Source organism: Mchenga conophoros, linkage group LG6 (genome assembly GCF_057382185.1).
Source record: "Mchenga conophoros isolate Kocher_MC1m ecotype Shallow Benthic linkage group LG6, M_conophoros_male_GT1.1, whole genome shotgun sequence".
Classification (NCBI taxonomy): domain Eukaryota; kingdom Metazoa; phylum Chordata; class Actinopteri; order Cichliformes; family Cichlidae; genus Mchenga; species Mchenga conophoros.
Genome location: NC_140531.1, coordinates 9681953 through 9822649, shown reverse-complemented (window position 1 = coordinate 9822649; position 140697 = coordinate 9681953). Strand labels below are relative to the sequence as shown.

Sequence of the window (140697 nt, the reverse complement as noted above, 5' to 3'; positions counted from 1 at the left end):
TTACCAGCAATCCAAGACATACATACACACATAAACATTAGAAGACATAAAAACAAGTCAAAGATATTTGCAACAAACAGACCTCAGTGCAAGAAAGTTACTTACCAGCAATTGAAGACATAAGTAGAAATATAAACATTATAAGACATAAAAACAGGTCAAAGATATTTGCAATAAACAGACCTCAGTGCAAGAAAGTTACTTACCAGCAATCCAAGACATAAGTACAAATATAAACATTATAAGACATAAAAACAGGTCAAAGATATTTGCAACAAACAGACCTCAGTGCAAGAAAGTTACTTACCAGCAATCCAAGACATACATACACACATAATCATTACAAGACATAAATACACACATAAACATTATAAGACATAAAAACAGGTCAAAGATATTTGCAACAAACAGACCTCAGTGCAAGAAAGTTACTTACCAGCAATACAAGACATAAGTACAAATATAAACATTATAAGACATAAAAACAGGTCAAAGATATTTGCAACAAACAGACCTCAGTGCAAGAAAGTTACTTACCAGCAATACAAGACATAAGTACAAATATAAACATTATAAGACATAAAAACAGGTCAAAGATATTTGCAACAAACAGACCTCAGTGCAAGAAAGTTACTTAACAGCAATTGAAGACATACATACAGACATAAACATTAAAAGACATAAAAACAGGTCAAAGATATTTGCAACAAACAGACCTCAGTGCAAGAAAGTTACTTACCAGCAATACAAGACATAAGTACAAATATAAACATTAGAAGACATAAAAACAGGTCAAAGATATTTGCAACAAACAGACCTCAGTGCAAGAAAGTTACTTACCAGCAATACAAGACATAAGTACAAATATAAACATTATAAGACATAAAAACAGGTCAAAGATATTTGCAACAAACAGACCTCAGTGCAAGAAAGTTACTTAAGAGCAATTGAAGACATACATACAGACATAAACATTATAAGACATAAAAACAAGTCAAAGATATTTGCAATAAACAGACCTCAGTGCAAGAAAGTTACTTAACAGCAATACAAGACATAAATACACATTTAACAGCAATACCAGACATAAATACAGACATAAACATTATAAGACATAAAAACAAGTCAAAGATATTTGCAATAAACAGACCTCAGTGCAAGAAAGTTACTTACCAGCAATACAAGACATAAATACACAGATAAAAAATTACAAGACATAAAAACAGGTCAAAGATATTTGCAACAAACAGACCTCAGTGCAAGAAAGTTACTTAACAGCAATTGAAGACATACATACAGACATAAACATTAAAAGACATAAAAACAGGTCAAAGATATTTGCAACAAACAGACCTAAGTGCAAGAAAGTTACTTACCAGCAATACAAGACATAAGTACAAATATAAACATTAGAAGACATAAAAACAGGTCAAAGATATTTGCAACAAACAGACCTCAGTGCAAGAAAGTTACTTACCAGCAATACAAGACATAAGTACAAATATAAACATTATAAGACATAAAAAAAGGTCAAAGATATTTCCAATAAACAGACCTAAGTGCAAGAAAGTTACTTACCAGCAATACAAGACATAAGTACAAATATAAACATTACAAGACATAAAAACAGGTCAAAGATATTTGCAACAAACACACCTCAGTGCAAGAAAGTTACTTACCAGCAATACAAGACATAAATACACACATAAACATTATAAGACATAAAAACAGGTCAAAGATATTTGCAACAAACAGACCTCAGTGCAAGAAAGTTACTTACCAGCAATACAAGACATAAGTACACATATAAACATTAGAAGACATAAAAACAAGTCAAAGATATTTGCAACAAACAGACCTCAGTGCAAGAAAGTTACTTACCAGCAATTGAAGACATAAATAGACACATAAACATTAGAAGACATAAAAACAAGTCAAAGATATTTGCAACAAACAGACCTCAGTGCAAGAAAGTTACTTACCAGCAATCCAAGACATACATACACACATAAACATTACAAGACATAAATACACACAAAAACATTAGAAGACATAAAAACAAGTCAAAGATATTTGCAACAAACAGACCTCAGTGCAAGAAAGTTACTTACCAGCAATCCAAGACATACATACACACATAAACATTACAAGACATAAATACACAAATAAACATTAGAAGACATAAAAACAAGTCAAAGATATTTGCAACAAACAGACCTCAGTGCAAGAAAGTTACTTACCAGCAATTGAAGACATAAGTAGAAATATAAACATTATAAGACATAAAAACAGGTCAAAGATATTTGCAATAAACAGACCTCAGTGTAAGAAAGTTACTTACCAGCAATCCAAGACATAAGTACAAATATAAACATTATAAGACATAAAAACAGGTCAAAGATATTTGCAACAAACAGACCTAAGTGCAAGAAAGTTACTTACCAGCAATCCAAGACATACATACACACATAATCATTACAAGACATAAATACACACATAAACATTATAAGACATAAAAACAAGTCAAAGATATTTGCAACAAACAGACCTCAGTGCAAGAAAGTTACTTACCAGCAATACAAGACATAAGTACAAATATAAACATTATAAGACATAAAAACAGGTCAAAGATATTTGCAACAAACAGACCTCAGTGCAAGAAAGTTACTTACCAGCAATACAAGACATAAATACACACATAAACATTACAAGACATAAAAACAGGTCAAAGATATTTGCAACAAACAGACCTCAGTGCAAGAAAGTTACTTACCAGCAATACAAGACATAAATACACACATAAACATTACAAGACATAAAAACAAGTCAAAGATATTTGCAACAAACAGACCTCAGTGCAAGAAAGTTACTTACCAGCAATACAAGACATAAATACACACATAAACATTATAAGACATAAAAACAGGTCAAAGATATTTGCAACAAACAGACCTCAGTGCAAGAAAGTTACTTACCAGCAATACAAGACATAAGTACAAATATAAACATTATAAGACATAAAAACAGGTCAAAGATATTTGCAACAAACAGACCTCAGTGCAAGAAAGTTACTTACCAGCAATACAAGACATAAGTACAAATATAAACATTATAAGACATAAAAACAGGTCAAAGATATTTGCAACAAACAGACCTCAGTGCAAGAAAGTTACTTACCAGCAATACAAGACATAAGTACAAATATAAACATTATAAGACATAAAAACAGGTCAAAGATATTTGCAACAAACAGACCTCAGTGCAAGAAAGTTACTTAAGAGCAATTGAAGACATACATACAGACATAAACATTATAAGACATAAAAACAAGTCAAAGATATTTGCAACAAACAGACCTCAGTGCAAGAAAGTTACTTAACAGCAATACAAGACATAAATACACACATAAACATTATAAGACATAAAAACAGGTCAAAGATATTTCCAATAAACAGACCTAAGTGCAAGAAAGTTACTTACCAGCAATCCAAGACATACATACACACATAAACATTACAAGACATAAATACACAAATAAACATTAGAAGACATAAAAACAAGTCAAAGATATTTGCAACAAACAGACCTCAGTGCAAGAAAGTTACTTACCAGCAATTGAAGACATAAGTACAAATATAAACATTATAAGACATAAAAGCAAGTCAAAGATATTTGCAACAAACAGACCTCAGTGCAAGAAAGTTACTTACCAGCAATTGAAGACATAAGTAGAAATATAAACATTATAAGACATAAAAACAGGTCAAAGATATTTGCAATAAACAGACCTCAGTGCAAGAAAGTTACTTACCAGCAATCCAAGACATAAGTACAAATATAAACATTATAAGACATAAAAACAGGTCAAAGATATTTGCAACAAACAGACCTCAGTGCAAGAAAGTTACTTACCAGCAATCCAAGACATACATACACACATAATCATTACAAGACATAAATACACACATAAACATTATAAGACATAAAAACAAGTCAAAGATATTTGCAACAAACAGACCTCAGTGCAAGAAAGTTACTTACCAGCAATACAAGACATAAGTACAAATATAAACATTATAAGACATAAAAACAGGTCAAAGATATTTGCAACAAACAGACCTCAGTGCAAGAAAGTTACTTACCAGCAATACAAGACATAAATACACACATAAACATTACAAGACATAAAAACAGGTCAAAGATATTTGCAACAAACAGACCTCAGTGCAAGAAAGTTACTTACCAGCAATACAAGACATAAGTACAAATATAAACATGATAAGACATAAAAACAGGTCAAAGATATTTGCAACAAACAGACCTCAGTGCAAGAAAGTTACTTACCAGCAATACAAGACATAAGTACAAATATAAACATTATAAGACATAAAAACAGGTCAAAGATATTTGCAACAAACAGACCTCAGTGCAAGAAAGTTACTTACCAGCAATACAAGACATAAGTACAAATATAAACATTATAAGACATAAAAACAGGTCAAAGATATTTGCAACAAACAGACCTCAGTGCAAGAAAGTTACTTAAGAGCAATTGAAGACATACATACAGACATAAACATTATAAGACATAAAAACAAGTCAAAGATATTTGCAACAAACAGACCTCAGTGCAAGAAAGTTACTTAACAGCAATACAAGACATAAATACACACATAAACATTATAAGACATAAAAACAGGTCAAAGATATTTCCAATAAACAGACCTAAGTGCAAGAAAGTTACTTACCAGCAATACAAGATATACATACAGACATAAACATTATAAGACATAAAAACAAGTCAAAGATATTTGCAACAAACAGACCTAAGTGCAAGAAAGTTACTTACCAGCAATACAAGACATAAGTACAAATATAAACATTAGAAGACATAAAAACAGGTCAAAGATATTTGCAACAAACAGACCTCAGTGCAAGAAAGTTACTTAACAGCAATTGAAGACATAAATACACATATAAACATGATAAGACATAAAAACAAGTCAAAGATATTTGCAACAAACAGACCTAAGTGCAAGAAAGTTACTTACCAGCAATACAAGACATAAGTACAAATATAAACATTATAAGACATAAAAGCAAGTCAAAGATATTTGCAACAAACAGACCTAAGTGCAAGAAAGTTACTTACCAGCAATACAAGACATAAGTACAAATATAAACATTAGAAGACATAAAAACAGGTCAAAGATATTTGCAACAAACAGACCTCAGTGCAAGAAAGTTACTTACCAGCAATTGAAGACATACATACAAATATAAACATTATAAGACATAAAAGCAAGTCAAAGATATTTGCAACAAACAGACCTCAGTGCAAGAAAGTTACTTACCAGCAATCCAAGACATACATACACACATAAACATTAGAAGACATAAAAACAAGTCAAAGATATTTGCAACAAACAGACCTCAGTGCAATAAAGTTACTTACCAGCAATCCAAGACATAAGTACAAATATAAACATGATAAGACATAAAAACAAGTCAAAGATATTTGCAACAAACAGACCTCAGTGCAATAAAGTTACTTACCAGCAATCCAAGACATAAGTACAAATATAAACATGATAAGACATAAAAACAAGTCAAAGATATTTGCAACAAACAGACCTAAGTGCAAGAAAGTTACTTAAGAGCAATTGAAGACATACATACAGACATAAACATTATAAGACATAAAAACAAGTCAAAGATATTTGCAACAAACAGACCTCAGTGCAAGAAAGTTACTTAAGAGCAATTGAAGACATACATACAGACATAAACATTATAAGACATAAAAACAAGTCAAAGATATTTGCAACAAACAGACCTCAGTGCAAGAAAGTTACTTACCAGCAATACAAGACATAAATACACAGATAAACATTATAAGACATAAAAACAGGTCAAAGATATTTGCAATAAACAGACCTCAGTGCAAGAAAGTTACTTACCAGCAATACAAGACATAAATACACAGATAAACATTACAAGACATAAAAACAGGTCAAAGATATTTGCAATAAACAGACCTCAGTGCAAGAAAGTTACTTACCAGCAATACAAGACATAAATACACAGATAAACATTACAAGACATAAAAACAGGTCAAAGATATTTGCAACAAACAGACCTCAGTGCAAGAAAGTTACTTACCAGCAATACAAGACATAAGTACAAATATAAACATTATAAGACATAAAAACAGGTCAAAGATATTTGCAACAAACAGACCTCAGTGCAAGAAAGTTACTTACCAGCAATACAAGACATAAATACACACATAAACATTATAAGACATAAAAACAGGTCAAAGATATTTGCAACAAACAGACCTCAGTGCAAGAAAGTTACTTAACAGCAATTGAAGACATACATACAGACATAAACATTATAAGACATAAAAACAAGTCAAAGATATTTGCAATAAACAGACCTCAGTGCAAGAAAGTTACTTAACAGCAATACAAGACATAAGTACAAATATAAACATTATAAGACATAAAAACAGGTCAAAGATATTTGCAACAAACAGACCTCAGTGCAAGAAAGTTACTTAACAGCAATTGAAGACATACATACAGACATAAACATTATAAGACATAAAAACAGGTCAAAGATATTTGCAACAAACAGACCTAAGTGCAAGAAAGTTACTTACCAGCAATACAAGACATAAGTACAAATATAAACATTAGAAGACATAAAAACAGGTCAAAGATATTTGCAACAAACAGACCTCAGTGCAAGAAAGTTACTTACCAGCAATACAAGACATAAATACACAGATAAAAAATTACAAGACATAAAAACAGGTCAAAGATATTTGCAACAAACAGACCTCAGTGCAAGAAAGTTACTTAACAGCAATTGAAGACATACATACAGACATAAACATTAAAAGACATAAAAACAAGTCAAAGATATTTGCAATAAACAGACCTCAGTGCAAGAAAGTTACTTACCAGCAATACAAGACATAAATACACACATATACATTAGAAGACATAAAAACAAGTCAAAGATATTTGCAACAAACAGACCTCAGTGCAAGAAAGTTACTTACCAGCAATACAAGACATAAGTACAAATATAAACATTATAAGACATAAAAACAGGTCAAAGATATTTGCAACAAACAGACCTCAGTGCAAGAAAGTTACTTAACAGCAATTGAAGACATACATACAGACATAAACATTAAAAGACATAAAAACAAGTCAAAGATATTTGCAATAAACAGACCTCAGTGCAAGAAAGTTACTTACCAGCAATACAAGACATAAATACACACATATACATTAGAAGACATAAAAACAAGTCAAAGATATTTGCAACAAACAGACCTCAGTGCAAGAAAGTTACTTACCAGCAATTGCAGACATACATACAAATATAAACATTATAAAACATAAAAGCAAGTCAAAGATATTTGCAACAAACAGACCTCAGTGCAAGAAAGTTACTTACCAGCAATTGCAGACATACATACAAATATAAACATTATAAAACATAAAAACAAGTCAAAGATATTTGCAATAAACAGACCTCAGTGCAAGAAAGTTACTTACCAGCAATTGCAGACATACATACACACATAAACATTAGAAGACATAAAAACAAGTCAAAGATATTTGCAACAAACAGACCTCAGTGCAAGAAAGTTACTTACCAGCAATACAAGACATAAGTACAAATATAAACATTATAAGACATAAAAACAGGTCAAAGATATTTGCAACAAACAGACCTCAGTGCAAGAAAGTTACTTACCAGCAATACAAGACATAAGTACAAATATAAACATTATAAGACATAAAAACAGGTCAAAGATATTTGCAACAAACAGACCTCAGTGCAAGAAAGTTACTTACCAGCAATTGAAGACATACATACAGACATAAACATTATAAGACATAAAAACAAGTCAAAGATATTTGCAACAAACAGACCTCAGTGCAAGAAAGTTACTTACCAGCAATACAAGACATAAGTACAAATATAAACATTATAAGACATAAAAACAGGTCAAAGATATTTCCAATAAACAGACCTCAGTGCAAGAAAGTTACTTACCAGCAATACAAGACATAAATACACATATAAACATTATAAGACATAAAAACAAGTCAAAGATATTTGCAACAAACAGACCTCAGTGCAAGAAAGTTACTTACCAGCAATACAAGACATAAGTACAAATATAAACATTATAAGACATAAAAACAGGTCAAAGATATTTCCAATAAACAGACCTCAGTGCAAGAAAGTTACTTACCAGCAATACAAGACATAAGTACAAATATAAACATTATAAGACATAAAAACAGGTCAAAGATATTTCCAATAAACAGACCTCAGTGCAAGAAAGTTACTTACCAGCAATACAAGACATAAGTACAAATATAAACATTATAAGACATAAAAACAGGTCAAAGATATTTCCAATAAACAGACCTAAGTGCAAGAAAGTTACTTACCAGCAATACAAGACATAAGTACAAATATAAACATTATAAGACATAAAAACAGGTCAAAGATATTTCCAATAAACAGACCTCAGTGCAAGAAAGTTACTTACGAGCAATACAAGACATAAGTACAAATATAAACATTATAAGACATAAAAACAGGTCAAAGATATTTGCAACAAACAGACCTCAGTGCAAGAAAGTTACTTACCAGCAATACAAGACATAAGTACAAATATAAACATTATAAGACATAAAAACAGGTCAAAGATATTTGCAACAAACAGACCTCAGTGCAAGAAAGTTACTTTCCAGCAATACAAGACATAAATACACACATAAACATTATAAGACATAAAAACAAGTCAAAGATATTTGCAACAAACAGACCTCAGTGCAAGAAAGTTACTTACCAGCAATACAAGACATAAGTACAAATATAAACATTATAAGACATAAAAACAGGTCAAAGATATTTCCAATAAACAGACCTAAGTGCAAGAAAGTTACTTACCAGCAATACAAGACATAAGTACAAATATAAACATTATAAGACATAAAAACAGGTCAAAGATATTTGCAACAAACAGACCTCAGTGCAAGAAAGTTACTTAAGAGCAATTGAAGACATACATACAGACATAAACATTATAAGACATAAAAACAAGTCAAAGATATTTGCAACAAACAGACCTCAGTGCAAGAAAGTTACTTAACAGCAATTGAAGACATACATACAGACATAAACATTATAAGACATAAAAACAAGTCAAAGATATTTGCAATAAACAGACCTCAGTGCAAGAAAGTTACTTAACAGCAATACAAGACATAAATACACATTTAACAGCAATACCAGACATAAATACAGACATAAACATTATAAGACATAAAAACAAGTCAAAGATATTTGCAATAAACAGACCTAAGTGCAAGAAAGTTACTTACCAGCAATACAAGACATAAATACAAATATAAACATTATAAGACATAAAAACAGGTCAAAGATATTTGCAACAAACAGACCTCAGTGCAAGAAAGTTACTTACCAGCAATACAAGACATAAGTACAAATATAAACATTATAAGACATAAAAACAGGTCAAAGATATTTCCAATAAACAGACCTAAGTGCAAGAAAGTTACTTACCAGCAATACAAGACATAAGTACAAATATAAACATTATAAGACATAAAAACAGGTCAAAGATATTTGCAACAAACAGACCTCAGTGCAAGAAAGTTACTTACCAGCAATACAAGACATAAGTACAAATATAAACATTATAAGACATAAAAACAGGTCAAAGATATTTGCAACAAACAGACCTCAGTGCAAGAAAGTTACTTACCAGCAATACAAGACATAAGTACAAATATAAACATTATAAGACATAAAAACAGGTCAAAGATATTTGCAACAAACAGACCTCAGTGCAAGAAAGTTACTTAAGAGCAATTGAAGACATACATACAGACACAAACATTATAAGACATAAAAACAAGTCAAAGATATTTGCAACAAACAGACCTCAGTGCAAGAAAGTTACTTAACAGCAATACAAGACATAAATACACATATAAACATGATAAGACATAAAAACAAGTCAAAGATATTTGCAACAAACAGACCTCAGTGCAAGAAAGTTACTTACCAGCAATCCAAGACATACATACACAAATAAACATGATAAGACATAAAAACAAGTCAAAGATATTTGCAACAAACAGACCTCAGTGCAAGAAAGTTACTTACCAGCAATTGAAGACATAAGTACAAATATAAACATTATAAGACATAAAAGCAAGTCAAAGATATTTGCAACAAACAGACCTCAGTGCAAGAAAGTTACTTACCAGCAATTGAAGACATAAGTAGAAATATAAACATTATAAGACATAAAAACAGGTCAAAGATATTTGCAATAAACAGACCTCAGTGCAAGAAAGTTACTTACCAGCAATCCAAGACATAAGTACAAATATAAACATTATAAGACATAAAAACAGGTCAAAGATATTTGCAACAAACAGACCTCAGTGCAAGAAAGTTACTTACCAGCAATCCAAGACATACATACACACATAATCATTACAAGACATAAATACACACATAAACATTATAAGACATAAAAACAAGTCAAAGATATTTGCAACAAACAGACCTCAGTGCAAGAAAGTTACTTACCAGCAATACAAGACATAAGTACAAATATAAACATTATAAGACATAAAAACAAGTCAAAGATATTTGCAACAAACAGACCTCAGTGCAAGAAAGTTACTTACCAGCAATACAAGACATAAATACACACATAAACATTACAAGACATAAAAACAGGTCAAAGATATTTGCAACAAACAGACCTCAGTGCAAGAAAGTTACTTACCAGCAATACAAGACATAAATACACACATAAACATTATAAGACATAAAAACAGGTCAAAGATATTTGCAACAAACAGACCTCAGTGCAAGAAAGTTACTTACCAGCAATACAAGACATAAGTACAAATATAAACATTATAAGACATAAAAACAGGTCAAAGATATTTGCAACAAACAGACCTCAGTGCAAGAAAGTTACTTACCAGCAATACAAGACATAAGTACAAATATAAACATTATAAGACATAAAAACAGGTCAAAGATATTTGCAACAAACAGACCTCAGTGCAAGAAAGTTACTTAAGAGCAATTGAAGACATACATACAGACATAAACATTATAAGACATAAAAACAAGTCAAAGATATTTGCAACAAACAGACCTCAGTGCAAGAAAGTTACTTAACAGCAATACAAGACATAAATACACACATAAACATTATAAGACATAAAAACAGGTCAAAGATATTTCCAATAAACAGACCTAAGTGCAAGAAAGTTACTTACCAGCAATACAAGACATACATACAGACATAAACATTATAAGACATAAAAACAAGTCAAAGATATTTGCAACAAACAGACCTAAGTGCAAGAAAGTTACTTACCAGCAATACAAGACATAAGTACAAATATAAACATTAGAAGACATAAAAACAGGTCAAAGATATTTGCAACAAACAGACCTCAGTGCAAGAAAGTTACTTAACAGCAATTGAAGACATAAATACACATATAAACATGATAAGACATAAAAACAAGTCAAAGATATTTGCAACAAACAGACCTAAGTGCAAGAAAGTTACTTACCAGCAATACAAGACATAAGTACAAATATAAACATTATAAGACATAAAAGCAAGTCAAAGATATTTGCAACAAACAGACCTAAGTGCAAGAAAGTTACTTACCAGCAATACAAGACATAAGTACAAATATAAACATTAGAAGACATAAAAACAGGTCAAAGATATTTGCAACAAACAGACCTCAGTGCAAGAAATTTACTTAAGAGCAACTGAAGACATACATACACACATAAACATTAAAAGACATAAAAACAAGTCAAAGATATTTGCAACAAACAGACCTCAGTGCAAGAAAGTTACTTACCAGCAATCCAAGACATACATACACACATAAACATTAGAAGACATAAAAACAAGTCAAAGATATTTGCAACAAACAGACCTCAGTGCAATAAAGTTACTTACCAGCAATCCAAGACATAAGTACAAATATAAACATGATAAGACATAAAAACAAGTCAAAGATATTTGCAACAAACAGACCTAAGTGCAAGAAAGTTACTTAAGAGCAATTGAAGACATACATACAGACATAAACATTATAAGACATAAAAACAAGTCAAAGATATTTGCAACAAACAGACCTCAGTGCAAGAAAGTTACTTACCAGCAATACAAGACATAAATACACACATAAACATTAGAAGACATAAAAACAAGTCAAAGATATTTGCAACAAACAGACCTCAGTGCAAGAAAGTTACTTAAGAGCAATTGAAGACATACATACAGACATAAACATTATAAGACATAAAAACAAGTCAAAGATATTTGCAACAAACAGACCTCAGTGCAAGAAAGTTACTTACCAGCAATACAAGACATAAATACACAGATAAACATTATAAGACATAAAAACAGGTCAAAGATATTTGCAATAAACAGACCTCAGTGCAAGAAAGTTACTTACCAGCAATACAAGACATAAATACACAGATAAACATTACAAGACATAAAAACAGGTCAAAGATATTTGCAATAAACAGACCTCAGTGCAAGAAAGTTACTTACCAGCAATACAAGACATAAATACACAGATAAACATTACAAGACATAAAAACAGGTCAAAGATATTTGCAACAAACAGACCTCAGTGCAAGAAAGTTACTTACCAGCAATACAAGACATAAATACAAATATAAACATTATAAGACATAAAAACAGGTCAAAGATATTTGCAATAAACAGACCTCAGTGCAAGAAAGTTACTTACCAGCAATACAAGACATAAGTACAAATATAAACATTATAAGACATAAAAACAGGTCAAAGATATTTCCAATAAACAGACCTAAGTGTAAGAAAGTTACTTACCAGCAATACAAGACATAAGTACAAATATAAACATTATAAGACATAAAAACAGGTCAAAGATATTTGCAACAAACAGACCTCAGTGCAAGAAAGTTACTTAACAGCAATTGAAGACATACATACAGACATAAACATTATAAGACATAAAAACAAGTCAAAGATATTTGCAATAAACAGACCTCAGTGCAAGAAAGTTACTTACCAGCAATACAAGACATAAGTACAAATATAAACATTATAAGACATAAAAACAGGTCAAAGATATTTGCAACAAACAGACCTCAGTGCAAGAAAGTTACTTAACAGCAATTGAAGACATACATACAGACATAAACATTATAAGACATAAAAACAGGTCAAAGATATTTGCAACAAACAGACCTCAGTGCAAGAAAGTTACTTACCAGCAATACAAGACATAAATACACAGATAAAAAATTACAAGACATAAAAACAGGTCAAAGATATTTGCAACAAACAGACCTCAGTGCAAGAAAGTTACTTAACAGCAATTGAAGACATACATACAGACATAAACATTAAAAGACATAAAAACAGGTCAAAGATATTTGCAACAAACAGACCTAAGTGCAAGAAAGTTACTTACCAGCAATACAAGACATAAGTACAAATATAAACATTATAAGACATAAAAACAGGTCAAAAATATTTGCAACAAACAGACCTCAGTGCAAGAAAGTTACTTAACAGCAATTGAAGACATACATACAGACATAAACATTAAAAGACATAAAAACAAGTCAAAGATATTTGCAATAAACAGACCTCAGTGCAAGAAAGTTACTTACCAGCAATACAAGACATAAATACACACATATACATTAGAAGACATAAAAACAAGTCAAAGATATTTGCAACAAACAGACCTCAGTGCAAGAAAGTTACTTACCAGCAATTGCAGACATACATACAAATATAAACATTATAAAACATAAAAACAAGTCAAAGATATTTGCAATAAACAGACCTCAGTGCAAGAAAGTTACTTACCAGCAATTGCAGACATACATACACACATAAACATTAGAAGACATAAAAACAAGTCAAAGATATTTGCAACAAACAGACCTCAGTGCAAGAAAGTTACTTACCAGCAATACAAGACATAAGTACAAATATAAACATTATAAGACATAAAAACAGGTCAAAGATATTTGCAACAAACAGACCTCAGTGCAAGAAAGTTACTTACCAGCAATACAAGACATAAGTACAAATATAAACATTATAAGACATAAAAACAGGTCAAAGATATTTGCAACAAACAGACCTCAGTGCAAGAAAGTTACTTAAGAGCAATTGAAGACATACATACAGACATAAACATTATAAGACATAAAAACAAGTCAAAGATATTTGCAACAAACAGACCTCAGTGCAAGAAAGTTACTTAACAGCAATTGAAGACATACATACAGACATAAACATTATAAGACATAAAAACAAGTCAAAGATATTTGCAATAAACAGACCTCAGTGCAAGAAAGTTACTTAACAGCAATACAAGACATAAATACACATTTAACAGCAATACCAGACATAAATACAGACATAAACATTATAAGACATAAAAACAAGTCAAAGATATTTGCAATAAACAGACCTCAGTGCAAGAAAGTTACTTACCAGCAATTGAAGACATACATACAGACATAAACATTAAAAGACATAAAAACAGGTCAAAGATATTTGCAACAAACAGACCTAAGTGCAAGAAAGTTACTTACCAGCAATACAAGACATAAGTACACAGATAAAAAATTACAAGACATAAAAACAGGTCAAAGATATTTGCAACAAACAGACCTCAGTGCAAGAAAGTTACTTAACAGCAATTGAAGACATACATACAGACATAAACATTAAAAGACATAAAAACAGGTCAAAGATATTTGCAACAAACAGACCTCAGTGCAAGAAAGTTACTTACCAGCAATACAAGACATAAGTACAAATATAAACATTATAAGACATAAAAACAGGTCAAAGATATTTGCAACAAACAGACCTCAGTGCAAGAAAGTTACTTACCAGCAATACAAGACATAAATACACACATAAACATTACAAGACATAAAAACAAGTCAAAGATATTTGCAACAAACAGACCTCAGTGCAAGAAAGTTACTTACCAGCAATACAAGACATAAGTACAAATATAAACATTATAAGACATAAAAAAAGGTCAAAGATATTTCCAATAAACAGACCTAAGTGCAAGAAAGTTACTTACCAGCAATACAAGACATAAGTACAAATATAAACATTACAAGACATAAAAACAGGTCAAAGATATTTGCAACAAACAGACCTCAGTGCAAGAAAGTTACTTACCAGCAATACAAGACATAAGTACAAATATAAACATTATAAGACATAAAAACAGGTCAAAGATATTTGCAACAAACAGACCTCAGTGCAAGAAAGTTACTTACCAGCAATACAAGACATAAATACACACATAAACATTACAAGACATAAAAACAAGTCAAAGATATTTGCAACAAACAGACCTCAGTGCAAGAAAGTTACTTACCAGCAATACAAGACATAAATACACACATAAACATTATAAGACATAAAAACAAGTCAAAGATATTTGCAACAAACAGACCTCAGTGCAAGAAAGTTACTTACCAGCAATACAAGACATAAGTACAAATATAAACATTATAAGACATAAAAACAGGTCAAAGATATTTCCAATAAACAGACCTCAGTGCAAGAAAGTTACTTACCAGCAATACAAGACACAAGTACAAATATAAACATTATAAGACATAAAAACAGGTCAAAGATATTTCCAATAAACAGACCTAAGTGCAAGAAAGTTACTTACCAGCAATACAAGACATAAGTACAAATATAAACATTATAAGACATAAAAACAGGTCAAAGATATTTCCAATAAACAGACCTCAGTGCAAGAAAGTTACTTACGAGCAATACAAGACATAAGTACAAATATAAACATTACAAGACATAAAAACAGGTCAAAGATATTTGCAACAAACAGACCTCAGTGCAAGAAAGTTACTTACCAGCAATACAAGACATAAGTACAAATATAAACATTATAAGACATAAAAACAGGTCAAAGATATTTGCAACAAACAGACCTCAGTGCAAGAAAGTTACTTTCCAGCAATACAAGACATAAATACACACATAAACATTATAAGACATAAAAACAAGTCAAAGATATTTGCAACAAACAGACCTCAGTGCAAGAAAGTTACTTACCAGCAATACAAGACATAAGTACAAATATAAACATTATAAGACATAAAAACAGGTCAAAGATATTTCCAATAAACAGACCTAAGTGCAAGAAAGTTACTTACCAGCAATACAAGACATAAGTACAAATATAAACATTATAAGACATAAAAACAGGTCAAAGATATTTGCAACAAACAGACCTCAGTGCAAGAAAGTTACTTAACAGCAATTGAAGACATACATACAGACATAAACATTACAAGACATAAAAACAAGTCAAAGATATTTGCAACAAACAGACCTCAGTGCAAGAAAGTTACTTAACAGCAATTGAAGACATACATACAGACATAAACATTATAAGACATAAAAACAAGTCAAAGATATTTGCAACAAACAGACCTCAGTGCAAGAAAGTTACTTAACAGCAATTGAAGACATACATACAGACATAAACATTATAAGACATAAAAACAAGTCAAAGATATTTGCAACAAACAGACCTCAGTGCAAGAAAGTTACTTAACAGCAATTGAAGACATACATACAGACATAAACATTATAAGACATAAAAACAAGTCAAAGATATTTGCAACAAACAGACCTCAGTGCAAGAAAGTTACTTAACAGCAATTGAAGACATACATACAGACATAAACATTATAAGACATAAAAACAAGTCAAAGATATTTGCAATAAACAGACCTCAGTGCAAGAAAGTTACTTAACAGCAATACAAGACATAAATACACATTTAACAGCAATACCAGACATAAATACAGACATAAACATTATAAGACATAAAAACAAGTCAAAGATATTTGCAATAAACAGACCTAAGTGCAAGAAAGTTACTTACCAGCAATACAAGACATAAATACAAATATAAACATTATAAGACATAAAAACAGGTCAAAGATATTTGCAACAAACAGACCTCAGTGCAAGAAAGTTACTTACCAGCAATACAAGACATAAGTACAAATATAAACATTATAAGACATAAAAACAGGTCAAAGATATTTCCAATAAACAGACCTAAGTGCAAGAAAGTTACTTACCAGCAATACAAGACATAAGTACAAATATAAACATTATAAGACATAAAAACAGGTCAAAGATATTTGCAACAAACAGACCTCAGTGCAAGAAAGTTACTTAAGAGCAATTGAAGACATACATACAGACATAAACATTATAAGACATAAAAACAAGTCAAAGATATTTGCAATAAACAGACCTCAGTGCAAGAAAGTTACTTAACAGCAATACAAGACATAAATACACATTTAACAGCAATACCAGACATAAATACAGACATAAACATTATAAGACATAAAAACAAGTCAAAGATATTTGCAATAAACAGACCTAAGTGCAAGAAAGTTACTTACCAGCAATACAAGACATAAGTACAAATATAAACATTATAAGACATAAAAACAGGTCAAAGATATTTGCAACAAACAGACCTAAGTGCAAGAAAGTTACTTACCAGCAATACAAGACATAAATACACAGATAAAAAATTACAAGACATAAAAACCGGTCAAAGATATTTGCAACAAACAGACCTCAGTGCAAGAAAGTTACTTAACAGCAATTGAAGACATACATACAGACATAAACATTAAAAGACATAAAAACAGGTCAAAGATATTTGCAACAAACAGACCTCAGTGCAAGAAAGTTACTTACCAGCAATACAAGACATAAATACACATATAAACATGATAAGACATAAAAACAAGTCAAAGATATTTGCAACAAACAGACCTCAGTGCAAGAAAGTTACTTACCAGCAATACACTACATAAATACACACATAAACATTATAAGACATAAAAACAAGTCAAAGATATTTGCAACAAACAGACCTCAGTGCAAGAAAGTTACTTACCAGCAATATAAGACATAAGTACAAATATAAACATTATAAGACATAAAAACAGGTCAAAGATATTTCCAATAAACAGACCTAAGTGCAAGAAAGTTACTTACCAGCAATACAAGACATAAATACACACATAAACATTATAAGACATAAAAACAAGTCAAAGATATTTGCAACAAACAGACCTCAGTGCAAGAAAGTTACTTACCAGCAATACAAGACATAAGTACAAATATAAACATTATAAGACATAAAAACAGGTCAAAGATATTTGCAACAAACAGACCTCAGTGCAAGAAAGTTACTTAAGAGCAATTGAAGACATACATACAGACATAAACATTATAAGACATAAAAACAAGTCAAAGATATTTGCAACAAACAGACCTCAGTGCAAGAAAGTTACTTACCAGCAATTGAAGACATACATACAGACATAAACATTATAAGACATAAAAACAAGTCAAAGATATTTGCAACAAACAGACCTCAGTGCAAGAAAGTTACTTACCAGCAATACAAGACATAAATACACAGATAAACATTACAAGACATAAAAACAGGTCAAAGATATTTGCAACAAACAGACCTCAGTGCAAGAAAGTTACTTACCAGCAATACAAGACATAAATACACACATAAACATTATAAGACATAAAAACAGGTCAAAGATATTTGCAACAAACAGACCTCAGTGCAAGAAAGTTACTTACCAGCAATACAAGACATAAGTACAAATATAAACATTATAAGACATAAAAACAGGTCAAAGATATTTCCAATAAACAGACCTAAGTGCAAGAAAGTTACTTACCAGCAATACAAGACATAAGTACAAATATAAACATTATAAGACATAAAAACAGGTCAAAGATATTTGCAACAAACAGACCTCAGTGCAAGAAAGTTACTTAACAGCAATTGAAGACATACATACAGACATAAACATTATAAGACATAAAAACAAGTCAAAGATATTTGCAATAAACAGACCTCAGTGCAAGAAAGTTACTTAACAGCAATACAAGACATAAATACACATTTAACAGCAATACCAGACATAAATACAGACATAAACATTATAAGACATAAAAACAGGTCAAAGATATTTGCAACAAACAGACCTCAGTGCAAGAAAGTTACTTACCAGCAATACAAGACATAAATACACAGATAAAAAATTACAAGACATAAAAACAGGTCAAAGATATTTGCAACAAACAGACCTCAGTGCAAGAAAGTTACTTAACAGCAATTGAAGACATACATACACACATAAACATTATAAGACATAAAAACAAGTCAAAGATATTTGCAACAAACAGACCTCAGTGCAAGAAAGTTACTTAAGAGCAATTGAAGACATACATACAGACATAAACATTATAAGACATAAAAACAAGTCAAAGATATTTGCAACAAACAGACCTCAGTGCAAGAAAGTTACTTAAGAGCAATTGAAGACATACATACACACATAAACATTATAAGACATAAAAACAGGTCAAAGATATTTGCAATAAACAGACCTCAGTGCAAGAAAGTTACTTAACAGCAATACAAGACATAAATACACATTTAACAGCAATACCAGACATAAATACACACATAAACATTATAAGATATAAAAACAGGTCAAAGATATTTGCAATAAACAGACCTAAGTGCAAGAAAGTTACTTACCAGCAATACAAGACATAAGTACAAATATAAACATTATAAGACATAAAAACAGGTCAAAGATATTTGCAACAAACAGACCTCAGTGCAAGAAAGTTACTTACCAGCAATTGAAGACATACATACACACATAAACATTAAAAGACATAAAAACAAGTCAAAGATATTTGCAACAAACAGACCTCAGTGCAAGAAAGTTACTTACCAGCAATACAAGACATAAATACACAGATAAAAAATTACAAGACATAAAAACAGGTCAAAGATATTTGCAACAAACAGACCTAAGTGCAAGAAAGTTACTTACCAGCAATACAAGACATAAATACACACATAAACATTACAAGACATAAAAACAAGTCAAAGATATTCGCAATAAACAGACCTCAGTGCAAGAAAGTTACTTACCAGCAATACAAGACATAAATACACACATAAACATTACAAGACATAAAAACAAGTCAAAGATATTCGCAATAAACAGACCTCAGTGCAAGAAAGTTACTTACCAGCAATACAAGACATAAATACACACATAAACATTACAAGACATAAAAACAAGTCAAAGATATTCGCAATAAACAGACCTCAGTGCAAGAAAGTTACTTACCAGCAATTGAAGACATACATACAAATATAAACATTATAAAACATAAAAGCAAGTCAAAGATATTTGCAACAAACAGACCTCAGTGCAAGAAAGTTACTTAACAGCAATTGAAGACATAAATACACATATAAACATTATAAGACATAAAAGCAAGTCAAAGATATTTGCAACAAACAGACCTCAGTGCAAGAAAGTTACTTACCAGTGTGGGGATGAATAGAAAAGTATTTTACCAGCATAATATAATCTGCAGTATAATCATTGTTTTAACAATGTAACAGATAGCTTTAAGATGGCCTTAAGATGTTTATGATGATGTTAACTTTGTATTTCAGGTGCAGTTATAATTATTTTATACATATTGCATATCTGTGCTTATTTGAGTTGATGTTCAGGTTCATTAATGGTTTTGAGCTTCATCTAGTGAGAGTGTCTAGGTGATACATGCTGAGGGAAAACTAGAACATAGAAGGAATTGCAATACATGCTTACAAAACACTTATATCAGGTCATTTTATATTAAGGTTTTAGTAGAGGTTCTTGGTTAAAACATTTATTTAGTAGAAGACATACACATAGTCTCAGTGAGCTTCTGGTCTAGTGAGAGGTCAGAAGTGCAACAGGTGAATTGAGAAAGAGCTTTTGAGGACGAGACACAGACAGTAGGAGGTGAAGAGGTGACACAAAGAGCATGTGAGGTCAACACATACACACATATTAGTTAGACTTATTTAGAGGAGAGATTAGTTATGTCTCGACAAGAAAGAGGAACAATTCATTTTAAGATAAGAACGGAAAGTACCAAGCCATGAAAATAGAAGATGATCTTCTAGGTGAAAAGTCATGGTGATGTTGATCTGATCTATGTATAAAATGTACCGGTGACGCATGAAGGGGCGTCAGTAAACAAACCCTGATGTTATAAAATAATTGTTTGTGCCTTAGTAAGTCGAAGATCAATTGCTGTTTCCAGTGATCTTCCCACGTGTGAATTAAAATCTTCGTTTGATTTCACCCGGCCGGACCAGTGTGGTTATTTTTCGATCACCTCTTGTACCCTTTCTCAATTTTTGAGTCTTAACACCAGCAATACAAGACATAAGTACAAATATAAACATTATAAGACATAAAAACAGGTCAAAGATATTTGCAATAAACAGACCTCAGTGCAAGAAAGTTACTTACCAGCAATACAAGACATAAGTACAAATATAAACATTATAAGAAATAAAAACAGGTCAAAGATATTTGCAATAAACAGACCTAAGTGCAAGAAAGTTACTTACCAGCAATACAAGACATAAGTACAAATATACACATTATAAGACATAAAAACAGGTCAAAGATGTTTGCAAAAAACAGACCTCAGTGCAAGAAAGTTACTTAACAGCAATTGAAGACATAAATACAAACATAAACATTACAAGACATAAAAACAAGTCAAAGATATTTGCAACAAACAGACCTCAGTGCAAGAAAGTTACTTACCAGCAATACAAGACATGACTACAAATATAAACATTATAAGACATAAAAACAGGTCAAAGATATTTGCAACAAACAGACCTCAGTGCAAGAAAGTTACTTACCAGCAATACAAGACATAAATACAAACATAAACATTATAAGACATAAAAACAAGTCAAAGATATTTGCAACAAACAGACCTCAGTGCAAGAAAGTTACTTACCAGCAATACAAGACATGACTACAAATATAAACATTATGAGACATAAAAACAGGTCAAAGATATTTCCAATAAACAGACCTCAGTGCAAGAAAGTTACTTACCAGCAATACAAGACATAAGTACAAATATAAACATTACAAGACATAAATACACACATAAACATTATAAGACATAAAAACAAGTCAAAGATATTTGCAACAAACAGACCTCAGTGCAAGAAAGTTACTTACCAGCAATGCAACACATAAGTACAAATATAAACATTAGAAGACATAAAAACAGGTCAAACATATTTGCAATAAACAGACCTCAGTGCAAGAAATTTACTTAAGAGCAATTGAAGACATAAATAACACACATAAACATTACAAGACATAAAAACAGGTCAAAGATATTTGCAATAAACAGACCTCAGTGCAAGAAAGTTACTTACCAGCAATGCAAGACATACATACACACATAATCATTACAAGACATAAATACACACATAAACATTAGAAGACATAAAAACAAGTCAAAGATATTTGCAACAAAGAGAACTCAGTGCAAGAAAGTTACTTACCAGCAATGCAACACATAAGTACAAATATAAACATTATAAGACATAAAAACAAGTCAAAGATATTTGCAATAAACAGTCCTCAGTGCAAGAAAGTTACTTAACAGCAATTGAAGACATACATACAGACATAAACATTAAAAGACATAAAAACAGGTCAAAGATATTTGCAATAAATAGTCCTCAGTGCAAGAAAGTTACTTAACAGCAATTGAAGACATACATACACACATAATCATTAAAAGACATAAAAACAGGTCAAAGATATTTGCAATAAACAGACCTCAGTGCAAGAAAGTTACTTAGCAGCAATACAAGACTTAAATACACATTTAACAGCAATACCAGACATAAATACACACATAAACATTATAAGATATAAAAACAGGTCAAAGATATTTGCAACAAATAGAGCTCAGTGCAAGAAAGTTTCTTACCAGCAATACAAGACATAAATACACACATAAACATTACAAGACATAAAAACAAGTCAAAGATATTTGCAACAAAAAAAACTCAGTGCAAGAAAGTTACTTACCTGCAATACAAGACATAAATGCACATATAAACATTACAAGACATAAATACACATATAAACATTACAAGACATAAAAACAAATCAAAGATATTTGCAACAAAAAAAACTCAGTGCAAGAAAGTTACTTACCAGCAATACAAGACATAAATACACATATAAAGATTACAAGACATAAAAACAAATAAAAGATATTTGCAACAAACAAAACTCAGCGCAAGAAAGTTACTTACCAGCAATACAAGACATAAATACACATATAAACATTACAAGACATAAAAACAAGTCAAAGATATTTGCAACAAACAGACCTCAGTGCAATAAAGTTACTTACCAGCAATACAAGACATAAATACACACATAAAGATTACAAGACATAAAAACAAGTCAAAGATATTTGCAACAAACAAAACTCAGTGCAATAAAGTTACTTACCAGCAATACAAGACATAAATACACATATAAACATGATAAGACATAAAAACAAGTCAAAGATATTTGCAACAAACAGACCTCAGTGCAAGAAAGTTACTTAACAGCAATTGAAGACATAAGTACAAATATAAACATTATAAGACATAAAAACAGGTCAAAGATATTTGCAACAAACAGACCTCAGTGCAAGAAATTTACTTACCAGCAATACAAGACATAAGTACAAATATAAACATTATAAGACATAAAAACAGGTCAAAGATATTTGCAACAAACAGACCTCAGTGCAAGAAAGTTACTTACCAGCAATACAAGACATAAATACACATATAAACATGATAAGACATAAAAACAAATCAAAGATATTTGCAACAAAAAAAACTCAGTGCAAGAAATTTACTTACCAGCAATACAAGACATAAATACACATATAAACATTACAAGACATAAAAACAAGTCAAAGATATTTGCAACAAACAGACCTCAGTGCAAGAAAGTTACTTACCAGCAATACAAGACATAAGTACAAATATAAACATTATAAGACATAAAAACAGGTCAAAGATATTTGCAATAAACAGACCTCAGTGCAAGAAATTTACTTAAGAGCAATTGAAGACATACATACACACATCAACATGAAAAGACATAAAAACAAGTCAAAGATATTTGCAATAAACAGACCTCAGTGCAAGAAAGTTACTTACCAGCAATACAAGACATAAATACACATATAAACATGATAAGACATAAAAACAAGTCAAAGATATTTGCAACAAAAAGACCTCAGTGCAATAAAGTTACTTACCAGCAATACAAGACATAAATGCACACAGAAAGATTACAAGACATAAAAACAAATCAAAGATATTTGCAACAAACAGACCTCAGTGCAAGAAAGTTACTTAACAGCAATTGAAGACATACATACAGACATAAACATTATAAGACATAAAAACAAGTCAAAGATATTTGCAACAAACAGACCTCAGTGCAAGAAAGTTACTTACCAGCAATACAAGACATAAGTACAAATATAAACATTATAAGACATAAAAACAGGTCAAAGATATTTGCAATAAACAGACCTCAGTGCAAGAAAGTTACTTACCAGCAATGCAAGACATACATACACACATAATCATTACAAGACATAAATACACACATAAACATTAGAAGACATAAAAACAAGTCAAAGATATTTGCAACAAAGAGACCTCAGTGCAAGAAAGTTACTTACCAGCAATACAAGACATAAGTACAAATATAAACATTATAAGACATAAAAACAGGTCAAAGATATTTGCAACAAACAGACCTCAGTGCAAGAAAGTTACTTACCAGCAATACAAGACATAAGTACAAATATAAACATTATAAGACATAAAAACAGGTCAAAGATATTTGCAACAAACAGACCTCAGTGCAAGAAAGTTACTTACCAGCAATACAAGACATAAATACACACATAAACATTACAAGACATAAAAACAAGTCAAAGATATTTGCAACAAACAGACCTCAGTGCAAGAAAGTTACTTACCAGCAATACAAGACATAAATACACACATAAACATTATAAGACATAAAAACAAGTCAAAGATATTTGCAACAAACAGACCTCAGTGCAAGAAAGTTACTTACCAGCAATACAAGACATAAGTACAAATATAAACATTATAAGACATAAAAACAGGTCAAAGATATTTCCAATAAACAGACCTAAGTGCAAGAAAGTTACTTACCAGCAATACAAGACATAAGTACAAATATAAACATTATAAGACATAAAAACAGGTCAAAGATATTTCCAATAAACAGACCTCAGTGCAAGAAAGTTACTTACCAGCAATACAAGACATAAGTACAAATATAAACATTATAAGACATAAAAACAGGTCAAAGATATTTCCAATAAACAGACCTAAGTGCAAGAAAGTTACTTACCAGCAATACAAGACATAAGTACAAATATAAACATTATAAGACATAAAAACAGGTCAAAGATATTTCCAATAAACAGACCTCAGTGCAAGAAAGTTACTTACGAGCAATACAAGACATAAGTACAAATATAAACATTACAAGACATAAAAACAGGTCAAAGATATTTGCAACAAACAGACCTCAGTGCAAGAAAGTTACTTTCCAGCAATACAAGACATAAATACACACATAAACATTATAAGACATAAAAACAAGTCAAAGATATTTGCAACAAACAGACCTCAGTGCAAGAAAGTTACTTACCAGCAATACAAGACATAAGTACAAATATAAACATTATAAGACATAAAAACAGGTCAAAGATATTTCCAATAAACAGACCTAAGTGCAAGAAAGTTACTTACCAGCAATACAAGACATAAGTACAAATATAAACATTATAAGACATAAAAACAGGTCAAAGATATTTGCAACAAACAGACCTCAGTGCAAGAAAGTTACTTAAGAGCAATTGAAGACATACATACAGACATAAACATTATAAGACATAAAAACAAGTCAAAGATATTTGCAACAAACAGACCTCAGTGCAAGAAAGTTACTTAACAGCAATTGAAGACATACATACAGACATAAACATTATAAGACATAAAAACAAGTCAAAGATATTTGCAATAAACAGACCTCAGTGCAAGAAAGTTACTTAACAGCAATACAAGACATAAATACACATTTAACAGCAATACCAGACATAAATACAGACATAAACATTATAAGACATAAAAACAAGTCAAAGATATTTGCAATAAACAGACCTAAGTGCAAGAAAGTTACTTACCAGCAATACAAGACATAAATACACACATAAAGATTACAAGACATAAAAACAAGTCAAAGATATTTGCAACAAACAGACCTCAGTGCAAGAAAGTTACTTACCAGCAATACAAGACATAAGTACAAATATAAACATTATAAGACATAAAAACAGGTCAAAGATATTTCCAATAAACAGACCTAAGTGCAAGAAAGTTACTTACCAGCAATACAAGACATAAGTACAAATATAAACATTATAAGACATAAAAACAGGTCAAAGATATTTGCAACAAACAGACCTCAGTGCAAGAAAGTTACTTAAGAGCAATTGAAGACATACATACAGACATAAACATTATAAGACATAAAAACAAGTCAAAGATATTTGCAACAAACAGACCTCAGTGCAAGAAAGTTACTTAACAGCAATTGAAGACATACATACAGACATAAACATTATAAGACATAAAAACAAGTCAAAGATATTTGCAATAAACAGACCTCAGTGCAAGAAAGTTACTTAACAGCAATACAAGACATAAATACACATTTAACAGCAATACCAGACATAAATACAGACATAAACATTATAAGACATAAAAACAAGTCAAAGATATTTGCAATAAACAGACCTAAGTGCAAGAAAGTTACTTACCAGCAATACAAGACATAAGTACAAATATAAACATTATAAGACATAAAAACAGGTCAAAGATATTTGCAACAAACAGACCTCAGTGCAAGAAAGTTACTTACCAGCAATACAAGACATAAATACACAGATAAAAAATTACAAGACATAAAAACAGGTCAAAGATATTTGCAACAAACAGACCTCAGTGCAAGAAAGTTACTTAACAGCAATTGAAGACATACATACAGACATAAACATTAAAAGACATAAAAACAGGTCAAAGATATTTGCAACAAACAGACCTCAGTGCAAGAAAGTTACTTACCAGCAATACAAGACATAAATACACATATAAACATGATAAGACATAAAAACAAGTCAAAGATATTTGCAACAAACAGACCTCAGTGCAAGAAAGTTACTTACCAGCAATACACTACATAAATACACACATAAACATTATAAGACATAAAAACAAGTCAAAGATATTTGCAACAAACAGACCTCAGTGCAAGAAAGTTACTTACCAGCAATATAAGACATAAGTACAAATATAAACATTATAAGACATAAAAACAGGTCAAAGATATTTCCAATAAACAGACCTAAGTGCAAGAAAGTTACTTACCAGCAATACAAGACATAAATACACACATAAACATTATAAGACATAAAAACAAGTCAAAGATATTTGCAACAAACAGACCTCAGTGCAAGAAAGTTACTTACCAGCAATACAAGACATAAGTACAAATATAAACATTATAAGACATAAAAACAGGTCAAAGATATTTGCAACAAACAGACCTCAGTGCAAGAAAGTTACTTAAGAGCAATTGAAGACATACATACAGACATAAACATTATAAGACATAAAAACAAGTCAAAGATATTTGCAACAAACAGACCTCAGTGCAAGAAAGTTACTTACCAGCAATTGAAGACATACATACAGACATAAACATTATAAGACATAAAAACAAGTCAAAGATATTTGCAACAAACAGACCTCAGTGCAAGAAAGTTACTTACCAGCAATACAAGACATAAATACACAGATAAACATTACAAGACATAAAAACAGGTCAAAGATATTTGCAACAAACAGACCTCAGTGCAAGAAAGTTACTTACCAGCAATACAAGACATAAATACACACATAAACATTATAAGACATAAAAACAGGTCAAAGATATTTGCAACAAACAGACCTCAGTGCAAGAAAGTTACTTACCAGCAATACAAGACATAAGTACAAATATAAACATTATAAGACATAAAAACAGGTCAAAGATATTTCCAATAAACAGACCTAAGTGCAAGAAAGTTACTTACCAGCAATACAAGACATAAGTACAAATATAAACATTATAAGACATAAAAACAGGTCAAAGATATTTGCAACAAACAGACCTCAGTGCAAGAAAGTTACTTAACAGCAATTGAAGACATACATACAGACATAAACATTATAAGACATAAAAACAAGTCAAAGATATTTGCAATAAACAGACCTCAGTGCAAGAAAGTTACTTAACAGCAATACAAGACATAAATACACATTTAACAGCAATACCAGACATAAATACAGACATAAACATTATAAGACATAAAAACAGGTCAAAGATATTTGCAACAAACAGACCTCAGTGCAAGAAAGTTACTTAACAGCAATTGAAGACATACATACAGACATAAACATTATAAGACATAAAAACAAGTCAAAGATATTTGCAATAAACAGACCTCAGTGCAAGAAAGTTACTTACCAGCAATACAAGACATAAATACACAGATAAAAAATTACAAGACATAAAAACAGGTCAAAGATATTTGCAACAAACAGACCTCAGTGCAAGAAAGTTACTTAACAGCAATTGAAGACATACATACACACATAAACATTATAAGACATAAAAACAGGTCAAAGATATTTGCAACAAACAGACCTCAGTGCAAGAAAGTTACTTAAGAGCAATTGAAGACATACATACAGACATAAACATTATAAGACATAAAAACAAGTCAAAGATATTTGCAACAAACAGACCTCAGTGCAAGAAAGTTACTTAAGAGCAATTGAAGACATACATACACACATAAACATTATAAGACATAAAAACAGGTCAAAGATATTTGCAATAAACAGACCTCAGTGCAAGAAAGTTACTTAACAGCAATACAAGACATAAATACACATTTAACAGCAATACCAGACATAAATACACACATAAACATTATAAGATATAAAAACAGGTCAAAGATATTTGCAATAAACAGACCTAAGTGCAAGAAAGTTACTTACCAGCAATACAAGACATAAGTACAAATATAAACATTATAAGACATAAAAACAGGTCAAAGATATTTGCAACAAACAGACCTCAGTGCAAGAAAGTTACTTACCAGCAATTGAAGACATACATACACACATAAACATTAAAAGACATAAAAACAAGTCAAAGATATTTGCAACAAACAGACCTCAGTGCAAGAAAGTTACTTAACAGCAATTGAAGACATACATACACACATAAACATTAAAAGACATAAAAACAAGTCAAAGATATTTGCAACAAACAGACCTCAGTGCAAGAAAGTTACTTACCAGCAATACAAGACATAAATACACAGATAAAAAATTACAAGACATAAAAACAGGTCAAAGATATTTGCAACAAACAGACCTAAGTGCAAGAAAGTTACTTACCAGCAATACAAGACATAAATACACACATAAACATTACAAGACATAAAAACAAGTCAAAGATATTCGCAATAAACAGACCTCAGTGCAAGAAAGTTACTTACCAGCAATACAAGACATAAATACACACATAAACATTACAAGACATAAAAACAAGTCAAAGATATTCGCAATAAACAGACCTCAGTGCAAGAAAGTTACTTACCAGCAATTGAAGACATACATACAAATATAAACATTATAAAACATAAAAGCAAGTCAAAGATATTTGCAACAAACAGACCTCAGTGCAAGAAAGTTACTTAACAGCAATTGAAGACATAAATACACATATAAACATTATAAGACATAAAAGCAAGTCAAAGATATTTGCAACAAACAGACCTCAGTGCAAGAAAGTTACTTACCAGTGTGGGGATGAATAGAAAAGTATTTTACCAGCATAATATAATCTGCAGTATAATCATTGTTTTAACAATGTAACAGATAGCTTTAAGATGGCCTTAAGATGTTTATGATGATGTTAACTTTGTATTTCAGGTGCAGTTATAATTATTTTATACATATTGCATATCTGTGCTTATTTGAGTTGATGTTCAGGTTCATTAATGGTTTTGAGCTTCATCTAGTGAGAGTGTCTAGGTGATACATGCTGAGGGAAAACTAGAACATAGAAGGAATTGCAATACATGCTTACAAAACACTTATATCAGGTCATTTTATATTAAGGTTTTAGTAGAGGTTCTTGGTTAAAACATTTATTTAGTAGAAGACATACACATAGTCTCAGTGAGCTTCTGGTCTAGTGAGAGGTCAGAAGTGCAACAGGTGAATTGAGAAAGAGCTTTTGAGGACAAGACACAGACAGTAGGAGGTGAAGAGGTGACACAAAGAGCATGTGAGGTCAACACATACACACATATTAGTTAGACTTATTTAGAGGAGAGATTAGTTATGTCTCGACAAGAAAGAGGAACAATTCATTTTAAGATAAGAACGGAAAGTACCAAGCCATGAAAATAGAAGATGATCTTCTAGGTGAAAAGTCATGGTGATGTTGATCTGATCTATGTATAAAATGTACCGGTGACGCATGAAGGGGCGTCAGTAAACAAACCCTGATGTTATAAAATAATTGTTTGTGCCTTAGTAAGTCGAAGATCAATTGCTGTTTCCAGTGATCTTCCCACGTGTGAATTAAAATCTTCGTTTGATTTCACCCGGCCGGACCAGTGTGGTTATTTTTCGATCACCTCTTGTACCCTTTCTCAATTTTTGAGTCTTAACACCAGCAATACAAGACATAAGTACAAATATAAACATTATAAGACATAAAAACAGGTCAAAGATATTTGCAATAAACAGACCTCAGTGCAAGAAAGTTACTTACCAGCAATACAAGACATAAGTACAAATATAAACATTATAAGAAATAAAAACAGGTCAAAGATATTTGCAATAAACAGACCTAAGTGCAAGAAAGTTACTTACCAGCAATACAAGACATAAGTACAAATATACACATTATAAGACATAAAAACAGGTCAAAGATGTTTGCAAAAAACAGACCTCAGTGCAAGAAAGTTACTTAACAGCAATTGAAGACATAAATACAAACATAAACATTATAAGACATAAAAACAAGTCAAAGATATTTGCAACAAACAGACCTCAGTGCAAGAAAGTTACTTACCAGCAATACAAGACATGACTACAAATATAAACATTATAAGACATAAAAACAGGTCAAAGATATTTGCAACAAACAGACCTCAGTGCAAGAAAGTTACTTACCAGCAATACAAGACATAAATACAAACATAAACATTATAAGACATAAAAACAAGTCAAAGATATTTGCAACAAACAGACCTCAGTGCAAGAAAGTTACTTACCAGCAATACAAGACATGACTACAAATATAAACATTATGAGACATAAAAACAGGTCAAAGATATTTCCAATAAACAGACCTCAGTGCAAGAAAGTTACTTACCAGCAATACAAGACATAAGTACAAATATAAACATTACAAGACATAAATACACACATAAACATTATAAGACATAAAAACAAGTCAAAGATATTTGCAACAAACAGACCTCAGTGCAAGAAAGTTACTTACCAGCAATGCAACACATAAGTACAAATATAAACATTAGAAGACATAAAAACAGGTCAAACATATTTGCAATAAACAGACCTCAGTGCAAGAAATTTACTTAAGAGCAATTGAAGACAGAAATAACACACATAAACATTACAAGACATAAAAACAGGTCAAAGATATTTGCAATAAACAGACCTCAGTGCAAGAAAGTTACTTACCAGCAATGCAAGACATACATACACACATAATCATTACAAGACATAAATACACACATAATCATTAAAAGACATAAAAACAGGTCAAAGATATTTGCAATAAATAGTCCTCAGTGCAAGAAAGTTACTTAACAGCAATTGAAGACATACATACACACATAATCATTAAAAGACATAAAAACAGGTCAAAGATATTTGCAATAAACAGACCTCAGTGCAAGAAAGTTACTTAGCAGCAATACAAGACTTAAATACACATTTAACAGCAATACCAGACATAAATACACACATAAACATTATAAGATATAAAAACAGGTCAAAGATATTTGCAACAAATAGAGCTCAGTGCAAGAAAGTTTCTTACCAGCAATACAAGACATAAATACACACATAAACATTACAAGACATAAAAACAAGTCAAAGATATTTGCAACAAATAGAGCTCAGTGCAAGAAAGTTTCTTACCAGCAATACAAGACATAAATACACATATAAACATTACAAGACATAAAAACAAGTCAAAGATATTTGCAACAAATAGAGCTCAGTGCAAGAAAGTTTCTTACCAGCAATACAAGACATAAATGCACATATAAACATTACAAGACATAAATACACATATAAACATGATAAGACATAAAAACAAATCAAAGATATTTGCAACAAAAAAAACTCAGTGCAAGAAAGTTACTTACCAGCAATACAAGACATAAATACACATATAAAGATTACAAGACATAAAAACAAATCAAAGATATTTGCAACAAACAAAACTCAGCGCAAGAAAGTTACTTACCAGCAATACAAGACATAAATACACACATAAAGATTACAAGACATAAAAACAAGTCAAAGATATTTGCAACAAACAAAACTCAGTGCAATAAAGTTACTTACCAGCAATACAAGACATAAATACACATATAAACATGATAAGACATAAAAACAAGTCAAAGATATTTGCAACAAACAGACCTCAGTGCAATAAAGTTACTTACCAGCAATACAAGACATAAATACACATATAAACATGATAAGACATAAAAACAAGTCAAAGATATTTGCAACAAACAGACCTCAGTGCAAGAAAGTTACTTAACAGCAATTGAAGACATAAGTACAAATATAAACATTATAAGACATAAAAACAGGTCAAAGATATTTGCAACAAACAGACCTCAGTGCAAGAAATTTACTTACCAGCAATACAAGACATAAGTACAAATATAAACATTATAAGACATAAAAACAGGTCAAAGATATTTGCAACAAACAGACCTCAGTGCAAGAAAGTTACTTACCAGCAATACAAGACATAAATACACATATAAACATGATAAGACATAAAAACAGGTCAAAGATATTTGCAATAAACAGACCTCAGTGCAAGAAAGTTACTTACCAGCAATACAAGACATAAATACACATATAAACATGATAAGACATAAAAACAAATCAAAGATATTTGCAACAAAAAAAACTCAGTGCAAGAAATTTACTTACCAGCAATACAAGACATAAATACACATATAAACATTACAAGACATAAAAACAAGTCAAAGATATTTGCAACAAACAGACCTCAGTGCAAGAAAGTTACTTACCAGCAATACAAGACATAAATACACATATAAACATGATAAGACATAAAAACAGGTCAAAGATATTTGCAATAAACAGACCTCAGTGCAAGAAATTTACTTAAGAGCAATTGAAGACATACATACACACATCAACATTAAAAGACATAAAAACAAGTCAAAGATATTTGCAATAAACAGACCTCAGTGCAAGAAAGTTACTTACCAGCAATACAAGACATAAATACACATATAAACATGATAAGACATAAAAACAAGTCAAAGATATTTGCAACAAACAGACCTCAGTGCAAGAAAGTTACTTACCAGCAATACAAGACATAAATACACATATAAACATGATAAGACATAAAAACAAGTCAAAGATATTTGCAACAAAAAGACCTCAGTGCAATAAAGTTACTTACCAGCAATACAAGACATAAATGCACACAGAAAGATTACAAGACATAAAAACAAATCAAAGATATTTGCAACAAACAGACCTCAGTGCAAGAAAGTTACTTAACAGCAATTGAAGACATACATACAGACATAAACATTATAAGACATAAAAACAAGTCAAAGATATTTGCAACAAACAGACCTCAGTGCAAGAAAGTTACTTACCAGCAATACAAGACATAAGTACAAATATAAACATTATAAGACATAAAAACAGGTCAAAGATATTTGCAATAAACAGACCTCAGTGCAAGAAATTTACTTAAGAGCAATTGAAGACATAAATACACACATAAACATTACAAGACATAAAAACAGGTCAAAGATATTTGCAATAAACAGACCTCAGTGCAAGAAAGTTACTTACCAACAATGCAAGACATACATACACACATAATCATTACAAGACATAAATACACACATAAACATTAGAAGACATAAAAACAAGTCAAAGATATTTGCAACAAAGAGAACTCAGTGCAAGAAAGTTACTTACCAGCAATGCAACACATAAGTACAAATATAAACATTATAAGACATAAAAACAGGTTAAAGATATTTGCAACAAACAGACCTCAGTGCAAGAAAGTTACTTAACAGCAATTGAAGACATACATACACACATAAACATTAAAAGACATAAAAACAGGTCAAAGATATTTGCAATAAACAGACCTCAGTGCAAGAAAGTTACTTAGCAGCAATACCAGACATAAATACACACATAAACATTATAAGATATAAAAACAGGTCAAAGATATTTGCAACAAATAGAGCTCAGTGCAAGAAAGTTTCTTACCAGCAATACAAGACATAAATACACACATAAACATTACAAGACATAAGAACAAATCAAAGATATTTGCAACAAAAAAAACTCAGTGCAAGAAAGTTACTTACCTGCAATACAAGACATAAATGCACATATAAACATTACAAGACATAAATACACATATAAACATGATAAGACATAAAAACAAGTCAAAGATATTTGCAACAAAAAGACCTCAGTGCAATAAAGTTACTTACCAGCAATACAAGACATAAATGCACACAGAAAGATTACAAGACATAAAAACAAATCAAAGATATTTGCAACAAACAGACCTCAGTGCAAGAAAGTTACTTAACAGCAATTGAAGACATACATACAGACATAAACATTATAAGACATAAAAACAAGTCAAAGATATTTGCAACAAACAGACCTCAGTGCAAGAAAGTTACTTACCAGCAATACAAGACATAAGTACAAATATAAACATTATAAGACATAAAAACAGGTCAAAGATATTTGCAATAAACAGACCTCAGTGCAAGAAATTTACTTAAGAGCAATTGAAGACATAAATACACATATAAACATGATAAGACATAAAAACAGGTCAAAGATATTTGCAATAAACAGACCTCAGTGCAAGAAAGTTACTTACCAGCAATACAAGACATAAATACACATATAAACATGATAAGACATAAAAACAAATCAAAGATATTTGCAACAAAAAAAACTCAGTGCAAGAAATTTACTTACCAGCAATACAAGACATAAATACACATATAAACATTACAAGACATAAAAACAAGTCAAAGATATTTGCAACAAACAGACCTCAGTGCAAGAAAGTTACTTACCAGCAATACAAGACATAAATACACATATAAACATGATAAGACATAAAAACAGGTCAAAGATATTTGCAATAAACAGACCTCAGTGCAAGAAATTTACTTAAGAGCAATTGAAGACATACATACACACATCAACATTAAAAGACATAAAAACAAGTCAAAGATATTTGCAATAAACAGACCTCAGTGCAAGAAAGTTACTTACCAGCAATACAAGACATAAATACACATATAAACATGATAAGACATAAAAACAAGTCAAAGATATTTGCAACAAACAGACCTCAGTGCAAGAAAGTTACTTACCAGCAATACAAGACATAAATACACATATAAACATGATAAGACATAAAAACAAGTCAAAGATATTTGCAACAAAAAGACCTCAGTGCAATAAAGTTACTTACCAGCAATACAAGACATAAATGCACACAGAAAGATTACAAGACATAAAAACAAATCAAAGATATTTGCAACAAACAGACCTCAGTGCAAGAAAGTTACTTAACAGCAATTGAAGACATACATACAGACATAAACATTATAAGACATAAAAACAAGTCAAAGATATTTGCAACAAACAGACCTCAGTGCAAGAAAGTTACTTACCAGCAATACAAGACATAAGTACAAATATAAACATTATAAGACATAAAAACAGGTCAAAGATATTTGCAATAAACAGACCTCAGTGCAAGAAATTTACTTAAGAGCAATTGAAGACATAAATACACACATAAACATTACAAGACATAAAAACAGGTCAAAGATATTTGCAATAAACAGACCTCAGTGCAAGAAAGTTACTTACCAGCAATGCAAGACATACATACACACATAATCATTACAAGACATAAATACACACATAAACATTAGAAGACATAAAAACAAGTCAAAGATATTTGCAACAAAGAGAACTCAGTGCAAGAAAGTTACTTACCAGCAATGCAACACATAAGTACAAATATAAACATTATAAGACATAAAAACAGGTTAAAGATATTTGCAACAAACAGACCTCAGTGCAAGAAAGTTACTTAACAGCAATTGAAGACATACATACACACATAAACATTAAAAGACATAAAAACAGGTCAAAGATATTTGCAATAAACAGACCTCAGTGCAAGAAAGTTACTTAGCAGCAATACCAGACATAAATACACACATAAACATTATAAGATATAAAAACAGGTCAAAGATATTTGCAACAAATAGAGCTCAGTGCAAGAAAGTTTCTTACCAGCAATACAAGACATAAATACACACATAAACATTACAAGACATAAGAACAAATCAAAGATATTTGCAACAAAAAAAACTCAGTGCAAGAAAGTTACTTACCTGCAATACAAGACATAAATGCACATATAAACATTACAAGACATAAATACACATATAAACATGATAAGACATAAAAACAAGTCAAAGATATTTGCAACAAAAAGACCTCAGTGCAATAAAGTTACTTACCAGCAATACAAGACATAAATGCACACAGAAAGATTACAAGACATAAAAACAAATCAAAGATATTTGCAACAAACAGACCTCAGTGCAAGAAAGTTACTTAACAGCAATTGAAGACATACATACAGACATAAACATTATAAGACATAAAAACAAGTCAAAGATATTTGCAACAAACAGACCTCAGTGCAAGAAAGTTACTTACCAGCAATACAAGACATAAGTACAAATATAAACATTATAAGACATAAAAACAGGTCAAAGATATTTGCAATAAACAGACCTCAGTGCAAGAAATTTACTTAAGAGCAATTGAAGACATAAATACACACATAAACATTACAAGACATAAAAACAGGTCAAAGATATTTGCAATAAACAGACCTCAGTGCAAGAAAGTTACTTACCAGCAATGCAAGACATACATACACACATAATCATTACAAGACATAAATACACACATAAACATTAGAAGACATAAAAACAAGTCAAAGATATTTGCAACAAAGAGAACTCAGTGCAAGAAAGTTACTTACCAGCAATGCAACACATAAGTACAAATATAAACATTATAAGACATAAAAACAGGTTAAAGATATTTGCAACAAACAGACCTCAGTGCAAGAAAGTTACTTAACAGCAATTGAAGACATACATACACACATAAACATTAAAAGACATAAAAACAGGTCAAAGATATTTGCAATAAACAGACCTCAGTGCAAGAAAGTTACTTAGCAGCAATACCAGACATAAATACACACATAAACATTATAAGATATAAAAACAGGTCAAAGATATTTGCAACAAATAGAGCTCAGTGCAAGAAAGTTTCTTACCAGCAATACAAGACATAAATACACACATAAACATTACAAGACATAAGAACAAATCAAAGATATTTGCAACAAAAAAAACTCAGTGCAAGAAAGTTACTTACCTGCAATACAAGACATAAATGCACATATAAACATTACAAGACATAAATACACATATAAACATGATAAGACATAAAAACAAATCAAAGATATTTGCAACAAAAAAAACTCAGTGCAAGAAAGTTACTTACCAGCAATACAAGACATAAATACACACATAAAGATTACAAGACATAAAAACAAATCAAAGATATTTGCAACAAACAAAACTCAGCGCAAGAAAGTTACTTACCAGCAATACAAGACATAAATACACACATAAAGATTACAAGACATAAAAACAAGTCAAAGATATTTGCAACAAACAGACCTCAGTGCAATAAAGTTACTTACCAGCAATACAAGACATAAATACACACATAAAGATTACAAGACATAAAAACAAGTCAAAGATATTTGCAACAAACAAAACTCAGTGCAATAAAGTTACTTACCAGCAATACAAGACATAAATACACATATAAACATGATAAGACATAAAAACAAGTCAAAGATATTTGCAACAAACAGACCTCAGTGCAATAAAGTTACTTACCAGCAATACAAGACATAAATACACATATAAACATGATAAGACATAAAAACAAGTCAAAGATATTTGAAACAAACAGACCTCAGTGCAAGAAAGTTACTTAACAGCAATTGAAGACATAAGTACAAATATAAACATTATAAGACATAAAAACAGGTCAAAGATATTTGCAACAAACAGACCTCAGTGCAAGAAAGTTACTTACCAGCAATACAAGACATAAGTACAAATATAAACATTATAAGACATAAAAACAAGTCAAAGATATTTGCAACAAACAGACCTCAGTGCAAGAAATTTACTTACCAGCAATACAAGACATAAGTACAAATATAAACATTATAAGACATAAAAACAGGTCAAAGATATTTGCAACAAACAGACCTCAGTGCAAGAAAGTTACTTACCAGCAATACAAGACATAAGTACAAATATAAACATTATAAGACATAAAAACAAGTCAAAGATATTTGCAACAAACAGACCTCAGTGCAAGAAAGTTACTTACCAGCAATACAAGACATAAGTACAAATATAAACATTATAAGACATAAAAACAGGTCAAAGATATTTGCAATAAACAGACCTCAGTGCAAGAAATTTACTTAAGAGCAACTGAAGACATACATACACACATAAACATTAAAAGACATAAAAACAAGTCAAAGATATTTGCAATAAACAGACCTCAGTGCAAGAAAGTTACTTACCAGCAATACAAGACATAAATACACATATAAACATGATAAGACATAAAAACAAGTCAAAGATATTTGCAACAAACAGACCTCAGTGCAAGAAAGTTACTTAACAGCAATACAAGACATAAATACACATATAAACATTACAAGACATAAAAACAAGTCAAAGATATTTGCAACAAACAGACCTCAGTGCAATAAAGTTACTTACCAGCAATACAAGACATAAATACACACATAAAGATTACAAGACATAAAAACAAGTCAAAGATATTTGCAACAAACAGACCTCAGTGCAAGAAAGTTACTTACCAGCAATACAAGACATAAATACACACATAAAGATTACAAGACATAAAAACAAATCAAAGATATTTGCAACAAACAAAACTCAGCGCAAGAAAGTTACTTACCAGCAATACAAGACATAAATACACACATAAAGATTACAAGACATAAAAACAAATCAAAGATATTTGCAACAAACAAAACTCAGCGCAAGAAAGTTACTTACCAGCAATACAAGACATAAATACACACATAAAGATTACAAGACATAAAAACAAATCAAAGATATTTGCAACAAACAAAACTCAGCGCAAGAAAGTTACTTACCAGCAATACAAGACATAAATACACACATAAAGATTACAAGACATAAAAACAAATCAAAGATATTTGCAACAAACAAAACTCAGCGCAAGAAAGTTACTTACCAGCAATACAAGACATAAATACACATATAAAGATTACAAGACATAAAAACAAATCAAAGATATTTGCAACAAACAAAACTCAGCGCAAGAAAGTTACTTACCAGCAATACAAGACATAAATACACACATAAAGATTACAAGACATAAAAACAAGTCAAAGATATTTGCAACAAACAGACCTCAGTGCAAGAAAGTTACTTACCAGCAATACAAGACATAAATACACATATAAACATGATAAGACATAAAAACAAATCAAAGATATTTGCAACAAAAAAAACTCAGTGCAAGAAATTTACTTACCAGCAATACAAGACATAAATACACATATAAACATTACAAGACATAAAAACAAGTCAAAGATATTTGCAACAAACAGACCTCAGTGCAAGAAAGTTACTTACCAGCAATACAAGACATAAATACACATATAAACATGATAAAACATAAAAACAAGTCAAAGATATTTGCAACAAAAAGACCTCAGTGCAATAAAGTTACTTACCAGTAATACAAGACATAAATACACACATAAACATTATAAGACATAAAAACAAGTCAAAGATATTTGCAACAAACAGACCTCAGTGCAAGAAAGTTACTTACCAGCAATACAAGACATAAATACACACATAAACATTATAAAACATAAAAGCAAGTCAAAGATATTTGCAACAAACAGACCTCAGTGCAAGAAAGTTACTTACCAGCAATACAAGACATAAATACACACATAAACATTACAAGACATAAAAACAGGTAAAAGATATTTGCAATAAACAGACCTCAGTGCAAGAAAGTTACTTACCAGCAATGCAAGACATACATACACACATAATCATTACAAGACATAAATACACACATAAACATTAGAAGACATAAAAACAAGTCAAAGATATTTGCAACAAACAGACCTCAGTGCAAGAAAGTTACTTACCAGCAATGCAACACATAAGTACAAATATAAACATTATAAGACATAAAAACAGGTCAAAGATATTCGCAATAAACAGACCTCAGTGCAAGAAAGTTACTTAACAGCAATTGAAGACAAAAATACACACATAAACATTACAAGACATAAAAACAGGTCAAAGATATTTGCAATAAACAGACCTCAGTGCAAGAAAGTTACTTAGCAGCAATACAAGACATAAATACACATTTAACAGCAATACCAGACATAAATACACACATAAACATTATAAGACATAAAAACAGGTCAAAGATATTTGCAATAAACAGACCTCAGTGCAAGAAAGTTACTTACCAGCAATACAAGACATAAATACACATATAAACATTACAAGACATAAATACACATATAAACATGATAAGACATAAAAACAAGTCAAAGATATTTGCAACAAAAAAAACTCAGTGCAAGAAAGTTACTTACCTGCAATACAAGACATAAATACACATATAAACATTACAAGACATAAATACACATATAAACATGATAAGACATAAAAACAAGTCAAAGATATTTGCAACAAACAGACCTCAGTGCAAGAACGTTACTTACCAGCAATACAAGACATAAATACACACATAAACATTACAAGACATAAAAACAAGTCAAAGATATTTGCAACAAACAGACCTCAGTGCAAGAAAGTTACTTACCAGCAATACAAGACATAAATACACATATAAACATTACAAGACATAAATACACATATAAACATGATAAGACATAAAAACAAGTCAAAGATATTTGCAACAAAAAAAACTCAGTGCAAGAAAGTTACTTACCTGCAATACAAGACATAAATACACACATAAACATTACAAGACATAAAAACAAGTCAAAGATATTTGCAACAAACAGACCTCAGTGCAAGAAAGTTACTTACCAGCAATACAAGACATAAATACACATATAAACATGATAAGACATAAAAACAAGTCAAAGATATTTGCAACAAACAAAACTCAGTGCAAGAAAGTTACTTACCAGCAATACAAGACATAAATACACACATAAAGATTACAAGACATAAAAACAAGTCAAAGATATTTGCAACAAACAGACCTCAGTGCAAGAAAGTTACTTACCAGCAATACAAGACATAAATACACACATAAAGATTACAAGACATAAAAACAAGTCAAAGATATTTGCAACAAACAGACCTCAGTGCAATAAAGTTACTTACCAGCAATACAAGACATAAATACACATATAAACATGATAAGACATAAAAACAAGTCAAAGATATTTGCAACAAACAAAACTCAGTTCAATAAAGTTACTTACCAGCAATACAAGACATAAATACACATATAAACATGATAAGACATAAAAACAAGTCAAAGATATTTGCAACAAACAGACCTCAGTGCAAGAAAGTTACTTACCAGCAATACAAAACATAAATACACACATAAAGATTACAAGACATAAAAACAAATCAAAGATATTTGCAACAAACAAAACTCAGCGCAAGAAAGTTACTTACCAGCAATACAAGACATAAATACACACATAAAGATTACAAGACATAAAAACAAATCAAAGATATTTGCAACAAACAAAACTCAGCGCAAGAAAGTTACTTACCAGCAATACAAGACATAAATACACACATAAAGATTACAAGACATAAAAACAAGTCAAAGATATTTGCAACAAACAAAACTCAGTGCAATAAAGTTACTTACCAGCAATACAAGACATAAATACACATATAAACATGATAAGATATAAAAACAAATCAAAGATATTTGCAACAAAAAAAGCTCAGTGCAAGAAAGTTACTTACCAGCAATACAAGACATAAATACACACATAAAGATTACAAGACATAAAAACAAGTCAAAGATATTTGCAACAAACAAAACTCAGTGCAATAAAGTTACTTACCAGCAATACAAGACATAAATACACATATAAACATGATAAGACATAAAAACAAGTCAAAGATATTTGCAACAAAAAGACCTCAGTGCAATAAAGTTACTTACCAGCAATACAAGACATAAATACACACATAAAGATTACAAGACATAAAAACAAATCAAAGATATTTGCAACAAACAAAACTCAGTGCAATAAAGTTACTTACCAGCAATACAAGACATAAATACACATATAAACATGATAAGACATAAAAACAAGTCAAAGATATTTGCAACAAACAGACCTCAGTGCAATAAAGTTACTTACCAGCAATACAAGACATAAATACACATATAAACATTACAAGACATAAAAACAAGTCAAAGATATTTGCAACAAACAGACCTCAGTGCAAGAAAGTTACTTACCAGCAATACAAGACATAAATACACATATAAACATTACAAGACATAAAAACAAGTGAAAAATATTTGCAACAAACAGACCTCAGTGCAAGAAAGTTACTTACCAGCAATACAAGACATAAATACACACATAAACATTACAAGACATAAAAACAAGTCAAAGATATTTGCAACAAACAGACCTTAGTGCAAGAAAGTTTCTTACCAGCAATACAAGACATAAATACACATATAAACATTACAAGACATAAAAACAAATCAAAGATATTTGCAACAAAAAAAACTCAGTGCAAGAAAGTTACTTACCTGCAATACAAGACATAAGTACACATATAAACATTACAAGACATAAATACACATATAAACATGATAAGACATAAAAACAAGTCAAAGATATTTGCAACAAACAGACCTCAGTGCAAGAAAGTTACTTACCAGCAATACAAGACATAAATACACATATAAACATGATAAGACATAAAAACAAGTTATTAGATTATTCTGTTATTATATGTTACTTTATATATGTAATCAAAGTAGTTGAATTAGAATACTGCTGTAGATCACATTATACCCTTTAATATAGAGTGTGTGAGCTGTATGTAGTGTAGTTCTCATTATACTTTTGAGTTAACAGAACATATTCACATATTAGTTCATTAGATAAATGTGCATCACTCTGTATCCTTGATCTGCTGGGAATGTGTTACACTGTTTTCTTGACATGCTTAATTGTTGAATCATGAAGAGAAGGTTGTAAGCAGGAGACTCTGTGTCTAAAGACAGGGGAGATAGACAGACCACATTCCACACCCCCACCTTACAGAAAGCAGAGAAACAACTGCCGAGGTCATAACTTAGGCGCTGTAACAGAGAAAAAATGTGATGTTTTGGCTTTTACGACTAGCTGGGGGCCACTAGAGAGTATAAAAAGCTGAGCAACCCGTCACCATTCTGAGACATGTGCCTGACCCTCTGGTAGCATCTCTCCCGTCCGGACGTTGTAATGCTCTTATTGTTGAATTGTATGGAAATAAATGATTGTTGATTGAGCATTGATACACCGAGTATTGTCCTTCCTTCAGCCCAAAGATTCAAAGAATTGGGAGAATTCAACAAAGTGAAAAATATTTGCAACAAACAGACCTCAGTGCAAGAAAGTGGGGACGGGGGACTGTGCCTCACTGCCCTCCCCTTCTCCAAGAAACCCGTCTTCAACCGAGTCGAGAGAGCCGGGAACTTGTGAGGTGTGCATGTCCTGGTGAGCCTCCACCGTTTTATGGGTGGGTGCAGCCTCGACTGTACAGAGACAGACCAGACCAGCTGCACCACACAGACACTTCAAACCTCATCTGTGGACAAAAAACATATACATATATATATATATATATTTACACACACAAACACAAACACACACACACACACACACACATATATTCAAACCTCAAGGACAAAAACCAGAGGACAAAAACTACAAGAACAATATAAATATGGAGAAAACTAACCTTAGAAACATGCAGGGTGACAGGAGACATGAGGACAGACAGACAGTTAAGGCTGTGTGAGAGTCAAGTTCACTCCTATATATGACCTCCTATCGCAGAATGCGTTACTGTGACAACGCAGGCTTTGTGCTTTGAAGTGTGGTGATTGGTGACGTCATTGGAACGGCCTGTGATCTTACGTCACACTAGGCCGGATCAATTTGAAAAAGGTGTTTTTGTCTGAAAATGCTCGTGTCCAAACTACCGTTTTGACAGAGTTGTTCCAGCACTGCGCATGCGTGAAACGCAAGGTGACTCGACCTGCCTCATTTCTGTCTGCCGTTTATTTACTTTCCGGCTCTTTGAAACATGCAGCAAAATGAAAAGGAAAAGCGACTAGTTTTTTAAATGGACTAACAATGAGGTGGAGTTGTTGCTGCAAGTAATACAAAAGTACAAAGTTACAAAAGCGATTGAGAATTAAAGAATTTGAAGAAAAGCTATCTGGAGGATGTACAAACTGATATTAATCTTTAACGGGGCTGTCACAATTTATCACATGATTGCATCACTTGACTAGGCTATGTCCACATGTATGGGTATTTTTGAAAACGTAGATTTATCTATGCGTTTGTACCTTTCGTCCACTGAAAACGGAGAGTTTTAAAAATTCCTGCCTGGGTGGAGATTTTCAAGAACTCCGTTTTTGCGTTTACTATGGACAAGGAAAACAGAGAAAACGCAGGGTCAAAGGTGTGCGCCTTTTTTGACGTCACACTGTGCGCCAAGTTATTGTTTCGGTGAAATTAATTTCTACAATGGCGGACTTAGACAAAATACTGTTAATTTTACTCTCTGTAGTGTTTAAATGCTTACATACACAGACAGTTACGGTCCCTCCACACATAGTACTTGGTTCTGCTTCTTTGCGCCGCCATCTTTGTTTACTCTTTCCCGCCCAGGCGTCTAGACATCTGATTGGCCAACATTTCTACACGGTTAGGAATATAGCGCCACCTGTTGCTTTGGCATGCTCCTGGCAGCATTTTCCTTCGTTTTTGGTGTTGAGGTGTGAATGGGATTTTAAAAAAAAACGAAAAATCTCAGTTTTCAGAAATACCCGTGTATGTGTGGACGTAGTCTACAATGTGTCATTGTTTTTAAAAAGGCTCCAGTTCGCTTTCCACAATGCTATGCGAAAACGGCAAATGTATACGCTTTGGAGAGCGTTTTCAAAACGCTGCGCTTTCCTTGACCGAAAACGCTGTCTCAGTGTGGACGGAAGGCCAAAACGGAGAGAAAAAGATGCGTTTGAGTGATGAGTCATGATAGCATTATAGGCTGTTCACTTTTAAGTGTGGTAATTAGAAATATTGCAAAATAAAATACACACAAATATACTGTAAGAAAAGGCTTTATTTTTTAGTATATGCTGAATTATCAGTTTCAAAGCTACTCTACCAGAGTTTCACTAAAAAATGAAACAAAGGATATGTTTTAACCCTTTCATGCATGAATTATGACAACCTCTCAGCGAATAGCTTCTCTAAAATCAATAGAAACCCAACATTAAGTTCAGCTGAAGGTCAAACTGCAACAAAAAACTCTATAATCAACAGTTTACGTTAAAAACAGCTTCTTCTTTTGGAAAATAAAAACAAAAACGAACAGAAATCCTAGTACAGTACAGTTCCTTTGTATCGTGCTGCTGCCACCTGCTGCTCTGGGGTGGGAACAACAACACTTTGGATTTGCGTTCGTTATCAGCAACAAATGAGTTTTACTTTTGAGGCTGCAGTTTTTAGTTATGTTTATTTGTTGGATTCCATCAGTTTTTCTTCGAAGAGCCGAAAGACTTTCAGTTACTTATGATAAACTGTTTGTCTTATACAAACAGATAAATACAGAAAACAAGGAAGAAAACAAAGCTTGTATTCTATTTGATTTTCAAGATATTGAACTTTATTTTTTCCATTTCACCGAGTTCTTTTTTCCATGTACTTTTTGTCCAATAATTTTTTTTAATAATCAGATTAATGTTTATTTTAAAATTAAGAATTATTTATATTTTTTCTATTTGCTATATACTGAGCTGAAACATCCTTCTGTGTAGTCATGTAACACATTATTTTAAAATAATATATTTTAAACAGGTGGATGCAGGAATTAAGTGTTAAAACAGAGTCTTGTTCCATTTAAGCTATCTTTATTTCACATTTATTTGTACGCAATAAATACAGTTAAACATCCATGGGTGTGTAAATACGACGCCTGGCAGCCTCCGCATAGCCGACGCTGTAAAACGTGGGAGTTTTTACGTCCTTTTTAAAAAAAATGAATTTCAGATTCTGACTTGATGCATAATCAAGACCAGTAAACAGGTTAACAAAAAATTCTCTAATGGAAAAGAAACTTTAGGTATTCTTTTAATACAACAGGGTAAATGCAAACTTCAAAAATAAGTTTGCTGTCATTCAGATCTCAAGGAGATCAACGAGAACGCAGCGTCACAGCTGACGGATACCTCTTTTCCTCTGATCAGATTCAGCTACGGTTTAATTGTTTTTCTTTTCTTAAAATCTTAATTCTAAAAACAAAAAAGGGGAAAAAAGCTGTGCCATTACTTACACAGATATCCATCTCTAAGCTCTCCGTAAATTATCAATACGATCGATAAGTCATATCTCAATCAAAGACACTACAATGGCTATTTACGGCTAAATAACAGGAAGTATTGATACCAATACGGCTGGTAAACAAACATCAAAAAGGAAATATTGAACAAAACATCCACAATACTGAAAAGGAATAAGAAGACATCAGAAAGTGCTTCACTATAGATTTTAAACTGGACAGCTAGCAGCTCAGGATGGTTTCCTCCTTAAAAATAAAAGGCATCTTTAAACTGCACATGCTCAGTGTAAACTGTCCTCCCCAACAGCGACTGTTACTGGCATCATTAGTGTCGTAAAAACAGTTTTTCTCTGTATTATGCAACATAAAAACAAAAGAGTTAGACTGTGTGTTGCCTCTTTCATATCAGATTTTGTATGTTAACTGAATTTTTGTTGTGTCCTTTCTTAAACCGATGGTGATTTGCTAATAGGGTCATTTTGTCTCAACTCAAACAATTTTTAGAATTTTTCCTGGTCCTTCCAACCATGAAATTAAATCAGGATCTGTCATCAGGGAAATGTACCACAAAAAAATTCTAGGTATGGTCTAGTTAAATTATATTATTAAAAAAAAATTATTTAAGGTCCCATATTTGAGCAAACACCAAAAAGAATTTGAAAAGTACTCTACATGCTTTATTTTGTCCATTCGTCCATTGTCTTCTGTGTATCCTTAATAGGGTCATAACTATAAACCATTCAGAAAAAATTACCAAATGTTTTGCAGTGTGGCGGTCCACGTCCATGTTGATTTCTTGTCTATGGAATTAATTTCTGTTACTGTCAGTCTCCTGAAAATTACAATACCACTACAATACAATACTAACTGGCAAGAGAAAATATTTTGTGAATGAAACATAATTCATGTTCATTATTATTATTATTATTATTATTACATGAATGCCTATACTTTCATTGATATTTGGAAAGTAGTAAAATATTTTTTACTACTACTGTATAGTTAAGAGTTTAATGATAATGTATTATCATATATTATTGCTTATTTATTTTTACAGTATCCACTAGAACAGCGGCATATGGAGCCTCTTGCAGAAAGGCAGAGAGGTGACAGTCATCATCCTGGCAAACTAACCACAAAATATCAAAGTTAACCTAATAATTCAAGAGGAAAATATTCCACATCAGTTTTATATGGACTAACATTACTGTTCTGTTATGAGTTTAAGATTGAGCTTCTTTTAAATGCTTTATATTCAGTTTAATCTTCAGTCGCACTGGGGATTAATAAAGTAAACAATCTCTCTGTATGCCTGTGTAGCTATCTATATTATAAGACATTAAACTGTATTAATTAAATAACAAATAAAATCACAGCTGAAGACTTGAGCACCATGTGACATGATTAACTGTTCGCAGGATTACTAAAATGATTGAAACATGAAGGTGTTTTAGCAAAAAAGCTGGTCAAACATTAAACTGCAAAATTGAAAGTGCTGTTTGAGTCTGAACATTTTCAACCCACCACCAGAAAAAGATGCTGTTCTCCACAATATGTAAATAAGGATAGAGTATAGGCGATATCAGCAGCTGTATCAAAATGAGAATTTTATATCCCCCATAGTTGAGTATAGGCATTCAATCCAAAAGGTCACATGTTGTGGAGAAATAATGTGAATCTTTTGTGCAATCAAATGTTTTATTTTTATTTTAATAGCACAACAAATAATACATTTGTTAATAAATCTTATTCAGACACAAGTTTGCTTGTTGCTTGCTTCCTCACAAACGACCATTTCTGCTCCTTACATTCATCACCCTGAAAACAGCACAGTGAACAAATCATACTGAAACACTGTGTTTATTTCAGTTACAAAAGTTATTTTTATTTTAGGTTTCATGAAACACATATATATTGTTGGCAGTACTTTAGATGAAGGCAGCATGCTGCTCTCAGACTTACACTTAAACTCAAAGGGTCTATAATCTCTAAACTGATATATTTTACAAAGAAATCCTGTCTGGGCAGCGTCTGGATTTGGACTTAAGAGCTCGTTGGCATTTCTAAAACAATAGCAAACCTGCACACCATACATTGTTTGGTTTTTTGTTTTGTTTAAAGTTGTAGATATACATTAGAGACATGGCAGATTTGCATATATTCTTCAGGGTCTGCAGTCCTTTTCTCTTCTTCTGTGCTCCTGTGAGAATCTAAAACAAAGGTCACATAAATCATGGGGTTAAATTGATGCCTGTGGGACAAAATTACTCCAACAATATTCAGGACAAATTTATTTTTCCTCTGCAAAAAAATGAAATTGAGTACAAAGCATGTGAAACTTTTCTGTCTTGTGTTGTGTTCATTTATGTCTTTTCTTTTCTCTTTAATGTTTCTGTCCATTATATGTGCAAGAACAAACTTCTGAATCACCTCTTAGTGATAAGTGTCTACAGTTTCCTTTCTCGTTTGGCTCTGGACGAAGGCAGTCGCACTTTTCTCCTCTCCCTCTTCCTTCTCTTTCCTGCTTGGCTTCTCAATGTCCTTGTCTAGTCTCGTCTACTTTTCTACTTTTGCCCTGGATGACTCTCACGGTCTGTTACAACCTAAAAGAGGAATTATGGATTTGAACAACTGGTCCCTGAATGCAATTGACACGCTCTTCTCAACGAGAAGCCTGGGCTTGAGTAAGTCCGAGTGTCCTTTCCTGCCGGATACACAATGGACAGGTGGAGGAACTGGAGGGTCGTGTGCCTGGCGGGACTGTCAATCGAGAACATTGTAGACATCTACCTTTTCGGAACCACGATAACAGGGTTCTTGTTGTTCGGAGTTGGCTTGGCCCTGGCTTATCAAAGATAGCAGAATTGGCTTTTCAAAACCCCACAAGGCTGCCCGCTGTGATGGAAATGATGGGACGGGTCGTGACTTCTCAAAATGGGCTCATTGAACGCAGCACGGATAAGATCTTGGAGAAGCTCACGGCAGTCTCTGCTCTCTGAGCACAAGATTGATAACATCTCAGAGAAGCTCTCCAACGGGAGACTGAGAGACCAGTGACGGACTGTTAGACCAACTGTGAAATTGACATGCAGTTGTTCGCACTAAAGGAAAACCACCATCATTTCATGCAGCTACCATATCGGTGTCAGCTGTGGTCTCAAGGCTGGAGCTGATACGTATGTATGTTCGGGGGGTCCAATTTCACTGCAGATGTAAACATTGCATGTGACAAATAAAAGGCTTGATTGAATAGCTTCAGACTTATGTTCAAAGAAAAGAAAAGAAGCCCTCAAACCTCTACTCTACTTTATGTGTTGATTTAATGAGCGAGTTAACTTTGTTTCTCTCTTCTCTCAAACGTCTAATCTCTCTTCCTCCTCTTCCTCTGTGTTTTATTCAGTCGTACCGTTTACAGCAGCGAGCAGGGCTTCTTCTTGACCTTGGCGGGCTGAGGGCAGAGGACGGCACGAATGGCCTCATCAAACACAGTCTTCAGACCACGCTGGGTCAAGGCTGAGCACTCCAGGTATTTGACTGCATCTATACATGCGAAGACACATATATGTTAATAAAAGAAGAGAAAGAACTACAAAGACAAAGTAAGAGAAGAAAGGTTTGCTGGTAGTGGAGAAGAATAAGTTCAACTTTCAAAGAACACTATAGTCAACTACAGCTACTATACTTTTACTGTGATGCCAGGAAATGAGGGGAATAACAAAAATTTGCAGAGGCAGTCAGGCTACAAAGTTCTCTAGCATCTTCATCTGCTAGTTTCATATCTTCACTGGTGAGGAGAGCTTCAAATCTTAAAGTGCTTTTCAAGCAAATAAAGTAAGAGTGACTGACCTATCTCCTTAGCCAGAGCTAGGCCCTGTGGATAGGTGATAGGCGCCAGCTTCTTGTCCTTCAGTTTCTCAATGGTATCCTTTTCATCCCTCAGATCCAGCTTAGTGCCAACCAGGATGATGGGCGTGGAGGGGCAGTGGTGACGGACCTCAGGGTACCACTGGCAGAATACAGAGTAAAGGAAAACTAAATAAGAGGCAAGAAAGGGGAACACGCAAAATCAAGGAACGTGTTAGAGGCAAAAAACAGAATCAAAGGCGGAGGGAGATGAAGCTCTGATGCCAGGTGTTACAGAAAGGTGGATGAAGGCATGAAAAACAAATGATATGCTGTAGCTATTAAAGATGAGAGAAATACATCATCCAACTTTCACCCACAGCATCAATCATTCATCCACATCAATTATTAGACCTGTTTAGGCTTTTTCTCCATTTTGTAATCCAAGTACCTATTTTTTTTCTCTATAATAAATTCCTGCTTTTGTTCTGTTTGTTCTTTTTTACATTTTGTTCCTCGGCAGCTGAGAGACAGGCCTCATAAAAAACAGCCAAAACTCACCTTAGCTCTGACGTTCTCATAGGATGCCGGGCTAACCAGGGAGAAGCAGATTAGGAAAACATCCTGGATGGAGAGACAAGGAGACAAAGAATTAGAATAGCTGCTGCAGTTTTAATTAGCTGACATGTTATACAAGTTCTGTCTGTGTAACTTTATGTCCATTAGTTACTGTGTGTGCCTGTGTGTGTATGTGTGATTCTGTACCGTCTGTGGCTAGGACAGTGGGCGGAGCCTGTCATAATCTTCCTGTCCAGCTGTATCCCAGAGGCCCAGGTTGACCGGCTTGCTGTCCACCATCACATTAGCTGAATATTTGTCGAATCTGTGGGGAGAGTAGAGAAGGTCAGCGATCAGCCAACAAGTCATAGGCAACCTTTCATTTCATTGGTTATTCATTCATTCAACAATCTTTCAATTCACTGATTGTTTAACCAGTGAAACTCCTGTAATGGAGAAAAAAACAGGACCATACTTGAAATACCACTGTTCACAAAAACATTAACCAACAACATTACTTTGGTTAGTTTGACACAAAAGCCATCCTAAGTCAAAGTCAAAAGTCAAAGTCAACTTTATTTGTCGATTCTGCCACATGTACAGGACATACGGAGAATAGAAATTGCGTTACTCTTCACTCCCTAGATAAATAGCAAATGAACATTTAAATATATTTAAATATAAAAGTGATTAAAAAATGCAAGTAAAATAATTAAAAAGTAAAAATTTAAATAAATACAATTTTACATATAACAAGAAAGCTATATAATATACAATATAATGGGTAAGTGACATTGAGTGTAAACCAGGCAGAGTAGTGCAAATAGGCAAATAGTGCAAATGGAGATTTGGTAATGTATGGTAAGAGAAAGTGTAACAACAAAGTCTTATGAGGTAATGGCAGTCCAATGCTCCACAAAGTGACTGGTAACTGGTGCAGGCCAGTGAGTGAGTCAGAGAGTGTGTGTGTTTGTGTGTGTGTGACAGAGTTCAGTGAGACCGTGGAGGAGAGAGGGGAGAGGGGGCAGAATCGGGAGGGAGTTAAGCTTCCTGACAGCCTGATGGATGAAGCTGTCCTTCAGCCTGCTGGTCCTGGCCTGGAGACTCCGCAGTCTCCTCCCCGACGGCAGCAGCTTGAAGAAGCTTTGCATTGGGTGTGTGGGATCAGCCGCTATGCAAAGGGCTTTTTTAGTGAGACTAACCATGTCTAGTAAGAGAGAATAATACATAATAAGGCAGGGCTGCCCCCGTGTGGTCTCATAGTAGAATAACAGTTTAATTTCTCATTTTTAAAAACTTGAGAAATTTCATCCAAAATGTATTCAGGCTCAAATGAAACTGATAACACAAATGTTTGCAGACACAGATGTTTTTTTACAGAAAGAAAGAGACTAGTGTACCAGATTAATCCTGTTTTATGGCCTGTCCGAGGTCTACCCCGCCCTTTGCCTAATGACAGCTGGGATGGGCTTCAGCCTCCTTAATGACCCAGTAGTTAAAAAGATGGATGGATTTCCTGAAATAGAAAAGTCACTGAAATAACGTTAACTGTCAAACATAGAACAACTATGACAAACAGTCAACACTATCTGAGATCCTGCTGGTGGTGTGATTCTGTTTGTTGTTTAAACATATTTATAGAGTTAAGAGTTCAGATTGCTGGAAGAACAACATTCACGCAGTCTGATTGCTGTTTTTCTCCCAAAATGTAGAAACACCTGCTAACCATGGCACACTCTGCTTTTCCATTAGGTCTGTGCAAATACTACTTAAGTACACTCATCCTCCTGTGCCATTAGTGATATTAACAGAGTGTATTTTCTGACATATATAATATAGTTAGTATAGTTATTATACTAGCCGTAGCTGCCCCGCTTATTTTAGACATTCACAATAAAAAAGTAAGCGATAATATTTCAATATCAAACGTCATAATTAAGGTCAACATCTAAATAATGCTGTGTACAGACTCACACAGGTGTTAAATTACAGCATAAACTTACCTTAGACCTTCCTCCGTCATTCTCCTCCTAATTGTGCTCGGAGACACAGAAAACATATCGGCAATTACCCCGATGGTTATCCAGGACAGCACTAAAGTCCTGAGTGCTGCAGCCGGGATTTCAAGACGTGGACGACCAACATTTGAAGACTGTTCTTCCTCGGCGTATTCCAAACGAACACGGTGCTGAATTGATCTTAAACTTTCGACAATGCTGTCATCGATGCTAACATCTTGAAGAGCAATTATCATCCCAAGCATTTCAGAAACATCATCTAAACGACTCAAAACAGTATCTACAGGTAAATGTATCTACCCTCTCTATCTGATCTGCTAAAATGAGCAGAATTGACTGAAGTTCACATCAGTCCGCCATCCTCCCTGACCTTTGACCTAGCACGTTTTTGCTACCTGTGGCAGCCGTCCGCGGAGCAGGTATCCAGGAAAACTAGTCGATAGTAAACGATCAGCCAATAGGCGCAAAAGTCAAGCCCACTTGTTGTGTGCCCACCTTATTACTAAATTAGGCAGAGCACTCTGAATTGAATCAGGACATAAAGCACGGTCTTTATGTTGCTTTATTGAACACTGTCCATCTTACAACTAGCCACTTAACGGGGCTTCCTTCGGACAACCACATCCGGTTCAAAGGTCATCACATTAAGACATAGCCATATCAATACATGACACCCCCCTTTTCCTTAGATTCAAACTTTAGTTGTAATAACTTTGATGTCTTTTTTTCCCCCAACATTGAACATTCTTCTTGTCTTACTTTCTAACAATTATATAATCTAAATGTCTCACCACACATGTACCTTTCTTTTTTCAATATATACATGTCGAAATACACATATGAACTTGAAACTTGCCAAATGTAAGTTACCTCTTCACCTTAACATATTATAGTTCATTTCACCACAAAATCACGAAACCTCTCGGGTATCTTTTTAGCCCTCTGTGATCTACTTGGTCTCTCTGGCCCCTGGGAGCCCTCTTGTGGTGTTGGAGTGAAGGTGTCAGTCTTTGTGGGTGTTTCACCTTCCTCCCTTTCAGGTATTGTGTCATAGTGTCCTTCTCTGGTCTCATTTGTCTCGTATTTCTTCACATGTGTGGTATTCCGGTGATAGCGAGCTCCTGTTGGTGATTCAATAATGACTTGGTTTCCAGTTCTGCTTACAACTTTGTGTGGTGTTGCGTTGAATGGTGTTGTAAACTTGTCCACTTTGTCTTGTTGAACCAGCACTGTGTCTTCCTATTTTTATTTATTTTTTATTTTTATTTTATTTATTTTTATTTTTATTTTATTTTTCTGAAATTACACACGTTACTAACGTGTGTAATTTCAGAAAAATAGCTCTACCATTGACCAATCTCACCTGTCCTAAGGTTATTTTTCTCACCTCCTATCACTTCCTGTTCCAACACATGGTTGTGTTTTTGTGTAGCTTATCTGGATAGCCGAAATAACTAAAAACTTATAGATAACTTCTTATTTCATAGTTTAATCTTCACTTGCTTCATCCGAAGCACACTCTCTTGTATTCACTCCCTGTATTTTTAGGAATTCGCTACCTTAGCTTAGCTAAGCCAAATAACACAGACCAATTAGTTAAACTACATGAATGTCTCAAAGCCATAAAGACCTGGATGACCTCTAATTTCTGCTTTTAAATTCAGATAAAACTGAGGTTATTGTACTCGGCCCTTAAAATCTTAGAAATATGGCATCTAACCAGATTCTTACTCTGGATGGCGTTACCTTGGCCTCCAGTAACACTGTGAGGAACCTTGGAGTGAATTTTGACGAGGACATGTCCTTCAATGCACATATTAAACAACTATGTAAGACTGCTTTCCTCGATTTGAGCAACATCTCTAAAATTAGAAATATCCTGTCTCAGAGTGAAGCTGCAGTTATTACTTCCAGGTTGGACTACTGTAATTCATTATTATCAGGATGTCCTAAAAACTCCCTGAAAAGCCTTGTAGTACCATATCACCCTATTAGAGCACGTCACTCTCACACTGCAGGCTTACTTGTTGTTCCTAGAGTATTTAGAAGTAGAATACGAGGGACAGCCTTCAATTTTCAGGCCCCTCTTCTGTGGAACCAGCTTCCTGTTTGGACAGACACTATCTCTACTTTTAAGATTAAGCTTAAAACTTTCCAAAATATATAATTAGGGCTGGACCAGGTGACCCTGAATCCTTCCTTAGTTATGCTGCAATGCGGTGGGCTGCTGGGGGATTCCCATGATGCACTGAGTATTTCTTCTTCAGTCACCTTTCTCACTCACTATGTGTTAATAGACCTCTCTGCACTGAATCATACTTGTTATTAATCTGTCTCTCTTCCACAGCATGTCTTTATCCTGTCTTCCTTCTCTCACCCCAACCGGTCCCAGCAGATGGCCCCGCCCCTCCCTGAGCCTGGTTCTGCTGGAGGTTTCTTCCTGTTAAAAGGGAGTTTTTCCTTCCCACTGTCGCCAAAGTGTTTGCTCAACAGAAAGGCAGTTGTTAGAGGGTGAATGGCAGGAACACTGTGTCTGCTGCCTCTTCTCTTGCCTCTGTGTATCAGTGAGTATTCAACAACAGTTTCTATATTTAACTGCAGGTTCTTACTGCATAATTCTGTCTGTATAATATGAAAATGATTCAATGCATCGAGTTATGCCAAACCTCACAGAAACTGTGCACGGTGGGTATTCTGAATTGCTGCTCGGCACATATATGCAGACCACAGTCAGAGCCTTACCCTCTGCTGCTTGAAGTCACACAGAGGTAACCCACTCGCTCTCTGTCAGCACGCAGTCGCAGACTCGTGAGCGAGGTTTTTTTTTTCTTTTGTTTTGCTCTTCTACTCTTAAGAGCTCCATTAGCCACACAGAGGGCACAATATGTTCTGCATTGCTTCTCAAAGTTAGCATTGGTTAGTGATCATGAGCTGTTTTAGGTTTATAAATCATTGGTTTACACCACATTCCTCTGAATTAATGTCACAAATTGACAAACTGACAGTGAGATACAGTGAAGTGTGTAGAACATGTAATTCAAATCAGAGCACGAGCAGAACAAGAGCATGAAGCTGAGATCAAACTTCATTTGCTTCCATCTATAAGGTGCAGGTCACTGAGGTCTTCTGACAGAAACCTGCTGGTGGTTCCTCGTTCTAGGCTGAAAACTAAAAGAGACTAAGTGTGTCTTCAAGGCTGTTGGCTGATAATCTATGGAATGCACTAATATTACATCTGATCTCTGCCTTCTGAACATTTGAAAGAGCAGCTCTACTTATTTGTACACACTTAATTTTAGGTAGTGGATATTATTATTGTCTTTTAATGTTTGTATTTATTTTTATTGATTATTATTGTGAAGCACTTTCTCTATAGAAATATTTTACCTTCATTTCCCTTCTGTAACTTTATGAAAGCCAAAAGCAAAAAGAGACGATAAGTAACTTTGCATAAATGTGTGGAGCTTTGCAGCTTTGCAGTTCATAAAGCTTCATAATGACACTATGTGACTATGCAGTGTCCAATATTCAAACTGAAATGCAGTCATTAGAGAGTGAATGGCAGCAACACTATGTGTGGTGCCCTTTTCTCTTTTCTCTGTATCAGCGAGTGCTCAGCTACAGTATCTATATTTAATGGCTCTGGTCCTCACTGTGTGTTTCTGCCTTACTTCTGAGAGCAGATATTTTACAGGTACAAAGAAAAACTGGCAGTGACCTGGTGGGCGGGGGATTCCTCTTTCAGGTGTGACGGCGAACACAGAGGTCGCTCTGCAAAAGAGAGTCATTGGAGGTGATGAATGTGAGCGACAGTATCATGTACAGCTCAGAGCAGTTTATCCACATGGACCTTCCAGCTTGTGTGGAGGCTCTTTGATCAGCGACCGCTGGATTCTGCAGCTCACCGTCTGAAGCCAGGAGGGTGAGGAGACCAGAGCAGCAACTAAAACTTGTTAACCCAAGGAATGTCTAGTAGCCATGTTTTTGCTATTCAGTAAAAAGTAAAATACATTCAGACAAGATGAGAAATAAAATATGGTGACCATCAGTAATCATGTTTTATGTTTGCTGTGCACATGCAGGACCATGTTTGCAAATCTAAGTGTGCATCAAGGGGGTCCGGAACAAGAAGTGCAGATAACAGCAGAAGCTGAGATCTATACAGACAAAGACACCAGCACAGGCAGAGTTCATGACATCATGCTGCTGCAGCTACTAGCAGCTCTGATGTCCATCCTATAAAACTACCTGACTGTGAGTTGTGGATGTTTCTGCTTCAGGTTCATGTGTTCTGACAGATACTGATACGTCGTGCTAACTTCAGTTTTAGATTCAAATGATACATTTATGTTCCTGTGGCTCAAAGTTTCTTGCTTTGAAGTTTTTTTTCTTAAAGTTTCTTCTTGACCTGAGCTCTGTGCTGTGAAGTGAGTTCAGCATATGTAGAATATATTTCCTTTATCTTATCCCAACAGTGGGAATCAGGATAAGTACTCACAGGAAGCTGCTTATCAATTGAAAGCCCTGGTTATCAAGTTAACCAGGGCTTTCAATCCTAATGGATGTGGATAAACTATACTGGCAGTGCAGGTTTTAAAAAGGAAGATAAAACTGTAATATTAGAAAAATATGAAGGGTTTAAATGCATAATACAGACTGAAAGTAACAGCTGCTGCAGAAAAACCAGTGTTGTGTGTGTGTGTGTGTGTGTGTGTGTGTGTGTGTGTGTGTGTGTGTGTGTGTGTGTGTGTGAGTGCGTCTATGTGGTATGGATTGACATTTGACCTGCGCTGTACCTGGGCTCCGGGGACATTTCGACTTTTTGCTGTGTATTCATGTGTCCCCCTAAAACATGACTTGTAAATGCATTTTTAAGTGTCTAAATAATAATTTTTTCTACTTCTTATGAGGTCATTATTTATCTTTTGACCTGTATTTGCTTAAACTGTAGTGTAAATTCATTTATTAAACTATAATTAAAAGATTTTCTGATTTTCTTAAAAGTCCACCTATACCCCTCACCTGATTTTTGTGTATTCCAGTGTATTGCACAGCGACGTTTCGAGTTAGAGTGGATGTGTGTAGGTACTGCAATTTAATACACATTTTCAATACACACGGCCGGAAGTCATTGTGATTGGTAGGCTATATATATAGGCGGTACCTACAGGAAACGGCGCCACAACTTTCGCGCGCGTGCCCTTTAACAAGTGTATGTCGACGGCAATACGAAGACGGATTAAAAACACAAAGGTAAGCCTTTTTTAATGTAAAATGCACCATGACTTTAATACTATATGAAATTATAGGTGCACAGGCCTATATTAAACTGGTTTAATTTATGCTTTATGGACTGTTAGTGAGTCTTTGAAGAAGTAAAACGGCCCCAGCGTTTGTCATTGAGTAAATAAAATAGGGCTGACGACTAACCGCGTCAACGCGATAAAGCGGGCTAACCCGTGTTAGGATTTACTCGGTGTTAAAGCATTATTGTGGCTTAAACGTGTTAATGCCGACATCGCGACTAACGCGATTAACAATTAAACCAGCGCAGTCTGAGTCAAAATCCCTGATGTCGCTGTTAGCTAATTTCGGGCAGTTTGTCCAATGTCTGTCATTCTGCTGACAGCCCTAAAATAAAAGCAAGGGTATAAGTGTATTTAGTCGTGTATTTATTTATATGCCTGAAGAAAAAACTTCTTACAGTTTTGATGCCTAAGCTTTCTCAGTACTTGTATCACTCTCTGCAGTCGCCATTACAGAAATGTCACATGTCGCCATTTTGAGTACTAGGCCTTTAACATTTTAAAAGAAGGCATAAATTAGCACTATGAATAAGTCAGCTGTGTTTATGCTGTAAACTACACTACTGCTAGTTCTGCTACTACTGATGATGATGACAATGATGACGATAATCGTAATACTTTATATGCTTTGGTAATACAGCCAATCGTACAGGAGAACATGCGAAGGAGACGCATTCCTCCACGGGAGGATGCAGTCTGTCATGTTTCTGCTGGAAGGGACAAACTGGGACTTGATATCCACTACATAAATGCCTTCAAAGGTAAGTTGGTCTTTAGTTTGGATTAGATTTGGAGTTTGTCACTTTGTCTTTTGTCACTCACTTGGTATGCCTCTGCAATTCAGGTCGGGGCATTTTCACGACTGTTCCATTCCAAAAAGGAGACTTTCTTTTGGAATACAGAGGTAAACTCATAACAAAAGAAGAATGTGAGCGGAGACACAGAGTTTATCATGACAGCCTGAAGGTGTTCATGTTTGAATTCAAGTTTGATGGAAAACTCTGGTGGTGCGTATTATATCAGTGTAGTTTGATTAAGATTAAATGACACATTGCTTTTGATTTATGAAAAAAAAAAAGCTTCCTAACTAACTAGTTAAGCTAATACTTTTTTGCCTAACCCCACAGTGTGGATGCATCTCAAGAAGATGGGTCATTAGGCAGACTTGTCAACGACAACCACATCAGTCCAAGTGCTAAGATGAAAATATTAAATATCAATGGAAAGCCCCATCTATGCTTATTTGCAAGCAGAGACATAAGTCCAGGCGAAGAAATAGACTATAATTATGGTGACTCGGATTGGCTCTGGAGATGCAAGGTATTTCTACAATTGTACTTTTTGGAACTGATAAATTGCATACCCTAAGCCATTTTTACATTTGTACCTACTCAAATTGGCTTAACGTGACTTAGGGCATCTAGTTTTTCACTGAAATTGAGTATCACCTACTGTGCCTGGGGTAACTATAGCAATGCAGCCGAGCATCCAGTGATATAAATGCCACAGCAAGCATGGACGTCAAGGTGACAAAATGCCTGCTGCTCAGTCTATACTTTAGTGTTCAATTCAGGGATCACGCTGTTAATTTTAGTCGCTATTTCAAACATTTCAGAGTTTCAAAAATGATGGCTTGGATTTTCACGAAGGAGGCGCACTCATAACTTATCGAGTGACACCATTGACCAGCCACCTGGTGGCATTCAGTCTATGTCAAATTTTCTGATCACTTTGGATCACTTGGAACCTTGGTGCAGTAGTTACTGAAAAACTACATGGTACTATAACCTACTGGAAAAACAGGGGTAGGTACTAATGGAAAACAGGCAATTGTGATGGCTGCCACATCAAAGCCCTCTAAAAGCACTAAAAAAATATCAGCAGGTATGCAGAAATAAAAAATGGCTTTCGGTTTCTAAATTTTAACAGTGATTGATGTTTAATGTGATTCTACACAGCAAAATCTCCAGTGTTAAATTAACACTGGAGAGTGTCTATAAGGGTCCACACCTCTGAGTGTTAAATACAACACTGTTGAGTGTTAAATTAACACTTTTGACAGTGTTATATGTTTAAAAGTAACCTAGTCAGTTTTGAAGATTAACAATGGCTAACACTGAGCAGTGCTGATTTTCTAACACTGGAAAATAACTCAAAATGTTAGAAATATTCCAGTGTTAGAAAATCAGCACTGCTCAGTGTTAGTCTTTGTTAATCTTCAAAACTGACTAGGTTACTTTTAAACATATAACACTGTCAAAAGTGTTAATTCAACACTCAACAGTGTTGTGTGGACCCATATAGACACTCTCTAGTGTTAATTTAACACTGGAGATTTTGCTGTGTAGCCTCTTTAGTTAGATTCATTTTAAATTTTGTCCCTTGAAGATAAATGGGCCCTAGTGACAGTTCGTTGCTGCTACAGGTGATTGTTTTACTCCTTTAGCAATGGCTTAAAAAATAAAGAAATCACACTGACTATTTGTCTCTTAATCATAGGGCCTTAAATTCTCTATACATGACAGTGAATATTTTAAAGACAATAGCTTGAAACTTATCTTTCTCATACAGTTTATTTAATGTTTCAAAAGCCTCTTCAAAAATGCACTGTATATTCATTTTCTATCTGTTACACACGAAGACGGAGACCAGCCAGATTCAGAAGACTGTGAGCTGCCTAAAGCCGCAACCAAACAGCTTTCCAAACAATGATCTGGACCTGAAACATCCAGAGCCTGAAAGGGTAAATATAATCCAGTGTACCACTTAATGAACTAATAATTTAATCTATCATCATTCTTTATGGATGCTGTGTGTGTGTGTTTGGCAGTCACCTGGGTGTGATGTGATTTACATGGACCGTGGCTTGTAGGTCCTTTTCATTGTTTCAAAGTGCAAGTCTGGATAACATCTGAGTGTGTGTGTGTGTGTTAACCACCCAAATGTGACTTAGGAGGACCACACTGTTATTGGGGGACTCCGTCAAAGTTTGCTTCATGGTGACATCACTCTGGTTTTAGGAGGGGTCTTCTCGTATGTCTTGACAGTTTGACCTACAGCATGCAGAGCTGACTGCATGTGCTTTGTTTCTATGTTGAAATTTTTTGAAACTCAGGCTTGAACATTAAGATAGATAGTACTATACAACTTCTTAACTTGTTTTAGGCACTTTTTACTGCTGTAATGCATGGGCTCTCTCTGGCTGTGTACTCTGGCTTCTTCCCACAGTCCAAAGATGTAGCTTATGGGGTTAGGTTAACTGGTGATTCAAAACTGCCCTTTGGTGTGAATGCAAATGCTTGTCCTTCCATGTTAGACTGGCGATCTGTCCAGGTTGTACTGCCCTATGGTAGCTGGTATAGGCCCCAAAACTGCTACCCCACAATCCTGATAAGGATAAGTGGAAGAGGATGGATGATTGCAAAGGAATCAGTTGTTAATTATTGTAGCCAGTATTTTTTTCAGAAGAAAACATTTCTTGAGTGGAAAGCCCCCCCCCCCCCCCCCCCCCCCCCCCACACACACACACACACACACATGCAAATTAAAGACAGAAGCACAGGACTGCCCAGTACAGTTGCAAGAAGAGCACTTGGTCTAATCTTTGTGCCATCTTTTCTTTGTTGCAGGATCTTGATGAAGAAATGCCTCAGCAAGGCTCAGAAGCCATGCATTCTTCTTCAGTGCAAGATTTTGAAGAGGTAACATTGACCTAGGACAGATTTTAATGAATGTTTCTCATGCACGATGTGTACCTTACGCTATTTGCCGATAGTGAAATGGTTTATTCATCCTCTTGAGTGATGCATTTTTAGTAACTGTCAGATTACTGTTCTTTTGTCTTCATTCTCTATCTGTTACACACGAAGACTGAGACCAGCCAGATTCAGAAGACTGTGAGCTGCCTAAAGCCGCAACCAAACAGCTTTCCAAACAATGATCTGGACCTGAAACATCCAGAGCCTGAAAGGGTAAATATAATCCAGTGTACCACTTAATGAACTAATAATTTAATCTATCATCATTCTTTATGGATGCTGTGTGTGTGTTTGTGTTTGGCAGTCACCTGGGTGTGATGTGATTTACATGGACTGTGGCTTGTAGGTCCTTTTCATTGTTTCAAAGTGCAAGTCTGGATAACATCTGAGTGTGTGTGTGTGTGTTAACCACCCAAATGTGACTTAGGAGGACCACACTGTTATTGGGAGACTCCGTCAAAGTTTGCTTCATGGTAACATCACTCTGGTTTTAGGAGGGGTCTTCTCGTATTTCTTGACAGTTTGACCTACAGCATGCAGAGCTGACTACATGTGCTTTGTTTCTATGTGGTTTGAAACTCAGGCTTGAACATTAAGATAGATAGTACTATACAACTTAACTTGTTTTAGGCACTTTTTACTGCTGGTAGTGCATGGGCTCTCTCGCTGTGTACTCTGGCTTCTTCCCACAGTCCAAAGATGTAGCTTATGGGGTTAGGTTAACTGGTGATTCAAAACTGCCCTTTGGTGTGAATGCAAATGCTTGTCCTTCCATGTTAGACTGGTGATCTGTCCAGGTTGTACTGCCCTATGGTAGCTGGTATAGGCCCCAAAACTGCTACCCCACAATCCTGATAAGGATAAGTGGAAGAGGATGGATGATTGCAAAGGAATCAGTTGTTAACTATTGTAGCCAGTATTTTTTTCAGAAGAAAACATTTCTTGAGTGGAAAGCCCCCCCCCCCCCCCCCCCCCCACACACACACACACACACATGCAAATTAAAGACAGAAGCACAGGACTGCCCAGTACAGTTGCAAGAAGAGCACTTGGTCTAATCTTTGTGCCATCTTTTCTTTGTTGCAGGATCTTGATGAAGAAATGCCTCAGCAAGGCTCAGAAGCCATGCATTCTTCTTCAGTGCAAGATTTTGAAGAGGTAACATTGACCTAGGACAGATTTTAATGAATGTTTCTCATGCACGATGTGTACCTTACGCTATTTGCCAATAGTGAAATGGTCTATTCATCCTCTTGAGTGATGCATTTTTAGTAACTGTCAGATTACTGTTCTTTTGTCTTCATTCTCTATCTGTTACACACGAAGACTGAGACCAGCCAGATTCAGAAGACTGTGAGCTGCCTAAAGCCGCAACCAAACAGCTTTCCAAACAATGATCTGGACCTGAAACATCCAGAGCCTGAAAGGGTAAATATAATCCAGTGTACCACTTAATGAACTAATAATTTAATCTATCATCATTCTTTATGGATGCTGTGTGTGTGTGTGTGTGTGTGTGTTTGGCAGTCACCTGGGTGTGATGTGATTTACATGGACGAAGTTTATTAGTTGATATCTGCAACTGAATTGAAAACACACCTTTCCAACTGTCCAAAACAAATAAATGTTGCAATATTTTGCTAACAGTGTCACAATCATCGTCTGGTGTGCACAACAATATCATCTTTGGACAAGTGCATTCAGTGTGTGGGACCGGTTTCCTCCCTCAAGTGGCTTGGCTTTAAGTGCAAAGGTGAGACATTTAGTGAATAGGTACAGTGTATAGTAAAAAGCATTAATAGAGTTCAACAAGTTAAGACGTGCTGAAATGAACACTGCTCCCTTTTTAATTAATGGGTGGTCACGTCTAATTAAAGAAATGCAGTATTACCTCATTGGTGCAGGACCTTGTAAAAATGGTATACTTGGGATTGTCCTCAATTCCCCATTCCATAACATAAACTGCTCAAAATAATAAAGGGAACACTTAAACAATGCGATGTTACTCCAAGTCAGTCACACTTCTGTGAAATCAAACTGTTCACTTAGGAAGTAACACTGACAACCAGTTTCACATGCTGTTTTGCAAATAGAGTAGACAACAAGTGGAAATTATAGTCAATTCACCATAATAAAGGACTGGTTCTGCAGGTGGTGACCACAGACCACTTCTCAGCACCTATGCTTTCTGGCTGATGTTATGGTCACTTTTGAATGCTGGCGGTGATTTCATTTTAGTGGTAGCATGAGACAGTCTACAACCCACACAAGGGGCTCAGGTAGTGCAGCTCATCTAGCGTAGCACATCAATGTGAGCTGTGGCAAGAAGGTTTGCTGTGTCTGTTAGTGTAGTGTCCAGAGCATGGAGGTGCTACCTGGATGTGGAGTAGGCCATAGGAGGGCAACAACCCAGCAGCAGGACCGCTACCTCCACCTTTGTGCAAGGAGGAACAAGAGGAGCCCTGCAAAATGACCTCAAACAGGCCACAAATGTGCATCTGTCTGCTCAAATGGTCAGAAACTGACTTCATGAGGGTGGCTTGAGGGTCCAGCATCCACAGGTGGGGATTGAGCTTGCAGTCCAACACCATGCAGGATGTTTGGCATTTGCCAGAAAACACAAAGTTTGGCAACTTCAGCACGGGCACCCTATGCTCCTCACAGCTGAAAGGAGGTTCAAACTGAGCACGTGACAGTCTGGAGATGCCGTGGGGAATGTTCTGCTGCCTGCAACATCCTCCAGCATGATCATATTGGCAGTGGGTCAGTAATGGTGAGGGGTGGCATTTCTGTGCCTGCCAGAGAGCCTGACTGTCATTGGGTAACAAGATGAGGTCCTCGGACCCTTTGTGAGACCACATGCTGGTGCATTTGGCCCTGGGGTCCACCTAATGCGAGACGACACTGGGCCTCATGTGGCTGGAGTATGTCAGCAGTTCCTCCATGACAAAGGCATTGATGCTATGGACTGGCCCGCCTGTTCCCCAGACCTGAATCCAATTGAGCACATCTGGGACATCATGTCTCACTCCATCCACCACAAACTGTCCAGGGGTTGGCAGATGCTTTAGTCCAGGTCTTGGAGGAGATCCTTCAGGAGACCATCCGCCACCTCATCCCGAGCATGCCCAGGCATTGTAGGGAAGTCGTACAGGCATCTGGAGGCCACACACATTCAACTACACACTTTCATGCCACTCAACTACCTAAAGAACAAAGTATTTAATAAGAATAATTCCTTCATTCACATCTGGGATGTCCTTTTTTGGGGGGGGGAGGGGGATTAGCAGTGTATGTGTAGTCATTAAAATATCCTTAATGTGAACAGTTTTGTTTTTTGTTTTTTTTTCAGCATTTGACATTACTGCAATGCTTTGACAAAAAACTACTTCACTTAAATAGAACTGCAAAGCTAAATTAAGTCTATCAAAATGTGTTTCAGTTTGTTTAGGGGTCTGGCACAAATCTTGCCTTGCAAAATTGGCAAATCAGAATTGCCACCAGTCAACACAGGTGTGTATCCCATTCATATTTGGCTTGACTTTTTTTCAGTTTATTTTTTACCTGTCTAAAGTATTGATCAATTAAAAAAACTTTTGTTCTTACATTCCAGAAAGAAGAAATTTCTGAATATTCAGGGGAGGATGGATTGCCACATTCAGTTCTGGATCAAATATCAAGCGATGATGATGGCAACCACAGCATATCAGAAGAAGAATATGTGCCAGATTCAGAGTCATATGATGAAGATTCAGATGAAGACATCTCATTATTGCCAAGCACATCAAAAGGTCTGCTATGCCAAGATGACATCTCCAAAGCGCATGAACAATCAGATTCAACGAATTTAATCCACAACTTGACAAAGGACAAGCCACAAGATAAAAGTGAGCTTTGCGAAACTGAATCAGAAAAAATGACTTTAAGTAAAAGAAATTACTGCTATTTTTGTGGCAAACCACAAGCTAAAATTTCCCGCCACCTGAAAACGCACAAAACGGCTCCTGATGTTGTGCATGCATTTTCCCTGCCTAGAGACTCAAACGAGCGTAAAAGTCTGTTAGAGAAATTGAGAAATAAGGGAAATTTTAAGCATAATGCTGCAGTTTTGCATGGTGGAGTGGGACCACTGAAAGTGAAGAGAAGACCCAAGATTAAAGCAGTAGAGGGAAAGTTTGCTCATTGCTTTTATTGTCAAGGGATGTATGTTCGCAAGGATCTTTGGAGACATGTCCGCAGATGTCCTAACAAACCAAAAGATGACACGGATAAAGAACCTGGAAGAACCAAAGTACTCGGCCTGGCTTTAACTCTGGAGTCTCAGTGTTATCCGCAGGTGTCAAGTGGAGTCTGGAAGGTTCTTGCTGTTATGAAACAAGATGAGATTGCCTCAGCTGTGCGAAATGACTTTACTGTTATTCAGTTTGCCCAGTCCCTCTACAATAAACATGGACAAGACCCTACAAAGTATGATTATATACGACAGAAGCTTCGTGAAGCGGGACGTTTGTTGTTGTGTCTGCGCACAGAATTCTCAGTGCATAACATGGAAGAAGCTATTAAGCCTGCTAATTTCCAGAGAGTTGTGCAAGCAGTAAAGAAAGTTTCAGGTTTTGATGAAGAGACACTGTCATACAAAACTCCAAGCCTTGCGCTGAAACTGGGACATACACTGCATAAAATGTCTGACATTATCCATTGTCGTGCCCTCATGACAGAGGATGAAGCCCTAATCAAGTCCACTGATGCGTTCAAGAAGTTGTATGTCTCCAAATGGTCTGAGATGGTGTCTCACCGTGCCTTGAACACATTGAGTGAGGCAAAGTTTAACAAGCCATCAACATTGCCCTTTACAGAAGATGTTCGGATTCTCCATCACTACCTTCAAAAATCTGCAGAAAGTGCCTTTTGCAGCTTGGAGAACGAAGCCACAGCTCAGAATTATGCCCAACTTGCACAAGTTACACTCTCACAAATCATTGTGTTCAACCGAAGACGTTCTGGAGAGGTTTCAAAGATGCGCCTCAAAAGTTTTCTTGAAAGAGACAAAACAGCACTCCACACAGATGTTGCCATGGGGCTCTCAGAAATGGAACAGAGACTCTGTAACTATTTCTGTAGAATAGAAATAATGGGAAAAAGGGACAGAAATGTTCCAGTTCTGCTAACACCAAGCATGCTGGATGCTCTGTCACTACTGGTTAGTAGGAGGCCTGACTGTGGTATTTGTGCCACTAATATCTACCTCTTTGCAAGACCCCGATCAATGAGTCATTACAGAGGAATAGACTCCTTGCGTGTTCATGCACACCAGTGTGGAGCAAAGCAGCCTGAGTATCTAAGATCGACACAGCTCAGAAAACATGTTGCCACACTCTCACAAGTCCTTAATTTGAAAAACAACGAACTTGATCAGGTTGCAGATTTCCTGGGTCATGATATCCGCGTTCACCGCGAATTCTACAGATTACCAGTTCCCACAACACAGCTGGCCAAGATTTCCAAACTGCTTTTAACACTGGAAAAAGGACAACTTTCCCAGATCCAGGGGAAATCACTGGATGAGATCAAAATAGAAGGTTTGTATTGAAAGGAGCAAATATTAGGGCAGTAGTTGAATATTATGCTTTATCAACAGAATTAAAACCTAAAAGCACAGACCATTCTGTTAAATGTCCATGATTTAAGGTTCTTGAAGTCTATTGTTTCATCACTTTGCAACATTTGGCAAACTGCAGAGTGGTGGCCTTAAATAGTAAAACTATGTACTATAATTTCCAGTATTTGTTCTGTATTTTGTCATATCTCGTTGTTAATGTGAGGTTTTTGGGGGGTTTGTGTTTGGTTTTTTGGGGGGGTTTTCCCACAATTTCTCAGATGAAATTGCATTAAGTGATGCTGAAACAAAGGACAGTGAGAGTGAATCAGATGATGATGACACAGCACTCACAATGTTGGCGTGTGGCACCAGTGAGCCTGTACATGCAGTAGCTGATTCCACAAACACAGCGCAGCTCCAAGACACTGTAGATTGTGGTAAGTTACCACTAGCTTGGTTTCTGTGGATAAAATGTTTGTTACAAATATTAAAACTTAATCAAATTGTGTAATCAGCAGATGAAGGACCACTCACAATGCCTGCAGCAAGTGAGACTGCTGCTCCCTCTGAAGGTAAGGGGTGCAGTTGGTTCTCTAAGCTTATTATTGTTTCATCACTTTGCAACATATGGCAAACTGCAGAGTGGTGGCAAAAAGTCACTTGGATGAGTGACAAAATGTTTCTCCCACTGAAAACGCTACGTCCAGATTAACAGAATCAACGTTTTGGGATTTACTTACCTGGATGATTGAGCATGCATCAAGAGACTTTTATTCAACTTTTTATTCAGTCTTTTATTCACAGCGGAACACTAAATGTCTCATTTTAGAAATTTGATAAATTTTCAAAGAGAATTTTAGCTCGTTTTGATATTGATGGTAGCAACACATTTCAGAAGTTAGTACAGGGTAGCATCCATTCTTTTAACCACCAAATGTTTTTTGTTTTTTTTGTTTGGTTTTTTGTTTGTTTTAACTACTACTACTTTATATATCTTCCAGAGAAAAATGCTGCTCAATCCCACAATTCCCGAAGAGCTCCCAAAAACATGTGGTCCAAGGCTGAGGTTGCTGCAGTGATGAGGCATTTTAAAGACCACATAAACGAAGGGAAACTAGCCACCAAAAATGAATGCAGTCATTGCAAATTGGTAGAAGATCCGGTGTTGGCAGGAAGAACAGTTCAAAACATAAGAGATTTTGTAAGAAACAGAGGATTAACTGCAAAAAGGCAGAAAAAAATGAACTAAAATAACTGTTTAGAGAGCTGTGGTTTTACATCTTGGTCAGATTGCCAATTGTTGTTAACACTGATGTTCTGTTTAAAGAAAAAAAAGTTCTTGTTAAATACAGAAGTAGTTTGTATTTCATAATTTTTACATTTAATTTATTTAGGGTTTTTTTTGACGGGTTATATTTAAAATAAAAAATTATAAATGCATATTTTCTCCCCTTAATATTTACCTTTAAACTATTAAAATTCATTTTAAATGTTTTTAATTTTTCTGTTTTCTATATTTTTATATTTCTGTGGGAAGCGTGGGCATTTTTGTCCATAGATTTCTTTTTTTATTTATGGTTAAAATTAATGTTCAGATCCAAGAACACTAATAAAATGATGTTCCAGTAATCCTGTGTCCTGTCAGATGTGTATTCATGGTAATGATGAGCTATTTACATATTACATCATTGTCCCTTTAAAGACCCAATATTGTTTTTTTTGGACCTCATAAAACACATTGTTGTCAAGTGGACAATGTCTCCAGAAAACACAATAGAGTCTGGTTGGTGTGTATCAGTGTATCTAGACTTCTATAGGGAGTGTATGAGGTCTGAAGTGACCCAAATTTTTTTCAGATTTTTTCGAACACTTTAACCTCGCTCCCTTGGCTCTAAGTCCTTTCAAAAGGGTAGTCCACTTAAACCACCACCGGGCGGATTGACGTAGTATAGTCCCGCCATACCACATAGACGTGTGTGTGTGTGTGTGTGTGTGTGTGTGTGTGTGTGTGGAAAATTGCTTAGTAGTAAAAGCACTATATGAATGTGCAAGAACTTCAGATGCTTTGTTCAATAAGACTATCAGGAGGGACTATGCGCTTACCTGCTGCTCCTTGGCAGGTAGCTCCATGCCCTCCTGGGTTTTAATTGCACCTTAGAACACACATGCATCAACACTACAATGAGCGGGTGGAGGGAGGTTTGGAGTCTTCTCCCACCCCCGTTCTCTGCGGCCTGCTGGAGCGGGAGGGCTAGGAGAAGTTGGCCGTCCGACTGCGGTCTGGGGTGTGGGGCCTCCCTGCTGCTACGGAGTCGGGGAGGTCTGCCTCTCCCCACCGCAGGGAAAAGGGTAACACCACCTGGGTCTGGGTGCAATTCCCCCCTCCAGGGGCAAGGGTACCTAGACCCGGTTTGTAGAGTACGCTTGGGGAGTGTGATCGTGTGTACAGCGTCTCTTTATGTCTGTCTCCACGTTGGTTGAGTGTGGAGTAAGTGCACATGAGAGCATGAGGGTGGGAATGGATGTTTGTGTCTGTGTGTGCCTGTATGTCTGTGTCTATATGTCAGGTTGGGTATCAGACGCCACCTCTCTGGGGACACCTCAGGTCCTCCAAGATTTGGAGGCCTATCTCCACCCACCACCACTTCCCCTGCCGGTGGCGGACTCCCTCAGGTGTCGGTGCGTTGGTGGTTCTTTGTGTCTGGGGGTGGGTGTCCAGGTACACACCGGCTCACTCCTTGGTGGCCGCTTATCGGGGCCTGGAGCCTGGGGCTCGCTCGGGCCCCTTCGGAGGTGGGGTGCCCCCGGCCTCTCGGCCTGGGGCTCGGTCACTCAGGCGCAGCTGGGGGCCGGCGGAGCTCATGGGCGCGTCACTGCAACTCCCCCTGGCTTCTGCTCCGCGGCTGCTGAGTGAACCCTCATCTGGGACTCTCCTCAGCTCTTACTGGAACAGTGGCGCGGCTGCCCCTCTGTTGGTCTTCCATGGTCTCTTGTGTTCTGGGGCCCTCTGGATGTCTGGAGTTTTGACCTCCTCCATACCCGCTTCACACCCTGGAGGACGGGGCTGTGGCCCCCCCACACTCCCTAGCAGATCGTTACATGGAGAAACCTTTGGAATACAAGCGCGCTGATCCACACAGGTATGTACACGGGTGTTCACTGCTCGTAGACCCAAATTACACCTTTCTTGGCCGCTACTTCGAAGCACATCTGTCCTGCGTGCTGCACAACAACATTGAATATTTAGTATTTACTGCTGTTTACACTTAGCTAGATTAATGCGATGGTGTTGTGTTTAGTATGTTGCTTTGTTTTTTTTGCTTGTTTTCTATTTTTCTCTCAACAGGTGATCCAGGAGATTTTTTTTCTCCCCCCCCTTTCTCACTGTCCCTCTCCCCTTCTGTTTCTCCTTTCCTTCCTCTTTCTTTCTTCCTTTCCTATCCCTCACTCATGTCTGTCCCGTCTGTAACATCTGAAAATAAAATATAATAAATAATAAAAACAAAGATCGACCAAATGGACCAATACGGCAATGCCACGATGATCCATTTGGCAAAGTAAATCCATTGGGTATCCTTGTTGGTCTTCAGACAACAATTCTGATGGCTAAAGAACCAAATGGGACAGGCAGAAAAAAAAGAAAAAAAAAAAGACAGCAAAAATCCTGACTGACATCACGACCTATCATTACACAGGAGAATCTGATGGATGGATAATTAAGTATTTCATTTAATTAATGTTTGAAAGACAGTTTCAGCTTTTATTCTGTCAGCTGCAAACTTTCTGCTGTTTATTAGTTTAAGAGAAAATAAAACTTAATATAACAACAGAATTTAAACATAGGCTGCAAACTGAAAAATGTCTACGAAAAAATGCTATTGAAGAATTTTAGCCCCTCCCACTGTCCATGTAGTACAGTAGGAGGGTCTAAAGTTGAAAGTTTCAAGGGATCTTCCAGGAATGGTGATGCTGCTTTTCTGGACAAATGATCTCTAAACTTGAACTTAACCAGAGGGATATAGTACAAAGAAAATTCAACAAGGCTTGGCTTACTTTGCGTTAGCTGGCTTGAGAAAACGTAAAACACCAGTCAGTGTCACGCCGCCGGGTATATCAACTTCTCTTTTAAGCTGTGCTTTCTGCTTCACGCTCCGTGCCCACGCATGTAACAAGGGCTGCTACAAGGCCCTTTAAAACAGGAAGTAGCATGTGCTGCAGTGAGCTTGAATGGTTTCCCAATGCGCTGAGCAAGCACAGTGCAAGCATGCTAGCCAGGTGTGGTGCGTGATGATAAAGTGGTGACTAAAACTCTATAAAGGACATAACTAATATAACAGCAGGTCAGGGTTACTCTTACAATTTTCTCTGGTAAGAAGTCAAAATCCTTCATATAGAACTCTGAAGTTACCTGGAGAGATGAGATCCTGCTTCATAGTACAGGCCTCAGGGCAACATTTCAAAGTTAACGTGCAAAACAATCAATATATGTATTTGTATGTAACTGACAAAAAAAGGAGAGAAAAGTGTCCAAACACTTCTTGTGTCATTCCAGAGTTGAGGTCGCAGGTTATGGTGCCACCACTGGACTAGCTAATGAGAAAAGAAGGAAGATGATTTTTAACAAATTTGTTGTATTAAGAAAAAAGAAAACAAACCATCCAAACTGTTACTTTATTAGTAAAGAGATGTTGCAGATATTTGTACTGAAATTGTATTTTTCTTCATTTCTAATGTGTTCAAAGCAAAAACAAGCTTTTCCTGTGAGCTCAGACCATTTTATTTCTTTCTGCTGCATTTCTGCATAAAATACAAATCTGCATCATTTTTTAAAAAGTGCTTTAAGCTGAACTAATTGTCCCTTTTTTCTAGAACCTGGTGAATCACCCTCTCTTCACTGTGCAGAGACTGAGGTTGTCAGCTGTACAGAGCTCAATGATATTTTACAGAAATAATTCCCCGAGGTCCACCGAGTCAAGAGCTATCAGCACTGGTTCTGTGGACAAAGTCCTGGGAAAGATATATGTCGAGTGAGTTTGCATGATCCCTCAGCTCACAGCTGCATTTATTAAACATTCAAAATACAGAAAGATTTTATAAAACTGGGAAACTGTATTTCTGTCTTGCAGGGAGACTCTGGTGGAGGAGTGGTTCATAATGGCAGGATTTATGGGGTCTCTTCTTTTGTGGGAGATCCGGACTTTGTATGCAGAGCAGCGGCTGCCTTCATGGACCTCTGTGATCCTGAGTATGCAGATTGGATCAGGAAAACTATCAACCCATAAAAAGCTGTGAGGTGTGGATAACTGTAAACAAGCTGAAATAAATAATCTTTTAGAGTTTAGCTTTGGTTTCTTTTATTCTCTTTGATATAAGCAGTAGAGGATTTCAGAATTTCTGTGTTATTTGCCAAAAGACGTTTTTTCAGCTGCACCCACACACAGTTTCTTTAGATAACTTCAACTGCAGAAAGTAAAAACTCAGCATTAAGTTTCAAATGCAGTTTTAAAGATAATGATAATATGGTGTCCCTGAAGAAAACACCCGTCAATAGAAAAAGCTGCAAAATCCTGCAAAATGTAACAGAAGTTGAATAAAACACAACGGAAATAGAAAAAAATGCAACAAGGCTGAAAAACTGAACAAACAAACAAAAAACAAACACAAATTACAACAGAAATAATAACAACGATATAAAAAAAAAAATAAAGTAGAAAAAAAACATTCTCATCCTAAAACTTGGTGACAAAGTGGAATATGGTAAGGAAACACTCACTTAAGTGCTGTCATTACTCAAAGGTTCCTGATAATCATGCATGAAGTGATTTCTGGAGGGGAATGAAACTTAACTGAACTGCTCCCTGTGACATTTTGACCTGTCAAACGCAGGCGTAACTCCTGTTATTCATTGTTGTATTGCAGGTCTGCTGTGCACGACGTCTGTGAATCTGAGTAATTTGGTACAGATGAAGGAATAAGACTGCTCAGATGCTTTGGGTGTCACGTAATGATCCCTCAGGTTTGGGTGTCTTTGGTGCCCTTTGATTTCAATCTACCTGCACATTGAACAGAAATCCTGCCATGACAGAACACACTAATGCCTTTTCAAGGGAGAACCGATCCTAATCTGAGCTGTCAGCCCCAAGTTCTCTGCAGTCATCAAATCAAGCATAATCTGGTTTGAACAGGCTCCCTGCCTCACTGCAAAAGCCTTTTTACCAGCTGCTGTTTGACAAATTGCAAAGCCTCTGAAGAGACTTTAGAAAGGGGGAAAAAGGATACGAAGAAAAAGCTGAACAAAAAGCTATCCATGCACTGTTTAACATTTCACTTGGAGCTTATTGACTGTATTCTATCTGTGGATTGCATTATAGCTTCTCTGAGAGCTTTGCTCCCTGAAGATTTTATGATCTGTGAACGCTGATTCTCTCTTGTGGCTGTAAACCAGTCTGCTCAGCATGGCACTGCATGGCAGAGTTTCTCTCCATTTTTTTGAATCACCTTTGCTCAGTTGTGCTCCTAACTGGTCTCCTGAGTTTGGCTGTATTCCTGGACTTTGCCCTTTAGTTACTCTTCAGTCTCTTTGACACACAGGCTGCCAAATTTGAAATAACATTTTTAGTTTTGGAAAAAGAAGAGCGTGTCTAGCAAATTCTTGCACATCCTTGTTCTTAAATAGCACTTTTCTACTCAAGCACTCAAAGTACTTTATACACCTCATTCACCCATTCATACAAGCACTTTTCTGTACCTAAGTTCTTTCTATCTAACATTCATACTCTGATGGACACGTGAAAGAGCAGTTTGGGGTTCAGTATCGTGTCCAAGGATACTTTGAGATACAGATCAGATCAGGCTGCGATCGAACCTCCAACCTTCTGATCGGTACTAATTGGACGTTTGCTGCTGCACATGTAGCATCACAGCTTAGAAGATGGTGGTGTGGAAATGTGTTTCCCATTAACAATTGACTAAGAAACTCTTAGTCAAGGGTTAACGTCACTAATGTCAGTATTTTCACTGACTCTAAAAAGGCACTGATCTTCATTAGATTAGATCAACATTGTTCCTTAATCCTGAGCTGTACAGGAAAATAGATTTCTGATACACATGTACATAAACAAATAAAGAGAGATGTTTCCCACCTGCTGAGAAGACAACAAATGCATAACCTGATTACCACCATCTCACATCCTCTGATTTCTGGCACCTATAAGTGAGATTGATTTCACTGTCCTGCTGTCTTGGCCTTTAGGAGAACACAGTGAGACAGATGAAGCTTGCACCAGATGGTGGAAACACATTGATCGTGGTCTTAGACACAGCATCCACACTCTGTACATGATAGTGTGTGTATGGTGCTGTTTGCAGGAACTTGATGAGGCTTTGCTTAAGTGGAAATCCACTGATGTTCAAGCCCCAGGGAAGTGGGCGGGGGGATAGGACCTCTGGGGCCCTCTTCCTGATGGAGCCCTACCTGACTCCTTTCACTGCTAAAGCAAGAATGGTGCCACAACTCATTGAAACAATACTTCATTTCATCAGAATCATCAAATGATTCTGTTAAAAACAACCGCCCAGTGTACTTGCATGGCAAACATCGTGATTAGATATTCAAGAAGAGCCTCTTAAAGATGAAGGTCTGTGTCTCTTGACCTAAACACATAATCCAGTTAAATCTGATTTATGTTCATTAATGCCCCTCACACTGTAACTTAAAGTAATAAATCGGTCACTGATTAATTACAGAAGTACGTCTGTGAGCATAAAGATGTAAGCCTTGGACCATCAGGATAAAATGTGGTTGGGAAACTTAACAAGCTTTGATAAAACTTCATCAGTAGCTCAAGCAAGACCTCAAAACCTTCGATCACCACGGGTGGTTAGCAGACTGTGGTTGTACCATGCAGCCTAACAACATGCAGTAAATTGCAGGTTAAAGCAGTCTGCTTACACATTGTTAAACGAGGGAAGGGAACTAATGTGGCTGTCACATTACCCTTTTGTCCCATTTCATCCCAGGACTTGATTCAATTGCTGCTCACTTTCTACAATACTTAAAACTGATCAGTAGGACCTGAAACTGCAAACATTCAAACATTCAGGCCAACAATCAGTTGGTGAACATATTAATCTACTACAATTAGCAAAAATGAATAAATAAACAGAAGAAAGTTAGAGTGATATCAGAGTCATGCAAGTTTTTGACCAGCAGGTTAAACTCATGCAAATTAGCTTCATCCAGGCTCATGAAAACACTGTCCTGCTTATAAACAGCAGATCATTTGTGTCAGTGTGTCAGGATGGTTTATATTTGAGCTTTTAGTTCACACAGAACAATTTTTATTAAATTGTTTTTAGCGATTACGAAAGTCTGTGAATCCCCAAATTGTTCAGTTGTTCTCTTTGCTCCCCATGAGGTCACTTTCACCATGTGACAAAAACAACACCCCACTCTACACACTCGGGCCACCAGCAACTTTCTAAATCCTCAATAAAAAGCTGACAGGTTGCAATGATGTTCCAAATAACCTATTAAGAAAACAACTAAATACACAGAAAATGTTATGAAAATTGGTTTATTTTATATCTCATAGTTTTAAATGATGCAATAAAAATATGTACAAAACATCACAAACTGTAATATTTTACAAATGCTTACGTCCTGCTGATGCAATGGAGACATCTTCCAGTGACAGTCTTCATCAGTGTGAGTGTGAGGAGGATCCTAAACCCACCAACACAGAAGTGCATGTTCACAACTCCCTCTGTGCAGGCGGGGTCAGGACCCTCCTCACCTAGGGTGAGGAGGGTTGGTGCTGTGGCCAGTCAGGTATGAAGTGCTGAGAGTGGATCTTTGGTCCTCTGTGCAGCTCTGTCCACTCTCAGCTGCCCTGCAAAGCAATAACACAAGAAAGACGTCATTTTAACACAAAACAGCATTTTCATTGTTGGTAGCTGCAGTATGTTGTTAAAAAGCAATTTTAAACCCAACGTATACACATGAAAAATATAAATAAAGCTAAACCTACAGTGCTGCTGACATAGGATGATGATTTATACCAACTATTGGAAGAATTTTGTCTTCAATACAGTTTGTTGTCAATGTGAGGTGATAACTTACATAGTTGGAACACAGCACCACTCTCCCGTTTTTCACTTGGTCATCCATCCTTCTCATCGGGTTGGTTGGGGTAAGGCTGTCTTCTGGGTGGGGTGTTTGCTCCATCTTGGACGTAACTGGAAGTAATAACAACTAAAAAACTACCTTTAATTCACAATGTAATATTAATATTAATGTCACATATCAACAAAAAAAGCAATACATTTCACATGTGCGAGTCACATGTTCTTATATCTGTAAAAACAAAGTTTAAAAACACATTCTAACATAAACTAATCAGAGTCACTGTCATCCATGGAAAGGTTAAAAGGCCTCTCCCAGAAACGTCTGACTCCAAAACTACCTGAGGATGTTGAAGGGGCATCAAACTGGTCACTCACCTTGCACCTCTTTGCACTTACCTCTTCGGTGCAGATGTCTTCTCTGCTTCTCTTTTCTGAGGAAGGAGCAGCAGAGAGATCAGCTGAGGAAGAAGCAGCAGAGGGAGCAGCTGAGGAAGAAGCAGCAGAGAGAGCAGCTGAGGAAGAAGCAGCAGAGGGAGCAGCTGAGGAAGAAGCAGCAGAGGGAGCAGCTGAAGAAGGAGCAGCAGAGGGAGCAGCTGAGGAAGGAGCAGCAGAGGGAGCAGCTGAAGAAGGAGCAGCAGAGGGAGAAGCTGAGGAAGGAGCAGCAGAGAGAGCAACTGAGGAAGGAGCAGCTGAGGAAGAAGCAGCAGAGGGAGCAGAAGAGGAAGGAGCAGCAGAGGGAGCAGCTGGGGGAGGAGCAGCTGGGGGAGGAGCAGCTGGCGGATCACCAACTGGGGCAACAACTCGAGGGAAGAGTGGGGCATTGGCCTGGCCGAAAGGCGGCATGGCGATGGGGGCAGCACCTGGAGCAATAGGACGTTGCCAATCGTGCCAAAACGGCTCTGGAGGGTGCTCCCGGATGAGAGGGGAATCATCTCTCTCATCCATGGTGTCATACCCAGAGTCATCGCTAAGCCAATCCCCCCACTCTTCTGAGTCGTTCCAGTCAGATGAATTGTCAGTCTGTTCACTCACCTCTTCATCGTCTATAGGTAGGTAGGGGGGGTACTCACCATACTCACCTTGCTGTTCACCGACATCAGCATCTGGTGCTTCATCAGAAGAGGGTGAGGGTGAGAGAGGGATAAAATACCTACCATACTCACCTTGCTGTTCACCGTCATCAGCATCTGGTGCTTCATCAGAAGAGGGTGAGGGTGAGAGAGGGATAAAATACTCACCATACTCACCTTCGCTGATACGCTGGGTATCAGTGTCCTGAGCTTCACCAGAAGAGGTGGTGCTCTGGAGACTGTCATCCAGGATCCTGATGACTTCAGGAAGGCCTTCTTCTGCAGGGCGTTCAACCACATAGTCAAGACGCCCTGTGAGGAAACAATTTTTAAAATAACATTAGGAATGTAATAGACACCCAGTGTTAAAGCAACAGACCTACATCTGTTAGTTTGAGCAGAGGATGAGAGAAAAGCATTTTATGTCAGACTGAATGACACTTCTACTTGTTCAATCTTTAAGTGAAGTTTTTTAATAGAAGACCACCAAACCTCCACCAAGGCAGCTCACTCTGTGTACTTTTAAGGTGACACTATATTGACACTATATATGACACTGTATTTTGTGTACATTCAATTTGTTTTATTTGTTCCTTGTAAGCCTTTATGCAAACACTATGTTGGAATAGGTAATGGATAATAGGTATTGATTTGTAAATAGCCGGACATGAGTAACTTATTATATAAATATACTACAGTACATTTATAACTAACCATGCAGCTCATTCTCCTGTTTTAGTTACAATTCACGATGTCACACATTTTGAAAAAAGCTCATAGGTTAAATATGTGGATGCAAACCATAATGTAACATTTAGACCACATGTACCAATTGCATGTCCTAAATATATATATGTATATATATATATATGTATATATATATATATATATATATATATATATATATATATATATATATATTTATTTTATTTTTTTAAAATAAAAACACAACCTTCTTGGCAAGAGTTGGCAAGAATTGCACACACAAAGCTCTGCAGGTATGTCTGAAAATGATGGTCAAGTGAAAAACAAACAAACAAACAAGCAAACAAACAAACAAACAAACAAACAGAAACTCTTAACTCAGAATCCACATTTTTAGAAATGTGCACAAGGACTGTATCTGCCATAAGGACAGATACATCTAATCTGTGGTAAACATGCTATCCCTGTGTAAATATCCCCGTGTACAATATCTCTCTCTGCTATCTAATAAGGTTAAAAGCATTACCGTAACAGAAGATGGGTCTTAATGCCATTATTACTACTGTTTTCATATTCTTTTGATATTATTTTATTTGTATTTTTTTATCTTTGTGTTTTGCAGCAGAGAAAAAATATAGTTTATGTCAATAAAGCCTTTGATCCGGAGAAGAAAAGGATGTCAGGAGGGGACCTGGATCTGTGTGTTTACGCCTGCGTGTTCTGAGGCCATGACATCTTGAAGATGCCGTTACCACAGAAACTGATTTTTGGGCATTTTACAAATTTTAGTCCATTAAGCTATTTTTAACCATTTCATTTTAAAGAAAAGTGTCAAATTTGAAGCCTTCAAGTCAAAGTAACACCTTTTTTCATATTCATACACCAGTCGTTAATAATTTCTACACCTCTCCCGGAAAATTTAAAACATACAAACAATTTACGGGAAACAATCTTGAATACACATATTTGATCACGTTAAAACTTGATATTCACACTGGAACTTGTTAAATTATTACAGTAATTTACATTTAAAGAAATTTTCAAACGTACCTGCAGCGAAGTCCAGGTGACAGTCGGGGAGTCCGGGTCCACGGCGAGCCATCTTCAAACTTGAAAAACAAAAACAAGTACAAACGATCCACAGATGAAGTACTTGTTATGCGTTCAAGTTATATCAGCTTCCAGTAAAATGTTTTGCAAAACTTAGCTTTCCACAGGCTGAGGTTGGAGCAGGTCGAAACAAGTCCACGAGCAAGTGTAAACAGACGTTTGGAACCTTGTGAAGCATTTATATACCCTCGGCGGCCATGGTTACGGTTGTCAACGTGTACACGTGCACGTGATAGAACTATCCAGTTGTTCAGTCTGACCTCACTAGCTGTGTCTGGGTCTAAACTCCGCTGCAGGTCCATATATCAAACGATCACTATGGCATTACTGAGAGTTGAAAAACTGTCTAAAGTCTTTCATTTTTAATAAAATGATCAGCGTTCTGCTCTACCAGGTGTAACAATTGAGTTTAACATCCAGGCATCCATGAAAACGGAATTTATGACATTTAACAGAGTTAGAAGTTAGCAGGGCGTTAGCTCGCTAGCTTCTATCTAAATACAATATACCATGTCCTGACTGCAGGGTTTTGGAAACAAATTCAAACGTACAGCTCTGCTATCACTTCCAGCATAAATGAAGACAGAAAACTAAACAGCAGTGACGTTTGTAGGGTTACTGAAGTTGGGCTAGCTGGTATATAATGATGTGCTACGTGACCGCTAGCGACACAGCTATGTTAGCATAATATAAACAAGCTAACTTTTTTCCACTCCATAAACGTTAATGTGAGTGTTCTCGGTGATCAGGAACAAATGTAATCGCATGGCAGGATGCTGAGATAATCCATCCACAATACGAGGTTAGTCATTCATATACTGCTGCATGGGCTGGGCTGTAGTTACATACTAAGGTTTTAAAAACTGAGCTTAAATAAATGATTAGCGGTAATAAAAGCCGAGGGAGGTCAACAGTGATCACTGACTGTTTTAGGAGCTTTTTGAGATCAAATAGAAGAAAATACATAGCATTAAACATGTTAACAACACAAAAGCCATATTAAACGCAGACTACTTTAGACCCGGAAGTAGGATTCGTGCGTCACCACTGAACAGCTAAATTCGTAGGAATGTTTTAGCTTATTATTTGGATAACCACCGTCATTACAATAAATTAAATTTGTAGTCATTTAAAACTCACAGGCCTACAATCAGCTGGCCTATATAAAAAACAAAAACAAAATTTGAACACAGTGCTGAGCTGCATCTCAAATTAATCTTCCAGCTCTCAGCTGACATGTACCAGAGCCCGATTGAAAATGCCATCAGGAGCATTTGTGAGGAGTTCAAGGTGATTAAATGTGAGTAAAATTGGACACCTACCAATATGGTTGCAAATTTTGTGAATTTTCCTTAATGGATGGTTAAAAACGTGAGCAGACTCTTAATATTAAATCAGAAGATCCCTATTATAGTCATGGTGGGTTTTGTTGTTGTGTCTTACAGGTTGAGTCCTGCAGAAGTTGCATTCCTTAGGGAGTACTGTACCACCATGAAGCCACTGGTGAAAGCTTCAAACATTCTTCAGTCTGAGTCCACTTCCTTTATGGGATGGCTCCTGCCAGTAATCCAACAACTACTGTCCAAACTTAGCAGGCTGGAGACATCAAGCAAGACATGTGTGCCACTCATCAGGGTGATCCGAAGGGCCAGCTCTGTTCTAGGATGCCCTCTGGACCCAGTGGAGGTGGTGAGTGACAGGAGAATGGCAGCTAAGCTGTCATCCCTGTTGGACAACGTCTCCCACCCCATGCAGCAGACTGTGACAGCACTGAGCAGCTCCTTCAGTGGGAGACTGCGGCACCCACGGTGTGGGACGGAGAGATTTCGCAGGTCTTTCCTCCCCACTGCTGTCAGACTCCACAACAAAGACTTTAACTGAACAAACACACACATCCACACATGTGCAATAACACTAAGTGCAATAATCTTTTCTGGCATCGTTGTATTTTACTCAGTTGTATATAGCATTCGTATTCTATTTTTATCTTATTGTATATTTTTATTCTATTTTATTCTACTGTATATAGTATATTATTTTATTCTATTCTGTACAGCTGTGTACTGTATTTATTCTTATTGTATTCTAATTTTTGCGTCATAACTTTTGCACTGTCCACTTCCTGCTGTGACAAAACAAATTTCCCACATGTGGGACTAATAAAGGTTATCTTATCTTATCTTATCTTATCTTATCTTATCTTATCTTATCTTATCTTATCTTATCAGAGCCCTGCAAAATGGCCTTCAAAAGCGTTTTGGAGCGATGATGGAGGATCCAGAGTTGGCTGCAGCTGCAGTCCTCTTACCCAAGTTCAAGACTTCCTGGACTGACAGAGCAGATGTAACAGAGGCTGGTAAGGATTCATGTGATCCCATTTTTGTGTGTTTTTACATTTGAACACATGCTTAAGTGAGTATTTCACCTAATACATTGTAAGTTATTGATGGTCTGTCCTGAATACTAAACAATCCTTTTTGAGAATTTGCCGTTTTTAAATTTGTGTTCAGGAATAATCACTGAAATTTAAATAACAAAATTGTGTTATCTACTTGCAATTACAGCCTTGACATACATCAAACAACATCTTGAAACGACAGAGCATGAGAGTGAGGATCAGCAAAGAGAGTCATCTGATGAAGATGAATTCTTCTCCAGACCAATCTCCAGAAGGCTGCAAAGTGCAGTTGAGCTTGATGGTTACCTTGCTTGTGCCACAGACACCATGGAGCTGCTGCACTCCTTCTCAGGTATCAAAAACCTCTCTCTTAAACTGAACACAGCTCTGCCTGCTTCTGCTGTGTGTGAACGACTTTTTAGCTGTGCTGGTCTACTCTTCACAGCCAAACCAAGTCGGATTGCCTCTGTTAATTTAGAAAACCAGCTCTTGCTGAAACTGAACAAAAGGTTCAAGTGTGACAGAAATGCTAAGAGTTTAAGACACTCACCTGCCTGTTGTTCAGTGTATGGGGAAAAGTTTAAACGGTTCTACGCATGTTCAGAAACATATTTGTCATTGTTTTAACAAACAAAATTCCTTCTTTTATATCTACATTTATTTACAAAACAAGTTACCTTTCTATACCTTGTTCATCTGAGAAATGTGCTTTGAACATAAATATTTATACTGGTGAATCGAGTTGAATGCCTGCTATTGACGACAGAATAAAACATCAGTCTGTTAAAAAGTAATTAATACTCTGAGTAGTTTTTGAGAAGAGTACTTTGTACTTTTACTCAAGTATTTTTTTAACACCAGTACTTTTACTTGTAATTGAGTACAATTTAAGCAGTGTAACAGTACTTGTACTTGAGTACAAATTTTGAGTACAGCAGGTGGATGAGGGAAAGGGGAGGAAGGAGGAGGAGAGACCCGCGGACCGGCCGCATCTCGTATTGAAAAGGAACCCGATTTGTCCCGGACTTCAGCTTGAATGAAAAACAAATACACAAAGCTGGAGTTCTTCTGTGTCTTTACGTGGCCAGCTGCCTCTTCTTCTCCCATTCTCTCTCCCTCTCTCTCCTGTTGCTACTTAAATCATGAAACTGATCAATGATCAGCTGATCGCTTTTCTCTTGGAGATACTATATAGCTCATGCTTACGGAGCCCCTCTGATGACATCCTCCAAAAAATTAATAGATTGTGGTGACAAAATACTACTTCCTGCCCTCGAAATAGTATAAGTGCCCACGAAATACTTATTTGTGGCCACAAAATACTATTTCGAGGGCACGAAATAACGTGCGCACGAAATGCTAATTTGTGGGCACGAATTGGGTATAACGTGGCAACGAATTACGCATTTGTGGCAACAAATAGATGACGTGCGCACATCATATTGATACATTGGACAGCTGTGTAGAGACATAAGCATAAGAGTAGGCTAAACCTGTACAACATGGCCAGAGACAGTATGATTGAGTTTTATTTTTGTCATGGTCTGCGTGGCAGACCTTGGGTGTGTGGGGAAGGAGGACCCAAAATGCGTTTATTTACAGTGGAGTAAACAATACACAATAATAGGTCTAGGTCCCTCAGACCCAGATCCCTGACAATTTTAGGCTGGGAATGAGCTACACATGCATTTTGAAAAGCCTGGCACTGAAAGGAACCATTATTATGGAGAGACATTTAAACAGGATATTAAGAGCCCAGTTGCATTGCAGACGTAAGTACGACCCGGACGTTGGGATAGATTCTATTGTCAACCAACTGCAAGGGCCTGGGAAGGATCACGGTTATTGGTCAAGTGTTTCGTGCTCACAAATAAGCATTTCGTGCGCACGTTATACCCATTTCGTGGCCACGAAGTAGTATTTTGTGGCCACAATTTATTTATTTTTTGGACCATGTCATCAGAGGGGCTCCGTACATGCTAATATCACATCTTCACATTTGTTTTAGAGGTAACAATAACTTTGCATTCTCGCTACTCAGCATGCTCTAAAACAGGTATATGTTAGCAATGACAACATTTAACAAATGTTTTTAAAATTCTAGCCGTGCTAATTAGCCTTAGGATTGGTTGAGGTCTGTGAAAGCCTTTGGAACAAAATCAGTCTTGTAAAGCTCACTATTTTCCAGCTGAGCCTATAGCACATTTGTTAAAGTCAGTCCGGATTGTACAGCTTCTAATCAGAAACAATTAAAGTTTGTTTCTTTTTTTCTGCTCATCAATCTTTTTCTGTAACCAGGATACCTGGAAAGTCTTAAATAACTCATGTTAAAATGTTGCAGTGCTGTAGAGTGGGGTCATGTTAACAATCCATTCAAACTTGTGGTCTTCAAGGTCAACTTTATCAACTTAATCTAGAAACTATCATTCCTACAACTGTGCTGTGTATATGTCACAACATATAGCAGGAACCTATAAACGTAACTGACCTTTGACCTCTCCTTCAAGAAGGTACATGTAATGTCTACAGTGATTAGACATACTTAATAAAACAGTGTGGGGCACAGAGTATTGTTGTGCATCAGTGTGGAACATGTCAGTAACACTGAGGGTTACACACACTTTGCCAGGTACACCTGTTCACCTGCTCGTTAAACACAAATGTCTAGTGAACCAATCAGACGTCAGCAAATTAAAGTATTTTAGCATACAGACATGTTCATGATGACCTGCTGAAGGTCAAAGCAAGTATCAGAATGGGGGAAAGAGATTGCGTGGTTGTTGGTGCCAGATGGGCTGGTCTGAGTATTTCAGAAACTGCTCATCCAATGAGCTCACAAAATTACCTCTACAGTTTACAGACTGTAGTGGCAATCCAACCAGCAAAAGGCCACCTGAGGGAATTTGAAGTATTTCCAACTCATCCTGGTGATGAGGTCAAACACAACCAGTACTTTTAACATTTTATCAATTATTTACCAATTTAAAAAACAACATGTGGTAACTTATTTTTAATTTTGCTGCAGACAAGTTGAATGAATGCTTACTGGATCTAGAACACCATTTAGATCATAACAGCTCCTGATCAGGATGAATTTCATTTTCAAATCAAATTTCATGTCGCAGTTTCACAATTTTGTAACATATTATTTCAAAGCTTGATTATGGGCTTGTTTTGGAGCAGACCAACAGTCAGGCTCGTCTTCACCCTTACTGTCAGACTCTGAATTGATGGTTCTGCTATATCTCACCTGGCTGAGCTCTTGTAATTATTTTGTGATAAAACTTTTTCTATTTTGAGATCAAGATTCAAGTGGAAATCTTTGTGTGTCTGTCTCTCTCCCTTGGTTTCTGTAGAGGTACAGTGAGGGGGCGCCTGGATAAATGTTAAACAGAAGCTAGATGTAGTGTTCCTCCACTGTCCATTAAGGATATGAGGAAAAGAAATGGTCAAGAACAAAGTGTATGGTGTATTTATAAAAGAAAATGGCTTTTAAATTGTATACCAAAACCACCACCAGAAAGTCAACTACAACTTGTTACATAATCATCATGACTGTTGTATCAGTTTAACAGTTTATGGGTTGACTTCTTTCAGTTCATTCACTGTTTACATCATGAAGGGAAAAGAAGGCAACAGGCTGAGAAATGAAGCTGTTGTGTGTCTTTGTGGCCACACGGGGGCAGTGCTGCATAAATAGTAGAATCTCTTCCTGGACACTTTTTCTAGACCTCTTTTTAAATGACTAATAAAGACAACAACAAAATGAATTACATCAGGATCTGATATGGTTTTGTTTTTTTGTTGAGCTTTATATATTTCAGAATGCCTAGAGTTTGTTTGTTTTCCATGTTTTGTGATACAGAACATCTCCTCTCAGACGGCTGTTGTCTCATAATCGGTCATTACCTGGTCTGATGGGGTGTTTGTTCCATTTATAAATCAAGTGATTGATTTGTGAAATGAGAGATGGCCTCTGACCTGCTGACTGGTGTCTGATCTTCTCTGCTCCCCTCAAATTTGACAACTTCTCAGCTGATGTGATGGTGGACAGGAAGTCACTAAACCTGGGACTCTGGAAACACATTTCTAGGGATAGAAAAGTTAATGTAGATCGTTTCAGGAGATAAATACGAAATAATCGATTTGGTGATTATACTAATATAGTAAGAAAATAATGTATGAAAAAATGATTTTTTATCTATACACTTAAGCAACGACCAGAGTCTTAGAATTGCGCTTTCACCAGGTTTTACTTGACTGAACAACAGAACTTCTCTGTCTCCTTTATAAGGGGTCACATCCTGAGTTACACAATGAGTCTTTCAAATGTGTGCGATAACCCACTGCATGTGTAGTCGTGCTGAGACCGCGTGGTCTTACTTTTATTACCCCTTGATTCAGCTGTGACCTGCTTATCAAGTCTTTTTACAAGTACATCATAATTATCTGTTCTGTGCAGACATAAGTTGAGCAATGGTTTAACAAACTTTCCCATCAAAAACATGAAGGTTTAGCTTTAAGCTTATTTGTCCAAACAACAAAGGATAAACTGCCAGCACCTGGACTGAAACAGAACATAGTAGTGTTGGATGTAAGTAAAGGAAATACAAGTATAACTGTGACTATGGAACAAATCTCCTTCAATGTTAAACCTTAATGTTAACCTGATTGTGTTTATTAGAAAAATCAGCCATTACAGTGTCTGTGATTGCTTCACATAGTTAACTCTGGTTGTCTGTGGGTTTGTGTCAAATTTGGAGTGAACAAAAGCATGAAAACTGTGGAAGATGCAGACTGTGAAAGTCTAGTTTATTTCATGAATACAATTATTTTTTACAGTCGCTAGAACAAAGTAGCGTACTGTTAGAGTTTGTATTGTTGATTGTCATTTATGCTTAGAAATATTTAACCATAGATGCTTAGAGGTGTATAATCAATTGTGTAGTGATAAGTTGTGTGATCTTTAACAGGCTACAGAGGCTTGGTGTGCATTCCACACCTACATCCTGGGAGCATGAGAGAGGTCATACCTTCTCTTATTGTTTTATGGTAGGATTAACGTAATTACGTCTGTTCTAGTCTAAGTGCTTTTTGTGTATAAATGAACTGCTGGACTTCCTTACTGTGTTATCTAGGATGAGGGGGGGTCTACCCTCTTCCTTTTTTTTTTTTTTTTTTTTCTTTTTTTTTTTAAATGACATCAGAAACAGCAGTATGCGACATTACGTGATGGCAGAGCTTCAGTTCATCCTTTGTCTTTTTTTTTTTTTTTTTTTTTTTTAATAAATAGGACAGGGGGAATGAATGAGAGAAAGAGGGGGAGAGAAAGAAAGAAAACCAAAGGGGAGAAGAGACGGTGAGAAGGGGGGGGAAGAGAGAGAAAAAAAAAAAGAACTCCTGGGTCACCTGTATGGAGAAAAAAACAAAAAAACAAAAAAAACAAACAGAGGAGACAGCAAACAACAAAGAGCAACATAATAATAGAGAAAACAAAGCACCATCACAATAAACTAGCTAGTCATAGATATCAATATTTTCTAAATAATAAACGATATTGTGCAGCACGCAAGATAGACAGCGCACAGTGTGCTTTGAGGCAGCAGCCAAGAAAGCTTTAGTCCGCGTCTGTGAATACCCATGTGTGCATACCTGTGTGGATCAGCATGCTTGCATTCCAAAGGTTTCTCCATGTAATGATCTGCTAGGGAGTGTGGGGGGGCCACAGCCCCGTCCTCCAGGGTGTGAAGTGGGTATGGAGGAGATCAAAACTCCAGACATCCAGAGGCCCCCAGAACACAAGAGACCATGGAAGACCAACAGAGGGGCAGCCGCGCCACTGTTCCAGTAAGAGCTGAGGAGAGTCCCAGATGAGGGCTCGCCCAGCAGCCGCGGAGCAGAAGTCAGGGGGAGTTGCAGTGACGCGCCCGTGAGCTCCGCCGGCCCCCAGCTGTGCCTGAGTGACCGAGCCCCAGGCCGAGAGGCCGGGGGCACCCCACCTCCAAAGGGGCCCGAGCGAGCCCCAGGCCCCAGGCCCCGACAAGCGGCCGCCAAGGAGTGAGCCGGTGTGTACCCGGACGCCCACCCCCAGATACAAAGAACCACCAAGACACCGACACCTGAGGGAGTCCGCCACCGGCAGGGGAAGTGGTGGTGGGTGGAGATAGGCCTCCAAACCTTGGAGGGCCTGAGGTGTCCCCAGAGAGGTGGCGTCTGATACCCAACCTGACATATAGACACAGACATACGGGCACACACAGACACAAACATCCATTCCCACCCTCATGCTCTCATATGCACTCACTCCACACTCAACCAACGTGGAGACAGACATAAAGAGACGCTGTACACACAATCACACTCCCCAAGCGTACTCTACAAACCGGGTCTAGGTACCCTTGTCCCTGGAGGGGGGAATTGCACCCAGACCCAGGTGGTGTTACCCTTTTCCCTGCGGTGGGGAGAGGCAGACCACCCCGACTCCGCAGCAGCAGGGAGGCCCCACACCCCAGACCGCAGTCGGACGGCCAACTCCTCCTACTAGCCCTCCCGCTCCAGCAGGCCGCAGAGAATGGGGGTGGGAGAAGACTCCAAACCTCCCTCCACCCACTCATTGTAGTGTTGATGCATGTGTGTTCTAAGGTGCAATTAAAACCCAGGAGGGCATAGAGCTACCTGCCAAGGAGCAGCAGGTAAGCGCATAGTCCCTCCTGCTAGCCCTCAATGACTAAGTGTATTTAAAATTGAGAGGTGGGCAACGACGTCAGGGGTGAGGTGTACACCCTGATGGTATTTTGGACTCCGTGATTGTGCCCACCCCCAAGATCCTATATGTATGTGTAATGAGAGTGTGAATAATGTGAATGTCTAAGTTGTGGGATAAAATTGAGGCAGAGGCAGCCAGAAGGGGACAGGGGGGGGGGGGGGGGGGGGTAGCCTCCTCTGCACCCTGGTGACATACCCCCACTCCAAGGCCCTGCATGTGTGAGTGGTTGTGGAGGAGCGGGAAGAGGGAGGCAGCTGGAGATGGGGAGGGAAGGAAGGGAGGGGCAGGTAACCCCTCCCTGGGGCCAGCTCCCCCGCTGACCCCAGTAGGCACTCCCACCCTTCGCGACCCGCCAGGGAAGGGGGGCCCAGGCCCATCAGACCGGGGCCCAGTGCAGTAGCGCCCTCCGGCTCCACAGAGCCCTGGATAGTCCACCCAACCCCACCACAGAGAAAACTGCACCCACCCGACCATCCACACATCTTCCAGACTACATAAGACGGTAAACGCCCAGGCTGAGATCTTCCTCCACCTCTCCTGTATCTCCCCCTCCTGCAGAGAGTTCCTGAAGAGAAGAAAGCTCCTGCAAGATGTGACCATCCCCCCCACCAGTTGAAGAGCCCCCCAGGCGGCTCGACGCACCGGCGGCACCCTGCTCCAGGGCCGGGCACCCATGCACCCACCCGCCCACAACCCCGGCAACACACCAACCAGGACCCAAGCCCCCGAGGCCCGGCCCGGGCCCCAGCCCAGAGACGGAGCGCCCCCAGAACCTCACGCCCATCCCGGACCCACCCAGGGGCAGCCAGGTTGCCAGGTCAGTAACCCACGTCCGTCAGCACAGACCCTCCCCTAGCCCCACTGCACGCAGCCGCGAGGAAACAGTCACCTGAGAGCCAACAGAGCCCCCAACCGGACGTGACCGCTACCCCGGGTTGAGCCCCCCAAGGAAGATGCCTCCGGGGAACCCCCCGACGCCCTAAGCCTGTCCCTACCCCCTCACCAATCACAACAGTGAAGGCGGGACCAAACTATGACCCCCCACCCCCACTAGGTGATGGAGCTGATAAAAGGGGCCCAGAGCAATTGATCTAATGTGGTGGCAGAGGCTGTGTCAAGACTAATGTAATCTAATAGATAATTTCTATATTGGTTAGAATTAAGATTATTTTTATTTTTCCAGTTCATGAGGACTGTTTTCTTGGCTATGCATAGGGCAGTGAAAACCATATGGGCGATATTCTTTTCTGAAGTGACATTATCTAAGCTGCCCAGTAGACACACTAAGGGGGAAGTTGGAATGTTACATTTCAGACACTTTGATAAGTCTTCACATATCTCGCGCCAAAACTTTTGCACTGGTGGACAGAACCAAAGAGCGTGGATGTAATTGTCTGGTGTATTGCCCTGACAGTGTGAGCAGTTGTTGGAAGATGTAAAGCCCATCTTGAACATCCGATGACCTGTATAGTGCACTCTATGAAGTATTTTGTATTGTATTAATTGCAGACTGGGATTTTTAAGTAGTTTAAAAGTTTTTAAGCAAATCTGAGACCAGAAGTTTTGGTCTAGGTTGACTGATAAATCTGCTTCCCACTTTGCAGTAGGAAGGGATATTGATTCATCTAATTTAGAAAGTGTTCTGTATATTTTAGATAATAATTTGGGGGATTTAAGAGTAAGAAAATGTGCCGCACTTAGTGGTGTTTGTAATTCAACTTGACTGAGGTTAAATTTCTTTTTTACTATGGATTTAATTTGTTGATATTCTAAAAACCTTGTCTTGTTGATCCCATATTGTTCAACTAGTCTGTCAAATGGAATAAATTCTGTTCCCTCTAATATATGTTCTAAGTATTTAATTCCTTTACAACTCCATTCTGGGAAATTAATCATATTATTGTTTTGTAATATGTCAGGGTTATTCCAGATAGGTGTACGTTTGCATGGGATTAATGAAGACTCCGTTATTTTTAGAAACTCCCACCATGCTGTTAGAGAAAAGCTGATGTTGATACTTTTAAAGCATTCATGTCTTTTGATGTTTGAGCTAATAAATGGTAGGTCTGAAATCTCTAGATCCTTGCATAGTGCCTGTTCAACATCTAGCCAGGGCTCAACTAAGAAGGTATGTTTTAACCATTCTGAGATGAACTGAAGCCTGTTGGCTAAGAAGTATTGGTGAAAATTAGGCAGATCTAATCCTCCTCTATCCTTGGTTCTTTGTAGCGTTTTTAAGCTAATACGCGGGGGTTTATCTTTCCAAAGGAATTTGGAAATATATGAATCCAGAGATCTGAACCAATCTTGTGATGGTTTGTTAGGGATCATCAAAAATAAGTAATTTATTTTTGGCAAGATCATCATTTTTATAGTGGCGACCCTTCCCATGAGTGATATGGGTAAAGATTTCCATCTAGTCAGATCGCCTTCTACTTTCTTTAGAAGTGGGATGTGGTTTAGTTTAGTTAAGTCTGAAAGCTTAGGAGAGACATTAATACCTAAATATTTAATATTTCCGGATTGCAGTGGGGCAGAGGAAGAATTATGGAAGGAGCAGTTAATGGGGAGAACTGTAGATTTTGGCCAGTTAATTGAATAATCTGAAACTCTTGAAAACCAGTTTATTAAAGTAATTACCTCAGAGAGGTTGGTTTGTGTGTTTTGCAGAAAAAGCAACACATCATCCGCATAGAGACTGATTTTATGTTCTATGTTCTTACATTTTATGCCCTTAATTGTTGTAGCCTGTCTAAATGCTGCTGCTAGAGGTTCGATAAAAATTGCAAAAAGTGAAGGGGAGAGTGGGCATCCCTGTCTGGTGCCCCTCAGGAGACAGAAGCTGGAGGATGTCTGGTCATTTGTTCTGATACGAGCCGTTGGGCAATTGACTACCCTCTTCCTGACCAAGGATGTTTGCTTGTGTGCTTTTATGACCCTTTGATCAGCAGTACCTGACACACACACACACACACACACACACACACACACACACACACACACACACAGGCAAGGTACTCTTTGTGTGTATGTAGACGTCACATGTTAATGAACCTATGCATATTCATGTAACCTCAATAAAAGGACAGTGGTACGGGAGAACGGACGAGAGCAACTGGGGTCAAGTGAAGGAACGGCACTCTGTCTGGTCTCTCCCGTGCACGAGTAACATGAAGAACTTTGCCTATTTGTGTCTTGCTTAGCAGTGTAATTATATTGTCTTCAACGTTCCAGCGGATGGGTTCAAGCTACAAACCTATCACGTACATTCATGATAAAGTAAATACCACAACACAACATGGACAGTAAGAAGTAAACTGAATTGTCTTAGAACTTATTATATTCTTTAAGCTTAAAAGCAACACCCAGGATTAGACTGTTTGTGTTTTAAGCCTTTTATTCAAAGCTAGTATGTGTCAACACTTCTTTCTGCCAGCAGCATTATTGAAGTGACACTTTAACGACACTTTACCTGCTGATGCTTCACATCACAATCTTTATGACGAAAAAGCTCAGATGTCTGTGCTGTCACTTGTTATGAAAATGGACAGAACCTGGGCTCAGGCTTCCTCTTCTTCTTTCCTTCCTCTTTAATAATAACCATAGATCAGTAAAACAGCCATATTTTTAAACAAATGATTGTGATGAAGAGAATTTTTTTTCCAGTGTGCATGAACTCAAAATCTTTTGAGTTTAAATCTTTTTTGTTTACCAACAACTGGGGAAATCCAAACTTGATGTACCAGGTCAACTCAGCTCCTGTCTTGACCTCCCCTCTGCCGAGCGTACACACACACACACACACACACACACACACACACACACACACACACACACACACTGTATCATCATAAATGCCATGATATCTTTCTTGTTCAAATTGTTTATTCACTTAACAAAGAGGTAGCTCGGAAACTCAGTAAGAAGGAGGAAAAATAGTTTAAGGACACTTTTTCAAATAAAGAGGATTTCATCATCTTTCTGTTCATAATACAGGCTAAATAAAAGAAGAGATACATCAGAAACAAATCAGTAGATCCAGAAATTATAGAGGCAAACTCTTTTCAGCTGTAGAGGTACACTTCATGTACTCATTAGCGTACAGTTCAAATGCCTGTGTTAGGGTGCATTGTTTCAGTTTCATTAAGTCTTCTTGCAGTTACATGATAATTATTATGCTGGAGTGATCAAAGCTCATAAACATCTGAGTTACACAATGAGTCTTTCAAATGTGTGGAATATCCCAGCTGTAACCTTTGCTTTCAGTTTGGTTAAATTCATCATTCAGATCACAGACTAAACAACAAGTACAGTAGGTCTTCCACTCCGCAATTAAAAATAGCAACACTCATGTAAGGCTTTATTCTCCATAGAGTCAACATTAAGCAACATTAAATAACGGATCTTTCATCTGAAATAATTACAGTTTGTATAAATTTACACCGAAGACCAAAATACACACACATACATAAAACCCATAAATCACTAAAACCTATTAAAACACATGGAAAATTACCTCATTTGTTGTGCTATTCAAAGATGTGTATGTGTGTGTATTCAGGCCAAGTCATAAAGAAAACAATAGAGGTCAATATACTTTATGTTCTACAGTCGCTGCAGATTAATGAAATATAGTGGAAACCTGAAGATCCTAGGTATAGTAGTTTGTGGGAAATAAATACAGTGAAGTGACCATTTAGCTCTTGTGGCATGAAACTGCTTAGTGCATTATTATTTGCATTTCTACAATATGATATTTGTTTAATAATTGATTGATTTAGTGCATAAAATAGTTGATAAATAAAATGTTAAATATCTAATCATCATATCAAAAATCATATATTTGGAGGGAGTGTCTTTGACACATGCTGACTGCATTCTTCTTATAACCAGAACAGGAAGTGAGATCAGAGGAGAACAAGAGTGAGCAGTTTGGTGAAAGGAACAGGAAGGATGAAGAAGAGGTGAACATCCACACAGTTTAAAAGGAGACATCATGGCACAATAAGAGCACAAGCTCTAAGATGAAGACTGGTAATGATTAAAAACTGCACTAAATAGTATCATTCTGTGACTTCACACTTTAGGTAGTGCAAACATTTACCACTTTATATTAATTTTACTATATGTTTAAATAAATAAAAACAAATAACTTTAAAAGGTGCTGTTATTGAGTGAAAACTCAAAAGACTTCAGGGCTGTTGTAAGCCCTGTATGCTTCAAGATCCTAGCAACACCCTCGCCAGCAGCAGCAAACTGATATGGACCAGTTTATGCCTTTTATTCGGTTGTAAACTCTGATATACTTTTATAATTAACCTTTGGGTGACTGCACAAAGACTGAGAGGGGATGACAGAGAGGGAGACAGATGGAGGAACTCAGCACATATAAGAAACGGGTAAGAGTGGACATGAAGTCAAAGTCAGGGACATGTCCGATAATAAAGACCTTCCACCTGGCTACATATATGTCACTTCTGCTTTGCCCACATTCATCTATGGTGATCGCTCATAACTAAGCAGGGTGCTATGCTCTTATCAAACGATGCTCTTAAAATAATTATTACAAGAATATATTTTTCGTTATTGTTTTAGTTGAATATAAAATGTTTGTGTGTGATTGTCAGTACAAAGAGGAAGCGCGGACAGAGAGACTGGAACTAACAGAGATCAGGTGGATTTTTCACACAATCTACATGCATTAAATGGATGCGTTGTGTGCTTTTCAGTAGCACTCTGCTATTAATGTGAATAATAGCATTTAGCAGCATTCACATCACTGTAAACTTGAACAGGATGAATGCTACTATACTGATGTGACAGACTACAAATCTGTTCTCCACTCTCTGAATTGGTGTACACGAGTCTCTGTGCTGAGTCTGCTCAACAAAGTGTTTGGGTTTGCATGAATTCAAAAGCTGTCATTTAAAACCAGCTCTATTACCAGTTTGCTTCTTGTGCAGGTGGAGTCGCAGGGGGATTTTGAACTGTCTGTATTGTATAATGGTACTTTAAATACTTGATGATTTGGTGGACTGGCCTCTATGTGGTTAAGAGACTGAAACAATGCCGTGCAGGTTTCTCCTCTGATCTGCTTTTTCTTAAACTGTTTTTGAAATTTACTGGTCAACATGACTGTGCCATTGCATCGGGTTTTAAACTAAAGTGACCACCGTAAAGCTGATGTATTATATTAAAATCTGTTATTCTTAGACACTGCTGTAGGCCATCCAAAAATTACATTTCTTTTGAAGGCAACACTAAAAGCATGACATTAAGACTGAGCTGAGCCCTCCTAAAGGTTTGATGCTGGAGTCGCCCCTGATTGAGTGCTTCTCACACATTTATGATTTTGAACAATTTACAGAAAATAATATCAACAGTAAGTACTTTTAAAGATTAAACATATAATAATAGTTGCTAAATTCATGCAAGTCAAATAACTGATTGATCAACTACAGAAACAAAATTGTACTTCATGTGTTTCATGAGCACAAATCTTCATCTGTAAAATAACAACTAAAGATGTCAGATATTTGTAGTGAAGTTAAATGTACCAATTTCCACTTAGAAGCAGCGGAGAAGAAGCCACAAATGTGATGGAAAGACCAAATAAAATAAAATAAAGTACAAATTCCTTACATTTGTACTTTACTGTAGTAATTGTACTTAATATCATCTGGCAAAAAGGACCCAACAACCTTCATGCAAACTTCACAGTTTCTGAACAACTGAATGATCTACTTGACGCCTGAAACTACATTGAAAACACACATGACGTATTTATATTTTAACAATCGAAAGTTCACATGTAGAAACAATTCACACCGAAGCAGTTTCTTGCAGAGCGGACTGTTTATTTTGAATGTTATTTTAATTTTATTATTTTCCATTATTTGGTGTAATGATCGGCTTTATCCAATGAATGTAAGAGCAGACCTTCAGAGAAATAGTTGGTCCGGTACAGGCAGGTTCACAACCACCAACATGCACACCATGAATCTTGTTGTTTTTGGCCATCACTCCACCACCAGAATCACCCTGAGAGAGAAAACATAAATATTTTGTACCAAAACATCTGATAATGATACAGATAAAATGTTGGCAGCATGGTAACTCACCTTACATATGTCCACTCGAGGTTCTTTGTAACACATCGTGTTTCCATTTGGCCATAAGAATGCTGAATTACATGGATGGAGGTTAAGCTCACACTCAACAACATGCATCTTTGCACACTGGAGATGAGGCGGTTCATCAGGGACTAGAGAAAAAAGGAAAATAACAAAAGCTACTGCATGTTTCATGCAAGGAAATCAGATATTGAAAGAAACATGCTTTGCCTCGTTTCTGGAACAAAATGTGTTCTTTAAAAGAAGCTGAGCAGCATTTAAAAAGGAGGGAAATTGACAGTATATCCACAAAAAAATGAAATAAATACTTTATGTCATCACAGTTTTCAAATAAAATGAAAAAGTAACTATAACAGGCACACAAGACAAAATCAAAGTATAATATAAACTAAAAAATTGTGAAATAATCAAAACAATACTGGTCTTACGTTTGTTGTAGTTTACATCAACCGTATAGCCACCATGGCCTGCAATCTGAATGACATCCATCCTACAAATTAAAAAATAAATAAAATTCCATCTCCATGTCTGCAGGCTGAGTATTTCCAGTTCACTCTAAGTCAGCTAATCTTTTCAGATTCAAACATTTTATTAAAACATTACATTTCCTTCCATTTCCTCATGCTCGTGTTTTATTGTCAGTTATTATAGATCATGGATGTAGCTCCTAAGCAGGTACCTAAAATCAAAACCAGAACCCTCTGCTCAATATTCAAGTCTCAGTTACATTATTGTTAATAAAGAAGCTCTGCAGTCACTAATGGGGGTTTGTAACTTCAAAAGCATGATGTCATTTTGTTCATAGACTACAGATGTTGCTACATTTTTTTGCTCTTCCTGGAAGTTTAAAAAACCAACCAACTAAACAAGAAAAATACATATTATGTCAACATATTAAGGAATTCCAGAATTCAAACTTTACACTTAAAAGGTTACTCAAAACTCACTTTTTGCGACATTTAGGGAAGACAACAGGCTTAATCTTATTCTCTGGTGGGTCGATTTTCAGAAGCATGATGTCATGTTTTCCTGTTTGGTCCTCAAAGATTTTGTGATCAATAATTGTCACCATTCTTCCTGGACCTGGATGAATTCCTACATATGCAGACATAGTCCTAAACAATGGAAATGGTAAAAGAACAAAATACCAGTAATGATTTTTGTCTCTGGACTGGTTTTTTTAAAATATGTGAAACAGTCATTTCTCACCATCCAGGTTGATCTTTCCAGCAGTGAGCTGCAGTTAGAACCCACTGGCTGTGGATCAGAGAGCCGCCACATAGATGATGGTAATGTGTTCCATGGGTCAGAGTTATGTGCACGTGATACAGACGATCATTTTTCTCACAGCTATGGTCGTGAAAGATTCTCTTGTGCAAATCCACCTCTGTGCACACCGTGAAACCTGAGAGAAGAGTAATATACTTACAGATGGTTGGCTTACCACCTGAACAACATATTGTGCAGCAACTATACTCGCAGTCCCAATTGTTCTGTTTCACAAACTCTTTGCCTTTTTCAGTGATATAGATGCAAAGCTCAGTGACAGTTATTTATTTGCTTCAGTAGCTCATTAGGGTCTGTCTCAAACTTTTTATAAAAGCAGTATAAAAAAAGCATGAAACATCAGTTGTTCAGTTAATGTGATATTGGCTCACTTGATATAACAATTTCTTTTCTTTTATTTGTCTTGTACATATCGTTATTGCACTTCCATAAGTGACAACATTGAACACTGATGTTTGACAGAAACGAATCCACAATGTCTCATTCACTCAGTACAAAACCTTGAGGCTGTTTTCCTGCCTTAGTGAACAAAGATATGAAATGCTATTTGATTATGAGTAAGCTCAAAATGAAGTTCATTGTTCTGTGACATACAGCTGTCTTACAGCCTTAAAACTTTTTGTGTGGGCCTCTTTCAGTGGTCACTTATTGCACTCTTAGTTGTTAATACTCAGTATTCAGTTTTCCCCCATGCAGGTTAATCAGTCATGTTTGCATGGTTGTAAAATAAAAATATTCATTGTTAATTATTGATAATCAATAAGTACATAACCTAAGAAGTTGTTTCACATCCTCCTGAATCATATCTTGATATTGTTACCTTTTTAATAATAGCACAACTTTAATCATTTGAATTCTTTCACCTCAGGTGTCTATTTCCAAATCCACTCTAAGCTTCTTCAGAGCGGTTGGTGTGTGTGTGTCCAGGTGGCAAAGACCTTAAGGTCAGATTTGTGATATTTGGCTGTATAAATTAAAATATGCATACTATGTGATGTGATTGCAGAGAGATTCAGATGGTGCAAGAGGAGATTTAATGGTTCATTACCTGGACACAATTTAAACTACCATTTATCACAACTAGCTTGTAGCAGTATTTCTCTCTTTCTCTTTCTTTCCCACACATGCATGAGCGTGCAGTGGCGTGTGAGCACCTACAGAGTTAGTTTTTTGAATATATTTCAAATATGGACCCAAATGCAGAACTCAGGAGACAAAGGATGAACTCAAAGATCAGCTTCAATGCAGTAGCAAAAAATACAAAAACACAGTGGCAGGGCAGCAGCAGGGAAACTGGATACTAGCAAAACCAGGGAAACACTGAGGAAGGAAACAATACAGAGAGGGAGGACACAGCAACCAATTAAGACAAACTGAGGGAGTAAATACACAAGAGCTGAAGCTAAATAAGAAAACGAGACAAGCGACGTAAAACAAAATAAAAACCACAAGAGACAACAGACTAACACAATAAGTAACTTGGTGTGCAAGAACAGAAACACAGACGTGACACAGAACGCAGGACAATGGAGGAAAATAAACTCACTGAACTATTTTTACAAATTACAAAAGGAGATAGTCTGAGAAATAAGCTCAAGGCTACAAAATTCAAAGTAACCAGAACAAACTAAGCATAAAGATGAAAGGTGAAAATTTAAATCACAAATAAACTAAGAAACAAATTGAAACTATTTAATAATAACAGCAGTATCTTGGGCTACGTCCACACGTACCCGGGTACTTTTGAAAACGCAGATTTTTCTATGCGTTTGCACCTTTCGTCCACACGTAAATGGCGTTTTCGGTCACTGAAAACAGAGATTTTTAAAAGCTCCAACCAGGGTGGATATTTTTGAAAACTCAGTTTTTGCGTTTACGTGTGGACGAGAAAAACGGAGAAAACGCAGCGTCAAAGGTGTGCGCATTTTTTGACGTCACACTGTGCGCCAGGTTATTGTTTCGGTGAAATGAATTTCTACAATGGCGGACTTACACAAAATACCATTACTGTTCATTTTACTCTCTGCAGTGTTTAAATGCTTACACAGTTACTGTCCCTCCACACATAGGACTCAGTTCTGCTTCTATGCGCCATCTTTGTTTACTCTTTCCCACCAAGGCTGACTTCTGATTGGCCAACATTTCTACACGGATAGGAATATAGCGCCATCTGCTGCTTTGGCATGTTCCTAGCAGCATTTTCCTTCGTTTTTGTGGACGGGATTTTTTTAAAAAACGAAAAATCTCCGTTTTCAAAAACACCCGTGTACGTGTGGACGTAGCCTTGTTTTGTGTTTCTGGCTTCTAGGGATTCTAGAAATGGAAAAATGTACTTGATGGAAGGGAAGAGCAGTCATGCTGTCAAAATGTAAAGTAAAACATGAGTTGAATCTATTAATTTACACACTTTTCTTATTTGCCTTTCCATCATACTGTATCATAATGTGCTATTTCTTCTCTGCTGTGCTGAATTTCACAATAGAAGACGACCATTTGGCAGCCACTGTGCAGAGCTGTGGCCCAACTCCAAATGTGACCAGAGCTCTTATCCATCCATTTAGTGGGTTTATCAGCAGTGATCAGTCCCATAGATATGGGCTAGTCGGGCTTTCTACACCTGCTAGTCAGTTCAGAAGGTTGTTATCATCCATTCAGATGGAGGATCACTAACAGGAGGATGGGAAGACTCCAGAATCCATTCTCACTGATCTCCGGTGGATACGGCAGTGTTTACAAGTGAGATGATTTAAAGCATTTATAGAGTGACTATAAAAAGTCAGCGAGTGTCAGTAATCACTCAGTCAGTGTTGGGAAAGTTACCTTTAAAATGTATTCCACTACAAATGACAGAATGCATGCCCCAAGCTGTAGTTTGTAATGTATCCCATTAAGTTACTCAATGTGAGTAACGTATTCTGAATACTTTCAATTACTTAATATATTAAAAGTCTAAAGAGCTCGGAAAGAAAAGCGTCTGGACTTCTTTAAGCTGCTTGAAAACGTTTCACCTCTCATCCGAGAACATCTTCAAGTAACTTAAAGAGGTCCAGACGCTTTTCTTTCCAAGCTTGTTAGACTACGATGACCTGATGACTGAGAACCTTCACAGACTTAATATAAGAGCTTTGAGATGCATTTGTAGATATTATTACGTGTTTTACAGTCTTTATGGTGCTAGCTTAAAGTTACGATGTAAAGGTTAGCTTATATTGTGGTAAAGCTGTTACTATTTAAATGGTGTCTAGACAGAAATATTAACTCCTGTTATAACTAAGTTGCTAAGTTACTAGTTAATGAAGTTACCAGTAACATGGTTAATCGCATCCACAGATTCACAGTAAAGATCCCGATTAGCTTCAATGGATCTATAATAAATTTCTGCTAGTTCTAGCGCTTCATTTAAACCGTATGATACTCATACTTACCCAGAGTCAGTGTAAAATAAAATTCTACCTGAGTCTGACTCCTTTAATCCTGCATGACAAACTTCAGGATGCAGGTTTATTGACCCTCTTTCCTGCTGGCACACCTGTGACACCTGAGAGTCAGCTAGAAACTTACAGGAATGTTTACATCATGCAAAGACTGATAGACTCTGTAATACTGTAAATGATAAGTAACTTAGGTTAATACTAAACATTTGTGCCTCTCTGTCTGTGCTGAACCATTTAGAATCAGGTTTTGAGTCAGGCTGCATTGAGTGTGGGACTTAAAAGCATTAGGCTTGAAGATGGTATGAAAATCTCTACTTACCTTCTACGCTATATTTTTGTTACTGATTTATTAATACATTTTACATTGTTTCTTTTGTTTATCAGTAGAGAGAACACAGATTTCAGAGGCGCAAAGAGAAGCACTGTTGCTTCATACTTAATACTTTAAAGCTGCATTAGGGGAAGACAAGAAGCAGAAGTACTTCCAGGCACAGCCACAGTGAGGGAGCAGACACCTTACACTGAGTTCAGAGAAGTCAGAATTTCAAGAAGCGTCTGAAACAGCTCAGGTTTGGAAAGAAGCCTTTTATGTTGGGTGTTATAAAAAATATACACATATTTATAATAACAACTATAATATTATTATAAATAGTAGTTATTCTCTTATTATTATAAATAAATATCAAACATTTCAGTTGATTTTCTATCACATATATTGTGTTAGCCCTGTGATAAACTGGCAGCCTGTCCTGCTTTTGCCCTGTGGCAGCTTCAACCTCCCACTGTCACAATCCTGGGTCTTTTGACCCAGTGTTTTAAGTTTTAGTTTATTTTTGATGTTTATGGTTTATTTTTAAGTTCATTAGGTTATCTAAGCTCATTTGTTTATTTAGATTCCTCTTGTGTCTTCTACCCCTGTGTTTTAGTCTCCCTTTGCCCTCTTATGTTATCAAGTTTATATTGTCTTGTCTGCGTCTCATGTTTCCTGTTTTACTTTGAAGGTCTGTGTCCTATGTCAGTGTAGTCAGCGTTGCTTCCTTTGTCTCGTTATGTCAGACTAGTGTCAGCTGTTTCCCCATGTGTTTCCACTCCCCCCTAATCATGTGTATTTATTCTGTGTGTTTCTGTTCATTCTTTGTCAGGTTGTCTGTTGTTCCATGTCTCCTGGATTTTCCATGTTTATGTTTTTGCAACGTTCAAGGTTTTGTTCTTTGCATTTTGTGTTTAGCATTTAGTTTTCCCAGTTTAGTTCTAGTTAGGTTCTTTCTTGTGTGCATCTGCCTTTTGTTTTTGTACTCTTTTATCAGCCACATTAAACAGCTCGCTTTTAACCTGACCGTGTTTTACCCAGCAGACATTTATTTCAGTGACTCTTTTGAATTTAACGGACTTTGGATTATTTCCTGTGCAGGAGGAGGAGAAGGAGGCTATTCGGGCTCAGATGACCCGGATAGCCACGGCTAACCCAAGGTTTCTGGATTTTCTTGCCTGATGATTTAAAGAACTTTGTTACTGCCTCAACCTCAGTAGTAATATAAAGGCACTTTTTTAACTAGTTTAGGAGCATTTCACTTTTCTTTTGTGCTCTGAAAGACACAGAGGCTAATAGTTTTTAAAACAGAGTACCACAAACAACATGTATCCCTTTAGAAATAAACTTTTCTTGCGATACTTCTAAAAACCACATTCTTAACTAGCCACAATAGCACTGTATCGACCCCCCAATGTTCCTTTAAAACCTATAATTGTCTAGTAGCCACACAAACGCACTGCAACAGTAAGACTTGATGATTAGACAGAGGGAGTTACAGGTAGGGCCCCAACAGTCAGCAAAACAAGTCATAAAACAATAAAAGCTGCACACTTATCAAGAGCATCCCAGCACACACATCCCAACTGTAGTTCCATAGTTTTTCACCTTTTTTCTTTACAAACTGCTCTTTTCATCTCTCCATGTCAGAGGTCAACTGAAACCAAGTCCAGCCATATAAAAACACCCCATCAGACACACAGTATTTTCCTCAGCACTTCACAACTTTCGCAAGGTATATCGTTTTAACTTTTTTTTTCGGACCCCGGACACAGCGCTGTGAGGTAGTTAGCACACAATTTGGCCATGTAGAAAGCATCGTTTGTTTGGAACGCGTCATCACTGTTCATAAGAGTTTAATTTAATCAAACCTGATTTTAGGATCTACGTGGCTCCTCATCACTCGCCGATTCATCATTTTATTTAAATATCTGAATTTTCAGAATGGTGATCCAAGCGGGACACAGAGGCTGCTAGTTTTAACGCACCAGAATGCCGCAAATATAAATAAAAGCCTGACTATCCCGAGAGCCTAGCCGCAGCGACACTTTTCTTTCAAATGGATGCCTGCAGGTGCGTTGGAGCTACCCGCACAGAGCGTTTCTGACAGTCGGGCGCTGCTTATGCAATAAAGAAAAACAACAATACAGCATGTTTCTCTGCTCCAAGACATCCGCGGTCCTTTCACACGGTAAGCATGTCTGTTATACCCAGCGCATAAATGTCTGTATGTCAGCGCTGATTAAACCCTGTTTAAAATGTGACACGTTTGTTGTCCAAAAACATTTCCTCTAAATTTGCAAAGTTACTGATTTAAAATCTGCTCTAAGAAATATTTCCTGTGATCTAAAATTTGGCACATTTATATTTGTGTCTGGTAACAACAGCAGCTAATGTGCTGTACAGCTGATTCTTTTGAGGGTGTAGCACCTTCAAAGGTTGACGTAGGCACCATGTAGAGTTATAAAACTGGGTTTATTCTGGTCTCGACGACCCGGGAGAACTGCTCAAAGAAGAAAACTATTTTTTTAAAACATCACATCAAAATGCATTCTTCTACTTTGTGTAAATCAATCACAACGTAATTAATCACAGAAAATAAAACATTTAAAGAACACAAACAAAGTAAGCTGACCTCCAGGAGGGGCTAAATAGTCCTTTGTGGCCTTACTATCTTTTTCTAACTTATTTCTTGCACTTATTTAATTTTGAACATTACTTTTTCCATGTGTGGAGCTAACCATGTGTGCTAGCAAAAAAGGGGTTGGGTGGAGACCCAAAAATGCAACCAACTCTACATTCCACTGTTCATCACCAGATGGTGCAAAAGCGCAAGATCCAGACATAAAGCATCAAATCCACACAGAGGGTTTTTATCATTATTATTATTTATTTAACTAACTTTTTAAATGTTTCACACATTAAACATTAATGCATGAATGGATGTGTATTTTAAAATGAAATACTTACAGAAGACATTGTTAATTATTAACAGCTTAATTATTGTGCTTTGTATATGCTACATGTATATATAGTACATGCAGTATGACAGGAACACAGAGGTTTAGTGCCAGACTTCACATAAAAAGTATCAACTATGTTAGGATCCATGATTATCATGTGTGGTGTTAGTTTACATTAGTGGCTCCTCTCATGAAGGTGTGTGGATCTCTCACCTCTCTCCAAATTGTGGTTGTGTGTTTGATGCTGAAACAGATGAAGACTGCTGATTGGCTGAAGTAGGGTACAATATATATTTTTGGTTTTTGGTTTGGGCAGTGCTCACCGCTACATTAAATAAACTGCTGCTCGTGTGTGTTTGTAGGTTCTCAGTCATCAAGCTCATGGTTGTCTAAGGAGCCTGGAAACACTTCAGCCACCTGGAAATACCCAGCCTGCAGAGTACATCATATGATTTATTGATTTATTTTGTGTTCATGTCACATGGATGGATGTGAAATTAATTTATAATTGTTTTGTTTTTTGTCTGTTTCTAGAGGAGACGTCGTTCAGGTTGCAGGACTTGGTGGTTATAGAGTAAATGCCACCGGCCACACATGTAAGACCAGATTTTGTTTGATTATTTCACAGTTAATGCTAGAATCTGATTTCGGTTTCTGTGACTGTTTTATTCTTACATTTATGTTTTTGTTTAATACTGAATGAAGAACAAGTTTTTTTCTTTTTGTAAATTTTGGAGTAGATATACTGTGCGCCAAGTTCCTTGTTTAAAAATCATTTGGAAACATAACAAAAGATGAAACATCATTCTACTCACAATTTTAGCTTTTGAAAGATTATGAATAACTTTTGTTCTTTTCCTTTTTCTCTAGTCCCTGATGAACCACCTAATCTTCAGTGTGCAGACATGTGTGTTGCTGACTGTGAGCCTACCAGATACTCTCAGTGTACTGCATATGTGCCATATAACAACAGGCTGTGTCTGGAAGAACATCAAGTAGATGCACGTGGGATTAGTTGACTGCTAATATTACTGTATATCATCTGTGTATGTTTTAGATATTTTGGGGAGCACAAACTACATTTCTCTTCTCTCGGGGTGATTCTGGTGGTGGAGTGATTTACAACAACATGATTTATGGTGTAATCAGTTCTGGTTTTGAACGTGTCTGTACTGGACCAACTGTTACTGTGAATGTTTGTTCTGACATGAACTGGATAAATCAGAAAATTGCTCAAAATAATGGAAAATAACTGAATGAAAATAACATCCAGAATAAACAATCATCTCTACATGAAACTTGTGTGCTGTGTGTTGTTTCTACTCTAGAATATCTTCATGTTAACTGCAAATTGTGAACCTTTTTCTTTGGTCTAAAATATTGTGTCAGATTTGCAGCTTGTGTGTGTTTGAATGTGGTGTCAGGTGTGTAGCAGCTCATCCTGTTGTTCAGAAACTCTCAGACTCACACTGTGAAGATGCAGAAAGGCTTTCTGATCAGACATGCCACCAACCAGCTGCAGGGCCTGAACATGATAAACTTCATAAATCAGAGCTGATTGTTGGGGGTGGAAATGTTTACATGGAGGCTGTTGGCCTCCGTGCACTGAGGGCATTAGAATAAATACAGTAACCATGAAAATAAGTTTTGTTGATAAAATACATTTCTTGAAACCGTCCATTGTTTTGTCCGAACTCTAAACACTGAATCCAATTTTCAAACTAAAAGCAGTGCTTTCAAAATTTTCACTAAAACAAAAAACCTACAAGAACAAAAAATAAACAAAATAAAATTATAGTACATAGCGACATATGTGTTTTATTTCTCATAACACATCATTTCCATCTTGTCTTCAGTCCTGCATTTTTATATTTCTAAGACCAAACTGAAAACTAAACTCTTCATATTCACAAACACTATTTGTTTCAGGATTTCATCATGATTCATTTTCCATATGAGGCAGTGCTTTCAAATTACTTTTGAAGTAGTACAGAGAAATTACTCTTCTCCTCTTCTTTTAAATTGCATCAATATTTTCCAACTGAGCAGTAAAAGGACACGGAAGTCAAACATGAAGCATCAACGTGATGTTTAGATGTCGATTAATATTACAATAAGAGACTAAAGTAACTCGCTTTGAACACTTCAGTTTTCTCTCTTGATGCTGCTGTTTGTTTCCTCCTCCACTTGTATTTTTCTGCACTTCAGTGAATGTGCATAGCGCCCTCTGTTGTATGTTTGGGAGAACTGCACTGCACTGTCATCAAATGAAACTGTGCAGAGGTGGAAAATGAGCAAAGGAAGCACATCAACTGAAGAAGCTTCTTGGATCAGAAGTTAAACATCATCCAGAACCTTAAAGAAGTAAAGTCGCTTTCTTTCCAGGCTCCTTAGACAACCATGACCTGGATGACTGAGAACCTACAAACACACATGAGCAGCAGTTTATTTAATGTGGACCTGAGCAGTGCCCAAAACAACAACCAAACAATTTTTATTGAACCCTACTTCAGCCAATCAGCAGTCTTTATCTGTTTCAGCATCAAACACAAACCACACCTTGAAGAGAGGTGACAAATCCACAAACACCTTCAAATGTAAACACACATCACACATGATGAACATGGATCCTAACATAGTTGATACTTTTTTTTTGTAAAGCCTGATACTAAATGTGTGCAGGCCACCTGAACTGCTTCGTCTCGAGTGCCGCCCACTGGGTTGGTCACTAGAACTGTGTGTTGCCATCACTGGAGCCGTGGTTGGTCTTTTAGATTATTTAGACTGGGACTGTTTTTTGTTGATTAGGCGGCATGGTGTCCTGACGGCTGCCTCTGTTGTTTTTTTTCCCAGGAGGAGGAGAGTGGAGCACAGGTGGACAGCAGCCACGGAGCAGAGAGCACGGAGTTTTGGGTGAAGACATGACACAGGAGTCGAGGGAGCTCAAGGGATTATTGTGTTGTCTTATTTACTCCACTGTAAATAAAGAGCACTGTCCATCGCACGAGTCCTGCTTTTGGGTCCTCCTTCCCCACTTCACAAACACTGAAACTAATTATACAGGTAATAATAAAGGAACCAAAAGTTCACATCTATAGCTTTAAATTTGGACAAATCTGTCAACACAACCATCAAGAATAGAATAAAATACAAACAAACACTGAAACTAATGAAAAATTACACATGATATATGAACTGTGGAAACTAACTGAACAATAAAACTCAGAATAAACAAATTCAAACATTATATGAAAGGTATAAACTGATTTGCATCTTATTGATTTGCAGGCTCACTTTGCTCCAGGACTTGACGACTGGCCCAACCCGTACAGTCTTTGTCTCTTAATACTGAATGTTGAAAACTGATACTCATGGACACCTTATTTCAGCCTCTTTACTTTGCATAAGAGACCCAAAGCTTTACATCAACATGATGTTGTCTAGTGGACCAGCACGTCCATTACATGTTTTGCCGTTATTGCTGTTTGTTACGAGTTCAAATATTGAGGGTGAGCACAAAACAATAATGGTCCAGAAGAGCTTCGGTCAAACAATGATTTTAATGAACACGCGCGTGGGGAGATGAACACTGCCCACAGACAGCATCGATCTCCGCCCAACGATACACAAGCAGTTGTTTTATACCATCAGGGTTTACTTTTATGACGCCCCCTCATGCGTCAAGCAGATACAACACAGGCATAAGTTTCAAAACCACAAATGTTCTGTTGACGACTTTTGACACATTTAAAAGGACATCTTCTCCGTCTGGAGGCCAGGTGCTTCCTATTAATCTTCTAACTCTCGCTTATCTCCTGGAACAAACTGTCCCTTAGGCAGACACAATTTTGCAGTCACAAGCTTTTGCAAACTATTATTTGAACTCTTACACCAACAACGCCGTTAAACTCGCCCTCCCAGAAGCCATCGTCCTCGTGGGTCTCTCTGCTCAGGATGGGGATGATGGCGCCTTCTGGGAACGACAGCTCATCTTCCGTTTGTCCCGCGTAGTCGTACAAAGCCTTTGCGAATGAAACTGCAACACAGACAGTGGCAACGAGGGTATTAAACAAAGCAGGAAATCAAAACTCCGATATTATCTGGTGGAGGCGGATCTCACTCCTCGAGTCTCCGTTGACGGAGCCAGTTGGGAGTTCGGTTTCAGGTTCGGTGGAGTTGCTGGAGGACTGGGATCGGGCGTCCAGCGCGGCCAGCGACTGCAGCATGCTCAGCAGGCTGTTGGAGGAGGGCAGCTGCAGGTATTTCTCCGGGACGTAGCCCACCTGTCCGCTACGGTTTCTGGCCTGGAAACACAGACAATGCACACAGACGATGACAACAGCCAAAAATGTTTCAACAGGAAAACTCCTAATGAGAAAAAATAAAGTCAGATGTAAAGAGTAGGGCTGTAACAATATCACTGCATCGTCGCCAGAATTTAATAACAGCCACAAAGAGAATAATAGGAGAGCTTTTGTTCTCTCTTCCTGAATTAACGAGAAATCTAAAATCCTAAACAAGCCTCTGCTGAATTCATGAAGCTTGATTTCATGAACACCGGTGGCCTCCCCTGCCGCTGCTTACTTATTTTCATTCAGATTGAAAACACTCAGAGGTATTGGGATCTCTGTTGGGGCATGCTGTGGGGAATCACAGCACTAAAACAGATCTATATAAATGATATTGCTCACATTTTTATGTATGATTATATTCATTAAAATAAATACCCCATTAAAACACTATATCTGTATATGAAAAGATAATCACCTAAGTAAATATACATAAAATATTGGCTCAACACGTGGAGATGGTCTGTGCCTCCTGAGCCACTGCTCATAAAGGCTAACAGGGACAAAAACAAATACAGTAGCAGTGTTAAGTTCAAGCATTGAGTGCAAATGTACGGTTTTCTGTGTTTTTTTGTTTTGTTTTTTTTCATAGAAATGTTTTTGTTTTGTTTTTGTTTGTTTTTTTTGTTGTCCGGTTTGGATCTTTAGCAATCAGAATTGTTGTCTGAAGGCCAAGAAAGATGCCAAGTGGATTTACTTTACCAAGTGGATCATCATGGCCTTGCCATATTGGTCCATTTGATTGACCTTTATTATAATTATGTATTTATTTTATTTTTGTTTTTTAAAGACGGGACAGACATGACTGGGGGATAGGACAGGGAGAAAGAATGACACAATAAATAAACAATAAACTAGCTAACAATAGATACTTTTTAAATTTCACCTGCTGAGAATGAAAAAAGAAAACAAGCAGAAGAAAACGAGAGCAATAGAATAAACAACATCACGATGATATATGGGAATATAACTGTAAATACTAAATATTAAACATTACTGTGCAGCACGTAAGATCGACAGCGCACAGTGTGCTTTGAGGTAGGAGCCAAAAAGGGTGTAAAACACCAGTCAGTGTCACGCCGCCGGGTATATCAACTTCTCTTTTAAGCTGTGCTTTCTGCTTCACGCTCCGTGCCCACACATGTAACAAGGGCTGCTACAAGGCCCTTTAAAACAGGAAGTAGCATGTGCTGCAGTGAGCTTGAATGGTGTCCCAATGCGCTGAGCAAGCACAGTCCAAGCATGCTAGCCAGGTGTGGTGCGTGATGATAAAGTGGTGACTAAAACTCTATAAAGGACATAACTAATATAACAGCAGGTCAGGGTCACTCTTACAATTTTCTCTGGTAAGAAGTCAAAATCCTTCATATAGAACTCTGAAGTTACCTGGAGAGATGAGATCCTGCTTCATAGTACAGGCCTCAGGGCAACATTTCAAAGTTAACGTGCAAAACAATCAATATATGTATTTGTATGTAACTGACAAAAAAAGGAGAGAAAAGCGTCCAAACACTTCTTGTGCCATTCCAGAGTTGAGGTCGCAGGTTATGGTGCCACCACTGGACTAGCTAATGAGAAAAGAAGGAAGATGATTTTTAACAAATTTGTTGTATTAAGAAAAAAGAAAACAAACCATCCAAACTGTTACTTTATTAGTAAAGAGATGTTGCAGATATTTGTACTGAAATTGTATTTTTCTTCATTTCTAATGTGTTCAAAGCAAAAACAAGCTTTTCCTGTGAGCTCAGACCATTTTATTTCTTTCTGCTGCATTTCTGCATAAAATACAAATCTGCATCATTTTTTAAAAAGTGCTTTAAGCTGAACTAATTGTCCCTTTATTTCTAGAACCTGGTGAATCACCCTCTCTTCACTGTGCAGAGACTGAGGTTGTCAGCTGTACAGAGCTCAATGATATTTTACAGAAATAATTCCCCGAGGTCCACCGAGTCAGGAGCTATCAGCACTGGTTCTGTGGACAAAGTCCTGGGAAAGATATATGTCGAGTGAGTTTGCATGATCCCTCAGCTCACAGCTGCATTTATTAAAAATTCAAAATACAGAAAGATTTTATAAAACTGGGAAACTGTATTTCTGTCTTGCAGGGAGACTCTGGTGGAGGAGTGGTTCATAATGGCAGGATTTATGGGGTCTCTTCTTTTGTGGGAGATCCAGACTTTGTATGCAGAGCACCGGCTGCCTTCATGGACCTCTGTGATCCTGAGTATGCAGATTGGATCAGGAAAACTATCAACCCATAAAAAGCTGTGAGGTGTGGATAACTGTAAACAAGCTGAAATAAATAATCTTTTAGAGTTTAGCTTTGGTTTCTTTTATTCTCTTTGATATAAGCAGTAGAGGATTTCAGAATTTCTGTTTTATTTGCCAAAAGACGTTTTTTCAGCTGCACCCACACACAGTTTCTTTAGATAACTTCAACTGCAGAAAGTAAAAACTCAGCATTAAGTTTCAAATGCAGTTTTAAAGATAATGATAATATGGTGGCCCTGAAGAAAACACCCGTCAATAGAAAAAGCTGCAAAATCCTGCAAAATGTAACAGAAGTTGAATAAAACACAACGGAAATAGAAAAAAATGCAACAGGGCTGAAAAACTGAACAAACAACAAACACAAATTACAACAGAAATAATAACGAGAGCTATCTTTCTATTAAAAATAAAATAAAGTAGAAAAAAAACATTCTCATCCTAAAACTTGGTGACAAAGTGGAACATGGTAAGGAAACACTCACTTAAGTGCTGTCATTACTCAAAGGTTCCTGATAATCATGCATGAAGTGATTTCTGGAGGGGAATGAAACTTAACTGAACTGCTCCCTGTGACATTTTGACCTGTCAAACGCAGGCGTAACTCCTGTTATTCATTGTTGTATTGCAGGTCTGCTGTGCACGACGTCTGTGAATCTGAGTAATTTGGTACAGATGAAGGAATAAGACTGCTCAGATGCTTTGGTTGTCACGTAATGATCCCTCAGGTTTGGGTGTCTTTGGTGCCCGTTGATTTCAATCTACCTGCACATTGAACAGAAATCCTGCCATGACAGAACACACTAATGCCTTTTCAAGGGAGAACCGATCCGAATCTGAGCTGTCAGCCCCAAGTTCTCTGCAGTCATCAAATCAAGCATAATCTGGTTTGAACAGGCTCCCTGCCTCACTGCAAAAGCCTTTTTACCAGCTGCTGTTTGACAAATTGCAAAGCCTCTGAAGAGACTTTAGAAAGGGGGAAAAAGGATACGAAGAAAAAGCTGAACAAAAAGCTATCCATGCACTGTTTAACATTTCACTTGGAGCTTATTGACTGTATTCTATCTGTGGATTGCATTATAGCTTCTCTGAGAGCTTTGCTCCCTGAAGATTTTATGATCTGTGAACACTGAGTCTCTCTTGTGGCTGTAAACCAGTCTGCTCAGCATGGCACTGCATGGCAGAGTTTCTCTCCATTTTTTTGGAATCACCTTTGCTCAGCTGTGCTCCTAACTGATCTCCTGAGTTTGGCTGTATTGGCATTGAATTTGTTGGCTTTTTCAAAAGGTACAAATCAAATATTGTTTATAGACCTGCCCCCTTTTTTATCTACAAAATACAACATTAAGTCTTGAACTGTGCTGTTGTTCTTCTTTTTTTAAAAACATTTTATAGCCTTCCAGTGTTCTAAAAATTAAAAACACAAATATAAGATTATGTAGAATTTTTAATATACAAATACTTAACACTGGAAAATACTAAAACTGTTAACTATAGTACAGAACTTAACAAAATGTCATAAAAAATTATAAATACTGATAAAAAGAATGAATTTTGTTTCCTAAGTTATAAAATACAATCTGTCACATTTTAGAACAAAGTGAACAAAGGAACTTTATATTTTCCTTAAATTATTCGCACTGATATTTTTGAATATGTACAATATGCTTTCCCTGAATTTTAACAGTAACTTTGATTGCTGCCTCCTCCAGTTCCTTATCAAAGAGACTCCACAGGCCAGTTTGAATGAACAGGCTCTTTCCATCCTCCAGCAACACCTCCAGCTGGTTTGGCATTTCTGCCGTGGCCACACCAATGAGGATGTCAGCTCTCTCCTCGACTTTTGTCTGTTGACACAGCATAGGCACACATTTAGCCCAGAAAACGTTGTTTTTTTTTATTATCCAACAAGAAAAAAGAAAACCTATGGTCATCACGTGGTTTCACTAAGTCACCAAGACACATACATACACACATTATGTCTTGATGCATGCTGAATCATCCAGGTAAGTCAATTCCAAAATGGTTAATCATGTTCACCTGGAGAAACAAAAAAAAAAAAAAAAAAACCCTACTCGCCCCTGCGGGCGGTCAATCCTTCAAGCTCGGGTCCTCTACCAGAGGCCTGGGAGCTTGAGGGTTCTGCGCAATATCTTAGTGGTGCGCAGTCCTGGGAACAGCTAACCAACCGGACATAGTGGTGCGGGATCTCTGTCCAGAAGTAGGGTTGCCAACCGTCCCTTAAAATACGGAATCGTCCCGTATTTCAAAACAAAAGTACACGTCCCGTATTGAGCTAATAAGGGACGCACTTTGTCCCGTAATACAGTGAGAATCAAAAGTAGTCTATAAATGTTAATGGAATTAACGCTTTGTTTGAAAACATAATTCCCAGCCCCTCTCCTGCTTTGTGACCAATGAGCTGACAGCACACTTATTCAATTCAATTCAATTCAATTTTATTTATATAGCGCCAAATCACAACAAAAGTCGCCTCAAGGCGCTTCATAGATACAGAGAAAAACCCAACAATCATATGACCCCCTATGAGCAAGCACTTTGGCGACAGTGGGAAGGAAAAACTCCCTTTTAACAGGAAGAAACCTCCGGCAGAACCAGGCTCAGGGAGGGGCGGCCATCTGCTGCGACCGGTTGGGGTGAGAGAAGGAAGACAGGATAAAGACATGCTGTGGAAGAGAGACAGAGGTTAATAACAGATATGATTCAATGCAGAGAGGTCTATTAATACATAGTGAGTGAGAAAGGTGACTGGAAAGGAAAAACTTATGACAATTCGAGTATGACAATTCAGATTACCGCTCATCTCACTGGTCGAGGAAAGGTCGCTTGCGGAGAAAATACCGGAAGACAACAGATGACCACAACAAGAAGCATGGCCAACAGGGAAACAAACGCCGACACTGCGGTGCAAGTCTCGGACGACAGTACACCTAAAGCTGGGCAGACACTGTGCAATTTTTTTCAGTCACGTTATTCAGCTCCTGCTCAAACTGCACGATTGACTCGCAGGGGTTAGAAGTTGGTAGGTCACGATGCAGGGTCTCACACTATACCGCCCGATGCTCTGATGCGACCTGAGTGCTCACACTGTGCGTCCATAAAATGAAGGTTATAACAGAAAATCTGTCGCTCGCTCTCTCTGTCTTTCACTCATACAGACACACCACCACCATCAACTTTGCTAAATTGCTAATGAAAAACATTGATCAGGCAGCTGTGATTGAGCAGCAGTGTAAATCCAACTATTTCCACGGTTGTTGTGGTCGTGATAATTTTGTGATGCCACATCGAAAAGGCTCGGATGAGCTTTCCAAAGTTCTACAAGTTGTGCCTCCATCGCTTGTGTCCAGATCACACGCTGCACAGCTGTGCTGCTCCGTCTTTTTCACCGACGTTTACGTGTTTGCGCGTGAGCAGTGTGAGCGCCTGTGGTGACACCCTCACGAGCGATTGATGATCGGGAGCTGCTCGAGGTGTTAATCGCTTCTCGTTACCCCACGTATACTACACGACGCACGATGAAGGCCAAAATCGGTCCGATCACCAAATCGGTCGCACGACTCAAAAATCGGCTCAAAATAGGCCTAAAACCGCACAGTGTGAGCCCAGCATTAGCGCAGCAATGTTTGTTTCCCCCAGAGAAAGGGAAGAATGGGAAAAGGAAAACACCTGGCTGGAAAAAGTTAATATGGGCATGTGCAGTGAATATCAGCGCTATGTGGCCAGAAGTGTGATAATATAACTTATTTAGTGTAATAAACAACTGCAAGGATAGATGATTACAACAAATAGATGACTAATACATAAAAGTAAAACATAGATGAATAATGATGATGAGTTATGATGCGTATTCATGGGAACAAGCGGGTTTACAAACAGGAGCAGCTGATTAGCTTTAGAAAAGCTGAAATAATACCTCAACTGAAGCCAATTGTACTAAATGCACTAAATGTGCACTGTTACAAGAATATTTTTCCTTCTATTGTTTTCTATAATTTTAAGTTAAGCAGGACAGAGTTCTTTTAAAGAAAGATTTACTTATATTCTCAAAAGTTAAGCATGACAGGCTTCTGTTTAAGAAAGAGACCTGTTTTATTGTGTTAATGTCATTTTGAGCTAAAAATAAATGGCTAAATGATCATTTGTTTCACATGTGTTCATATCACAAAGAATAGAATATGCATCTACTTAAATCAACTTCAAGTCAAATGGTTAAAAAAATAATTTCACACACAAAAAAAGAGCTAGAAAATTCACCAAACTGGGAAGGGTGAAGACAACTGGGTCGCCCGGCCCTGGCCACGAGGTGTCCCTTATTTATTTTTCAGGGAGTTGGCAACCCCTATCCAGAAGAGATCTCTGTCCAGAAGAGCGCAGTCCTAGGAACAGCTAAGATACTGCGCAGGACCCACAAGCTCCCAGGCCTCTGGTAGAGGACCCGAGCTTGAAGGATTGACCGCCCGCAGGGGCGAGGGGGGAACTTTTCTATCTATCTATATGTAGTGTTTGTGTGTGTGTGTGTGTGTGTAAGATAATATAATATATAATGTTATGTCAAATTTGAAAACATAGTTTTAAACATTTGTTGATAAGACAAACAAAGCTTCTTCATACCTCAATCTGTGTAAAGGCTGTACGCCATATGAGGACTGTCTCTGCTTAACGTGAGAGAGGCTGATGTGGTCTCCCACGTTGAAGTTGTTAGCAGCTGCCTCCCTCCAGAGGCAGATTGTCATGGTAAAACCATCCTGAAATCACAAACATGACAGAATTAAAGATTCATTAATTAAATAACAACAAGTCCAGTAACTAGAAAAAAAAAAAGCTCACAGCCTCATACATTCTGTACCAGCAATGTCACATTTGTCACATTAGTTTAACCATTTTCAATATAAAACTTAAATTGCACCATTACCTCCTTCAGCTGGAGGTTTTTAAGGGGAACATGTTGTTTTCCCAACAGCACCTTCTTTACAGCAGAAAACTGAAAAGAAAATTGAAATTTAATGTCAGTAATAGTCAGTGTAGTTATCTGTGATAGGATTTTATTTCTTCAGTAATCTGTTTAGATTATGTTATGGTTGTTGTTAAGTATTCTGCACATGCCATTTATCTTATCAGAAGCAGTTTTATCTGTATCGGTTATTAGGATGTTTTTCATATACTGTGATTATGAAACAGGTTGTAGGAAATCCTTCTGTAAACAATACATTTTGCAACTTAAATGAAAAGTTTGCCAGTTTCAGGTATACAAAATCTATTTGTTTTCCATTATACCCAATTCAGGGTACTTTTTGACCATTTCTGTTGTATCTGCTTTTATTTTTATTATAAAGGATATATTTAGATGAAGCCTTGTGTGAATTTATATACAGCAGTGTATAAAATAATTATTCTGTTTGTTTTTATTATCAAGTAGAGACTGTTCATTAAAATCTAGCCCTTACAACACAAATGTACGCAGGCACAATGCAAACTGGCTGCAAAAATATCAGAAATGGTCTGAGGTAAATATTTTTTAAAAATTGTGCTTAACAATCTTAACAGAATTTAGTCTCTGCTTGACAGCAAAAACCAAAATTTTAACTGTAAAAAATACTGGCAATAATGGGTTATTTGGAAACCTAAATCCATGTAAATTCTGATGGAACCACAAGTACTTACCTCCACCACCTCCCCTTGAACTGTCATGAGTCCCTCATGTGTGGAGCTCATCTTGAGTGGGGTGAGAGGAACAAGAGGATGCAGAAGATCCTCTGCTTCTTTTACAAGACCTTCCCTCACACTTAGGGTCGGTGCCCTAAAAAAATAAAAAAAAATAAAAAATTGTGCCCTGGCTGTGATACTGATGTTGTAAGGGGGGCCTGTGCCACTGAGTTCATGGCCTCTCATAATGTATGACCCCCCGAGCTGGACTTTAGAGGCATATTCTTCAAACATTGTGATCTTTGTCACAGTCTGGCCATTGGTGATCGCCGCAATGGTGTTCTTCTTTGTCATTAGAGGTGTTGGTGTTCCATCTTTGAAGTCCCAGCTTGTGACCCTTAGCTGGTCACAGGACTTTAAAATTTTCATGTGCAGTGGGGGTGGCCGGGAATATGGCGTGTCAGGGCGGTTGTTCAGAAGCTTTGTCAAAGCCATTCTGAAAAAAAAAAGCAACACAAAAAATATTAAGGGGTTAATACATTTCTGTTATAGCAAGGGTCATATAATATGGTAACACGTGTAGCTTTTGTGCAGTCTTTTTACTTTCTGATGTCAAACAAAACTCATAAATACCTTTCTGAGGTTCCTGCTTAAAAATGACAGGCCAAAAACACAGGCCTGTCTAAAAGTATTTTTTGATATTATACAATGTTGGTTTTAAAATAAAGCTAACAGTTCTAAGACTTCATTGAATTAATCCAAATATTACAGCAGAGACAAGTTGGTGAAAGTAACTTGGGACTGAACTCAAACTCAATATTTTTCTCACCAAACTGTTATTCATTTATTTTTTGTATTTTCTAGCATATAATCTCCTTTGACAATAAACATGAAATCCTCATATGAAGATTATCTGTGCAAAGATTGATGCTGCTGAAGTGAAACAGTGAAATTACAGTTCTATTCACAATTTGGTCTGTGGCTTTGAACTTGTAAAGAGCAGAGATAATGTAACTTTATTGAAATGCCTAAATTGTTTGTTGTTTCAGTATACTTTGAACCCCACCCCACACACACATTAATAATGGATTGGATTTATATAGCGCTTTTCAAGGCACCCAAAGCGCTTTACAATGCCACAATTCATTCACTCTCACATTCACACACTGGTGGAGGCAGCTACAGTTGTAGCCACAGCTGCCCTGGGGCAGACTGACAGAAGCGAGGCTGCCATATCGCGCCATCGGCCCCTCTGGCCAACACCAGTAGGCGGTAGGGTCAAGTGTCTTGCTGTTCATTGAAAGGGTGTTGTTTAGGGTCTGTTAAAAACACATTATGTAGTTGCATCACCAGACCAATGAAATGGTGAAAGCTTGTTAGCATTATTGGAGTTTTGGCTACGTGAGCTTACAACCTCGTAAAATCTGTTGGAATTATGTACAGACAGAAAGTTTTCAATTCATATAAAAATATATGTCAAAGTTAGTATGACTTGTAAATGTAAAGCCTGCTTTACATTTCTCAATAACTTTATCCCTTCATGGTGTTGTTGCTCCCAATATTCTCTTAGACAACCTCTGAGGCCGTCACAGAGCAGCTGTATTTGTACTGACATTAGATTACACACACGTGCACTCTATTTACTCATTAGCACTCATCAGGCAATGTCTGTGGGCAACTGACTGCACTCAGACCAAAGCGGGCTGAATAATTACGCACACCCCACTTTGCAGTCATTTATTTGTAAAAACTGTTTGGAATCATGTATGATTTTCGTTCCACTTCTCACGTGTACACCACTTTGTGTTGGTCTTTCACGTGGAATTCCAATAAAATTGATTCATGTTTGTGGCTGTAATGTGACAAAATGTGGGAAAGTTCAAGGGGGCCGAATACTTTTGCAAGCCACTGTATACAAGATGAGGATGTTTAATAAAAAAATTAAAGATTAAGGACATAAATGTACTTAACATGAATCAAATACAGGAATTGCTGTTAGCTAAAGTCAGCGAGCAGCAGCAACATTCTGAGAAAATCATGACTTAGCACTAATATCCTTAGCTATGCTCATTTTTTTCCAAGTCATATAAATTATTCAAAGCACTTGAACCATTTTTTTAAAGTAATACTGAGAAGTCGAACTTTGAGGTGGATCCACCTTTTTTACACCACCACGTCGTGCCGACATGTATACTCAGCACAGTGATGCATTTAGGCTACGTTCACACTGCAGGTCTTAATGCTCAATTCTGATATTTTGATCAAATCTGATTTTTTTGTCTTCTTGTTCACACTACAAATAAAATGTGACAGCAAATGCGCTCCCGTGTGAACCCTCAAAGCGGCCCGCATTCGCAAAACAAGACGTCACACACAACGCGCTCTGTTTAGACCAATGACTGTAGAAAACAGTATGGTTTGACTGATGGCCCTTAATATAAAGACTTGTTTCGAACTTTACGTTTCCCAATTTTTGCTTTAAGTTATTTACATAATGTAAATGACAAAATAATTATCCTTATTGCTGTTTTAGAGAGCATCGGTGCTTCAAATGATAGTTGCAGATTTCTGTCAGAATCTGCAGATTATACATTATAAATAAAAATGTTCACGTTTCTCCAACGTTGTCTTCCAAACAGTTTCACTAACATCTACACTGGATGGCCAGGTAGTGTTCGCGATGTCTTATTGGGCGCTTCCCCAGCGCTGATAATTGGCATCTGTCTTGTGTCAGTGACGTAAAAGACTGATTTAATGCGACATGACCGTTCAAACAGCAGTCGCTTTCTAAAACATCAGATATGTATCGGATTCAGTACCACATACGAAAGTGACCCAGATCGGATTTGAAAATATTGCATTTGTGCTGTTCACACTGTCATGCCATGATCGGATAAGTGTCGCATAGGGTCAAAAAAGTCGTATTTGATGCGCTTTCACGTGCAGTGTTTTCCGAGCCTACCGAGCCTGAGGACAACTCAGGCTACTCCCCACCCGCGGAGTAGTTACGGGCGCAGAGGCTAGCGGAGCCTCAGCTGGCCTGGAAACTGGAGCAGGGACAAACTGGGCCCTGCTGGGCCGCCGCCCCCCCCCCCCCTCACCCGAGGAACAGATACAGGTGCAGGAGACTGCTGGACTACAGCCGCCCTGGGCGGAGGAGCACAGGAAGGCAAAGGAGCAGGCTCAATGAAAACCGGACCATCAAAAATAGGTGACGACCCTTTCCCACCACGTTTAACAGTCTGTGTAGTCTTAGGTTTAGCAGTGTTCACAGTCTCAGAAAAAAACAGACTCGGCAAACTTGGGTTTTAGCTTGTTCCCACCCCAACGAGCAGACCTCGAACTAAAAATCCCAGACGAATGCTTATTGTGATGAACTAGCGTGGGAGGATTCAAACCAAAACTGGCCTCCCAATCCAAATCCTCGTCGAGAAAAGAAATCCCGAAAGTGTCTGAGGTAAGTTCATAGTCTTTACTGTTTAACAGCTCAGGTGGAGTGTGGAAAGTGTAGTCCTTTTGACTCACCACCGGAGGTTGCTCAGACATGTCCATATGACGGTGACGTGAGCGCCGTTTCCTTTGAGCAGAGGTAGCTGGCGGCGTGAGCAACTGAACCTCCGGTGCACAGAACGGTGACGCTGAGGATGAAGCGTGAGCGCCTGAAGCCACGCGGAGGACTCCCAACTGAAGCGGCCGCATCTTGAGTGCCAGCGGAGCAACAGGTGGAGACTTCCGGCAGCTCCGGGGACCGCCGAGAGCCAGCCGAGTGCCATGGAAAATGCGCCCGATGTCAGGGGTGAGCCATGGCTTCCAGCGGAGTTCCTCCTCCAGCTGGGCAAAGGCTGCTCGGCGTCACTCCTGAAGTTCAATGTCTGCTGGGTCCATAGTATGGTCGCGATCTTCTGTTATGAGCGGCTGTGTGCAGACAGGAATAGGACTAGTGATGTGTCCTGTGTGTCGAAGCTTCGAATCGCGCATCGGGTAATCGCGGGGGCGTTTTTCTGAAGCGCGTATCGAGGCTTGCGTTGATTACGTATGCAGTGACGTTCGAGGCCTCGCGGGCAGTCCGTACCACATGACTGATTCGGGAACTGGTTCACCGGTTTGCGCCAGATTCGAAATAAAATGGGCAGCAAAACACAGCTGATTCCCTCATCACATCGTGTTGTGGAATTGGATTACGTACGTGTTACATAGCTACTGGAGTACTGGACACAAATTTCTTTATCCAAACTTGTATAAACTTGCTGTGGTTTTTCTTGCAACCCCTGCTTCATCTGTGCCCTGTGAGAGGATATTTTCAAAAGCAGGAGAAATCCTCTCAAAAAAGAGGAACCGTCTTAAGCCCAGCACTGTGGGAAAGCTGCTATTTTTGAATAAAAACAAATGAAAACTTTTCCCTAGTGTCATGAGCACTGTTATACAAGCACATTCACATCACAACTCCCTCCCTTTTTGTTTCCATGTACATTCCTGTGTTAAGCTGCCAATTTATTATACACAAATATTAAATTAATATAATATAAAATTAGTATAATATTAAATATAACTAATATTTAGAGTTCAGTTATTGGTGTCATGAACAATAGTAATTCCTTTATTCATTCAACTTGAAGTGCCACACACTAGTTTGTGTCATTATTGAGATGTACATAAGAATGATTACGCAGTTACACAATCATCCCAAAAACTGTGTACTGATAGTTTCCACTTTCTCTTTTGTATCAGACATACTGAGACAATATTCAGGATAAATAACCATGAAAAACAATTTATTTATTCGGTTTAGCGGTTTACACATCACATCATTATAATCATTGAGCCCGTTTCACTTGAATTGTCCACTTGATGGCGCAGTAGAGCAAATGAATCATCACAATGCTTCGAACCATGAGTCGACCAGTTGGATGGGAAGCTTCAGTTCATCATGAGGCTTCATCTCACCATCACTAAATAGGACCCAAGGTGCAGACTCCGGAGACAGATATGAACTCAAAACAGCTTTAATGTTAAACTCAAATATAACATAACTGGAAAATATCAAAATACCCTTACACCAGAGGACTGACAGAACACACAGCTAGGTAAACGGTAGATCACGACACAGACACAAAGAAACACAGGGCTTAAATACACTGAGGGAGCAATCAGGGAATGGGTAACAGGAGGGAAACACAGCTGGGGCAAATCAGGCCTAATGAGACAAGGGGAAGCGAAACCACATACATTAACCTCAGACAAGGACCTTCAAAATAAAAAAGGAAACATGACACAGACTGAACTAAAGACACAGACTCGCATGCACTGCAACAGAGGGAACAGAGATGTGGGACCAGGGCAGACACAGACACTGACTGGACACGGGGATATAGCAACTAGAGAAGACAGAGACATAAACCATGAGACAGAACTCAAAGAAACAAAAGACTAGAAATTACAAAATAATATAATAAACTCAAAAACCCTGGGTCAACGACATAAGCAAAAATGACAATCATCAATATAAACCTGACACCGGCTCTAAGAGCCATTTCGTTCATGACCGACACATCACTAAGGAAAATGAACAAGAAGCTGTTCTGAAAATAATTTACCAGAACAGCTGTAAATAATCCCCCAAACTAAAAATTCTAATAATAAACAAAACCACTAAGGCACAGAAGCCTGGAACCATGACAGCAAGACTTAATAAAAGATTGTTTAACTTGGCTTGGTTACACAGATATGTGATTACCTGAAGAATAGTTTAAAAAGAACACACGCAAACACACACATATGGAATAAGTGCAATAGTTGACTCACCAACCCACAGAAGGAGAAGGAGGAACAGACGAGCCATTACTGTCATTCTGCTTGCAGTGAATGCTGTGCTGGGACCTTTTTAAACCTCTTCTCACTGTGCTGGTGGCCATGGAGCCACCAATCACAGAGAATAATTTTATCAACAAAACCCCATTGGCTGGAACGGTCTTCATGCAAATATGCAATATGGGTTTTTTTTATTAAGAAAAATGTTTTGCTTCTCATTAATTTCTTTTTTCAATTCAATTCAATTTTATTTATATAGCGCCAAATCACAACAAAAGTTGCCTCAAGGCGCTTCATAGATACAGAGAAAAACCCAACAATCATATGACCCCCTATGAGCAAGCACTTTGGCGACAGTGGGAAGGAAAAACTCCCTTTTAACAGGAAGAAACCTCCGGCAGAACCAGGCTCAGGGAGGGGCGGCCATCTGCTGCGACCGGTTGGGGTGAGAGAAGGAAGACAGGATAAAAGACATGCTGTGGAAGAGAGACAGAGGTTAATAACAGATATGATTCAATGCAGAGAGGTCTGTTAACACATAGTGAGTGAGAAAGGTGACTGGAAAGGAAAAACTCAATGCATCATGGGAATCCCCCGGCAGCCTACGTCTATTGCAGCATAACTAAGGGAGGATTCAGGATCACCTGGTCCAGCCCTAATTATATGCTTTAGCAAAAAGGAAAGTTTTAAGCCTAATCTTGAAAGTAGAGATAGTGTCTGTCTCCCGAATCCAAACTGGAAGCTGGTTCCACAGAAGAGGGGCCTGAAAACTTCTTCCATGTACTGACAAAGGGAAAGACCCTACAGTATAAGGAGAAGTTACTTTTTTAATACAGTTTGATCACAGCTGGACTGGCCATCAGGTGTACAGGGTGCACCGAAAAAGTGAACGTGTTGGATTTACTTAATTCAGTACTGTACATTGGTTGCACACAATTTTTTTTGCTTTGGGAGAAACGTAAACAACTGTGTTATATCGACACAACTTATTCATATTCATAAACCTGTGCATTTTGTGTTTATAAAACGTGATTGAAACATGTTTAGATGAAGCAAGTTAAGCTCTTGGAATATTTCAATCATTCACAATTTTGTCATTTTATTCCAACACTATTCAGTAACTTTTACCCAATTCTACTTGGTCACTTAAACACTGCATGTTGTCTTCATATTACATAATATTCAGCAAAGTCTAGATTTTGGTTAACATACAAAATTCAATGGATTTACAGGTTGCAGGAGGGCTGGGGCATAACGCAGAAGTTATAGGGTACACCCTGGTTAGGGTGCCAGTCTATCACATAATAGTGATTTCCGGCTCTTTTTAGAGATTTTCGGTTCGGCTCACTAAAAAGAGCCGGCTCTTTCGGCTCCGAACCGGCTCTTCAGATTGTTTTGTTGCTTTAATTAATTTATTATTAACAATAATATAAAATTATGCACAAAAGGAATTACTAACGTAAAAAAAGTGGTTTTATTTATATATGTTTATATATAAATATATGCGGTGTCACCTAGAGACAAAACACGTACAAACTCCAACACACATTTCTAGCATGAACTGAATTTCCAAAGCAAAGCTACTAGATCACTTAAATTACACAATTGAAAGCATGTGTGTATTGTTTGTGTATTTATACACAGGCACTCATATATATATTCAAATAATTTTAAAAAAAAGTTCATTTACCTGTTATTACCACACACCAAATCCGGTCGTTGGTACTTGCTGGCTTGTGTAGCCACAAGATAACAAAGGCTCAACACTGCGCCTAGCATCCTGGAGCACTTCTGTTGTCTTTTGTACGTGTTTTGAGTTTTTATGTGCTTCTGAGTTTTTACGTGCTTCGGAGTTTGTACGTGTTTTGGAGTTTTTACGTGTTTTGGAGTTTGTACATGCTTCAGAGTTCGTACGTGATTTGAAGTTTGTATGTGCTTTGTCTCTAGGGGCCACCGTAAATATACTTTTATTTATTCACTCCACATAAAATGTAATAAATAAATCATATAATACAAAAATCAAACTATTCACATTTCAACTTTTAACTATTTAAATTTTCAGCTTTTTCCTTTTACAAATTTAAAGTGAAAACAACACAAAACACTGCAAACCACAACACAATTAAATATAAATTATAATATGAAAACAAAAAGAACATGCATATTCTCTGCCATATGTACCTACATGAATAAACTTTTTGAATCCTTTATCATCTGCAACCGAAAATAGTTGTGGATGATTACTATACCTTTCTAATGTGATGTTGTTGTCCCTGGCTCTCTTTCTCTCTCTCTCCCTCTGGCTCTGTTCGTGTGCTACTGAGTGTAACTACCGCCCCTCCCCCCTCTGTATAAAGCACAAGGCTCGCGTGCAGAGTGAAGCGGAAAAAAAGTGCGAGAGAGAGAGAGGGTGAGAGAAGAAAAAAAAAAATACAACCCACGTGACGGCTCGCGATAAGGAGCCGGCTCGCGTCGTTCACGTCAAAGAGCCGGCTCTAAGAGCCATTTCGTTCGCATCACTACTGTGCAAGCCTTTTACCACAAACTTAGTCACTGCTCGTGACATTCGTCTATCATGGCCTGAAAGGAGACGCGACCGGTAGACTGCAGCAAGAACTGCTACCATCTGAGCCAGCCAGACTCTGTCTGTCTCTCTCATCATGGTCACCTAAATGCACAGTAATGGCAGGTTTTGTAATAAGGCAGATCGCGCTAACATAATATGCAATGTTAGTTGATTATTTACCTGCCGCATTAACGGGAGAGGACGTGCTGGGTTGAGATTCACGAATCCGGAGCGGAATTAAAAACATGACATTCATTTAAGGTCATTGCGTGTTTTGTGAGCAAATGCTTTTGCATATTCGTAGTGTTTCCTCCCTTAAATGAAATATCTACTTTCCCAGATAGCAAGGAAACATTGAAACAATGTTGAGTCAATATCAGGCTGTGTCATTGATTCAACGTTGAAGTGTGACGTTGACCTAACGTCACTCTTGCACCCTTTTTTAACGTTGAAACAACGTCAGGTTTTGATGTTGAATCAATGTTGAAACCTGACGTTGATTCAACGTTGTATTTTCTAATACTGTTGACATTGAAACAATGTCAGATTCTGATATTGAAACACTGTTGAGCTATGGTGTTGATTTTCCACCTCTTTCGCATATTTGCTTTTTATTAAAACAACAGTTAAATCATGACTGGAAATCTACCTTTCTTTATAGGTATTTTAACCAATACTAAACTACTGCATGTTTCCATCAATACTTCAACCACCTAAACACATAATTGTACTTATTCCTTAAATTGGACACCCTTTATAAAAAAAACCCAAATGTCTCACAATGTATCATGTCAATACTATTATCCTAAAATAAGAAAGCATTGCATGTGATGTAACAGAGAAAAAAAATAAACAAAAAAAGGTCAATAGGCATGTTTCGTTTGCTAAATACTTTATTAAAAGACAGTTTCCTATTTACGTTTATATGATTCACAGAAGTTTGTAATTTTTTGCATGATGTGCGTCCTGCACCACCCAAACAATCTGGGGCGTATCGGAGCCATTTCTGCACTGCTTGTGCAAAGACTAACTCGGACATAGAGTTTGCCCCTAACTGCTGCGTCAGGCTCCAATCAAGGCAAAGCGTCTCACCTATAGACACATTTTAAGAGATGGAATTAGCGTGTCTCATGTCTTAAATGTGTATGCAAGTGCTTGTGTGTTTAACCAACAGGCCGTTGTTATGTATTTAAATCACATCTGACAGCTACTACACTTTATAGTTACAAAGTGTACATAACCTTTATATACTTACCATTGCCTTATTTGCCTCTTGTGATTGAAGAGCTGGCTCTGCATTGTTTAGCTCCTCAATGTTGTGCAAGGGCAAATCCAGAGGCAGTACCCCAGCATCTACCGATTCATTGCAGTCGGTATTGCGGATGGCTCTGACCTCCTCACGGAGTTCGTTAACAGCTCTCGTCAGGTCTGACAGAAAAAGATACATTTTTTTTAAGTATTTAAGAATACAGACAACTTATCAAAAGTTTCCTTGTGTCACACACAGATATGTACAAAGACACTAGACAGTATTTTATTACCTGGTATTTTCACTCGAGGGGCCCGGGGAAACCATTTCTTTGTGGGCTGCTCATCCTCTGAGTCACTATATGTGTACAGGGGATTTGGTCTAAAGAAAAAAAAGTTGAAAACAGTCATAAGTAATTACAAATGTGCTTTTGGAATATTTTTTCCTAAAGTTACAGTTTGATTTATAACAACACACACAGGAAACGGAGATGTGCAAGAAGGTACAGTATACAAGGGATTTTTGAAGTGCACAAGTGTACACGGCTTTGCATTTATAAAAAAGTTTACAAGCTTCCACTTTTTGGACTATATTATGTGGTGATATTGCAGTATGCAAGCACCACAGATATGTATAAAAGACAAGATCATAAATTCTTAGCAATCAAAGATATGTTTGTGAAATAAAAAAAGTTTTGCTTGTGCTTTCTTTTATGACTGGTCTGAGTTTCAGCTTCGGACTGAAGGTCAGACATATCACAGTGTTCACTTAGATATTTCTGAAGACTGCGTTCTGCTTCGTGAAATGTGTCTGGAAGTACAAACACAATGTATGGCCAGACATAAATTAGGACACGAAAAACTTGTTATTGTTACATTTATACAACACCAATCCAGATGATACCCACCATGGCTTATTAGAAGTCGGACTGGTGCATAGGTGAGCCATGTTGCACCAGGATGAACTCTCCTCTTTACTGCGTCGTGGATCCTGAATGTGTCTCACGGAGGATATGGAGGCCATGACAATTTCTCCCCATTTATCCATGAACTAGGGACTATTTCTGTACCACCAGTGCTAAACTGCACAATGCACCAGTCTTTCATTTTTATCTTTTTTTAATTTGGAGTCCTTTTTTGCCCTGTCTAGGATAAACAGGAAACAGATAATTACAATATATTTCATAGTCACTACAAAACTTGATCTATTGATTGAACTAAATAATAAATAATAGCTTAAAATGTATATAGGCAACAATTACAAGCAAACCCGTATATGTAAGCATTTAAACACTGAAGATAATAAAATTAACAGTATTTTGTCTAAGTCTGCCATTGTAGGAATTCATGGCACCGAGACAAAAACTTGGCGCACAGTGTGGCGTCAAAATAGGCGCACACCTTTGACGCTGCGTTTTCTCCGTCTTCCTCGTCCACACGTAAATGCTAAACGCAGTTTACGTGTGGACAAAAGGTGCAAACGCAAGTTAGGTGAGCGTGCAGCGTAAAGTTTGAATTGAGTGCGAATCGAAGCGGGTGCTCTCCAATCATTAAAAGTAACAAAGTCATTGAACACCTTTATACAGTTACCTTTACGTTTATCAATCATATATCACAGATTTACAATTTTTTGTAGTACTATGCTAAAAAGCAACTACAGAGCGAAAGTCTGGGTCAAGCGCCGAGGCGACGGCAAGAACAAAGGAACCCTCGAAGCGTTAAAGCTAGCTTTGTAAGGGAATATAACGGAAAAGTATGAAACAAAAATGTTTTCTTTGTTGATAGACTTTGTTTGCAGTGCAATGTTGCCGGATTGTAAGATGAAAGTAGACGCAATTTCGGGCTCCCACATTTTATCCGAAACTTTACATTAACAAGTTTGTTTTGTTTTTTTTTACTGTTATTCAAATGCAACCGTGGAAATAACGAATAGAACAAAAGTCATTCATTCTTACCTTATACTAATCGTGGTGCAGGCCAGTGCAGCGCATGAACTGATGCCTTCTCCGGTCAATTCCGCTGAGAGTAAATCTAATGTCCCGCTCTACTGTACAAGACAATGGTTACCTGGAGGGATGTACCAATGTGATAGGGGTGCTGCGGAATAGTCCAAGTGGTAGCAGCTTTAATTTCCCGCTCAACCATAAATCGATGGTTTTTCAACGTGATTGTTGTCACCTTGTCAACTATAAATAGATCAACAATCAACGATGACAGAACAACAGTGAATCAATGTTATTTCAATGTCAGTGTCAGGTTTCATCAGTATTTCAATGTTGTTTCAACATTGGTTTTGTGTTGACATTTCAATCCTGACGATTCTGATGGTTCAGATGGAAAATCAACATCTGTTCAATGTCTCCTTGCTATCTGGGTTGCAAGTATTGCAAGTTGCCCTGTTGTCATCCGTTCTCGTAAAGTATAATCAAACTTTTGAGCATTTGAGCCACCATGTTTCCTGTCAGGTAAGCGACGCTCCGCAACGTGGTGACGTCATTCGGGGCGACTGGAATCGATAAGGGAATCGTTTGCAAAAATGGCACACAATTCCAAGGAATTGAAACAGTGGGAACCAGTTCTCAACAAGAACCGGGTTTCGATACCCATCCCTACCTACCTCAAAGCACACTGTGCGCTGTTGATCTTACGTGCTGCACAATAATGTTTAATATTTAGTATTTACTGTTATATTCCCATAGATCAGACCTTCCCAAAGTGTGGGGCCCGCCCCCTAGGGGGTGCGCAGAGCCATGGGGGGGGGGGGGGAAACAATGCTTGGACACTGCTAGCAGGGGCACCTACAGAAACGCAAAGCAGGAGATGAAGCATAGCTGAATATGTTTCCAAACCAACTTCATTCTAAGCCAGAAACTAGAGAATATGGTGAAGCATATCTTCCCTTTGGCTTCACCTGCACAAATGCCAAGGTAGGTCTCCTCAGCAGAATTGCTTTTTCCCTTCGTCGGGAGCAGCGCTGGGGTGTTTAAATCACGGACAAACAGTATCCCATATTCGTGATTTTTAGTTCACAAACACTTGTTGTAATGACTAACTATTCCTGACATTTTGGAGATATACATACTATACTATACTTTATACAGTAAAGTTACAGTTGGATACAAATAATATCAGGCTGATCCTGCCACGATTTGTTCCCCCAATTCAAATCACGGACAAACAGTATCCCACAGTTGTTTATGTTTTTAAACCTATTTTGCACAGAGAGGCATTTTTTGAAAAATGTATTGATAACAATGTTGAATATTATTACAGAGGAAAAAAAACAACTACACGTAAATTAATCACATCGTGACGCCTCTGCCTTTGTAAATGGAGGGACAGTAACTGCGTGTAAAACCTGCATAGTCAGATTAACAGTATTTCGTCTCTATCTACCATTCTGCAATTCATCTCATGTAAACAACGTGGCGCACAGCGTGACGTGAAAAAAGGCACATACCTTTGATGTTGCGTGACGAACTCTGTATTCCTCGTCCACACGTAAACGCAAAAAAAGAAGTTTTAAAAGAATCTCAGTTTTGGTGATTCGAAACGCCGTTTACATGTGGACGAAACGGCTGCGTTTTCAAAAATACCCATGTAGGTGCATAAATTAGTTGGTAGTTTATTTTCTTACTACCTGTAATTTATTGCTGATTACTTGTATTTGCTTAATTGTTTACTAAATGTTTGAGGTGTGAAATAAACCGCAATGGGGCAAAATATGGGTGTGTGTGGTTGGAGGATGTGTTAGTGCGTGTGCGTGCACGCGGGGGAGCGTGAACATTTTTCTTGTAAAACAAAAGGGGGCCCAGCAAAAAAAGTTTGGGAACCACTGCCATTTTTCTTTCTCAACAGATGATCCATGTGATTGATATATGTATTTTTTTTTGTCTGCTTATTTTGTTGGTTTTTGTTTTTTGCCCTTTATCACCATTCCTCTTCCCCGCTATTTTTCTTTCCCTCTTTCTTTCTCCCCTTTCTTTTCCCCAGTAAAGTCTGTCCCGTATTTAGCAAGAGAAAATAAAATAAAATAAACAATAAAAGGTGAATCAAATAGACCATTACGGCAAGGCTGGGATGGTCCATTCGGTAAAGTAAATCCGTTGGGCAGCTTTCTTCACCTTCAGACAATAACTCTGATGGCAAAAGAGCCAAACGGGACAGGCAATATGATATATTTAACTGAGAATTTTTTATTGTAACAAACAACGATTTATACAGGAAAATAATAACTATTAACAAGGTTGCTCAAACTTTTGCATCCCACTCTAATCCCAACAACAGTGTCCTGAAGGGGGTTTATACTGTAAGGTAGGGCTGCCACGACTTGTCGACTAGTCACGATTACGTCAACTATCAAATCAAATGGTAAATGGTCTGTATTTGTATAGCGCTTTACTAGTCCCTAAGGACCCCAAAGCGCTTTACACATCCAGTCATCCACACATTCACACACTGGGGATGGCAAGCTACATTGTAGCCACAGCCACCCTGGGGCACACTGACAGAGGCGAGGCTGCCGGACACTGGCGCCACCGGGCCCTCTGACCACCACCAGTAGGCAATGGGTGAAGTGTCTCGCCTAAGGACACAACGGCCGAGACTGTCCAAGCCGGGGCTCGAACCAGCAACCTTCCGATTACAAGGCAAACTCCCAACTCTTGAGCCACGAAATCAAATCCTTCAAAGGCTGCATTTGTAGGCCGATTGCGGTACAGCGACTCGACGAAGGCTGTCCAAATTCAAAGACTCCTCCAAATGCGGCCGACAAACGTGTCCTTCATTTCCAGATTTGAAGGATGGGTCGGGTGTATCCTTCGCTGCCCAACCTATCCCAGGATTCATAGTGTGGCCCAGCCAATTCCAGTTTCCAACAATGGCAGCAGCTTCTTAGTTTTAATATTACCTTTATTACTCCTTCTGAAGCTCAATAAGGATAAAACTAAAATCCTCCTTATTGGCACCAAATCCAACCTTTTGAAGGCAAACCACTTCTGACTCACCATCGATAACTCCACAGTTTTCCCTTCTCCTCAGGTTAAGAGCCTTGGTGTCATCCTAGACTGTTCACTTTCCTATAAATCTCACATCAATAATCTCACCTGTTCTGCCTATTTCCATCTACGCAACATTAACAGATTTCGTCCTTCTCTTGTCACCCAGTCTACATCCATTCTTGCCCAGTCTTGTTACTTCCCGCATTGACTACTGCAACTCTCTCTTGCATGGTCTCCCCCAAAAATCCCTCCATAAGATTCAACTGGTTCAGAACTCTGCTGCTCGCATTATCACCAGAACTCCCTCCTACCAGCACATCACTTCAGTTCTTCAGGAACTTCACTGACTCCCAGTGAAATTCTGGATATTCCACAAGCTTCTTCTGCTCACCTTCAAGGCCATTCATAACCTCGCACCTCCTTACCTTTCTGACCTGTTACGCACTACCTTTTCTGTCCGCGCACTTCGATCTTCTTCTTCTATCCAGCTTTCTGTGCCTTCCTTCCGCCTCACCACGATGGGAAGCAGAGCTTTTAGCTGTTCTGCTCCCAGGCTGTGGAACTCTATACCCCCAGGTATAAGAAAGATCTGTTCTCTCACCCAGTTTAAATCTCAATGAGCCTAATCAGGGCCACCTGATCCAGCCATAAATGTATGCTTTATCAAAAATGAAAATTTTAAGCCCAATATTTTTTTTTTCTTTTTCTTTTTAAAGAGAGAGTGTTTGTTTTCCGAATCCAAACTGGCAGCTTTTTCCACAGAAGAGGGACCTGACAGCTGAAGGCTCTACCTCCCATTCTCCCCAACTTTAAGGCAATGAATAGTTAATCTAAACAATAAATAAATAAATCCTGAAGTGAGTGTCCTGTAAAGTTTTTGAATAATTTTAAGTGAACTTTTAAATGTTTTGTGCACTTTGATAACAAAATTTAAGAGATACCACTTTGTGCTTTTGTTTGATTATATATCGTCTTTATTTTCTCATCCTAGATAATCTGTTTATATTATTTGTAGAATTTGTAAATGAGCAGCCAAAATGGTTTTCACATAAGCAGCAAAACTGTTTCTCCCCACAACATGCCTTCATAGGTATATCTAAGCCATATGCTTACCATGTAGAGACCTGCTAATGGTTAAGCTTACCTTGTAATTTCTCAAATGTATGTTTTTTTGATATGTCCCTTCAGATTTTCCACAACATGACTGTAAGGACGAGGATGGGCTCACAAATCAGCAGGTCTGTAACCAGGAGAAGAATTCCAGTCTACACCAGGAGGATCCTTCACAGATTAAAGAGGAAGAGGAGGAATTCCGTACCACTGAAGTGGAAAAAACGGTTGTTCTAAAGCAGGAGACTGAAACTTTTCCTGCTCGTGAAGAAAGTGACCACAGTGAACCAGAACCAAGCAATGACCAGCTCCATTCTCACAACTCTCCTGACACAGATCAGGACGAAAGAAAGGATGATAATTCACACAGTATAAACTCAGCGCAAATCGTATCAGGCCTGAGTGTTCAAAATTCCGAGACAGCACATTTATGTAGCACCTGTGGGAAAAGATTTTACAGGTCAGAAACACTGAGTCGACATATGCAAATTCACACACGTGACAAGCCACGTTCTTGCAGAACCTTTCGCAAAAGATTTTTTTGGAAGTCAAAGTTGACTAGACACATGCGAATTCACACAGGTGAGAAACCACATTGTTGTGGCACCTGTGGGAAAAGATTTACTCAGAGGGGTCAGTTAAACAGACACATTCGAATTCACACAGGTGAGAAGCCACATTGTTGTGGCACCTGTGGGAAAAGATTTACTCAGAGGAATCAGTTGAAGATACACATGCAAATTCACACAGGTGATAAGCCACATTGTTGTGGCACCTGTGGGAAAAGATTTACTCAGAGGGGTCAGTTAAAGGCATAAAAATATCTGTAGTATTAATTGCTTCTTACTATAAGGTTGGCATAACAGTCATTATTCCTGACCCTATGGGCTGACCTTGTGCCCCCCCAAAAAAAAAGAACAATGAAAAGGTAATTGAAAGAAAGTCCAGAAAGTTATGCAAGACAAATGTTGAATATCATAGAGGAATGCAAAGTTGTGCAAATTGATAGACTGGTCAAAGTGGCACATTAATAAACACATTTAATAGATAAATGTTTTTAAGAAAATGATTTTGACAAAATTGGGGAAATCAATCTAGTTTAAGATGGAATTAAATCAGTTTAAAGATAAAATATGGATAATTATATAATAAAGGAGGAGGAGCTCCTCTCCATTAAAGGAGCTCAGAAGTGCCCCGAGAGTCTTCATCTTTATTCATTTTTGTTGGCTTTTGGCCTGCATGTGCTTAAGGCGAACACGCTAGAGGTCTTTCCTTTCTTTTAAGTTTCTGATTAAGTTGTATGTTCAATAAAACTGTTGGCATCACACTTCACATCATCTCCTGTAAATTGTGTGTTTTTGTTTAAATTGTGTTCCAAAAGCCTAAACCAACATCTTTCCGGCCTGAAGAAATTCTGCAAAGCCTTTAAAATTTGCAACCCCACAATCCTGCTACTCTTTGAAAAACTAACAGTACTTCTAAACGAGATGTTAAACAGGGCTTCGTGTGATCTAGTGATGGGTCGTTCGCGAACGAAATGGCTCTTAGACGTGAACGACGCGAGCCGGCTCCTTATTGCGAGCCGTCACGTGGGTTGTATTTTTTTTTCTTCTCTCACCCTCTCTCTCTCTCGCACTTTTTTTCCGCTTCACTCAGCACGCGAGCCTTGTGCTTTACGCTGGGCAGAGGGGGGAGGGGCGGTAGTTACACTCAGTAGCACACGAACAGAGCCAGAGGGAGAGAGAGAGAAAGAGAGCCAGGGACAACAACATCACATTAGAAAGGTATAGTAATCATCCACAACTATTTTCAGTTGCAGATGATAAAGGATTCGGAAAGTTTATTCATGCAGGTCCATATGACAGAGAATGTGCATCTTCTTTTTGTTTTCATATTATAATTTATATTTAATTGTGTTGTGGCTTGCAGTGTTTTGTGTTGTTTCACTTTAAATTTGTAAAAGGAAAAAGCTGAAAATTTAAATAGTTAAAAGTTTAAATGTGAATAGTTGGTTTTTGTATTATATGATTTATTTATTACATTTTATGTGGAGTGAATAAATAAAAGTATATTTACGGTGGCCCCTATAGACAAAGCACATACAAACTCCAAAACACGTACAAACTCCAAATCACGTACAAACTCCAAAACATGCAAAAACTCCAAAACACGTAAAAACACGTACAAACTCCAAAACATGTAAAAACACGTACAAACTCCAAAACACGTAAAAACTCCAAAACACGTACAAACTCCAAATCACGTACAAACTCCAAAGCATGTAAAAACTAAAAAACACGTAAAAACTCCAAAACACGTAAAAACACGTACAAACTCCGAAGCACATAAAAACTCAAAACACGTACAAAACACAACAGAAGTGCTCCAGGATGCTAGGGCGCAGTGTTGAACTTTTGTTACCTAGTGGCTACACAAGCCAGCAAGTACCAACGACCGGATTTGGTGTGTGGTAGTAAATGAACTTTTTTTTAAAAAATTATTTGACTATGAATGCTTGTGTATAAATACACAAACAATACACATATGGTTTCATGCTTTCAATTGTGTAATTTAAGTGATCTAGGTAGCTCTGTTTTGGAAGTTCAGTTCATGCTAGAAATGTGTTTGGAGTTTGTACGTGTTTTGTCTCTGGGGGCCACCGCATATATTTATATATAAACATATAAAAATAAAACCACTTTTTTTTTTACATTAGTAATTCCTTTTGTGCATAATTTTATATTGTTGTTAATAATAAATTAATTAAAGCAACAAAACAACCTGAAGAGCCTTTTTGGAGCCGAAAGAGCCGGCTCTTTTTAGTGAGCCGAACCGAAAGAGCCGGTTCTCTAAAAAGAGCCGGAAATCCCATCACTGTCAGCTACACAAGCTTTAGTGGAGAGTCTACAGCTAGTGTGTGAGCATTAAACACACACCACATACTCTCCCTGCCTCTCTGTAGAGTCACGTTTACAAAGACACAGGGACAGATCATAGATTTCACAGACAGTGGGGGAAAAGAAGATTTTTCCTTTAACAGTTAATGTTGCTGTGTCTCTGAGATGCTGACAGTGGTGGAATAAATCTGTACATTTACTTCACTCCTGCATTTAACTAAGGACAGGTTTCTAGAATTTAACATATCAGGATGTAAATCATATAATCTAGTCCTTGTCAGGCTTTAAAATGAGGTAAATACCAATGATGTATTACACAAATTACACTAGAATGTTTTTATTAAGATGCAAAATCCTAACATCTGTAAAACTGTATAACAGCTGTATAACCTGTAATAACAGGTAACAAGTGTTGGTTAATGTTTTACTGAAAATAACATCAGCCAGGGAAGAAAAGTCTGTTTAGTTAGTTAGTCAATTGATAGTTTTATATATTTTTTGTATTTGTAAACTTGATTCAAAGCTTCCCTGACATGATGATAAAAAAGTACTTTAAGATTACTTTCAGCAACAAGTACTGAGGTCAAAGTTCAGGAAATGATCAATGTTCAGAACCTGTTGCGTTTTGGTGTGATCATAGTGCTGCATAAATGTAAGAATGTATTACTCAACATCTCCTCTTTTTAAATATATAATAAAGAAAACAAGTGACTAGAACTTATATTGTCTCATATTGTTATTAATTGTCAGGTTGCTTGTTAATCTTTTGTCTGTCAGTTTGTCCAGATAAACTTTGTTTCTCGTGGTTTAGTTCATACAAACCGTCTCCTCTCAGATCTCAGAGAACTGAAGCCTTATTATGAGTGCCTGTACAGTATGATAGTGTCTGTGGCACTGAGAAATCAACTGTTTCATTTTAATAAAATGAAAGACTGATTAACGGCTGATGTTTTCTGCTCCCCACAGATTTTACAACAACCAGCTAAAGTGGCCGCTGACAATAAGCCAGTTAACCTGAGTCTCTTTCTCATAGTAGGCCAGGCACGTTTGGATAACTTTATTCCATTAATAAATGAATTCATCATTTAAAAACTGCTGGATTGTCTTGCAAAATACTACACAAGATATTTTCTAAGTCCTTCTTATATAAACTTTCAGAATTTTATTGGTGATGACAGATTATATTGACTGATTCTTCTGGAAGGAAAGAAAAATAAAAACTGGAGGATGCTGAGTAGAGAGGGTGGATGTGAGACGAGTCAGTAAGAATGTAGATGGATAATAGAAACTGATAATGAGATCATTAAGAATGATGAAATGTGATTATTTGTATTTTAGTTTTTTGTTTTTAGTGAAGGGATAATTCAAATTACACTTTCAGCAGCGCCTAGTGAGGAAAAGAAAATGAGAAGCTGTTGTGTTTCGTTGTGACCACACGGGGGCAGTGCAGCATAGTGAGCCTGCAAATCAGTTTATACCTTTCATATAATGTGTGAGTTTGTTTATTCTGAATTTTATTTTTCAGTTAGGTTCCACAGTTCATATATCATGTATAATTTTTCATTAGTTTCAGTGTTTGTTTGTATTTTATTCTATTCATGATGGTTGTGTTGACAGATTTGTCCAAATTTAAAGCTATAGATGTGAACTTTTGGTTCCTTTATGTATAAACACTAAGCTGTTTATAAATAATCCATATTTGTGGATTTGTACAGTCCTGAAAGATGCCCATACATTCAGCTACACTCAGCATTAGTCCAGCTGAAGATCCTAATTTCATGTAGCAACTTCTTTTCCCTGATCCCGCCTCCACAGACAGATGTGCACAGAGGTTCAACAAGGCACAGGCCTCGATCACTGAAGACAGACCGCATCAAGAGTGTGACCTCCAAAGTGATTTAGTTATTCACTTCAGCCAGCCTCTTTTGTCTCCATTTATTTAAAATCTGCTCTAAGAAATTCACATTCTATGGAAGCCCGTTTCCGCCACTAAAAAAAAAAAAAAGGATCCATAACTCAAAATTTCGAGTTATTTTCTCGAAATTTCGACATATTAACTCAAAATTTTGAGAAAAGCAACTCGAAATTTCGAGTTAGTGCTGCCAATCAGTAATCTACGTGAATGACGTCATTTCCATGTTACCCGGAAGCTGAAGCCCTCAGCTACAAATGCTACAGCTAAGCTACCGGTATTACATCCAGTCGTGAATGCACAGATTGCTGAGTGTTTTCAGCCTGGCTTCACAAATGATGAAATCCCTGTGTTATTAGCTGAATCACATGGTGTTACTATCAGCAAACATACTTTAATTTTTTGGGATCCGTTTTTGAGTGCGCGGTCCTGCGTAATATGCTTCCGGGTAACAAGAAAGCGACCGCATTCACGTATATTTTTGATTGGCAGAGCTAACTCGAAATTTCGAGTTATATTTCTCGAAATTTTGAGAAAATAACTCGAAATTTCGAGTTATGGATACTAGCTTTTTTTTTTTTTTTTTTTAGTGGCGGAAACGGGCTTCCATACATTTCTCACCTTTTAAATTGAGATGTTTTTTTCTAGGAGACATTTGAGAAGGACTTGACAGGTATAAAACAACTGGGAGAAGTTAAGAATATTGTTGAAATAAAGAAAATGTGGATATTCGGGCCCTGAACCAGGTGTAGGACTGGACTCTCACACACATCACATCACCACACGCACTCTGGTTTTTCTTCATGCACACGTCCTATAATTTATAATCTCTTTCTGCTATTTGCACATTTTTACTGTAAATTTCTAAGTAAAATCTGTAAATTTTGTAATAACCTGTAAATTGTAAATACTGTAAAACCACTGTCATTTAATGGTCGGGCATTGCATTGCACAGCTACAAGCATTTCACCTCATGTCATACAGTGTATGGTTGTGTGTGTGACAAATAAAATTTGAATATGATAACAATAGAGCTATTTTTCTGAAATCATAAAAGGTAGTAAAAGTCAGCAAAACAGCAATTGTTGAAGCTGCTTCCTGTTTGAGGGAACTGCCCATTCAACCACTTTGAGTGTTCTCTTAAATGACCTTTTTCAACAATAAAGCCCAGGAATGACACTAAATCAACATGAAATTCACATTTCTCACCTTTTAAATTGAGATGTTTTTTTCTAGGAGACATTTGAGAAGGACTTGACAGGTATAAAACAACTGGGAGAAGTTAAGAATATTGTTGAAATAAAGAAAATGTGGATGATGAAGTCACAAAGGATGTCATTGACTAGGGCCTGAAAGACTCCTGGTGTGTTTGCTGAAAATGCTATTTTCAAATAACCGAAACGACCCATTTGGGTTTAAAAATTATACTGATTACTGGAAGGTGAAGGAGGACCAGTAAGCGAGTCAATGGAGCAGTCATAAGGACGATGAGGTGTGAGATAAAGAGCTAAACCTCCTCTCACTTTGGTTAAGGGTAAACAGCCTATTGCCCGCAGCATCAGCTAAATCCTTTGTCATAAACACTTTGCAATGAAATTTGGGTTTGGTTTCAGCATGGCTTCGGCCCATCTCAGAGCTCACCCTCGCAGCAGGATAACCATGAAAGCAAATTTTGCACAGTCTGAAGAATAAGTTCTACTTTGTTGATGAAACACTAGGAAACACTGTTTGAGGAACCCTCTGTTCTTTTCTAACTCGCTGGTGAAAACTTCAGGTGGCCTTTCCAGAGGTACAAGCTCTCTGAGCTGTGCTGCTGACCATGTCCATCGTTTTATGACCACAGTATACTCATAACGGATGTCAATCCAGCAGATTATCTTTGGCATGTGGTGGATCAGAAGATTTGCAACATGGATGCACAGCCGACAAACCTGAAGCAACTGTGTGATGCTATCATATCAATATGAAACTAAATCTGTGAGGAATGTTTCCAGGTCTTTGTTGAATCTGTGCCACAAAGAATTAAGGCAGTTCTGAAGGTGAAAGAAGGTCCAAAACAGTACTGGCAGGTGTAACTAATGAAGTGGACAGTGACTGTATTTAGTGTCTAGATGTTTTTTTCAGTATTTTATTCACTTAATAGCAGGACAGAATACCACATGACTGTGGCCTTGTGTTATACCCTCTCTGCTGCAGTGATGCTGCAGACAAACACAAACATCGTGATTAGACATTCAAGAAGAGCCTCTTAAAGATGAAGGTCTGTGTCTCTTGACCTAAACACATAATCCAGTTAAATCTGATTTATGTTCATTAATGCCCCTCACACTGTAACTTAAAGTAATAAATCGGTCACTGATTAATTACAGAAGTACGTCTGTGAGCATAAAGATGTAAGCCTTGGACCATCAGGATAAAATGTGGTTGGGAAACTTAACAAGCTTTGATAAAACTTCATCAGTAGCTCAAGCAAGACCTCAAAACCTTCGATCACCACGGGTGGTTAGCAGACTGTGGTTGTACCATGCAGCCTAACAACATGCAGTAAATTGCAGGTTAAAGCAGTCTGCTTACACATTGTTAAACGAGGGAAGGGAACTAATGTGGCTGTCACATTACCCTTTTGTCCCATTTCATCCCAGGACTTGATTCAATTGCTGCTCACTTTCTACAATACTTAAAACTGATCAGTAGGACCTGAAACTGCAAACATTCAGGCCAACAATCAGTTGGTGAACATATTAATCTACTACAATTAGCAAAAATGAATAAATAAACAGAAGAAAGTTAGAGTGATATCAGAGTCATGCAAGTTTTTGACCAGCAGGTTAAACTCATGCAAATTAGCTTCATCCAGGCTCATGAAAACACTGTCCTGCTTATAAACAGCAGATCATTTGTGTCAGTGTCAGGATGGTTTATATTTGAGCTTTTAGTTCACACAGAACAATTTTTATTAATTGTTTTTAGCGATTACGAAAGTCTGTGAATCCCCAAATT

The 140697-nt window shown here is 37.1% G+C and overlaps 7 protein-coding genes and 2 long non-coding RNA genes across 13 annotated transcripts; 4 read left to right on the top strand and 5 right to left on the bottom strand.

The window, feature by feature from the left end:
- Positions 1-49347: 49347 nt before the first annotated feature.
- On the bottom strand, positions 49348-52018 carry LOC146572077 (ras-related C3 botulinum toxin substrate 2-like). The gene is made up of 5 exons (XM_085278451.1): positions 52013-52018; positions 51893-51955; positions 51335-51494; positions 50895-51028; positions 49348-49698 (listed from the first exon to the last, which is right to left on the bottom strand). Exons 1-4 carry the CDS (start codon positions 52016-52018, stop codon positions 50898-50900), a joined length of 360 nt encoding a protein of 119 aa, XP_085134577.1. The 3' UTR covers positions 49348-49698; positions 50895-50897.
- Positions 52019-52103: 85 nt separating this feature from the next.
- On the bottom strand, positions 52104-54580 carry LOC146572076 (uncharacterized). Its single transcript, XR_014892654.1, has 3 exons — positions 53893-54580; positions 53290-53405; positions 52104-53096 (listed from the first exon to the last, which is right to left on the bottom strand). It is a non-coding gene; the product is annotated as an uncharacterized LOC146572076 (long non-coding RNA).
- A 4042-nt stretch (positions 54581-58622) lies between these two features.
- LOC146572075 (histone-lysine N-methyltransferase set-1-like) lies at positions 58623-61983 on the top strand. Its single transcript, XM_085278450.1, has 5 exons — positions 58623-59160; positions 59854-59974; positions 60058-60220; positions 60341-60533; positions 61855-61983. The coding sequence occupies exons 1-5, from the start codon at positions 59122-59124 to the stop codon at positions 61981-61983; spliced, it is 645 nt and encodes a 214-aa protein (XP_085134576.1). The 5' UTR covers positions 58623-59121.
- LOC146572074 (uncharacterized) lies at positions 61927-70402 on the top strand. The gene is made up of 11 exons (XM_085276091.1): positions 61927-61956; positions 62843-62914; positions 63083-63184; positions 64058-64129; positions 64298-64399; positions 64619-64724; positions 66414-66484; positions 66585-68550; positions 68849-69007; positions 69089-69142; positions 69572-70402. Exons 2-11 carry the CDS (start codon positions 62858-62860, stop codon positions 69817-69819), a joined length of 2937 nt encoding a protein of 978 aa, XP_085132217.1. The 5' UTR covers positions 61927-61956; positions 62843-62857; the 3' UTR covers positions 69820-70402.
- Positions 70403-77354: 6952 nt separating this feature from the next.
- On the bottom strand, positions 77355-80690 carry LOC146572073 (uncharacterized). 3 transcript variants are annotated; one of them, XR_014892896.1, is made up of 4 exons: positions 80522-80690; positions 78931-79078; positions 77692-78846; positions 77355-77461 (listed from the first exon to the last, which is right to left on the bottom strand). XR_014892896.1 is itself a non-coding variant. In XM_085278581.1 (2 exons), the coding sequence occupies exons 1-2, from the start codon at positions 80571-80573 to the stop codon at positions 77964-77966; spliced, it is 1167 nt and encodes a 388-aa protein (XP_085134707.1). In that variant the 5' UTR covers positions 80574-80690; the 3' UTR covers positions 77522-77963. The 3 variants fall into 3 exon arrangements, 1 of the variants encoding a protein (XP_085134707.1); XR_014892895.1 differs by having other exon boundaries at positions 77692-79078; XM_085278581.1 differs by lacking the exon at positions 77355-77461 and having other exon boundaries at positions 77522-79078.
- A 15937-nt stretch (positions 80691-96627) lies between these two features.
- LOC146572072 (serine protease 1-like) lies at positions 96628-98341 on the bottom strand. Its single transcript, XM_085278580.1, has 5 exons — positions 98088-98341; positions 97826-97993; positions 97307-97368; positions 96867-97009; positions 96628-96786 (listed from the first exon to the last, which is right to left on the bottom strand). The coding sequence occupies exons 2-5, from the start codon at positions 97987-97989 to the stop codon at positions 96628-96630; spliced, it is 528 nt and encodes a 175-aa protein (XP_085134706.1). The 5' UTR covers positions 97990-97993; positions 98088-98341.
- A 5632-nt stretch (positions 98342-103973) lies between these two features.
- LOC146572071 (uncharacterized) lies at positions 103974-106170 on the top strand. The gene is made up of 2 exons (XR_014892653.1): positions 103974-105468; positions 105743-106170. It is a non-coding gene; the product is annotated as an uncharacterized LOC146572071 (long non-coding RNA).
- Positions 106171-112934: 6764 nt separating this feature from the next.
- On the bottom strand, positions 112935-125482 carry LOC146572070 (uncharacterized). Of its 3 annotated transcripts, none has more exons than XM_085276088.1 (6): positions 123268-125482; positions 122959-123125; positions 117175-117652; positions 116426-116494; positions 116125-116258; positions 112935-113336 (listed from the first exon to the last, which is right to left on the bottom strand). In XM_085276088.1, the coding sequence occupies exons 3-6, from the start codon at positions 117649-117651 to the stop codon at positions 113105-113107; spliced, it is 912 nt and encodes a 303-aa protein (XP_085132214.1). In that variant the 5' UTR covers position 117652; positions 122959-123125; positions 123268-125482; the 3' UTR covers positions 112935-113104. The 3 variants fall into 3 exon arrangements, with proteins under 3 accessions (XP_085132214.1, XP_085132213.1, XP_085132216.1); XM_085276087.1 differs by having other exon boundaries at positions 122959-123440; positions 125214-125482; XM_085276090.1 differs by lacking the exon at positions 122959-123125 and having other exon boundaries at positions 125214-125482.
- Positions 125483-132953: 7471 nt separating this feature from the next.
- LOC146572069 (uncharacterized) lies at positions 132954-134078 on the top strand (the record flags this gene model as incomplete). Its single annotated transcript, XM_085278449.1, has 1 exon — positions 132954-134078. A coding segment is annotated over one exon (753 nt), but the record flags the coding sequence as incomplete, so codon positions are not given.
- Positions 134079-140697: the final 6619 nt, after the last annotated feature.

Coding starts and splice junctions, on each gene's coding strand:
- LOC146572077 (XM_085278451.1), bottom strand. Junction 51,495..51,892: donor ATGAGAACGTCAGAGCTAAG/GTGAGTTTTGGC, acceptor GTATTCTGCCAG/TGGTACCCTGAGGTCCGTCA. Junction 51,029..51,334: donor AGCTCTGGCTAAGGAGATAG/GTCAGTCACTCT, acceptor TCGCATGTATAG/ATGCAGTCAAATACCTGGAG.
- LOC146572075 (XM_085278450.1), top strand. CDS start 59,122: ATGTCGACGGCAATACGAAGACGGATTAAAAACACAAAG. Junction 59,161..59,853: donor GACGGATTAAAAACACAAAG/GTAAGCCTTTTT, acceptor TTGGTAATACAG/CCAATCGTACAGGAGAACAT. Junction 59,975..60,057: donor CTACATAAATGCCTTCAAAG/GTAAGTTGGTCT, acceptor TCTGCAATTCAG/GTCGGGGCATTTTCACGACT.
- LOC146572074 (XM_085276091.1), top strand. CDS start 62,858: ATGCCTCAGCAAGGCTCAGAAGCCATGCATTCTTCTTCAGTGCAAGAT. Junction 64,400..64,618: donor AACATCCAGAGCCTGAAAGG/GTAAATATAATC, acceptor TTTTGCTAACAG/TGTCACAATCATCGTCTGGT. Junction 68,551..68,848: donor GGATGAGATCAAAATAGAAG/GTTTGTATTGAA, acceptor ACAATTTCTCAG/ATGAAATTGCATTAAGTGAT.
- LOC146572073 (XM_085278581.1), bottom strand. CDS start 80,573: ATGGCTCGCCGTGGACCCGGACTCCCCGACTGTCACCTGGACTTCGCT. Junction 79,079..80,521: donor TCACCTGGACTTCGCTGCAG/GTACGTTTGAAA, acceptor GTTTCCTCACAG/GGCGTCTTGACTATGTGGTT.
- LOC146572072 (XM_085278580.1), bottom strand. CDS start 97,989: ATGTCTGCATATGTAGGAATTCATCCAGGTCCAGGAAGAATGGTGACA. Junction 97,369..97,825: donor TTCCCTAAATGTCGCAAAAA/GTGAGTTTTGAG, acceptor TTTAATTTGTAG/GATGGATGTCATTCAGATTG. Junction 96,787..96,866: donor CTCGAGTGGACATATGTAAG/GTGAGTTACCAT, acceptor TTTCTCTCTCAG/GGTGATTCTGGTGGTGGAGT.
- LOC146572070 (XM_085276088.1), bottom strand. CDS start 117,651: ATGGCTTTGACAAAGCTTCTGAACAACCGCCCTGACACGCCATATTCC. Junction 116,495..117,174: donor TTCAAGGGGAGGTGGTGGAG/GTAAGTACTTGT, acceptor TTTTCTTTTCAG/TTTTCTGCTGTAAAGAAGGT. Junction 113,337..116,124: donor CAGCCTTTACACAGATTGAG/GTATGAAGAAGC, acceptor CTGTGTCAACAG/ACAAAAGTCGAGGAGAGAGC.